General features: G+C 43.9%; 2 protein-coding genes across 2 annotated transcripts; one reads left to right on the top strand and one right to left on the bottom strand.

Moving 5' to 3' along the window:
- Positions 1 to 16,453: 16,453 nt before the first annotated feature.
- Slc7a14 (solute carrier family 7, member 14) lies at positions 16,454 to 62,814 on the top strand. The gene is made up of 7 exons (XM_013016198.1): positions 16,454 to 16,906; positions 33,131 to 33,367; positions 35,689 to 35,906; positions 43,330 to 43,476; positions 47,100 to 47,308; positions 49,677 to 50,551; positions 62,232 to 62,814. Exons 1-7 carry the CDS (start codon positions 16,603 to 16,605, stop codon positions 62,552 to 62,554), a joined length of 2,313 nt encoding a protein of 770 aa, XP_012871652.1. The 5' UTR covers positions 16,454 to 16,602; the 3' UTR covers positions 62,555 to 62,814.
- Positions 62,815 to 90,048: 27,234 nt separating this feature from the next.
- Positions 90,049 to 103,353, bottom strand: Cldn11 (claudin 11). Its single transcript, XM_013016191.1, has 3 exons — positions 103,105 to 103,353; positions 100,303 to 100,467; positions 90,049 to 90,750 (listed from the first exon to the last, which is right to left on the bottom strand). The coding sequence occupies exons 1-3, from the start codon at positions 103,328 to 103,330 to the stop codon at positions 90,518 to 90,520; spliced, it is 624 nt and encodes a 207-aa protein (XP_012871645.1). The 5' UTR covers positions 103,331 to 103,353; the 3' UTR covers positions 90,049 to 90,517.
- Positions 103,354 to 103,370: the final 17 nt, after the last annotated feature.

Raw genomic sequence — 103,370 nt, 5'->3', positions numbered from 1 at the left:
TCCTCTTCCTCCTCTTCCTCCTCTTCCTCTTCCTCTTCTTTTCCTCTTCCTCTTCCTCTCCTCCCACTCCTCCTCCTCTTCCTCCTCCTCCTCCTTCTAGTTAATTGGAGATAAGAGTCTCACAGACTTACCTGACCAATCTGGTTTTGTGCTTGTGATTCCCCAGATCTCAGCCTCCTGAGTAGCTAGGCTGACAGACATGAGCCACCAGTATGAAGCTTGGGTGAGCCTCTATCCCCAGAGAAGACAGTAATTGTCCTTTCTGATTAGATGGGCAGGCTACTATCTGCTAAGGTTCCAAAAAGCATTGACTGGGGAGGAATATGTAACAAAAGAGTGAATTTGATCTTAGTAGTGTATATACATGAATAGAAATATTGTAGTGAAACTCCTTGGTACAATTCATTTGTGCCAGTTTGGTGGGGGAGGAGGGAGATTGTGTGAATGATTTAAACCCAGGTGGGACCAGTATTTGAATTTACCCATTGGTTGAAGTAAAGTATCCTGCACTGTTAAGTCCCAAGTCACTTAGGGAAGGTAGAGGAAAGCAATTCAATTGAATGTTAACAGTCACGGGAGACTACCACATACTTACTCTACTCACTGATTGGCATGAAGTTGCTCTATTTAGAATGGTCTAGGAAAGAAGCCATAAACATAAACAATTGTTTGTTTTTCTGGAGTAATAACCTTAACTATTATAAATCTAGGAGAAACTGGAGTTTTGTTTGTGTGTTTTGCAAAGGAGAGTAAACTTTAAAATAGCTGAATTTGAAGAAGATACACTTTTATAACTTTAACCAATGACTATTTGTTTAATGCCTAAATTTGTTACTCGTGAAGGAAGAATTGGGGTAGAATGCAAGAAAAAAGAATCATTCGAGGTTACCCAGAGGATGTTCAGAGGAGGACACAATTAGATATCAGGTTGAGCTGCTCCAGTTTGCTCACCGAGCGGGGCCACCTCACAGGCCCTCACGTGTAGCGTGAGGCACTGAGGTGCTCTGCTCCCATTACCACATTAATAATGGAGGAAGGGAACAGGAAACTGATGGATAATGGAGAAGGGACAAGGATATTCTCTCAGATCGTCTTTGGAAAGAGATGAAGAGCCAAGAAAGCGGCGTGCAGGAGAGAGAGGGACAGACGTGGCTGGTAGCCAACTCAGGTGGCTCTCGAGGCTGCCATTCTTGTTCTTCAACTTCCTAATTCCAGCTTTGCTGAGGCTCAATGGCCTCTTCAAAGGCTTGCACCACATTCCAGATGTTGTCTGAGGTAGTAAGTACCTTCTGTACAGCCATGCTGTCCAGTGTAATAGCCACTGGTTACATATGATGACTTCAATTTTTAATTGCAGATCTCCCACTGTATTTTGCTTTATTTAATTTCATGCACAACTGTCTTATTTACAAATTGGATATTTGTGGCAATCAAAATCATCCCTTTATTAGAAATAAGTATTTTTATTTTTTAACCACTATCTTTCCACTTTGAAAATATCTCTTTTTTGTGTGTGCATGTGGCGGTACTGGTGTTTGGATTTAGGTCCTTGTGTTCTCACTTGGCATTTTGCTCAAGGCTAGTGCTCTACCACTTGAGCCATGCACCTCTATTCTGAGTTTTTTGCTGGTTAATTGGAGATAAGTCTCATGGACTTTTCTGCCTGGGCTGGATTCATTCTGGTATCCTCAGATCTCAGCTTTCTGAATAGCTAGGATAGCAATCTAGTGCCCAGTTGAACACATCTCTTTGAATTGTTTTTTTTTTGTTTTTCTTTGTACTATTAGTTATAGTATTGAATATTTATATTTGCATTAACAATTGCTCCTTACTATACTCTATTAAAGAATACGTTCTGGATATAGATGTGGCTAGGTGGCAGAGACATGGCTAGTGTGTCCCACGCCCTGGTTTCAACCTTTAGCACCTCAAACTAAGAATTCTCACTTAAGAACTTGCAGGCTGAAAATGTGGAACTCAACAGCATAGAGGCAATCACTGATCAGTTGAATGACTGCTCTGTTGGAAATTCCTTTAAAAGTCACCAAGTGAAGTCTGGCATGCATCTACAAGCAGGGCTGTTAGTGCTGAGAGATGTTCTTTTAGTTTTCAGCTTTCCAAATGAAAAAGCATGCTAGGTGGGAGAGGATCCTGCTTACAGAGAGGAGTTCTCTGGGCTGGGAATCTAGGGTGTACTCTGAGAGCTGGACAGGCACCTTCCTTAAAGGACACTCTAGAAGCCCAGAATGAACAGTGCACCTACAAGGCAATGAAAATCTCCATTGCAAAAAGCATTTTAAAGTGATCTTTGACAAGCTGTCAAAAGATCTCAGTTATTTTCCTCCCATCTGCAAAAGAAAGAAGCCAAGTAAAGATTAAAAGCTGCCTTTTCTTCTGTGCTACACATTCCCTAATTTGTAAGATTTTTTTCCTTACTAAAACAACCTATTTTACTAAATAAAATTAAAAAGTAAAGTAAATATCCTCACTTATTGGGTAAATGTCTGAGGTCTCCAAGGAGCTTCATGAGACTACTACATTCAAAAGTATAACTTTAACCAGGCACGGGTGGTTTATACCTGTAATCCTAACTACTCAGGAGGCTGAGATCTGAGGATCATAGCTTGAAGCCAGCTCGAGCAGGAAAAACCGTGAGACTCTTAACTCTAATTAACCGCTAAAAAGCCGGAAGTGGAACTGTGGCTCAAGTAGTAGAGCACTAACTTTCAGTGAAAAAGTTCAAGGACAGTTCCTAGGCCCTTGACATCAAGCACTAGTACCAGCACACACACACACACACACACACACACACACACACACAATTCTAACTCCAAATTTTAATATTATACTATTAATATTTTCATACTACAAGACGGTAGATTTTCAATTCAGTCTTCCTTTGACTTAATGAATACAAAAGGGATACAAAAAAACATACAGATAATTTCTTTATAATTAGACAGAGATATTTCTAGATAACAGCTTCCCAAAAGGATTTGTGGAGACATTTGATGAAAAGAAAGTTTTCTCATTTGTAAAATCTGGAGCTCAGACCAGATGATTCCTAAGGTTTTGTGCCCTATGATTTTATGCCCAGTGTAGCTAGCAAAACAAGTCATCTTCTGTTACAACAGATGTCTCAAAAAGTCAGGGATTATTTCAAACTACTTTTGGAAATTATAGCTTGCTATAAAGAATTATATTGTGCTCAATATTCTTTCAAGTACTATGGAAGATTTGTTGATTACCTACTTTGGTTATATACTTGCTCAAGTCACTGGAGATTCATCAAAAAATGAGAAAGATTTCCTAACCTCAAGGAATTTATAAAGAGGTAGACAATGAAAGCATTGTTATTTAAATAAATGTCATAGCAAGATTAATTATTTAAAAATACATGCAATGGATGATAGATAGACAGAATGAGGGCCACTTGCAGTTCAGATGAAGCTAAAATATCTACAGAAGTGATATTTCAACAGAGGCTGGAATCATAAGGAGTGTACCATGCCAAGACCCGAGTCAAAAGATTCTGAAGAGTGATAACAAGTGTAGCTACTCTGAGGAAACAGAGGGCTTGGTATACATAAAAATGGTATACATAAAAATGATAAAAAACCAAGAGAGAGCTTAGTAAGAGATGAACTCAGAGATTAAATAGACACCACGTTTAGACCCTGGAGGCCATTGTTGGAAGGACTTGAGATTGCATTTTGCTTGCAGTACAAAAACCAATGGAGGGTATTAGGAAAAGATTTTAACCCTTGATGGTTGAACAATCTGTACTAGACAATGGGGGTGTATGTACTCAGTTAATAGTTCCATAGAAAATCAGAAAGAGGAGGAGGCTCAAGTCATTCACATATATTTAATAATAGCTGGGATAAAGCTGAAGGGATCGTAGCGGAGTGGATTGCTTTAGTGGGAAAGGTGAAAAAAACAGGACAAGAAGGTGAGGAAAGAGGGAAGCATTATAGTGAGTAAAAGGTCAGCATCCACCACATCAGATGATCTCTGCATGCCTGTCACCCCAGCCAGCCTGAGAACTCTGGAAGAGCCAGGAAAATCTTTTCATCTTGCACTTACAAGATATTTTCCAGGTGCTCCATAAATATTTATAGAAAATCCACCTGAACCCATTAAGGCAAATGGTATATGTTGGTATAAACCAAGAGCAGAATGGAGTGGATTAGTTAGAGTCACACTTTATCATGGAGCATGTGTAATAACCTACATCAAGAAAATTACAATGCCATTTGTCTGCGGATAATTGTGTCACATAAAATGGCCACTCTTGAAATTCGAGGAACCTTTTTGGTTAACATTATGCAAACTCCAGAATGCTAGAAGTTCTCTTTGAGGGCCATGAAAGTGAACTGAAGAGATGGCCTCTAAAATTACCAAATCCAAAATACACAAGGCCTGGGTACAAACTGAGACACAGTGAATGGAAAAAACAAGTTTCCATTCTAAGCTCCACACTCAGATCCACAAAGTCTGTGCAAATTCAGTTGCTTGTTTAGGCGGGAGCTTCTCTAAGTGAGATTCTATTTAATATATCCAGGCTGAGTAGCTGCAGAGCTTTCTCCACTTAAAAATTTTCCTAAGCAGCCCTCAAGAAACTAGCTGGGACATAATATGAAGAAATGCATCTAGAAGACATCCAGAGCTTCTAGGCTGGGAAAAGGCAATTTCATTTGAGGTCAAGTTACTTGGAAGAGTTTTGAAGGCCACTCGATCACTCTCTTCTCTTCCCTTGGCACCCACGAGGAAAAATGTACAAAGAACATCACATATAGACAAGTGGACAGATGTCTAATCTCCTCTAGAGATTATCCCATGCCTAGACCACACTTAATAACATACAAAAAAAATACAAGACCTTCCTGAATATGGATCAGAAGGGAAAGCAGCGGCCTGGAGGTCAGAACACTTGCATTGCCTGGCATGTGGTGGAGGATAAATCATTTCAGTGCACAGGCCCATGAGCTGTATGTCTGCAAGAAGCAGGGAGGATAGGTCTACTGATTGCATTTTTGAGACACAGGAGGTAGATTTTGGTTAAGTTTTTGTTTTAATTTTGAAGAGAATAGGTGGAAAAACATTTTCTCTGGATAAAATAGGAGAGGTGACAGTTTGCCATCGAATATGGAAACAGATGGGCTGGGAAGATGTCTTAGTGGTAGAGTGTTTGCCTTGCATGCATGAGGCCCCAGGTTTGATTCCTCAGCACCACATAAGCAGAAAAAGCCAGAAGTGGTATTGTGGCTCAAGTGGTAGAGAGCTAGCCTTGAGCTGAAGAGCTGAGGGACAGTGCCCAGGCCCATGACCGACCAAAAAATAATAATATGGAAATAGAAATATATACTCAAGGTAAGAACGATTTTTAGAGGGTATGTAGGGGCAGTAGTGTACCCCACACATGTCCAGCAAAAAGCTGTACTGTAGCTGTGGCTCAAGTGGTATAGCATTGCCATGTGTGAAAAAGTCAAGCAAAAGTGAGAGGCCTAGTTCAAGCACCAGTTCTGACACACACACACACACACACACACACACACACACACACCATAAATCATCATCATTCTCTAAATGAGAAAACAGAATCCTCATCATCTGTATGGCTTACTCAAGGTCTCATTAAAATATTTTATAAAATTACTTCCAGGCTTTGAATATGAGATGTATATTAAATATAAATTAATCTCATATTTAGACTTAATATTCTGTCCTCAAGGTTGCTCATTAAGTATGTACAAATATCCCAGTCTGAAAATCTTCAAAACCCAGAATACTTCTGATCCCCAAATTCCAGAGGAAGGTACTCACTTCCATAGTACTCTCAATTTTCAGGTGAAGAACATTACAGTTCAGACATTTTAAGAGACGGCCCCAACTCTGTACATCACCTTTATAACAAATTTTAAAAGACACTGCCCCAAATAGCCCAGTAAAGTCAAAATCCCAACTGTTCAAAGACATTGTTTTGACTTCAAACTGAGTCTCTCTGAAGATGCAGAAGGCAGGGTTGACGACTGTCAGTCTCTCCCAGTTTCAAGATAAAGCATTGTAGGTCCCAGCAAGAAACACTCGGCACACTCCACTCTGGTATTTTGAGCAAAGTTCATGACCTGTATAGAAAGGTGCAGGTTGTAGGTAGAAACCCATGGGAAAAATTCAGTGACAAGGACTAGAAGCATTAATCCCCCTCTCTGCCAAAAAGAAGAAGGGGTAAAAAGAGTTATCAGGACCAGAGAGAAAGAGGAGCTCTGTGGGGACAGCCTCCTGGAAGGAGGTGTGGTCTCTAAAGGATGGACGCAGCCAACACTTACTTACATGGAAAGGGCAGTGAGGTATAAATACCTCACCTCCTTCTCTTCTGCCTTCCTGATCAGTCCTTCCCGCTCTGACCAATTCAACCACAGGGCTAAGGAGCTTTTGATAGGCTCCATGCCAGTTGTTTCCCCAGGAACTGCTAATGGGCTGGTGAGAGGATCTGGAACACACCTGTACCCCTGACATCACCTTGAATATAAATTTTCCAATATGCTGTGTCTTACTGTAATTTCTCTTACTGGCCTAATAGCTTCTGTTGATTGAAGCATATAGTACAAATCTGATTGGTGGAGAATGTTTTCATTCCCTGGGCTTTGACTCTGTTAATATTACTATATGTACAGTCACTAACACATGATATCACACAGAGTCCTATGATCCGGGCATAAGTAGAGCGGATGACGATGACTGGAAAGTAATGTTAAACCATGGACACATCACAATGTGGGGGTGACTGTCCCCCCCCCCGTGGAGACCTGGGGTTCCTGTACCTAGGATGCATGGAAGAGGAAATAGACTTTTGTGAGACTGTTGGTGACTTTGGCAGAAAATGGCGGCATCTCAACACTATACCACCAGATCTCTGCATGAACTTCTGTATACACCTCAAAATAGGTGCCAGATAAGTCCCCTGAAGATACACAGATCACACCCCCAACTCCTGTTGTATCAACTCCTGTTGATTATTCTGATGAGTTTTTTTTTTAGAATTATTTATTTCAAGCAAACAGAGATACACACTGCCTTCTCTTCGTTTTGTTCTGCTTGGTGTCTAGAACAAATGAGTTTTTCATTCAAAGTATCACTAGGGGAAACCAATGCTTCTATCTTGATTTATTTATTGTTGGCTGTTCCTAGGGCTTGAACTCAGGGCCTGGGCTCTGTCCCCAAGTCTCTCCATGCTCAAAGCTAGCGCTTTACCACATGAGCCACTTCTATCTTTAAAGAATCATTATAGAGCACCACAAGACCACATTAGACTCTTAAATCATACTGCACACAGACAGATTACTGTAATTTTTTTTGGGGGGGGGGAATAGCCTCAAGATAAAAATATCAAGGTGGGTATGGAGTGAGGGAGAGTGATGGAAGGGATGAGTCTAATCAAGGTACTTCTATACATACATGAACATGTCAGAATGAACCACCCCTGTATGACATTGCTTTGCCCTGTATACAATAGAGTCTCTGTTGAGATGTTCTCTTCACTACTACTCATTTCTTCTTCACTCTTTGTATTGATATTCACCTGCCTCCTTTAAGAGGAGAATATATCTGATTTTGGCTGTGTCCAAGGACTTACTTCAGAATCAATACTGAATCAGCAGAAGTGGTAATTCCCATCAAAAGCAGAAGAGATCCCAGGCCCTTGGCCCTGGCCTATGCCATCAGAGAGAAGCATATGACTAGTAGGGGTTGTTCCTTCATCCTGAATCCCAGAATGAGAAGACATGTGGAGTAGGCCCACAACCCAGATTTAGGAAAAGCCCTAAAGCCAACCCACAGCCTGGAACAAAGCCACAGCAAGAGGCGAATGTCATTGTGTAACTGAGTGAAACTTGGAGTTCTCTGATACTGCTTCAAAACCTGATTCATATACATGATGACTGTTTTAGAAGCAGATTGGTGCTAATCAACAGTTACAGCGAGCAAAACGGCAGACATTGGAAGCATTCCTGAGGCTCAAAACTCAAAGCAACTTACTAGTGCTCTATTAGGGCTGAGCATCCCCTGAGACTCAGTTACAACTGACCTGTGCCTGGCTGCCGGTGCACAGTCAGAGTGATTGATATGCAAGCACATCCACAGATGGGGTGTCTTCAGAAGAAAGAGAAAAGTAACAGGAGCAAGGACCTTGAGAAAGAACTACCAACAAACATGGCTGAGCCAGCAGCTCCAGACACCAAGGTCAGAGGGGGATCATGATCTCAGGGATGGGGGTTAACTGAAGATGGGCCCCCCACATCCCAGATGCCCACCAGTGCATCTTGGGGGAAGAACTCAAGGGGAATAGGAGAACGAACAAAGGCCCAAGGAATCTGCTGAGGAGCCCCGATAGAGGAAGAGGAACAGGAAGAAGAAAGCCACTCTCTCCAGTTTGAAAAAAGGAACCTTGAGTCCCTCAAGTCCAAGTACCAAATTGTACAATTTGCAGCCAGGAAGGACCCAGAAAAGTTTCATCAGAAAGCACCCTAGAAGTCAGGTCCTGGTGGTTCTTGCCTGTAATCCTAGCTACTCAGGAGGATGAGATTTGATCATGGTTCAAAACCAACCCCAGCAGACAAATCCTCAAAAAGATTCTTATCTCCAATTAGCCAGCAAAAACCTGGAAGTGGAGGTGTGGCTCAAGTGGTGGAGCACCAGCCTGGAGGAAAAAAGCCTAGGGAGAAAAAAAAACAAGTGAGAGCAGGAGGCCTTGGTTCAAGTCCTTGAAGTAACCCAAGAAGGAAAGAGAGAGAGAGAGAAAGGCGCTCTGGATAAGGACTAGACAGACCCCAAAGGCTCTTAGAGAGCTTCCTGGCGCCATAGAGTAGAGTAGAAGTCCGCAGTAGAGAACAAAATGGCCTCATCAAGGCTAGAGCCGAAGGACATTTTGGCTCTCACTCGGCTCAAAGCCTCATTACATACTTCAATCTCTTCACAGCACTGGACACTAGGCGCCAATGTCCTCCCGTATTATAGATGGCAGAACTGAAGCACAGAGAGGCTCTGCCCAGTGCAGCCAATGACTCTAGAGAGCCCGGATCCTGAACTGGGTCCTTCACCGGGAGCTAGGTGCTCAGCTTGGAGGAGGAGCAGCAGTTAACTCTGCGGGAGAGGGAACCCATAGACCTCCATACAGGAGTGGGAGGAATCTTGTCAAGAGGAGAATCTTGTCCAGCCAGATGAGACATTTCCCTCTAGCTTTTGTCTGGGAACATTGATCAGAAAAGACTTCTGTAGCATTGAGAATCGTCCAAACATGTGAACAAGTTGCCTCTGGCAGCCAGAGTTCCCTAGATACCCCAGCAATGGCAGAACAACCATTCAGTGGGAATATCAAGAAAGGATTGACAGTACGTCATCCCTTAGTGTGTTTACAAAATCAGGCAGCAATGATTTGGGCTGTTTGTTGTTTTGCAAGGCTTGCTTCCCTTCCTCTCCTCACCTCCAAATGCAGGCTTCCATTTAATTCTATAATCCTACCTATTCAGTGAACTTCTAAGCCATAATCATCTTCATCCTGAAACCCGACTTTTCCCATGAGTCTTTAGACTCATCAGCGAACCCCACAATGGTGACTTTCTCTTCCCAAGGGCTGTGCCCGCCTTCCTTAGAGCTGTGAAGTGTTTTGAGAAACTTGAATCAAAGTGCTAGAGAAAGCATAACACATATTTATTGCTCATCTTGGAAAGACAACAGCACTGAGCTTCCAAAACTATCTTTGATTAACATACCCTGGGGGTGATGAATATGGATATTGTCAATAGCCACCTAAGAGCATATTTTCTTTTGTACATTTTGTTCTCATCAGTAAATTTCCTACAGAGAAAGGAAATTCCGCCAACCCCCCTCCACCATCACCAGCCCCTGTTTGTATCAATAAAGCAAAGGGCTCAGAGGAATTGTGTGGAAGGAACTGAATCAGGAAGGAATTGGTGACACCTCCACCCTGTGTTCTAATTAATGAGCTACAATTTTCACCTTAATTTCTAATTACCCAGAATATGGAATGCAAATAGAAGCTGTGGCCTCCCCTTGTAAGCCTGGCTTATTTCTCACTGTCCACTTAACAGTATCTGATCAAAGACTGACCAGGATAAGTGTCCTAGAGATAGGCTCCAGTGTTCAGAGATAGAAGCATTCACAGTCACTGCCTGTACGGGGGGCTGACAAAAGCCAGCTGCTCAAGATGGAAAAGGAAACTGGAGAACCTGTTGTACTTGAGTCTGTGGTAGTCTAATGAGTCATTGTGCCTGGTGTAGGGCATGGAGGTGCAATCCTGCTGTGTTAGAACTTGGAAGAATCCCCGCATGTAGACGCATCCACCTTGGAGGAATTGAATCAGAATTCTGGGGTGGCACATAGGCACCGATATTTCTGAGAGACACTGTGAAAGCCTCTCATAAAACTAGCAATGAGCCAGGAGCTGGTAGCTCATACCTGTAATCCTAGCTACTCAGGAGGCTGAGATCTGAGGATCAAGAGTCAAAGCCAGCCTACGCAGGAAAGTCCACAAGACTCTAACTCCAATGAACCAGCAAAAAGCCAGAAGTGGAAGTGTGGCTCAAGTAGTAGAGCACCAACCATAACCAAAAAAGAGAAGCGAAAACACAAGGCCCTGAGTTCAAGCCCAGTACCAGCACACCCCCCCAAAAAAAATGGAGAGGAGGAAGAGGAAGAGGAGGAAAAAAGAATAAGCAAAAACAACCCCAGCAATGAAGCCACTGGCATTTGACGCCACAGGGCCACTGTCTTTTTTCCAATGGCCCAGAAAGCCAGTCTTGACCCTGCTGACAGTTTGTCTTCTTCCATCCTGTGTGTGACATTCTTGTGTGCAGGCACTATTGACATGCTAGCAGGTGGGTCCTTGTCCTCAGGAACAGTAGAGAAATAAAGTCAGCAGCAGCAGAACAACTCAAGCAAAGAGAGTTTATTGCAAAGCAAAAGAGAAAGGCTGCCCAGAATAGTAGACGATGTGACCCAGAAATCGGTAGTCCATTTTGGCTGCTGGGAGGGGGGTATGCGTGTCTCCTTTTATCTCCTCCTCCAGACATGAGAAGGGTCAGTGTTTCCAGGCATGACATTAGGGTAGGCAGGTCATAAGAAATTCCTCAGAAGAATGGTTGGGTACAGGCTCCTAAGCATCCAGGAACAATGGATGGACCTAATGGAGACTTCAGGAATGCGGATCGGGCCCTGGAAGTGCCGGCAGCATACGGCCAATAACCGTGGCTTTTTCCATCCATGCCTCAACTGTTGAATGGCACTAGTTTGTAGATTCTGTTCACTTGTCAGTCACCCTCTTCAGCAGGCCCATACCCTATACTCCTTTTTACCTCTGTCCACACAGGCCTTGATTCTCCAGCTAAACTTCGTACAGCAGCTACAGAGCTGTTAGAAAAGTAGACTATCTCCTGGTGCTCACTGACTGCAGCCCTCTAATAGTACTGCACTGTATTGAGAGTCAAATCCAAACTGCTCATTCTAGCATACCAGCCTCAGCAGTCCCAGCTTCTGTGTATTTCAAGCAGGAAAGCCAGAAGCACAGACCTAAGACCCAAAAACAGATGCTCAAGTTCTGCCTCAGCCCCTCAAGAGCTTGGCCTCGGATAAGTGTCCACACTGCACCTTGCCTCCCCTGAAAAGGCAGGTTTGTTCTGAGGATAGAATGAGTTGACAGGGCCCTGTACAAGTACAAGTCACACTGTCTCAGGAAGAAGCCTTTCCCTAGGGGATCTGCTCTGCCAGGAGCGCTCTTTCCTCACACCTGGTACAACTGTCTCCTTCTCGCTCAGGAACCAATGTCCTGTCTGCAAAGACCCTCGCACCTTGTTTCTATAGCTGTCGCTGGTCAGCTAGGGCTGACATAACGAGGTATGATAGACTGGGTGGCTGATATGACAGAATTGTGTTGTATTCCAGTTCTAGAGGCTGAAGCCTGGGCCACAGTATCCCCACATTGGTTCGCTCTGTGAAATGAAGTATAGGAAGAATTGCTCCTCATTTCTAGCCTCTAGTTGTTCCCAATGATCGATCCTTGGTGTTCTCTGGCTTGTGGAGCCTCTCCGGTCTCTGCTTTCATATTCAGGTGTTCTCTGTGTGTGTGTGTGCACATGTGTTCAAATCTTCCCTGTGTATGTGGATGCCAGGCATACTCCAGTAGGCTCACCCTAGTCCAACATGAATTACCTCATCCTTACTCAAGTCATTACATCTGTAATGACTGTAGTGTCAAATAAAGTACAATGCTGAGGACCCAAGGTTAGGACATAACATATCAATTTCCAGAAGACACAGTTCAGCCTGTAAGATATCCTTCACCCTCTCTGGGAAGACTGTGAATGGTCTTGTTTCACCACACCAAATGTCAGCTCCAAGTAAGCAAGATATTGGATGCCTGATTTACTGTCACAAATGCTGCCAAGGCTAGCTAGACTGTTGCAAAAAAGCCATTCTGTACATTTTTTTAAATTAATGAATGAATGAACAAACTAAAACTAAGACAACAATCCAATTTTCTTAGTAACACTAGTGAAGTGACTCTTCAATGATTTAAAAAGTATTTCCCAAACTATAGATGTGAGGAAATATTCACACCCATTATAAAGCAAAACAAGGAAGTTTTAAGTCAGAATAAATGATATGATCCTATTATTTATTTCTTTAGTGCCAATACAAAGACATGAACTCAGGGCCTTACACTCTCATCTGTTTGCTTTTGATTTTTGCTCAAGACTGGTGCTCTATCATATGAGCCACAATTCCATGTCCTGCTTCTTGCTGATTAATTGAAGATAAGAGTCTCTGTGATCCTCAAATATCAGCCTCCTGAGTAGCTAGGATTACAGTCATGAGCCATCAGTGCCTAGCTTACGATCATATTATAAAAAAACACTTCAGTATAAATAGATGTGCTCACATATTCATGTAGAAAAGGGTCTGAAAGAATATAAATTAACGAATGGCTGACTGATGCTAGTAACATTTTCTCTACTCATTTTTAATTTTTGTTATTTATTTTGTATTATTTTTCTGAAATAAACATGCCAAAGTTTTATAATAAGAAAATAATAAAAAGGTAAGTTCCACCCTACCCTCCAAACCCCAAGACAAACATTCTCCCTTGTTATGTGACTTTGGTGTGCAGCATCTCCCATGCTGGACTGATGATGGAGGCTGATAACCAAACGTACAGAGCCCAGAGCCAATCACCATGCTTGCTACAAAACAGGCACTCAATATACGCTGGATGAATCGAAATGAAATGAGTATTTACATTTATTTCCCCATGACTGCAACTAAAGTAGCTATTCTAGCAGCTTTTTCAGTATACATGTGTCATATTGCTTTACCAATCTGGAAAGAAGGAAAGGGAACAGAAGGAGAAAGAGAAGGAGGAGGCGGAGGAGGAGGAGGAGGAGGCGGAGAAGGAGGAGGAGGAAGAATTCAAGTATTCTAGGTTATAGAAGGAAGTTTAACCAGAGGGCTGTCATCCAAACCCTGTGAACCAAACTGCCACATCTCACCTGATTCTCCTAATTAGTTAGACTTTGCAATGCCTTAAAAAACAGAAAACTGCTACATTCGGTGCTAAGTAGTGCTAATTAGTAATATTAGTAATTATTAGCATTAGCCAGCTGTGGTGGCACATGTCTATAATCCTAGCACTCAGAGGCCAAGACTGGAGGATTGCAAGTTTGAAACCCAGTCTGGGTCACATAATGAGACACTGTCTCATTAGCAGGAAGAGAAGGGTATGAGATCACATAAGCAGGTACGTATTATTCATGTAAATGATCTACACTTATCAGTACAACACTTGGAATCAACATTTGACTATACTTCCAGAAATTCTTTGTAGAATCTTATAAAGCTCTGGCTTCCAAAGAAAGTAGATTCATAAAATATTTGAATTTTTAAATTTTTTTTCAAACTTTATAAAACACAGACAAGTATTGGTGACTCATGCCTATAATCCTAGCTACTTAAGAAGCTGAGATCTGAGAATCAAGGTTCAAAGTCAACCCAGATAGAAAAGGTGGTGAGATTCTTATCTCCAATTGACCACCAAAAAGCCAGAAGTAAAGGTGTGGCTAAAATAATAGAGATCAGCCTTCAGCAAAAAAATCAGAGAGCTTGAGGCCCTGAGTTCAAGTTTTAGTACCCATGAAAGAGAGGGAGAGAGGGGGTGGAGGAGAGAGAGAGTGTGTGAGAGAGAGAGATTGAGAGGAAGAAGGAAGGGAGGGAGGGAGGGAGGGAGAGAGGGGAGGAAGGAGGGAGGAGGGAGGGAGGAAGGAAGGAAGGAAGGAAGGAAGGAAGGAAGGAAGGAAGGAAGGAAGGAAGGAAGGAAGGGAGGTAGGAAGGAAGGGAGGGAGGGAGGGAGGGAGGGAGGGAGGAAGGGAGGGAGGGAGGGAGGGAGGAAGGGAGGAAGGAAGGAAGGAAGGAAGGAAGGAAGGAAGGAAGGAAGGGAATCACCTAATGTCATAGTTCTCAACTCTTATCATACCCAACATGCCATCTTAAACATTTTTTCCATGCTTTCACTTCCCTGAAGTGAAATTCAGGGATAACCTGCCCATAGTCAAAATATTTCCATATGTGAATGCCCAGGCCCAGCCAGATGACATTGTCTGATGCTTGCAGTACATAAAGAACCACTGTAAACCTGCCAGTCTGGAATGGCAGGCAGGGCAGGGGCACTGCCTAGGCAATGTAATACCATGGCATTTCCCCGTGGGCTTTGGCTTCCTGAAATGATGGACAGCTCCACTTAAATTCTAAACTAAACAAATCCCAACCTTTCTTTGATTTATTCCACAGTGGTTCTCCCGGAAAGTTTATTGTACATTTATATTAAGACCATCAGAAATATTCTCGGTGTATATGCATGTGAAAGCTAAGTTCTAAGTTCAGATAATCACTACAGGAAAGATAAGCAAGATATTGAAAGATGGGTGACACTGTCCTATGCCTTTACCATTTCAGCCCCAGTGTCAGAACCACTCCTCACAGCCTTCATCTCTGACAGCAAGAAACAACACCCCACACCTGCAGGCTCACACTCATTGCCGCTTAATCCATTATAGCCAAGCTATAGAACATTGCAGAGGCCTTCCAGCAGAGAAATGGATCAAGAAAATGTCACACGCACACACACACACACACACACACACACACACACACGTGTGTATACAATGAAATGTCTAAATTTATTATTACCTTAAAGTAGTTGTACAAAAGGGTTATTTTATACATACAATGCATATTAATCAATGTCTCCCTTTCCATCATTCTCCCTCTCTCTCCCAACCCCACCCATCCCTCCCAACCCCTCAAATTACCTAGTTCTATGCAATGGAACTTTAGTCAGTCAGCAGAAATGAAATAATGTCATTTGCAGAAAAACAGGTGGAGGTGAAAAAGGTCATACTGAGTGAAGTAAGTCAAGCCCAGAAAGTCAAAGGGGACATGTTTTCACTCATATGTGAACCATAGACCCCAAATACAACCTCCCAGGTAAACACACACAAGGGCACATGCATATACTAAAGTATAGTGTATGCATGGGAAGAACCCCATGGTGTATACCTTGGAAGTCTTAGCAGTTCAACAGAATGATTCTGAGATGTACTTTGCATGAGAGAGGATGATGAATGGGAAAGGAAAGTGGACCAATACAATCATCATACTCAATGCACATAGGTGGAAAAGGAAGTGGGAAACTTGGTGTGATTGGTGGAGGAAGTGGGAGAAGGGTGGAGACATAACAGACATTGAACACACAATGGACATGTTCATTGTAACCCTCTTGCACAACCATTTGTAAATTAAAAAAATAACAATCATAAGTAAATAAACATCTTTTGTTTTGACCAAAAGTCAAGTTCAAAACCAACCCCTCTGATGGCATATATTTCCTCCTGAGAAATATAGCCCAATTGTTCCATCCTTATGTTAAAACAAAATAAAATGGGATTTCATCTCCAGAGAATAAACCCAAAAATCACAATGCCTTGGTAAATCCAAGTAAGACATACTTAAGAGTTGAGACAAAGGAGTCCTGTCTCTGTGTGGGACATTGTCTCAGGCTCTGGGGGGACACCCACGGATCCAGTCTTCACCTCTGCACTAGAGGGAAGACGTTGGTACTCCTCGGAGAGTTCAGATGAAAGCCAAAGAACTGAAGGCGCTTACCCCAGGAAGGTCCTAAAACAGTAAGCACCACAGCCCTGACTCAGCCCTCTCTTGAGAATGACAAATCCACACAGCGCATGCTTCAGCTGTCATCGGGACTGCAGGGGACACCGAGGAGCAGGTGGAAGTCCCCATGGATACACCAGACCTGTTAGGGCAAGGTGGTGGTCACCTTCAAGCATGCACTCACCTTCTCCTCCCCTGTGTTTTTCCTGCAGACCTTCATGCCCAGAAGAGGGCTGTCGGAGGTCCCTGTGGACCTTTCCTAGACAGAAAGCCCCCTTCTTCATCCATGAGTTCCAGAAGCATCCACTGAGCCTTCCTCCGGCACTCTCTGATCAGCTGACCTTCGCTGCAACCCCATCACTCATCATGAGCAGCTTCCTGGCCTCTCTGGACCCCCGGCGGGTGCAGTGGGGGGCGGCCTGGTACGCCATGCACTCCAGGATCCTGCGCACCAAGCCGGTGGAGTCCATGCTGGAGGGGACCGGGGCCACCTCAGCCCACGGCACCAAGCTGGCCCAGGTGCTCACCACTGTGGACCTCATCTCGCTTGGCGTTGGCAGCTGCGTGGGCACCGGCATGTACGTGGTGTCTGGCTTGGTGGCCAAGGAGATGGCCGGGCCTGGCGTCATCGTGTCCTTCATCATCGCCGCCGTGGCCTCTATCCTGTCAGGTGAGGGTCAGGGTGCGGAGGTCCTGGGGGAAGGGAGGTCTGCTCTGCTTTCTCATCTAAAGGAATATGTGATGAATCAATTTCATGAAGGATTTGATTGTGCTCCCTTTTGGCCTTGGCTGCCAGGGAGATCAGAGTTAGGCTGTGACTCAGTTGTAATAGTTTCTTCTTTCTTTGGTCTCTGAATACAGATATAGGTGTCTCCCAGTTTCTCATTCCCTGTTGTGTTCTAATGGCTGTAATTTTATTTTTATTTATTTATTTATTTTGTCGTCAGTCGTGAGGCTTGAACTCTAGGCCTGGGCACTGTCCCTCAGCTCTTCAGCTCAAGGCTAGCGCTCTACCACTTGAGCCACAGCGCCACTTCCAGCTTTTTTTGCTTATGTGGTGCTGAGGAATCAAACCCAGGGCCTCAGGCATGCAAGGCAAGCACTCTACCACTGAGCCACCTTCCCAGCCTTCCTTTCAATTTCTTTTAATACTTGCTTCTAAATATCTTCTAATTCTGTGCCTGATTTTTAAAAATACTGATGCCCATGGTCCACTCCCAAAAATTTTACTTCAACTGGAGGAGGGTAGAGCCTAAGGATTAGAAAGAAAGAAAGGAAAGGAAAGAAAGAAAAAGGAAGGAAGGAAAGAAAGAAGGAGAAAGAAATGAAAAAGGTTGGATTGCAGGAGCTGTCTTTTTTTTTTTTTTTTTTTGGTCAGTTGTAGGGCTTGAACTCTGGGCCTGGGCACTGTCCCTCAGCTCTTCAGCTCAAGGCTAGTGCTCTACCACTTGAGTGACTGCGCCACTTCCAGTTTTCTGGTGGTTCATTGGAGATAAAGAGTCTCACGGACTTTCTTGCCTAGGCTGGCTTTGAACTGTGATCCTCAGATCTCAGCCTCCTGAGTAGCTAGGATTACAGACATGAGCCACCAGCGCCCGGCTTAAGACCTGTCTTCTACTGCAGCCATAATCACACAAAGGAAACAAAATTAAAATAAAACTTCTTATGTCAGCAGAATCCTGGGAGGTTTTTCTTGGCCACGATGTCCTTATCCCCTACCCCCTGCTTTGCAAACCGGTTCAAAGCATGGAGCAAATCTGACTCAGAGAGAGCTTACTTTCTCTCCCATTTGACAAGCTCTAAAAGCACAGTCACTTTCCAAGCTGGCCCTAACAGGTCTGCCCACAGCCCTCCCAAATGGGGGCAACTTATCAGAGGAAGCAGCTGGGCTGGGGCCTTTCTCCTTGTCCACAGGGACCCATCAACTCTTTAATAGCTCAACAGGCCACAGCCAGACCTCATGCCCACACCCAGCCCCATTTATGCTTCCATAAAATGCCCAGCATATAAACCAGATAAAGGAAATCATTTCTTCTTCCTAGTTCTCATCTACAGTATTGTGGAGAGGCTGAGGGCGGAGGCAAGATGGATGGCTTATGAACTTTCTCTGATTTCATTGGGTGGAGATGAAAGAAAGCCAGGCTACCATTCCAGTGCCATCTGGCCATTCTTAGCCCCAAGAGGCTCCTATGAATTTGAGGAGCAGAAGAGTGTCAGGTTTGATTTCCTGCCCCCTCTCCAGTTCTCGTTTAAATAGTATTAAAATGGAATGGCAAGATAATATAAGCCCAATGGCTCCTAAATGCATGCAATTATTACCACAACCCTTTAAAGCTGAATCTCAAAAAGTTGGGTAAGGATTAAACAACAGCGAATATGCACAGGATCCATCCTCTGCTTCATGCACAATATAGTCATTTTTAAATTATCTATCTGTAAGAAATAGTTAGCAAAAGATATCTAATAAAATATGGTGCAGTAAAAATACATTGGAAGCCAGAAAGCTAGAACCTTAGTTTCTCAGGAAGCTGAGACATGGAGGATTACAATTTGAAGCCAACCTGAGCAGAAAAGTTTGTGAAACTCTATCTCTAATCAACCAACAAAATGCTGGACTGGAGGTATGGTCCAAGTGGTAGAGCACCAACTGTGAGCAAGTAAGCTAAATGAGTACAAGGCCCTAAATTTAATGCTCAAGACTGCCTACCTACCCCCTAAGAAAGAAAATGAGATCATTTAATTTCTTATAATGTTCAACAAATCTAGAGGGAAGCAGCCACTGTGGCTTCACAGTCTTGGGAACTTGGTCTGCTCTATCTTCTCCTGTGCCATTCAGACCCTTGGTGTTGTCTGCAAGTGACTTTAAGACACAAGATGGGTGCAGGAGGTGCAGTCAGCATGTTCAAGTTCAGCATGTCTGGAAAGTTGCAGCAGACCATTCGCCAGCTTTTTTCCCCTCGTCTAAGACGTTTTCTCTTAAGTCTTTCTTTGCAACTTTGACCTATAGTTATTTGAACACCTGGACCCAGCCAATGTGACCGAGAAATGTCTGATAGAAATTGCCAAATGCTCTGAATAAATTGCCAAACCCAGTATTCCAGGTGTGGAGAGGAACTAAAAAGGAGAACACAGCTGTATGTACAGAGGGTGCCTGAGCCCTAAGGCCTCCAGCTTGCTGGTGAATTTGGTCTGAAATAGTCAACTAATCGTGGCTCTGATTTTCCATGGCAGGCTAGAGAGTTGTGAAGCTTACTTTTCTTGTGGTTCTTGCAGCTCACGATCTCTAACGTTGTTGGAGTGTGTCTCCACTCTGCCATCTCCTCCTACTGCCTCTTTTCTCTATCTTTTCATCAAGTTGCCTACTTCCCAAACCATTCTCTCTCCCCAAAGTCAGTGTATGGTGGTGTGTACAGAGGACTGTAGAGTGAGTCACGGTTCCAAATTGAAAAACTCATCCAAGAATCAAGGAAACCGTCACATTTATTGAGCCTTACCTCACTCTACGCTATGGATGAGGAGCACACTTTGCAAGGCCAAAAACCTTTGTAATCTGGATCATGAAAATGTCTTCTAAGTTCCATGTCTTTCTGACACCTGGCAGCCCTGAGAAGAAATGTTGTCAAGTTCACGGAGCTTTGCTATCTCAGGCTCCATTGACAGCCTTGGAGGAAAGATGTCAGCTGCCAGGTCAGAGAAGGTGAGCACAGTTTTTAACCATAATTTACTAGTTTCTCAAATTGCTGAGGGTGAGAATGAGTTTCCTCCAGCAAACGCAGGACAGCCTCAGCTTGTTTTTCTATCTGCTGCAGCATACCCTCTGCAGAAAATGCACAGCAAGAGCACCCAGTGTGGCAATGGGCAGGTCTGACTACCTGCTGGGGCACAAGCATGTTGAGAAAGGTCTCTGGGACAAAGGGCTGGACATCTACACACAGAGAGAAGACAGACACCTGGGAAATAGTTAGAAATGCTGCAAGAGGACACCAGGCTGATGTCTGAAGTCAGACATCTGAGATCTCTTCTTTTATTAAAATAAAGTAAAATAAAATAAAGAGGTCTATGGCCTATGACCTAGTGCCATACACACATTCCAATCCTGCCTAGCATCTTGGAGCCAGATGCAATTAGTCCCTGCAGCTGAACAATCCTATTTCAAGCCTTGCTCTGTCACTAACTCCTGTGTGACTTGGCAAATGCTTTTAATCCAGAGCTTGTCAAGCAGGTTGAAGATTCAGCCCCCAGGGCACCTGGGAAGCTGCAGAGGCCCAGGCTGGTCCCACCCTCCAGTGAGCAACCTCGCCCTTTTCTTCCTTGCTTCCTTCTCATCCCATCCAATGGATGGTTCCTGGGCTCATTCTAGGAAGTAAAAAAAGATTAAGAAGTTCTAATTGCTTGTCTGTCTACGGTGTGTCATCTCTAAGTTTCTACATCATGACTATTTGGGAAGATGTATATACAAAGAGCTTCATATGCATGTAGTAAGTACTCAGCAATGCCTGTCCTGATTATTATATACTTAAGAAATGGCCATTGCCTGCTCCTTGAGAAGAAGGAAGAGTTGAAAAAGTACTTCAGTGGGTAATAGAGAATTGCTGGTTTTCAGCTCTATTCTCCTTCTCCTTGTCCTCTCTATACAAAACCTTCATTAGCCCCAACCTAACAAAGCCAGGGAATTTCCTAATGCAAATAAGCAGTTACTACTTCCAAATCTGAAGTCCTCCATCTACTCTTAGCATGCCTCCTGCATCCCTTTCTCTAGGAGAACTTTGTACAAAGGGAATACTGTGGGCCTTGAAGGTACTTAGCCAAGATGAATTACTCTTCACTGAGGGGATCGTCTGCTCTAAGAGGGTTGTGCTTCCAAACACATAATTAGGCTGTGCCATGAAAACATGTAAATCAATGCACACAATGAATAAAAATCCTGGAAAATAAACAGGATACCACTGCAGAGTTCTCTCTATCTCTCTCTGTCTTTCTCTCTGTCTCTGCCTCTGTCTGTCTGTCTCTCTCTCTCTTTCTCTCTCTTTCAGTAGAAACTTGGAGAAAAGGAGACAGCAGGCAACTAACTGAATGAATTCCTCTTTTGCCTTTGTCCTGTGCTTCATTGAGAACCATGCAGACAAATTGCATGGTTATATATCTCCTAGATCATTATGTGACATCTCCCCCCTGAACAAAACATCCCTCACAAAGGAACTAAAAATACATATATTATATAAAATGCTAATAAATATAAATAAATTAGTATGTACAACAGACTAATAAATACACAACACTACATTTACATGTATGTATACAGGCATAGATATACAAAACATGTCCTTGGAAACTATTAACTCCAGGCAATTCCTATTTTAGAATAAATGCAGTGATAGTTTGGGGCTATATTTATTTACCTTTAGACTGGTTTTCAAATGTCCTTAGCTTAGCATTTTTAGCCTTAGAAAAAAAATTAGTAATATAAAGAATTTCTCAGTCAGCTGCTGGTGGCTCATACCTGTAATCTTACCTACTCAGGAAGCTGAGATCTGAGGATGGTGGTTCGAAGATAAGGCAGGAAAGTTTGTGAGACTCTTATTTCCTATTTACCACCAGAAAACCAAAAGTGGAGCTGTGGCTCAAAGTAGTAGAGTGCTAGCCTTGAGCAAAAAGAGCTCAGGGATAGTGCCCAGGCTGAGTTCAAGCTGCAAGACCAACATAAGAAGAAAAAAAAAGGATTTTTCTCTTATATGTGTAATCTACAAAAATGTCTGTTCATTTGAAAACAGTTCTAAGGATGTTCTAATGATGAGAGGCTTTACGTGGCTGAATACTATAAATTCTGTATCAAGAGCACTAGATGTTTTCCCTTTTTCAAGAAGTCACCAATATGTCCAACACGTCCACTCTTCCATTTGTTGTCATCTTCTCAGACAACAAGCAGCTACCAACCCACCATGCCATTACATTCAGCAGGGGCTGCCAACTTGGAAACAATCAGGATTGTGTCAGTGAGAAGAAGAGTAAACACATTCTTCTGTACGTGACAGAGACTACCATCCCAAGTCACCCAAAAGACCAGCCTTTCTGCCCCACAGACCAGCAGATGGCAACACTTTCTTTTGAAATACAAAATGAGTCCTTATGCCCTGTAGATGCCAGCTCCTACGGGGAGAAACAAAGAGGTAGAGCAGCAGACAGAAGAAAGAGAAGGAAGAGCTATCACCAAGTCTCCAGACCCAAAGGACTCTCTGCAATGAGTCTCTGGCTCTCTGTTTCTCTTCCCTGCGTGTTGGCCCAGTTTGGAAGATGGTGAGATGTCATCTCTGCCATGCGGGCTTTCTCTTGTCTTTAGAAAGGTCCTGCAGAGGTGTCTCTCACCTTCTCTGGGCATCTGCTGGGGATGTGTCTCTCTTGCATGGAATCCCAGTTTCACATGCTCCTCAAGTGAGCTGAGGAGATGAACGAGGGTGTCTTCAAGGCTCTTATCTTTAACACTTTTACCCATTACATTGTCAGGAAATGGGGTGCGGCCTGCTCCCTGTGCCAGAGCCTCATACAGCTGTGATCTCTCCAGGAAACATTCATCTACTTAAGAAATGGCTATCGCCTGCTCCTTGAGAAGGAAGAGGAGGAGGAGGAGGAGCTTAAAAAACATCTGAGTGGGTGATAGAGAATTGCTGGTTCTCAGCTCCATTCTCATTCTTCTTATCCTCTGTACACAAAACCTTTGTGGCTCCATTATCAGACAAAGGGGCACCAGCTTGCACGAAGAGAGGTTTATAAAAAAAATTAGGAAATCTTTCCACTCTCACACTTTCTTTTCATTTCTTTTTCTTTCTTTCTTTTTGGTGCTAGTACTAGGGCTGGAACGCAGGGCCCCTCACACCCGCAGCTTTCTTGATCTGCTGATACTTTACCACTTGAGCCATGCCACTAGGCCAGCATTTTGCTGGTTAATTGGAGATGGAGACCCACAGACTTTTCTGCCTAGGCTGACTTCAAATCGTGAACTTTTAGGTCTCAATCTCTCGAGTAGCTAGGATTATAGGCAAGAGCCACTGACACCAGGCTCAGTCACAATTTCTAGTTAAGGTCATGGAATAGAATAAAAATCCCAGATTCAGTATTTAAAACCTAAGAAGGAACTTTTACATCTGGTTTAGAAGTGCATTGAACAGGCACAGGACCTAGCCTAGCTTTTTTAGATGATTCCCAATATACCTGCCCTTGTCCTTGTCTGACCTCTAAAGCAAAAGTTCTGATAAAAAAAAATACTGCAGAAGTGTCTGCTAACTGCAGCTCTGAGATTCCTTTTCCTTACCTGTAAAGAGAATCCATAGCTGCCATTGAAGAAGTGCCTACCTTATGTCAGGAACTGTCCATGTGTCTTTTGAAGACCCAAAACTGTCTTGGTAGTAGGCATCACTGTTGCCATTTTCCAGGAGAGGGCGCTAGGGCTTGGAAAGGACCAATCTGAGCCACATTGGATTAACTCAAGGAACAGATAACTGTGGATTCTTTCTTTTTCTTTTTCTTATCTCTTGAACTCAGGGCCTGGGCACTGTCCCCAAGCTTTGTTGCTCAAGACTGGTACTCTACCCCTGGAGCCACAGCTCCACTTATTTTTTTCTGGTTAATTGGAGATAAGAATCTCATAGACTTCTCCGCCCAGTCTGGCCTCATACTCTAATTATCAGATCCCAGCCTCCTGAGTAGCTAGGATTACAGGTGTGAACCACTGATCCCCAGCTTGTGGATATTTTTAGTTAGATACAAGAGAATCACATCAATTATAATTATTAACAGTAGTGTGACCAGACTATAGAATACTTCAATTCACCATAGTCTCTGAAAGATTTTCCTTGAAGGCCTTACATGATTCCACTTCCTTGACCCATATTAGAGGGCATTTCTCTGGCCATAAGCACAGCTTCTTTCCTTCTTGTTCAAATGTTGATGTATAGAGGCTGTGGTTCAGAGGACACGAGAGCCCTCTGTTCCCTCCCAGCTTTAATTGGAGCACTGTCAGGCTCAGTAACTAATGATGTGCTGCCCTCCCTGACTGATCACGCTGCCCGTCCCCTGAACATAGCTGCTACTGTCCACCTGGACTCTGGTTTGGCAGAGAAATCATAAGTCGTTTCTTGGACACAAAGAAACACTGGCAGTCCCAGACAAATTGCTTTTCTCCCAGACACATTTGTAAAAATTGCGTCGGCTTCTCGGACAATCAATGAAGTGAACAAGGTTACTTAGGTAGACTAGACAGAGAGAGACAGAGACAGAGAGAGAGACAGAGAGAGAGCCTTACATCCCTCCTGAAAAAGAACCCCACAATGCTCTTGGTGAACCAAGAGCATTGGAAAGAGGACACAATGGTAGGCTGGCTGGGCCCAACTCCTTATCGCTGGAAGCTAGCTGGGTATTTCTCTGAATCCAGTAAGCTCTTTCTCAAGGGAGACAGCAGTGATGGAGACACTTCATTACCTGCCATCTGGAATTCATGACGAAACACAAATGCTTCCAAAAGCATTCACACTCCATTTCTCTCTGAGGCCTTGTGATTTCTCATCCTGTTCACAGTCTACACTTCCTCAGGACTAGCCACCATAGCAATGTATGCAACAATGTCTTAGGCTTGCTGGGCATTTACAAAAGAAAGCAGATGCTTTGTGAAAATGAAGAAAATGGGTAACAGCCATCTCAGCCAAACCCATGTTTGGTGAAGATTTTTTTTGACTTCTGAGTGTTAGTTATTTTGTATTGTTATTTTTAAGGAGTTGTACAATTCCGTAAGTGAAGTTGTGACTACAGTGCTCTTGGACAATGTTACCCCTTCCTTCATTCTGCCCCCATTTTCCTCCTCCCATCCTTACCCACTAGTTGCATAGTTCATTTTTTATATACTGTAGCTTGAATACAATCCTTCTTCCTCCTTCCTCCTGTGATCCCCTCTACCTCCCTCACACATTTTCTGGTATTCTTTTTGATAAAGAGTACATTAGTGTGCCAGGCACCAGTAGCTCACACCTATAATCCTAGATACTCAGAAAGCTGAGATCTGAGGTTCATGGTTCAAAGCCAGCCTGGGCAGGAAAGGCCATGAGACTCTTATCTCTAATAAACCACCAGAAAACTGGAAGTGACGCTGTGGCTCAAGTGGTAGAGTGCTTACCTTGAGCTGAAGAGCTGAGGAACAGCACCCAGGCCCAGAGTTCAAGCCCTGTGACCATCACCAACAACAAAAAGAGTACATTAGCAGGTACTCTTAGCAGTACATAAGTATACCATCCATTAGTCAGTTTGTGTGCACATGCATTGAGCCCTATGTATGTTATCATACCTAGTTGTAGTTTAGATCTAGCTTCCACATATGAGAGAAAACATGTGCTGTTTGTCTCTCAGAGCTCATATAATATGACTTATTCTAGATCCATCCATTTCCCTGCAAATGACATATTATTCTTTCTGATGGATGAGTAAAATTCCATTGTATATAGGTCCCACGTGGTGAGGATATTTTTAAAGACAAGCTTGGGCTTCAGTGGCAAGTCACATAAACGCAGTCCAGTGCTAGACCCCAGGAGATGGCTGATAATTCTCACGTAGAAGTGAATGACCTCAGGGATGAGGACTCACTTCATCCATTGGCTAGATCAGCCCTCCCCATCACCCCAGAGCAAATGGTTATGTTTTGTTGTTCTTGTTTGGAAATGGTTAAGCTTTGTACATCCCAAGAATCCTGGAAGAAACCAAAGAGCTGGTTTTCCAAGAACCTCCTCCACCGTGAGCTCAGATCTTTTGGTATCCTCCTTCCCTTTACAACACCCTCCACTAGACAACAAGACCCAATCCCCCCCCAGGACTCCCTTCTCCCTATTCATATTTTGAATCCCTAAAGTCTAACAAAGATATATAGAGGCTTTACCAATGTTTCGGATTAATGAATGAATGAATTGGTCAGTGACCAGAATTGGGTATCAGGAGATTTACTTCTAGCCCCAGCTCTGCCATTAAATAAATATGCAACTTCAGCTTCAGGGCTCAATTGCACCATCTACCAGATAGGAAATAACATGGATGAGCAGCTGACCTCCACTCCTTTCCCCTGCTCAGTACAGCTCTGTGGGTCCACAGAAGAGGCTCAAGGTCCTTTGAAGAAGTGGGAGGGGAAGGAGTTTCTGAGCAGACTCTCCCAACTTGACTTAGTTCTATACTGGGCTCAAAAAAAGAGTTTAAGTGGAAAAAAAAAGTTCTACGACCAAGAGAAAGCTCTGTTTTTGTTCAATTAAGGAAATAAGTGTGCACATGGTCTTTTGAAGCTAGATCCTATCAATCTAATAAAAAGGTCCCCACCCAAGAATAACATTATTCTGTAGCCTACCTTGGGTAATTCCCACAGGCCCTGTACCTGCCATTCTAGCCCCGCCCTCCACCCTCCCCTTGCTCCCAACTTTTCTCTGACTGGCAAATCCTAGCTCTCCCTTCAAGATGCAGCTCAAAAGTCTTTCCCTACCACACTTTTCTGCCTCCTCCCTGCTTCTCCAGGAGCCAAATAATATGCACCCCAAGAGCCACATTCACTCCCTACTAGACCCAAAAGCACCTCATAAATATTCTGTAGTAGTATTAACTTCTTGGAGAATGGGGTCAACTGTTTATTAAGTCCCTCCTGATTGGAGAATAGATGCTTTAAGGTCTACCTTACCCGCAGGTTGTCTCTCTAGCATTGATTGACTACAGTGCTCACTTCACTAGGTACTTAACAACGTATGTCACATAAAATAAGGCCATTAGGAAGTCAGAAGTTATTTAAGAAATGGCTAAGTCTAGCTACTCAGGGGGCTGAGATCTGAGGATTGTGGTTCAAAGCCAGCCCTGGCAAGAAAATTCATGAGACTGTTATCTCCAATTAACTCCCAGAAAACCAGAAGTGGCTTAAGTGGTAGAGTGCTTGTCTTGACCTGAAGAGCTCAGGGACAGTGCCCAGGCCCAGAGTTCAAGCCTCACAACTGACAAAAAAAAGGAAAAGAAAGAAAGAAAGAAGGGAAGGAAAGAAGGGAAGGGAGGGAGAGAGGGAGAAAGGAAGGAAGAAAGAAAGAAAGAAAGAGAGAAATTGTTAAATTAGTTGGTAATTAGGTTAGGGAATTAGCCAAAGCAAACTGAGACACATGCACATGCCTAGATGTACAGAGTAATTAACATGCAAATGTGAATAAGCACTGATTTCTTTTTTCCAGGTGAAAAGAATACCTATTTAGAACTACTTATATTGCCAGGCATTGGTGGCTCACACCTGTAATTCTAACTACTCAGGAGGCTGAGATCTGAGGATCATGGTTCAAAACCAGCCTAGGCAGGAAAGTCTGTGAGACTCTTATCTCCAATTAACCACCAGAAAACCAGAAGTGGAGCTATGGCTTAAAGTGGTAGAGTGCTAGCCTTGAGCAAAAGAGCTCAGGGACAGCACCCAGTCCCCGATTCAAGCCCCACAAATGACAAACACGAAAGAGAAGAAAAATATTTATATTTTGGTGGTTTCTTTAGTGAAAGGTAGAGGTACTAATGTCCCCCTTAAAGAACTTTTAAGGAGAAGAAGCTCTTCTCCACCCTTTGCCTATTTCTGTCTGGGTCTTTCTCCTTGACTGCCGCTGAGGGTAGAGAATGCACCCCCTGGTTGTAGGACAGTCATAGAGAGCCAGGATAGCCATGAACACCCGGAGATGAGAGGCAAGACAAGAATCTACAGAGATTTTCTTTGCTGTTGGTCAGTCTGGGGCACCATTTGGAAGTTCAACATCAAACAAAGACAGCCCAGGAGCACTGAATCTCGGGCTGGCTCTTTCTTCCTACATATTACAGAACCATAAACTTTTGACCTGGAAAGACCTGCACATTGAAAAGACCCTGTTTTGGAACCCCAAATCACACATTACCTCAAAGACACAAGAGGGAATTCAGAGACTATTTCAAACAGAAAATTTCCCAACCTTCTTTTCAATATGTAAGTCCTCTCTGAGTGTAACGATTCATGGCTGGCAATTTGTCCAGTTAAGCAAAACTGGTATTGAAGTATAGCAAAACACTAGGGAAGGCTGGAGATTTAGCTCAGCAGAAAAGCACTTGCCTGGCATGTATAAGGCTCTGAGTTCAATGTTCAACTCTGGGAGAAAAAAATACTAGGGATATGACAAAATATGAATTGGGATGTGTTTACAGTCTACTTAAAGAGTGGTGGTTGTGAATATGTCAGAGTTTCGAATTACTAGGAATCTCTCTTACTCCCGGAAGACCTGCTGAAATTAATCCTTCAGATGTCTTAAGGTCCCTCTGATGGCTGCTTGCACCTTGATTATTGCATTTTACATCAATTTTCTCCAGCTACATGATGATCCTTTTGGAATAAATGTACCTCTTCCTCTCTAATCACTCAAGAAATGTGGCATCGCTCTGCCAATAATGCAAGGCAAAAATGATTAGGAAGGTAGCTTTTTTTTTTTTTGGTCCAGTCCTGGGGCCTGAGCTCTGGGCCTGGGCGCTGTCCCTCAGCTCTTCAGCTCTAGGCTAGCGCTCTACCACTTGAGCCACAGCACCACTTCCGGCTTTTTTTTCCTTTTTGCTTATGTGGTGCTGGGGAATCGAACCCAGGGCCTCATGCATGCAAGGCAAGCACTCTACCACTGAGCCACCTTCCCAGTCCCAGGAAGGTAGCTTTGGGTTAAAAAATTTTAAATAAATTATCAAATTAAATGAAGATTATTTATATATTTATCTCTCATTTAGAATAGTGATTCTCCATCCTAGTGTAACCCTCCTCCATTTTCATAATAGCATTTTGAATGCTTTCTTTACTATTCTCCACTGAGAACTGGAAGTGATGCTGTCTTCTTGTACACTTAATTTTCTTAATTAATATTCCCCATGTGTGAAAGGTAAAGGCATTTCTAATAAAAGCTATAGTTAGCAGGATGTCAGTGGCTCATGCCTGTAATCCTAGCTACTCAGGAGGCTGAAATCTGAGGATCACAGTTCAAAGCCAGCCTGGGCAGGGACGTCTGTGAGACTCTTATCTCCAGTAAATTACTCAGAAAAAGCTGGAAGTGGCACTGTGGCTCAAGTGGTAGAGCATTAGCCTTGAGCACAGAGAGGCCCAAGGACAGGGCCCAGGCCCTGAGTTCAAGCCCCTCAGCAAAAACAAAAGCAATAGTTTTTTCTTTGTGTAAATACTGGACATGGGGACATTGGGAGACAAAGCAAAGCCTTCAGCAAATTGCAGCCCCTTATAGAAGCACAATGAACACAACTATGACAAATGCTAACCCCCTTAGTGCCCAGGTTGCTCAAACCCTCTGAGTATAGTTGCTGTTAACATGATTTCCAAAATGATGGCCAATTCTGAGGATATTCCAATCAAAACAAATTACAGCAAATCTTCCATTTCTCCAGTTGTTGCAATCCTAGAAAATGTGTCCAATGCCATACCAAACGAAAAAATAAGTTTTGTGTTTATATCTAAAGTAGGCATAAATTCAGATCCAGAAATTATAAACAAGTTTGCACTTCTAGATACCCATTAGGACCCTGAGAAGTTAATGTGTGACTAAAAGGAATCCTTTAACTCCATGGGGCAACTCCATGCCGAGCAGAATGGCTCACAACCCAGAACGCTATAGATTTAATCCTACAAGTGTTCATAACCATCTTGAGACTCAGAGATGCTCCCAAGATTTCCAAAATCTCCCTGGGAGTCAGCATACCTTTGTGGAGAGTCACTGGTTTGCAGTATTTTCTCCAGAGTGTTACCTCTTGACTCAAATAAGTAAGAGTTTCCTCAAGCTGTGAAATCAAAGACTGATGAATTTACAGAGCTCTGCTTACCTACTTGGCCCCTTCCAGTCACCCGTGTGAAGGTAAGTAATCCAACCTTGGACATTGAGTTACCAGATAATCTAAGATTAAAAAACCAAAGTTTCCCTTTTCGTGGTTTTTTTTTATTTCTTCCAGAAAATAAAACAGATTCTCTGATGTTACAGTAATTTTGAAATCATTGAGGACTGACAAAAATTTCCCCATTTTTTCCCCCTAGATGTTTGGGCTTATAAATTCTCACTCTTCATCACTAAGCTTCAATGTCAAGTGTAATAACCTCTAGTGCCCTCTAAAAGCCTGGATTCCTGTATGCAAACAACTCAAAAGGATTTGAAAATACTATACGGCCCTTACAGTATATGCAAAATAACAGAGCTTTTGGAGCAAAAATTGTCTTAGGTGTTAATTGGCTGACTGATTTTTTTTTTCTCATACTCACTCCAAGCTATAGTCATCAGAAACCCAGCAGGCCCTTGAGAAGTAACTGACAGGCTCCAAAGTCGGCCTCCTCTTGGCTCAGCCAGGGCCTCTTCCTCTGACTCAGGACAGCAAGGGGTTGGTCTCTCACAAGGCCTAATGATCACTTGGCTTTTCACTGATTTCTTTGGGCAAGTGACTTCTGATGGTGAATTGAGTGTTTTTACATTTGATTTTGCACATTGGGTACTGTGGAAAGAATGTTGATTACATAAACTTACAGTACTGACTGGCTTAATACAAGTTAAATCAAGAGTCAAATCCATGCCTGTTTGAAAAGTATCAGTTGGAAAAATTCTATCCAAGAGGAGAAATTTGTTTCCTTCTAAATCCTTCTTCACATAACACTGAAAATCAACTTAATCTGGATGTGCAAGTTCAACTCTCAAGAATCCTGAAACAAATACAAAAGTCCTCTAAGCCTTCAGGAAAATATCACCTGGCCTACATTCTTAATCTTCACATGATCACTGCCCTTCTCATGGAAGAGGCCTTTGGGGCCTACTTTCAGACTACTTCCTTTTAATTTTAGGCTCCTTCTAACAGTTGAAGCATCCAATGGTTACATTTCAGAATTTGAACATCAGAAGTGGCAATTTGGGAATGAGGTGGTCTGATTGTTCCAGGCAAACGCCTAGATCACCAAACAAAGAAGTAACAACTGACAGTCCAGGAAAGAACTTGGAAAACTCTTACAAAGTAAAGGAAGGAGGCTTGGCCTGCAAACTAAATGTAAATAGAAGCCTGCATTGTTTAATGTGGGGATGAGGCTGACCATTCCCCTAAGCATCTCCATAACATAGGACAACACATGAGCTATGAAAGAAGAGTTAAGTGATATCAGTCTTTTTTGCAGCAAGTCTCAACAGATATCATCATATAGGAGAAAGATAGATAGATAGATTGATTGATTGATTGATTGATTGATTGATTTTTTGGTGCCCATCCTAGAATGAACTCTGGGCCTGGGCACTGTTCTGAGCTTTTCACTCAAGGCTAGTGCTCTACAACTTGAGCCTCAGCTCCATTTTTAGTTTTGGGGGATTAATTAGAGATAAGAGTCTCATGGACTTTCTTACTCAGGCTGGCTTTGAACCTCAATCCTTTGATGACAACCTCTTGAGTAGTTAGGATTATAGGCACGAGCTACCAACACCCAACCACATAGGAGAGATTTAAGAGAGCATTTCACATAGTATTTTTATTTGACAAATAAGAAAACTGAATGTAAAAGGTAGAACCAACCCAAGAGCCAAGCCCACCTGGCCTGTGCCCCTTCCACAGGGAGGCAAGGGAGGAGCACATGGCAGTGAATCACTTATTGTGTTCATGTTTTTGACATCTGTGTGCTTGCTTGCTTGCATTTCACTCCCTTCAAAAAAAGAAAAGAAAGGTGCTCTCTCTATTCACATAAGAGTGAACTATTGTCTGGTCAAGAACCTCAGGGTTGGCCCTCAACAAAATTGGGACTGAGGTAGTTTATCTTGTAGTCTCCTACATCCTCCCCCATGGTATACCAGCTTTTCAATACTGGAATCAAGTATATTCTGATTGCCTTCGTTTGAAAGTGTTTTTTAAAGGAGAGTGGTTAGAATTGCACTCAAAGTGATTCATTATACATTCACAGACCACATAACAAGTTTCGGGCCATGATGGAACATATGTGTGACTGAGGTCCAGTAGGATTATTCTAGGCCTGGAGAATCCCCATTGACCATGATATTGTAGGTGCTACTCACATTGTAATATCTATTCCTCACTGTTGGCGGAGATGCCGGTGTAAATGAATGTACTCTGCTGCCAGTTTATAAACGTACAACACTGCCAAGTGTGATGGTATACACCTGAAATCCCAGCACTGAGGAGGCTGGGGCAGAAGGATCATAAATTCTAAGACCAATCTATGCTATATAGGGATACTCTGTCTCAAAAAAAAAGTATAGCATATACAATTATGTGTAGCACATAATACTGGATAATGATAATAAATAACTATTGCTAACATATGTATTTATATATATATACATATATATATATAAAACATATGCTGTGGTATATGTTTTATTTGTACTTTAGAATGGCCTTCTTTTTAATAAGATTTACTATAAAGCAGTGTACTGCTTTACACCAGCAGCAACCTCATGTATCTAATATTCACTCAGTCTACTAGTTCTATCATTTTCCCCTGGCTAAACATAATCGTATATTGTTTTGTTCAACAGTCTCAGTCATATGAGTATGAATATATACACATGCACATATGTATTATGTATGAATACACACACACACACACCATATAGCCTAGGGGAGTAGTAGACTACATCATAGCTTTATATGAGTACATTTCTATGATAGTCACCCAACAATGGAACGTCCAAGAATGCACTTCTCAGAATATGTCCCCTCCTTCTGGGATGTCTGGATGCATATAAAACTTCTCGTCTTTGTGCATATGTTCTTAGAGTCCAGACATTCCCAATATCTCCTACCAAGATCGCTAACCACCAAGAGATTACTTTGTCTCCTGACTTCCACCATCTGTGTGTGCTTGACTCCCTCCCAGGTGTGTGCTATGCTGAGTTTGGAGTTCGAGTCCCCAAGACCACTGGATCAGCCTACACCTACAGCTATGTCACTGTCGGGGAATTTGTGGCGTTTTTCATTGGCTGGAATCTGATCCTGGAGTACCTGATTGGTACCGCAGCCGGCGCCAGTGCTCTGAGCAGCATGTTTGACTCCCTGGCGAATCACACCATCAGCGGCTGGATGATAGACACGGTGGGAACGCTCAACGGCCTGGGTGAGACCCCAACATCTTCTCTCCCCAGCACAGAAACTTAGCCAAGTGAATGCCTTCCCCTTTCCCAGTGCAATTTGGCAAAATGTGCCAAGAACTTTAATATACTCTTGTTTGGTTTTGCAAAATAATTCCTCATCCTAAGGACAGTGTGTGTGTGTGTGTGTGTGTGTGTGTGTGTGTGTGTGTGTGTCTGTCTGTCTGTCTGTCTGTCTGTCTGTCTGTCTGTCTGTCTGCCCATCTGTCTATATTGGAGCTTGAACTCAGAGCCTGGGCATTGTCCCTTGGCTTTTCTGCTCAAAGCTGATGCACTACCACTTGAGCCACAGCTCCACTTCTGGTTCTTTGGTGATTGATTGGAGATAAGAGTCTCGTAGATATTCCTACCCAGACTGTATTTGAACCATGAGCCTCAGCTCTCAGCTTCCTGGGAGCTAGGATTATAGGCATGAGCCACTGATGCCCTCACCACAGTCTTATCTAAGGAGGCTAAGCATTCTTTATCTGAAATGTTTATAATTAATTCTTTGAATTTAAAAATTTTCCCCAGGCTTGAGAATATTTGCCTAAACCTGATGACATATCTTAGGGACAGCACAAAATTTATTTGTTTCATATATCTCTTATACATATAACCTAAAAATAATCTTATTCGATTCTTATGATATGTTTGTGCATGGAACAAGATTTTATGGTGTTGAAATCTCCACCCATGACATTACTCAAAAATGTGCAGATTCAAGACCACTTCTGACTTTAAATTTTCAGAGTAGAAAAGTTCATCCTACAGTAATACAATAATTAGGAAGAACCTAATTGACAAAATTGCTGAAGAACCAAATACCATGACATGATTATAAGCATAAAGCCAGGCGCCAGAGGCTCATGCCTGTAATTTTAGATGCTCAGGAGGCTGAGATCTGGGGGTCACAGTTCATAGCCAGTTCATAGCAGGTGGGAAAGTCCCTGAGGCTCTCATCTCCAATTAAACCACCAAAAAACTGGAAGGAGAGCTCTGGCTTCCAGTAAAAAAGTATAGCACCTAGGCACTGAGCTCAAGGCCAGTACCAGCACAGAACAAAATAAAATAAAAAAGATTACATCTACAAAGACCATGCTTGAGTTCATAAGCTTTTAGGCCTCCTGTGGCCCCAAAATTAGGCTGGTCATCTCTTTATTTTACGGGTAAAGTCCAGAAAGATGAGGAATGAACCAAGGCTCCACCCCTGGCTTTGGCAAGAAGTTCCACAGAATTTAGTCCCCTGGCTGCGGTAGCAATGCCTTTTTCTCTCCATGGAAGGCAGGAGTCCCCCTGCCAATCGGCCAGGCCAAGAGGCCAGGACCTGTACATTTTCCGTCTGTGACCACATACACACACACACACACACACACACACACACACACGGAAAGAAATCCCTCTTGCAGGATATTCTTAGGAGAGAAACACAAAAGCACAATACCTATGTGCATCTGATCATATAAAATAATATTTATCGAAATGAATGCCAGGAAATGGAAACATGTTGCTGTATTTGTTTTTTTTTCCTTTTGTCTTGTTTGCTCATCTATCTGTCTTTAGGAGTGCAAAGGGGTCATAGAAATGGTGAGACAAAGGGTGAACAAATGTATCAGTGGTACACACTGTGTCGAAAATGAACTATACAACTTGTGGAATTTGTGGGTGGGGACAGGAGGGAAAACCTGGGAGAGAGCCAGGGGAAGGGATAACATTGCCCCCCAAAAATGTACTCTTTATCTGACTTATATAACTCTTATAATAACTGTAACCCCTCTCCCTACATCACCTTTGCAATAACAATAAAAATGCATTAATTGTTTTAAAAAGAATCCTCTCCTACAATGGTTTTCAAAGGTGCATTTCTAAATTTGCTAACAAGTAATAGAAACCTAACCAGGTATACGATAAATAATAATGAAGTCATAAAGCAGTTTTCAAGAATAGGGTAGAGTTCTCTGTACATCTCCAGTATCTCAGGACAGTCCAGACCAGAATGTTCAATGCCATGTTTCCATCCATCCCTTGTCATTGTCTTAGCGCATATTCCACTGTAGCTCCAGAATATCAGATCATCTTACCTGTCCACCATACCATCTGAAAACAGACTCCTAGATCTGTGTAGGGAACACACACAAACACACACATGCTCACACACATTTGGACACACGCAGAGAATGCACAGATTCTGCTAGATGGACCATCCCTGTAGGGTTAGAGCTGAGGACAGATGGACTGCAGTAGATTCAGGTGTTTCCATGGCCCTTGTTTCTTCTGGGCAGTAATGAATCTTGTCTTTCCCCTATAGGGAAAGGAGAAGAATCATACCCAGACCTGCTGGCTCTGGTGATTGCTGTCCTTGTCACCATCATTGTGGCACTGGGAGTGAAGAATTCCGTGGGCTTCAACAACGTCTTGAACGTGCTAAACCTGGCTGTGTGGGTGTTCATCATGATCGCAGGCCTCTTCTTCATCAATGGAAAATACTGGGCTGAGGGCCAGTTCTTGCCCCATGGCTGGTCAGGGGTGAGTTCATTCCTAAAGGCTGTGTGCCTGCCCCACACTCCGCCTTGCACGTTGGGATGGCAGATTTCAAGAACATGCTGCTTTGTTCAGGAATCATAGTGGTACTTCTCTCATCCATTTTATCTGAATTAATGGGAGTGTTCTGAAAAAGTGTTTGTTGGTTTGCTGTAAAGTTGCTTGTTTCCCAAGCATTCATTGAGGTCTGTTTTATCTAAATAACAAAGTATAGTTAGGTGCCAGGGCTCTCACCTGTAATCTAACTACTCAAGAAGTTAAAATCTGAGGACTGTGGTTCAAAGCCCACCAGCGCAGGAAAGTCCTTGAAACACTTAAATCCAATTAACCACTCAGAAGCTGGAAACAGAGGTATAGCTCTAATGATAGAGTGATAGCCTTGGACACAAAATGATATGGGAGTGGGAAGGTGGCTCAGTGGTAGAGCGCTTGCCTTGCATGCTTGAGGCCCTGCGTTCGATTCCTCAGCACCACATAAGCAGGAAAAAAAAGCCAGAAGTGGCGCTGTGGCTCAAGTGGTAGAGTGCTAGCCTTGAGCTGAAGCGCTGAGGGACAGCGCCCAGGCCCAGAGTTCAGGCCCCATGACTGGACCCTCCCCCCAAAAAAAGTGATATGGAACAGTACCAGGACCTGACCTGAGTTCAAGCCCCATTAACAGCACACACGTGCATACATACATCCACACATCCACTTGTATACATACACACATATATACCACAAATTAATCACATAGACTCAATGTTGTGACTTCTTACAATATGGCTAACACTGTGCTATTTCTGACATAATATCTCATTCCATTATCCCAGTAATCTTGGAAGAGAAATATTTCCATTCAGGTCTTCAAGATTCACACTCAGAAGTTGCTATTAAGCACACAGTATAAGTGGCAGAATTAGAACCCAAAATCAGAACTCTCACACTCTAAATCCTATACAGAAGCACCTCAATTCTATAAATCTCTCTCCAGTGTACCAAGACAGGTAGGCATGTACACAAATACACAATGTAGCACAGGCCCTAGGGAGAGTGGATGACCAGGGAAGGGTTGAGTCTTGCCTAGGTATAAAATGAGGAAAAGAACAATATTTTTTTGGAAGGGGGGTTTGAACTCTGGGCCTGGGAGCTGTGCCTGTGCTCTTCAGCTCAAGGCGAGTGCTCTACCACTTGAGACACAGCACCACTTCCGGTTTTCTGGTGGTTTGTTGGAGACGAGTTTCACAGACTTTCCTGCCCAGGCTGGCTTTGAACCACGATCCTCAGATCTCAGCCTCCTGAGTAGCTAGGATTACAGGCGTGAGCCATCGGCTCCCAGGACAGTATGTTTGTTTGTTTGTTTTTTTATCTTTAAGTAGTTGTGCGAAGGGGTTTCAATTCAACATGTTAGTTTATGAGTACAATGCATCTTGATCAATGTCACCTAGAGAATGATTTTTAATCCAGTCCAGGCATCTGACCCTAAGAAGAGACTTCCACTGAGGTCAGAGGACAGTTGAACTAATTCAGTAGAATTCTGGGTAGAAACCCTATTCCAGAGGCATGGTTCGTGTGGACTGGGGAGTTGTAAGATGTTGGCTGACCAAAAGGACATTTTACATCTCATCTCCACGACCTGGGAGTATGAACAACAAGGAGGTCTGAGTGGCAGATTTTTTATGCCAGCCAGTGATTCTAAGTTTGATCTGGTTTCTTTCTCTAGTATCACCTAACGTGCTCATGTCATGCAATTGTTTGTAAAGATCACCAGTGCATCTTGCTTTTGTTTCTTTCTCAGTAGAACATGAATCATAAGCTTTTGAGCTGGCAGATTCTATGTTCTCGTTTAAGAGATGTTGAAGTAACCAGAGACCAAGAGAGGCATTCTGCCTAGTGCTTAAGGGCAGAAAGAAGGACCACAATTCCACTGGCTTTGACTTGTGTAGTTTTTGCTTGGACTGGTTTTCCTCCAAGATTTCTACCCAGAGATCAGAAATCACTCTTGGGAGAACACTCAAAATAACTTCTGTTTATACTAAACCATGCATGCTGTTCGATGGAGAGAGGTAAGCAACTGCAGCCAACATTTCCACTTTTCTGCTTATCTATAAGAATTCCACAGAACCACAAGGTTTGTCTTCCCTCTCTGAAATGAATAACTGGTTAAAACCAGAAGAAAGAGACAAAGAAATACTGTTGACCCCATTCTGGATCCTCTAGTCTGTATTTTCTAATGATACAAATTGTTCCTTTCCTATCACATAAAAGAAACAACAAATGATTCCTTTCCTATCACAGAAGACAAACAACAAATTATAAGAATGAAAAGAAAGAATACTTTCCTGGAACTCAAATGCATTTTTATTGTAGCTCATGGGGAAACGTTCTCACCATTTTCTTAACCATTTAAGAAATATTAGGTCGCAGACTTACTGTAAGACCTTGGCAATCAGATCACTTCAGTGTTCCCACATTTTTCATCTATTAAAAAACAAATTTCACCAAATGCTTAGAAAAAAATAGAAAGAACAAAGTCTTCACTGTTTGATGGCCATAATGTTGTAGTTCAAAATAGTTGTTGTACTGGCAAGAGGAAGGAGACCGTATTTCCTGACTCTCCTGTGCTGCTTGGGGCTGTGTTCTGTGAATGTTACCTTTCTCTTATCAGGAAACTTGAAAGCAAGTAATGGTTTATCCTCAACTTAAAAATGGAGAATACATACCAGATGCTGGTGGCTCACACCTGTAATCCTAGCTACTCAGAAGGCTGAGATATGAGGATCGCAATTCAAAGCCAGTTCAGGAAGAAAAATCCAAGACATTCTTATCTCCAGTTAACTAATACAAAGCCTGAAGTGGAGGTTTCTCTCGAGTGGTAGAGCACTAGCCTTGAGCAAAAAAGACAAACAAGAACACAAGGCCCTGAGATCAGGCCCTCGTGCATGCGTGCGCGCGTGCGCGCGCGCACACGCACACACACACACACACACACACACACACACCCCACAATGGAGATTGCAAGGTTCAAAGAGGCTGGAGTGCTGGAGTTCACTTAGCCAGTCAATACCATGACTAAATTTTCTGTCCAGTGCTGTGTGGCTCCAATGCCCTTTCTACTTTAAATAGAGTACCTCATGTCTGACATGTTGACCCCTTCCTTCTAAGCCTTCTTAAATATCATAGTAAAAAAGGAATAACCTGACACTAGACCCATGGGACCATGGGACACTAGCACCCTACCCACACACACACACACCACCTCCTCCTCCTCCTTTTCTTCTTCCTGCTGTTCCTTCTCTTCCTCCTCCTCTTCCTTCTCCTCCTTCCCTTCTTCTTTCTCCTCTTTCTCCCCCACCTCTTCCTCCTCTTCCACCTCCTCTTCTTTTTCCTTCTTCTTGTATGTGACTTCACTCCAACCTACATCTACTCTCTTAAGTAGATTTGTCATTGGTCACCAGAATGCTTGGCTTGGATTTGGGATTTTCAGCGCAAAGTAATTGTCCCTGAAGAAAGCTCAGCTGTGTCCTAGCAGCCATAACTGAGAACATTGCTTGAGCACAAAGCACAGGCCAGTGTGAAGATGCTGGATTCATCTTATCGGCTCTGCTTGGCCTTGGATTTCAGCATAGTACATATCCTTCCTGGTGAGCAGGCCCAGCCCTGTTCTTTTTCAAATTTGGTTTCAGGTCAGTTTTCCAGTCCAGCAAGGCCACTGCAAACTTAAATCCTAATTTTCAAGGCCTGTCGACCTTCTATGATCATTCCATGCACCAAGATAAGGAACACATTTTCCACTCCTACATAACAAACGTCAACGAAACTATGACATATACTCTTCTTTATTCCATGGGGAAACCTGACCCATACTGCTAATTAGGAGATGAATACAGAAGTCCAACACTCTGGTTTTCCATAGCTTTACATAGGATGAAATGGGGAAACTCACCATGTAGGGGATTATATAATGTCACCACTACATGACTTCAAATAATTTCCAAGTGCTTTGAAAGGGTTAATTTTTTAAAAAATCAATCCTCTGGCAATAGAACCCTCAAAAGCCTACCCTTTCCCTCTGATCCAGCCCCTTCCTTCCAAAGAAAATAGCTTAAGGAATGGTTTACTCACTTACAGGTTCTGGGTCAATTGCCTCTTTGGTCTTGAAGAACTTAAGAACAACAAACATTTTCCCCTATATCAAGTGACTCTGGCCCTCAGCTGAACCTCTTCTTCCATCTGCAATTTCTCAGACCTTGAACATGGTTGGATGTGTGTGCCCTTTATGTTATTTGTTCTTGATGCTATCTGATGGGTTTTCTGTATCCAATAAGATACTCTAGCAGCACAAATACCTCCCAGGAAAATGGTCAGAGCAAGAATTTGGAGGAAATTCAGACAGCTTTCAAACAAAGGAAAAGCTGTTTTTCGTGGTCTCCGCATCTGAACCCATGTGTTGGAACTTATTAGCACATTCCACTGTGGCTACAGACAAGGCTGCTGATAGACCGGGCCATGAGGGCACCCAACAATGTTTTTGACGTTGGAATTTTGTCATGTTACCTTGGGAGTGCACTGTGTAAAAGTGCCTAATTAGCTTCTAGCATCTGGCAGGCTGGCCAAGACAAAACATGGAAGGCCTGCCTCATCCGAAGGCTGCTCAACTGTCAGCAAGGAACAAAGGGGCAGCTTTCCCAGAGCCCCACCCTGAGTCCACAAATGGCATGGCTTTTGACAACTTAAGTAAGCAGCAGCCCTCTAGCAACGGAGGCATGGCTGCTTCTGAGCAGGACAAACCTTCTCCAGAGCACCTACCTGAGCGTCCATACCAGGCTCAAATTGGGAAGACATTTTAGCTTTTTTTGTTGTTTGTTTTGTTTATATCAGAATGATATAATACTAAAGAAGCCAGGAGCTAATGGCGCAAACCTGTGATCCTAACTACTCAGGAGGTGGAGATCTTAGGATCGAAGTTCAAAGGCAGTCTGGGCAGGAAAGTCCATGAGATTCTTATTTCCAATTAACCACCAAAAAGCCACAAGTGGAGGTGGGGCTCAAGTAGCAAATAAAGTTCAGAGACAGCACCATGGCCCGGAACTCAAGCCCTAGTACAGACCCAAATAAATAATGTTTTAAAAAAAAAGAAGATAAAGTATCAGTGAACCATGAAACATACATACACGTGCGTGCAAGTTCACTCACTCATCCACCAATGTTGTTCACGGAGATTCTCACCCTTGGAAGCCACATCCATTCCTGGCCAGATCAAAAATCTGGAAAGCGCAGTGGTAAACAGTTTTAGTGGTTATTTTTTGTAGAAATACCTACATTTAGTATCATTTCATGGTACCTCTGTGTACTTACCCATTTGCCTGCCAGAAAGAATAACGATTCAAATCACCTTCCATACCCTAGTGTGGTGGTACTTACTTGTAATCTCAGGATTTAGGCGGCATTGGTAAGAGGATGTGAGTTCAAGTCCCACCCGGGCTAAAGAGTGAGATCCTGTCTTTAAAACAAACAAAAAATCAAAATGAAGAACCTAATTCAAGCTTACAAATGACCTTTTGCTGATTTTGCCTTCTCTGTGATCATCTGCTCATGTCACCAGTGTATTGTTAGGTAGGGTCTATTGACCTTGGTCGGTATGTAGGTCTTTTTCCATCTCTGCCCTTCATGCATGCTCCAGAGGACCCTTGGCTGGGTGAGTCAGTGGGAAGAGTTAGCAGGCAGTCAGGTAGAGAGCAAGGACAAGCATGTTCCTACCTAGTAGTGGCCCACCACTGTCTTGTGTGGGTAGCCATGCTCCACCCCTCCACCTCTCAAGGACTCCAGAAACACCATCCTATCCCTCACAGGCTGCTTCAACCCCCTAGTTGACTCCCTTGATCCTGCCCACACACTCACTGGTGTCCCTTCACTGATGATCCATTCACTGGAATCATCTGAGTTAGGTTCTGTTGGCGGACTAATGCCATTGAACCCTAGAGTTCCTTGTCATTGATCTATCCAGTCCTCCTCCTCCTCCTCCTCCTCATTCTCCTCCTCTTTCTCCTCCTCCTCCTCTTCCTTCTTCATTTTGTTTGGATTTTTAAAATTTTTTATTGAGAGAGGGGTTATTTCATAAGTCAGGTAATAAGTACATTTCTTTTTGGGCAATGTCACCCCTTCCTTTGCTCTCTCCCAGTTTTCCAGTTTTTCTTCAACTATACTTGCTTTCTAGTTCTATAGGTACAACTGTAGGCTCATGAATATCCTCTTTCCAGCTCAATCATAATTTTTGTAACATCTAACCATTATCAATAAATGCCACCCATTCTTGTATCCCTTGAGAAATGGAAGCATTTGTGTTTGCAGTTAATAGATACTGCTCAGTCTCATTCAGTTTGTCCCACAGTCAAGGCTGCATCTGGGAGCTCTCAGTATCCTCCAAACACCAAGTCCCACAACATCAAGCTCAGCACCCTTTGTGTTCGGTATGTATTCTCATCTCACTGCCCAACCCCTGGCAGTACCTCATATACATGTGCCAAGTTTTAAATGAAGGAGGAAAAATAGAGAGGAGAGGAGGAAGAAGAGGATAGGGAGAAGGAAGAATTTGTGCCCTTGGGTTATGATAATAGTAATAGTAGTGGTAAAAAGCAAATCTTTGTTGAGCAACTATTATATTCTGAGATTGTATTATCTCATTTGATCCTTATAACAACCCTACAAACTAAGTACTATAATTGTCTCCATTTTACTGATAAAGAAACTTATGCTCCAAGAGGATAGGAACTTGGCATTGGTCTCCAAACTAGTATGTGGCAGAACATGATAAAGAAACTTATGCTCCAAGAGGATAGGAACTTGGCATTGGTCTCCAAACTAGTATGTGGCAGAACACATCTCTTTCTGTCTGAAAAGTCAATACTCCTGCCAAATGCCAGGGGCTCATGCTTGTAATCCTAGCTACTCAAAAAGCTGATATCTGAGGACCAAGGTTCAAAGCCAGCCCCAGAAGGAAAGTCCATGAGACTTTCCAGTTAACCACCAAAAAGTTAGAAGTAGAGATGTAGCTCAAGTGGTAGCGTGCTAGCCTTGAGCAAAAAGCTTAAGGACAGGTCCCAGGCCCCAGGATTGTGCACACATGCACACACACACACACACACACACACACACACACACACCACTCTGAACAAACCCAATCCCACCAACATGCATGGTTTGGCTTCCTCCTGGAGTCTACAGTGCTCCTCAACTCCCATGGTGATGTGGTCATTTACTCAGGAAGAACTTACCCAGGGTCCCAGAGCAAGAAAGCCTAGTAGATCGGAACACAGACATCTCACCAGCTCTACCATATTCCCTCCTCTACCCTCTGTAAGGTCTGCGGTCATCAACCCCATATTTAAGAGCACTGGTTTTCTGAGCCTGACAAGTGCCCTCATCCACACAGGTGCTACAAGGAGCAGCCACGTGCTTCTACGCTTTCATTGGCTTTGACATCATCGCTACCACTGGAGAAGAAGCCAAGAATCCTAACACATCCATCCCTTATGCAATCACTGCCTCCCTGGTCATCTGCCTGACAGCATATGTTTCTGTGAGTACCGATGCTAATTGGACCCTCCTCATTACCTTCTTGTATTTGACCCTCAAACATGCCCTTAGGATTGTCTCCTCCTCTGCCATGAACAGTCCTTTCCTTGTGTCTTCCTGATGTTTGTGTGGCGGTGTCTTGTGTCCCCTAAACCCTATCCACTGAACTTAAAACCCCAAACTAGAGAGGAATTGAAGTTCAGGCCCTCCCTTCAGCCTTGGCCTTGGAGTCTCCATCCCTAACCCTCCCCGCACCAGCTCCCGGCATCCTCCATGCCCTAGGAGATGGGTATGCAGAAAGCTGGCTGCCGTCCAAGCAGCTCAGGTCATAGGCTGGCAGTAACGGGCGGTGTGGGAGCACAGGCACGCTGCTCTGTGAGCAGCCCTCAATGCTCTTCTGTCTTCTAGAGCTTCCCAGAAGCAAAGAGACAAGGCTCTGGCAGAGTGGGGAGAGAGAATACATTGTCCTCTGGAGATTCTCTTTGCCTTAAATTAGGGGAGGAGTGTAACTTCTTTCTGCTATTGCTCAGTCTTCTAATCCCAGCTTAAACTCATCCTTGGGGTTCCCCCTGCCAAAAACAATCCCCAGGCTTCAACTTTCAGCCTTATCTCTTCAGGCTCCCCCAAGGTGCTCTTCTGAACTTTTTTAATATATTTTTTGGGGTCCGGTCGTGGGACCTGAACTCTGGGCCCTGGTGCTGTCCCTCAGCTCTTCAGCTCAAGGCTAGCGCTCTACCACTTGAGCCACAGCGCCACTTCCGGCTTTTTTCTTTTTGCTTATGGGGTGCTGAGGAATCGAACCCAGGGTCTCAGGCATGCAAGGCAAGCGCTCTTCCCAGCCACCTTCCCAGCCCCTTTAATATAATTTTTATCATTAAGTAGTTGTCTGTTGATAAATGAAGCCATTTATGAATACAATGCATCTTGATCAATGTCGTCATTCCTCTGTATACTTTGATGTTTCATCTCTTGGTCCCCATGACAGAATTTCTATCACAGAAATAGCTCCACCACATTCAACATCTCCCCGGTCCCTGAAAATACAACCCGCTGAGCAGCCACTCTGTGTGTGGCCACACAAGCATTCCCCATCCTGAGTGTCCTCCCACTTTGGTCACCACAACATGGAAAGATCTGGAAGCAAGTTGGGGAGGGAGGTGGATGCATCCTGGTACTACAGCTTGAATTCATGGTCTGGGTGCTATCCCTGAGCTTTTGTGTTCAAGACCAGCACCTACCACTTTGAGCCACTAGTTTTCTGGTGGTTAATTGAAGATAAGAGTCGCACAGGGGCTGGGAAGGTGGCTCAGGGGTAGAGCACTTGCCTCGCATGCATGAGGCCCTGGGTTCGATTCCTCAACACCACATAAGCAGAAAAGGCCGTGGCACTGTGGCTCAAGTGGTAAAGCTCTAGCCTTAAGCTGAAGAGCTAAGGGACAGCATCCAGGCCCACAGTTCAGGCCCCATGACCGACCAAAAACAAAAAACAAAAAAAGTTGCACAGACTTTCCTGCCTGGGCTATGCTCCTCGGATCTCAACCTCCTGAGTAACTAGGCATGAGCCACCGGCACCCAGCTAAGGGTGCTTTTAAAACAGTTTGTGGGCAAGAAGGAATGACATTGTGCAAAAAGAAATGTACTCTTAGTTGGGTGCCAGTGGCTCACACCTGTAGTGCTAGCTACTCAAGAGGCTCAGATTGGAGGATCACAGTTTGAAGCCAGCCAGGGTAGGCTAGCCCATGAAGCTCTTATCTCCAATAGAGTACTCAGAAAAAGCCAGAAGTGACACGGTGGCTCAAATGGTAGAGCACTATCCCTGAGCACAAAGACGCTCAGAGATAGCACCTAGAGTTCACTGGCAAAAAAAAAAAAAAAACGAAATGTACTTTTTACCTGACTTACGCAACTATTAACCCTTCTGTATATCGCCTTTATAATAACAATTTTAAAAAATTAGCAACAACAAAAACAAAAAACCAATTTGCTTGACAACACCTTCAGAGCTTCTGTTGCAGTCAATCTTGGCTAAATCCTGAGAAATCTATATTCCTAATAAACGCCAAGTGACTTGTGGGTCACTGTGAGGAAGGGTGCTATCAGCTGTGGGTATGGCCCATCAGCCCTGCCTTTCTTCGTTCTCTCAAACCCATCTTTGCTTTCCAAGCAAGCCAGGTGATAGTTAAGGCAGGCTGCAGACAGCATTGTCTGGAGGCCACACAGAAACACGAGAGTAGCTTCAGCTGTGATTGGTAGACATTCGAGTGTCTACAGAGACAGCTCTTCTACCCTGCATTTCTTCCCCCATGCCTCCATCCTTCCCTGGGAGTCATGACTGCTCATATACTCAGCCCCTGCCTTAGAATAATACTTTATAGGCTACAAGGTCCTTCCAGGTATCCACCAGCCTGGACTCTCTACCCTGACCTGCATGGCCAGGAGACTTATGACTTGTTATAAGAATCAGCCCCCATCTCCTCCCTAAGGAACATTCTACACCACCACCAGAGAAGAGCCAGATTGCAGGGCTGTGTTGATTCAACCTACTCTCTCCCCTGGCAGCCCACGACTTTCCTAGAATCAGGCTACAGCAGAACAGGCAAAGAAGTGATCTCCCTTTCAGGTTTTGAACTCTCTTCTTGGTGTCAGGATTGGTTACCATAGGCTTGGGGATTCCTCAGCCTATTCCTATTGGCTACACTGTTGGAGTCTGATTCTGAAGAGACTGATATGGGAGATAGATTCTGGAAGCCCCCAGATCAGTGTTTTCTAGTTAAGCAAAAGTCACAGTTGTCTATAGCTCTGAGAAAGACTAGATCTATTCAGTCCTGATATGATCATCTCTTTGGGGCCTGCACAACTCCAAGAACTAAGCTAGAGAGAGGATTGGAATATAAGTTCTCACTAGGCTCCATTGGTTAATTGTCTGTGGACTTCCTAAACTCTTATTTTTGGAGGGTTTTTTTTTTGTTTGGTTGGCTTTGTTGTCAATGTGGGGCTTGAACTCTGGGCCTGGGCACTGTTCCACAGCTCTTCAGCTCAAGGTGAGTGCTTTAACCACTTCAGCCACAGCACCACTTTGGTTTTTTGGTGGTTAATTGGAGATAAGAGGTTCATGGACTTTCCTGCCTGGGCTGGCTTTAGCCTCAATTCTCAGATGTCAGCCTCTTGAATAGCTAGGATTACAGGCATGAGCTATTGGCACCTGACTTTATCTTGGGAGTTTTGATCTCAAGTGTTGAGGGGAGGGTGGGGAGAGAAAGGCAGATCTTGTAGAACTCTGAAGGACTAGAAGAAATGAGAATCTTGTCCTTGCGGGACGGGGGGTGGGGAGTGTCTTTGTAGTTCTGCCCTCAAGAGGGGGACATACTTGTAGATTTAGTCCTCAAATAGGAAAGAACCCCAGAGAAGTTTGGGAACTGATCTGGTCCAATCCACCAAAACCACACGTGGGGAGAAAACATGGAAGCCACGAGCAGCAGAGGTCAAATGACCAGCTCAAAACAAAGCCGCAGGCCAGTTAGCCGCAGACCCCTAGTTCCATGTCAGTTCCCACCTCCCTTTCCCTGGTGTATCCCCCCACGCTCTCCACGCCAGTCCCCTCCAGCCATCTCTTCTCTTGTCTAACAGGTGAGCATGATTTTAACACTGATGGTGCCGTATTACGCCATTGACACGGAATCCCCACTCATGGAGATGTTTGTGGTTCATGGCTTCTATGCTGCGAAGTTTGTAGTGGCCATTGGGTCAGTTGCAGGACTGACGGTCAGCTTGCTGGGCTCTCTTTTCCCAATGCCGAGGGTCATTTACGCCATGGCTGGAGATGGGCTCCTTTTCAGGTAAGCGCTGTGTTCCATGAAGTCTATTCTGCTCTGTTGCACCTATCAAGAGATTGTTACTCACTCACATCAAGAGATTGTTACCCACTCACAGCCTGACAGTCATTTTGAGGACTGCTTTGCCCCTAGCCTGGGGATCTTGTTAGAGATTTTGGAAGAAAGTTTGAGTGAAAAGAACTTAGATCGTGAAACAGCACCTTGGTTTGATCCTGGTCCCTCCATCCCATGCCAATGGATAAGTTTCCCCCAGTGGCCCTTCTCCATCCTCGGGTACTTGTTTCCCTTGTGAAGATGGCGGGGGCCACTGATTCATGGAATGTGACACCGAAGGGACATCGAAGGCCTGCCCTCATAGTGAGGGCTGGACTGACCCCTCTCTCCAAAGCTTTTTTGAAGTTGAAAAAGACAACTATCACCAATCAGAGTGTGACACTCTCTGAAGAGAAGCTAGCCACGGGAGCAACAATAGCCAGCATATTTTTTAGCACACGTGTGTCCTGTGTGTTCCGTTACACAGCACACCATCAAGTTTGCACAATAACTCTGCTTTGTAGATGAGCGTGTCAGCAATGAGAGGGATTGAAAAGAAAAATCTTGCCTCCTATCCCCCAGAGGCTGAATGCAGGGCAGAGATTTGAAAGCAGAGCGATCTCACTCTAAAACCCAGATCCTGAGAGTTCTAGCCAGGAAGCCACCTGCTCCCTGGGACATGAAGGAGGGGGGGTCCCATCTCTTGTCCCCCGTGCCCTCCACGGAAGGCCAAGAACTCCTAGGAAAGCAGAAAGAATTGGATCAAGGACTTTATCTCTGCCACCTGCTGTCATCTCTGTTCTATTTCCTCTGCACACCCCCTGAAGCCCTCACCAAGTCACAGCTGCTGTGTTTGAGTTGCTAAACAGATCTAGGAGGGACAACTGTGAAAACGGTATGACAACGTATCACCTGCAAAGCACTTTTCCTCCTGTCAAAGAAAAGCAAGAGGAAAGGTGCTAGAACTGCTGCACATATTCATGGTCCTGTGTGAATCATGAAAGCATGGAAGAGGATGGAGAGACAGGACCAGGAGGAAGAGAGGAGGGGAAGGAAGAGAGAAGCCTAAGATTTACAGGAACTGCTGAGAAAGCACCTGCCATTTAATTGTCCTTGTGGATGTCTTTCTCAGTTGGTGACTAGCTGGATTTGAACCTGTTGTCTGTCAGCTTCTTAAATGTTATGCTCTTTTGCCAACTGACTCTCTCTACATTTGTTGCCTGGCAGTGTGTTGTCTGCAATGTTGAATCCTTTGGGGTTCTGTTAAAATATGGTTTACAGGGCATCATCCTCAGAGATTCTGATGTGGTAGATCTTCGGTAAAAGCTGAATGTGTGTGTGTGTGTGTGTGTGTGTGTGTGTGTGTGTGTGTGTGTGTGTGTGTGTGTGTGGTGCTAGTACAAGGCCTTCAACTCAGGTCCTGTGCTCTGTCCCTTAGAATTTTTTTTACTCAAGGCTACTACTTGAGCCACAGCTCCACTTCCAGCTATTTGGTTGTTAACTGGAGATTTTAAAAAGTCTCACTAACTTTGCTGCCTGAGTTGAACTTCAGATTACAGGCACGAGCCACTGGTGCCCAACATATATTTCTAAGAAGTTAGAAAATATGCCAATACTCCAAATCCACAACTTGAGAGGCCACAAGCAGATGTCTGACTGGCCTTTACCAATCATTCTTAAGAAAGAAAGTGGGGGGGAGGAAGGAAGGAAGGAAGGAAGGGAGGGAGGGATGGAGAGAGAGAGGGAGGAAAGGAAGGAAGGAAGGCTTCGCTTTAACTTAAATCTGACAGATTCCCTAGATTCAATTGATTTCCCATCACATAGTGAGTAGACACGTTAGGAAAGAATCTTGCCTCAAAAACCAAGGAATTAAAGTGATTCCTCTCTAAGTTAGATTCCAGGAGCCACACTCTGGGGTAGGAGTAGCAGACAGAATTAAAGCAGTGAAAGAAGCAAATTGGAGGGGGCAGGAGAGAGGAAAAAATTACACCAAACTGTTGGTTCCCTACAGTGTCCAGGTTAGGATTGCATCAGCTGGGTGCTGGTGGCTCACACCTGTAACCCAAGCTACTCAGGAGGCTGAGATCTGAAGATCACCGTTCAAAGCCAGCCCAGGAAAGATAGTTTATGGGATGCTTATCTCCAATTAACCACCTAAAAAAGCCATAAGTGGAGCTGCAGCTGAAGTGGTAGAGTGCTAGCCTTGAGCACAAAAGCTCAGGGACAGCACCCAGGGGCCCTGAGTTCAAGCACCAGGTAACAGGTGCACACACACACACACACACACACATCAACCACCATACAGCACACCATTAACCCTGCTTCCATCTGCCCTCAGATTCCTGGCCCACGTCAGCTCCTACACAGAGACACCAGTGGTGGCGTGCATCGTGTCCGGGTTCCTGGCAGCTCTCCTCTCACTGCTGGTCAGCCTGCGGGACCTGATAGAGATGATGTCCATCGGCACCCTCCTGGCCTACACCCTGGTCTCCGTCTGTGTGTTGCTCCTTCGCTACCAACCCGAGAGTGACATCGATGGCTTTGTCAAGTTCTTGTCCGAAGAGCACACCAAGAAGGAGGGCATTCTGGCTGACTGCGAGAAGGACGTGTGCTCGCCAGTGAGTGAAGGGGAAGAATTTTCTGGCCCAGCCACAAACCCCTGTGGGGCCAAGAACCTCCCCTCACTAGGGGACAACGAGATGCTCATTGGGAAGTCAGACAAGTCCACCTACAACGTCAGCCACCCCAACTACGGCACGGTGGACATGACCACGGGCATCGAAGCAGATGAGTCTGAAAACATCTATCTCATCAAGCTGAAGAAGCTGATTGGACCCCGTTACTACACTCTGAGAATCCGCCTGGGCCTTCCAGGCAAAATGGATCGGCCCACGGCAGCCACGGGGCGCACAGTGACCATCTGCGTGCTGCTGCTCTTCATCCTCATGTTCATCTTCTGCTCCTTCATCATCTTCGGTTCCGACTACATCTCGGGGCAGAGCTGGTGGGCCATCCTGCTCGTGGTTCTGATGGTGCTGCTAATCAGCGCCCTGGTGTTCGTGATCTTACAGCAGCCGGAGAACCCCAAGAAGCTGCCGTACATGGCGCCTTGTCTGCCTTTCGTGCCGGCCTTTGCCATGCTGGTGAACATCTATCTCATGCTAAAGCTCTCCACCATCACCTGGATCCGGTTTGCGGTCTGGTGCTTTGTAGGTAAGCAACTTCCCTTGTAGCCTTGTGAATTCTCAATCAAGGTGTGTGTGTGTGTGTGTGTGTGTGTGTGTGTGTGTGTGTGTGGCATCTAATGATATGTCAGCCGAGTGTTGTGCCATCTGGCCAGTACTGTTTCATCTGCTTTTGGAATTTGAATGAACTTTCTAGAATATTGTATGATTATTATACATTTTCACTACATATACACAGGGATCTGGTTATTTCACAAGTACTTTTTCTTAGAAAGAGATTAGAGGTGATATTTTTTACTATTGAAAAGGTGACTTGTGTTTAAGAAAAAAAGTCTGAGCAGGGTGCTGGTGGCTCAGGCCTGTAAACCTAGCTACTCAGGAGGCTGAGATCTGAGGATCACGGTTCAAAGCCAGCCCAGGCAGGAAAGTCTGAGAGACTCTTATCTCCAATAACCACTAGAAAACCAGAAGTGGCGCTGTGGCTCAAGCGGTAGAGCGCTCACCTTGAGCTGAAGAGCACAGGGACAGCGCCCAAGCCCAGAGTTCAAGCCCCACGACCAACCAAAAAAAAAAAAAATTCTAGTACTAGTACCGATGCTATTTTTCTTGTTTCTTTAGTGATCCTGATAATCTCTGTTTTATAGAGGAAGAAATCAAGGTCCTTGCCTAAAACCATATAACCAGAATATAGCAGGGGCAAGATTAGAACTGGGACCTGAGTCCTTTGTTTTAACTAACCTAAAAATGTGTCACACAAAGCACCAGGGTTGGGAAGATACTGGTGTTGTCACCACCTCCTCCCTCCCTTTCTTTTTCTTTCTTTCTTTCTTTCTTTCTTTCCTTCCTTCCTTCCTTCCTTCCTTCTTTCTTTCTTTTTTCTCCCTTTCCCTCTTTCTTTTTTTGTTTCCTTGTTTCTTTCTTTCTTTCCTTCTTTCTTCTTTAATGTGGGGCTTGAATTTAGAGCCTGGGTGCTGTCCCTGAGCTTTTCTGCTCAAGGTTTGTGCTTGACCACTTGAGCCACAGCTTCACTTCTGGTCTTCTGTGTGGTTAATTAGACATAAAGGTCTCATAACCTTTCCTTCCTAGGCTGACTTTGAACCACAATCCTCAAATCTCAGTCTCCTGAGTATAGCTAGGATTATAAGCATGATCCACCAATATCCAGCACCATTTTATCTTTACAGAAGAACTAACTAAAGATCCAAGAAATTAGATCATATATTCAAGTCAACAGGAAACTATTGGAAGAGTTTTGCCTAGAATCCAATATACCTACAGATCCGGGGTTCCTGTTACCCCACCAGATGCCTCTAAGCTGCTTCTTATTTGATAAGAGTATTTGGTAGGGTTAATACTGTTCATACCTGCTTCATGATACCACCAGTACACAGTGTCTCAAACTGCATTTACTGCTCTATTGCTGCCATCTTGAATTCTTTATTTCTGAGCAAGAATTCTTTATTTTTTTTTATTTCTGAGCATGCAAATACTTAGATTTTTCACTGGGCCATAGCTGATTCTACACAATGCCCCTGAATTTGGCGGCATTTTAGGTGACTAGGGTCCTAATGTCGGCATCAAAGAGTTCCAGGTTCAAATCATAGCTCCAACACACCCCCCTGTATTATAACTTTGGGAAATCACCTAACTTTTTTGGACCTCTTTTATAAAAAGGCTGAGAAATCTGCTGTCCTTGAACTGATTGCTGTTTGGGGGCTCAATCAAGAAAAGCTTTGGGGGGAAACAATGAGAAATATTTATTCCTTGTTTTTCTTTTTAAAATCTAAAATGACTCATTGTCCACCGGTGTAGACTGGCTGGCGTTCACATAGTAGAGCACAGTGTGTGCTGTGCTGACCGAGTTACCAAGCAGAGGAAACTCCCGGGCATTGTCGTAATCTCACAGATAACACCGACTCCCAACTCCTCACTGAGTTTGGAGGTACCACCTAGCAGAGCAGGCCAGCCAGCCAGCGGGCACTGGTGTCCAGTTGGTCATCATGCACAGCCCACAAACCACATTTGGGAAGAATTGATAGCATTTCCAGGCATCTTCTGCTAACTTTTGGTATCATAACTTCCAAAAGTGGCCATATGACTAACTTTCACCCAGAACAAAGGTGAGCAGTCCTAGCTAGACGTCAGTAATACTAGAGTTTGCATCTGAAACATTTTAAGTCCAATCCTCTACACAGAGATTTTTCTGATTCAGTGAGGCTGGTGCAGCCAATGAGGATACTCATCAAAGCTTCCTGGGGTATTTTAATGTACAGGAAGGTTTATAACACTCTAGATCAGTGGTTCTTCAAGTGAAGTCTAGACCAGGAGCACCAATCTCACAGAGAACTGGTTAGAATGTGATTGTGGAATGTACCTAAGTCTACGAGGTCAGAATCTCTGTGGGAGAGTTGGCAGGCCTTCTAAGTGACTTTAATGTGTGCTCTAGCTTGAGAGTCACAGCTCCAGAGAGAAGAGATTATCCAACAGGACAGATAGTTTAATTAAATATTTCTAATTATCAAACTTTTTTCCAAACAGAAATTCTCGCATGTATAAAATGAATCCCTCTCACAACCTCGAATTGGCTTATAAAAAACTTTAATGATCTTATACATTAAAGATGCCACTTCTAAACTTCTAAGGCTTCAACACATCTGATTTTCTCCCCTCTTAATCTCTTTATATGTTTCCTGAGAAGAACAGTGAGATATTTTTAAAATGAAGCTTCTTACAAAACAGCTACTTTTTAAAATGAAGATTTATATGGTTAGGCTGAGTCATAGCTTGATAATCTTTTTTAGACACAGTTTTTTGCTCCAACCTTCTGTAAATGAATCTTAATTATAACATTTTTGTAGCAATGTTTTGCTAAGCTTTTGACCTTCAGAAAAGCATAATTTACAGTGTAAAATTGGTACAATCCCCAACAAGATTACCCAGCACATGTTTCTTTTCCATCAGACGAGAAATAACTCTAACCTAAATGTTTATTAATCCTAAGAAAATGAGTACAAAGCAACCTACATAATCGCTTCCCATTAACAACTGATTTGTCAAAGAACTCAAGGATTTGAGCAGAGTCTCAGGGCGTAAGGACACTGTGATGGAATTTTCCAGATCCTTTCAGGCCTAATGAGCCCTGTGGATCTTTCTTATAAGTAGTTTGTCTAGTGACCTAACTCACCAAGCACCCTTTCTCTAGGAGCTGTGGGTTTTCATTTGGAATCTTTTTCAGTCCCTCTGAGGAAGATGAATTCTTGTCTATGTATTTAGAGAAGAGGCCGGGCTTGAAATCTGCACCTCATGAATCCTCTATCAAGATATATTCTACAGAGAAGACGCACTGTTGTGGTCTTTGCCTGTGATACCATTTTTAGTCCTATTGGAAATTTACTAGAAATGGTCACTATGAGGAAAGCAAGAAGATGAGTCAGGAATTTGGAAAGAGGATAATCATCAAACTCTTTCTTAAAAATATGTTTTAGTTTCTTTAAGTAGTGGCATGGATGAGTTGTCATTCAACAAAGCAATTTATGAAAATAGTGCCTCTTGATCAGTGTCTTTCCACATTCTCACCCACCCCTCCCATTTCCCCTTCCCTCACTTTCCTTACCTTTTTTGCCACTTAACCAAGCAATTTATGCATACAAAGAATTTTTTGTTGTTGTTGTTGGTCTTGGGCTTGAACTCTGGGCCTGGGCACTGTCCCTTCAGCTCAAGGCTAGCACTCTACCACTTGAGCCACAACGCCACTTCCAGTTTTCTGGTGGTTTATTGGAGATAAGAGTCTCACAGGCTTTCCTGCCCAGGCTGGGTTTGAACTGCAATCCTCAGATCTCAGCCTCCTGAGTAGCTAGGATTACAGGCGTGAGCCACCAGCACCTGGCTATACAATGCGTCTCAATCTGTGTCATCCCTTCAACATCTTTACACACATACCCTTCGACCCACCCCTCAATTCTGTGTTATATACAATAAATTCATGCCTGCATTCTCCCACCTTCTCCCTTTCCCTCTTCTACCCCTCTTCCTTTGGGATAAGCAAGCTCATGATGATATGTCCCATAAATAAGTCTGAAATTCTTCTTGCAATGTCAGAAAGCGGAGGAAAGCAACCGCATTTTCAACTTCAAACTTTTCAGGTTCAAAAAGAAGAGCAAGAAAGTTAGGATGGGGCCACAGGGGAGGGCAAAGGAGGTTGACTACAGTGGAAATAGATGACTTTCAACTATGAAAAGAGAACAATGCACCCTGTTGTTTTGGGAAACGAGAAGGAAGAGCGATAGAGGCTTGAGATTGATTAGAATACATTGTAATAAACATGTGTGGAAAGATTACAATGAAATCCCCCTTCCTGTATAACTAATGTGATAAAAATATCTTTTAAAAAATGTTTGAAGTCATGAAGACTACAGTGAAATGGAGAACAGAGCTGATGTTCAGGCAGATGCATGGGCAAGAAGGGGCTAGGGAATCTCTGGCAGCCAAAATGTGGACCTACCTTTGAGCCAAAAGGATAGAGGGAGAAAGGACTGGCAGAGGTGGAAGGCCCTAGAGTTAGTAAGAGCAGTTATAAAGCTGGCAGGAGCTGGTGTGTAGGCTTACATAGCCTTCAAGCCCTAACCAGATGACATTTGTCTTGCTCCAGCATTACAATCACTCACGTTGTTGCTTGTCATAGTTTGGTTTGGCTTGTCATTATTAGTTCAGATTGTTGGCTAGCTGCTTGCTTCCATTCTTAAGCTCCCAGACTTTTCTGGTGATTTCCAGTTCGGAGTTGCTGCTTTGAGCTTCTCCTGTGTCTTTAGTGAACAGGTGGGCACTTTGATCTTGGGTTTCTGTTAGGTTAGGAGCAGAATTCCTGATTCTCCTTTCCTGGAGGAAAATTGCATTACTTGCCATGGCCTTTGTATACCTCAAACAAAGAACAGGCCCCACCTCTATTTTATGGATGGACGACTGAGCATAGAATCACATGACTTTATATTAGATCAGTTGCAGGACCAGAGAAACGCACCCACCCTCCGTCCCCACAGAACTGGGGTCACCATATTAAACAAACTGCAATGTTATTATAATCCAAACAATTCATGGTAGTATTTTTTAAACACACACACACACACAGCTGGGAAGAGTGAAAGTAGGAGGGGTTTTGGTAGAAAGGGAAAACACCTTCTCATTACCATTCCTGAATTGTTGAATGTCTGTTTTGGAAAGCTCATCTCCGAATAATCCAAATAAAAAGCGCTCCAGGCCTCACAGAGTGTCTGGGTTATCTGTGGGTAGGGCTTCCTGCATGGAAAGTGCATCCCACGAAGAGGCCACCCTGCCCAGCCTGAGGTCAGGTGCCCACCTCCACTGCCCGGAGCTCTGGCTGAGGAGCAGAGGACTAAGGCGCTCCCTGGACTCTCGAGATCAGGGTCCTGAAATTCCACCCACGTTTGTTCCTGTGGAATAGAGAATATGCCATCATTGCTTATGCCAGCCAGTCTCGTTCCAGAGTTGAGGTTTTGCTCTGGGTTTGCTCCTATCATGGAGTCCTCTTTCCTTCGTAGGCTGGGGACATTTGTTTCTTTCATAGTAGGGCTGGATTCGCCTAAGTAGCAAGTGTTCGGTCAGTGTCTGTTTGGAGTACCTTAGCATCTGAAGGCAGATTTGGCATTCCAGAACCTTCCTCCAGAGACCACTGGGTGAGATAGGAACAGCACTCAGCTTAGAGTTAAGAGAAGTCCCAGTGCTATTTCAACAGCTGATTTGTTGTGGTCTTAGTTTCTCTGGGACAACGCCTGACATGACGCATGCTTATAAAAGAGCTGTATTAAAAGGGCTGTGAGGCCACAAGGTATCCTGCTCCATGAAGAAAGCCCATTCACTTTCTAGAGGCATGATCGGTCCTCTTGTCTAGCCTGAGACTCTCCAAGGCACTTTCTCCATCACAGAACTGCTGTGTGGAAAAGAAACCAATGGCTTCTTTGTATACATCCCTGTCCCACAGCCTGTCGCAGGACTCCTGCCCATGACTTGCACCAGGCCTACCATTTATCTTGTATTTCATGGCACAGCTGTGTCTGTTGTTGAAATGCTGATACAGTTCTGTGCTTACTACTAACCACAGGGAGCCTGCAACACCCCTAGAGAGCAGCACAGTCAACCCATCAGGACGGAGCCAGACACCAATACTGGCTCCCTTCTGCTCGTCAGCTTTGTCCCTGAATGCACACTATAGGATGTGTGATTGAAAATCCATAGATCAAAGTGTTTGAGAAAGAACAGCATTAAATGCTCAAATCGAACGCATATTAGATTTATGAATCAGTCACCTTTTCCTCCAAGCTTGGTTACACTTCTGACTTAGGCTAATGATCCAAACCATCCTCAAAAGATAAACTTATGCTATCTACAGGGGTTTGTAAGAGAATGCAAAGAAAGGAAGTCATAAAATAAGGCAGTCATAAAAATGCAATGCAGGGCTGGGAAGGTGGCTCAGTGGTAGAGTGCCTGCCTTGCATGTATGAGGCCCTGGGTTCAATTCCTCAGTACCACATAAGTAGAAAAAGCTGGGAAGTGGTTCTATGGCTCAAGCGGTGAGTGCTAGCCTTGAGCCGAAGAGCTGAGGGACAGCGCCCAGGCCCAGAGTTCAGGCCTCATGACCGACAAGAAAAAAAAAAGAAATAAAATAAAATAAAAATGCAATGCATATCCTATAAACTTAAGAAAATTGAGGGAAGGGGGAAAGTTGGGGGGATGGGGAAGAAGGTTGCAAAGGGTGCCAATCTATGAAAAGGCATTATATTCATAAACTGCTTTGTTGCATGGCAGCTCCTTTGTACAACTACTTAAAGAAAATAAAAATATATTGAAAAGCTAGGAGCCAGTGGCTCACCCCTATAATCCTAGCTATTCAGGAGGCTGAGATTTGAGAATTGTGTTCAAAGCTAGCCTAGGCAAGAAAGATACTTTTATATCCAATAACCAAGAAAGCTGGAAACAGAACTGTGGCTCAAGTGGCAGAGCACTAGCTTTGAGCACAAAAGCTCAGGGACAGAGCCCATGCCTGAGTTCAAGCCCTAGGGCCAGCACCAAAAAAATAAAAACAGAGAACTCAATGCCAGTTCCAGTGCAGAGCTGAAATAACAGGTTCCAGAAACTATTTCAAGCAAGGAGAATGTTACAGAAGTGAGTGTGTAGACTCATAAGGTAGAGAATTTTACCGAGCTGCTTAGAAACTCTGAAGACATTTTAATACTGCTGGATATCAGATAATATCAAAACATTCTTAGTAATTTTAGATGTGAGCATGATAATGTTACATTTTTAAAGGAGTCCATTTCAGGGATGCATATGGAAATATGTATAAATTAAACCTATGATGGGAAAGATTTGTTTCAAAATAACCTCAAGAGAAAAGAACAAGGGAGTGGTGGGAGGCCGGGGGGGAAGGAGAGGAGAACATGGAATGTATTCTATTATTTGTTCCACTTTCGGTATGTTTTTCAGATTCCTCAAAACAGACCCAAACTGCTTCCCATCAATCTACACCTCATAGCCTCCCCTGGTAGGTAGGAGAAATAAACCAAAGAGGTCCCAAATCCTTGAGTTAGGAAAAGGAAAGTTCTGGAAAGATTCAACATCTCATGGCTATGGACAGTCCTTTATTCTTTGGTGCCCAAGTTTTTTCCTGCTTGTGAGCGGCACATAATCTCACACACGTGCACACACACACACAGAGGCCAACAGTGGAAACACAATCCCCTCTGTGTGCATCTGTGCGTTTTGAGCTCCTTGGACCCAGCAGAGGTGCGGCCTGGCCACAGCCAGCCCCACACAGAAGCGTTGTATGCAACGTGGTTTGAAAGATGCAGGATTCCCAGAAGCCCCCACCCCCACCCCAAGTTTTCAGAAAAGACCTCATGCATCATTCTCTCCACCAACTGCAGAGAGGCGCAGAAACAAAACCCTCTGCTTCCACACAGGAGGCTTTTAGCAGCTCTGTTTACTCCTCCACACAAAGCCCTTGTTTATGCGTGACAGATGGCCCTACATGTTTCTCTTCTCTGCTCTCTCCCCCCCTCACCCCTTCCATTTGTTCCTCTCTGTCTCTTTGCCCAACCCCACTGGTCTCTTTGCACCATCCTTTCTCCTGCCTCTCACAGGGACTTTTCCCAGATTGTCTTTCCTTTTCCCCTGCTGACTCCAAAGCCAGCAAAAAGGCTAAAGACAGAATGGAACACTCTAGAACAACTTTGTCAAGTCATGCTCAGACAGATCTTGTTCACAGCACCTGGATTTGAAAAGTTTATCGAAAGACATATTAGCACACTCTTAAAACTGTACCAGCCCATCATGAACACTTAACATGGCAGGTCTGTACAGAGTCACTTCTTCAAAGCGGTCATAGTCAAGGTACATGCACACACCTGTGAGTATACACACGTGTGTGTGTGTGTGTGTGCGTGTGTGTACATGCACTCATGTTCTTTCCAGGCCCAATGATCCCAAAGAACAAATAGAGACCTAAACTTTACTGAATGCTTACTGCAATGAACGTAGTCGATAAGCCAGCTCAGGGAAGGGAAGGCTGAAGATTGGATATGCAAGAGGCCTTCGTTATCTCTATTCAAGGCTGTTTCTGCCCACTCAGACCCACACAACACACCCACTGTTCCACAAAATGAAGCAATTAGAACACACAGATGAAGGGCTAGAGGCATGGTTCAGTTGGTAGGGCACGAGGCAATGAGCAAAAATGTCAGGTACTAAGTTCGAGTCCTGGTCTCAGACCAAAAAAAAAAAAAAATACAGAGGTGACATGCAGTCTTTTCCAACTCAAGTATCTATGATTTTATGAGCAATTGCATCAAGGTTTTCAGATAATCCCGATGATGTGAATCTACTCGTTACCCAAATACCTGATGGGGCAGAAGAACTTGAGCAAAACTAGGTATCAGCTCATGAGTAAGCTGTGGAGACCTGTATAGTGGCAGACAAGAGAAGCTGAGGGAAAGGAGATCTGGCTGTGGAGGTTCATGCCTGTCCTCTTAGCTACTTGGGAGGCTGAGATCAGAAGGCTCTCAATTCCAGATTAGCACAGAAAGCCTCAGGAGACTCCAGTGAAACAGAAACAGTTAGGCATGGTGGTGTGCACTACAGCTATTGCAGGAAGCGAAAAGTAGGCAGACTATAATCCAAGCACATTCCACACAGGAAGTGAGTCTGTATCACAAAAATAAGCAGAGCAAATAAAAGAGGGGTGGGGGAGGGGGTACTGGAGGCATGGCTTAGACAACACACGGAGTTCAAATCTCAGTGCTGCCGCCCAAAAATGGTACAAATAGGGTCAGAGAAGGGGATCCAAAAGAAAATAACTACAGAATAGATCTAAAGCAGAAAAAGGAAGTAAGATTTGGCTCTGGCCCTGGCTGTCTAGAAGAAAAAACAACAGAAGAGCATAATTACCCACAGAAAGTGTATGCCTGCTGATCTACCAGGTCCCTAGAAATTCACTCTCAGGCCCCAGACCTGCTTCGAAAACAGACACTCCCCAAGACCCGAACACAGGCCCTTTGAGAAAAGGGCCTAATGTGATGTCTAGTTCTGCACAAGACTTTTATCTATCCCTGGTGACCACCCCACCTCCAGACAGCAAAGAATAAATACCCCCAAAAAATGAAGTGGCTATTTGAGCAGTAATAGCTACATCTGTGAATGATTAACTCCAGGATTTATTACCAATTAGGACTCTAAATCTCTGCTTACTTTGGCTCCCGGAAAGTTGATTTCACTGGAGGGTCAGGGGAGAGGGAGAAAGCCATCCGAGAGAAAGAAAGAAAAATGAGAACTTAAAATGACAACACACAAGATTCAAAAAGGAGGATGCGTTCTAAAGGTTCCGAGGAAGAAGGAAAGCAAATCTCATGGTTCTATGAGAAGCTGGACATGGTGGCTCACACCTGTAATCCTGAGATATGAGGATCATGGTTTGAAGCCAGCCCTGGCACCTAAAACTGGAAGTGGAATTGTGGCTCAAAGCAGTACAGCACTAGCCTTGAGGAGAAAAAAAGCTCAGGAATAGCGCCCAGGCCCTGAGTTCAAGCCCTATGACCAAGAAAAGAGAGGGGAGGAAAGAAAGAAAGAAAGAAGGAAGGAAGGAGAGAGAGAAAGAGAGAGAGAGAGAGGGACAGAGGGAAGGAAGGAAGGAAGGAAGGAGGGAGGGAGGGAGGGAGGGAGAGAGGAAGGAAGGAGGGAGGGAGGGAGGAAGGAAGGAAGGGAAAGCAGCTGATAAGATGCCACCTAGATGTCTCTTAGAAGAGGATGCCAGGGACCCCAAGAGGGTTGCATAACTAACTGAGTGGTCTCAGTAGTCCTCAGTAGCGAAGCATGGCATGATCTGGTGGAGGAGAATGAGTGTCAGGCATGGTTCAGTCCAGAGGTTCTCAGCTATTGGTCCACACAAATGCTATATAATTGATACTAAAAAGGTGAATATACTTTGGTTGGAATGGTATCAGCATAGAAATCTGTAGGTATTTTTTTGCCCACTGAGTGTTACCATTCATTCATGTACCAAACATTAAATGACAAGGGCTTTGTTGGGTTTGTTTTTTGGTTGGTTTTTTTTTGAGTCTATAAAATAAAAATACTGGTGCAGGTAATCACACAGACAGAGGTTCTAAGAGCTGTAAGAGGGACCCACACCAGTCTAACGACCCAGCAGAAAGTAGACAGCCTGGGGTGACAGGCATACGGGATGCTCTTAGTGAGTGAAAAGTGGCAAGAGAGATCATCTAATAATATATGCATCTTGCTAAGAGGTGAAGTGTGAGCCCTTAATAGAGGTAATAAATAATATAAATGTTATGGGAAGGTTGGGAGTATACTGTTGCTGATCCAAACACACTTAACCCAGGGCAGAAAAACATGCACATTTCTGTCTGGCGGCCATGTGAATGATGAAGTGGATTTCTGAGGGGATCTCGAAGGCTTTATCCTGTCTAAAGCGGAGGGTAGATCTCGCATCCAGCCAAAAACTGCCCCATCAGAATGTAGAGGCAATGAGATCAGGTCTCCAAGGAAAACCGCACATTTTGAGGTATCTAATGCCAGCTCCCCCCAGTTTTGGAGGATTTTGTTGTGCCATTTGGGGGGATGTTGTTCCTTGTTGCTTTGGTTTGGGTTTTTTTGTTGTTTTTTTAAGATAGGGTTTTCCAAAACAGCCCAGGCTGACCTTGAACTTCCAATCCTCCTGATTTAGCAATCCTCAGTGCTGGGATTACAGACGTGCACCACCGCACCTGGTTATGGGATCTCCCAGTTTTGCACGAGCATCAAATTCAAGTGTTTTCAAAACACTAGGTAATCAGGTACTCATAGCTCATGCTCCGTAATCCTAGCTTTAGGCAGCCGAGATCTGAGGGTTGTGGTTCAAAGCCGGCCCAAGCAGAACTATCCAAGTGACTCTTAACTCCAATTAACTGGGGCGGGGAGGGGAGGGGAGGCAGAAGTGTAGGTGTAGCACAAGTGGTAGTGTATCAACCTTGAGTGAAAGCTAAACAAGGTCCTGAGTTCAAGCTCCAGGACTGGCAACCCACCCCTCAAAAAAATTAATAAGCCAATGTGCTGTGTAGATCAAGGCTCACAGATCACCTCCAGTTCTGGGTTTGCTGTGGATCCTAAGGCTGCTGCTCATTCCTCTGTGCCTTCCCCTGCAGGCATGCTCATCTACTTTGGCTACGGCATCTGGAACAGCACCCTGGAAATCAGCGCCCGGGAAGAAGCCCTTCACCAAAGCACCTACCAGCGCTATGACGTGGAGGACCCCTTCTCCGTGGAGGAGGGCTTCTCCTATGCTACAGAAGGGGAGAGCCTGGACGACTGGGGCGGGCCCGGTGAGGACAAAGGCTTCTGTTACCAGCAGATGTCAGATGCGAAGGCAAACACCCGGACGAGTAGCAAAGCGAAGAGCAAAAGCAAACACAAACAGAACTCAGAGGCCCTGATTGCAAATGATGAGTTAGATTATTCTCCAGAGTAGAATAAACAAGCCAGAGGGTGGCAATGGAGATGCTCGATGTTCCGAAACATAACCTGCGGGCTAGAAGGGGGAACACTTTTTTGGACTCTCACTTCACAAATCCAGTCCTCAGTCATAGCCTATCATTTGCTATTTTTGCTCTTCAGGATAAGTCTGTGGAAGGACCTCGATTGGGTCCCTTTGTGAACATAATGATAATCACAATAATAAGCAAGAGGCTGTACAGAATTCCATCTTAGACAAGCCATCCGAGCGGATGGCAGCATATGTTCCCCTAGCCTTTTGCCTTGATGGTGGAATCCTTTCACCTCTTATTGAGACCCCAGGAAGAAAGTGGTAAGCGTCTTGTCCCCCTTCTGAGGCCCCACCTGGGGATGACCCCCCCACCCCAAGGCAGGCCACTGTGGACCTAATGCAGCATTTAGTTACCTGACCTCAGGAAAGCAAAGCTGGATTCCCAGCTGAGCTCTGAGCTGCTCCTGGAAACAGATTTGTTCTGAAACCACACACACACATACACACACACACACACACACACCAAAAATAATCATTCAGGAAACATGTTTCTTTTTATTCACCCAAGTTCTCATAATTTTTTTAAAATATAAAGATGTAGCCAAGTTCTCAAGGACTCCGGTCTGCCTTGAAGATTCCAGGTTCACTGTAAAGCAAGTTTGAATCTCCAGCAGGAGGGTGAACACCCAGATCAGAGCACCATCAAAACTATACTTAAATGTCCAGAAACAAACATGGTCTCTAGCAGTGGAGGCCAGAAGGGCATTGCCAGCAATTCACCCTCTGTCGTACCTGCCCTCAGCCCAGATGCTCAGCTCCTGCCCGTGAAAAGAAGGCAAAGGTAGAGCATGATTTCATGGCACTAATATGTCTTGAAGAAGTAGGCTATTTGTTCTCTAATCAGATACAGATCTTCACAGTGTCCAGTGACCCAGACACTGAGATCATTTGCAAATTCTACTTCATGTTTCTAAAATTCTAAATTCTCTTTTAACCTCAATATCTATCTATCTATCTATCTAACCATTGCATTAGTGGCTATTTCTCTGAAAACAAACAACAAAAAAGAGGTTGAAGCCCAGCTATTTAAGTAATAACGTTCCATGAGCTCATATTTCAATTCTGGACCTTGTCCCTGGGGGGAATAGGGGGTGCTATCTTACTTTTAGAGTTTTTTTCCTGCTATTTCCCAAAGCTAGGTCAGATCACTGAAGCCTAGAGATAGAGCTACCTGAGAAGAGTTGAGTTGGGGCTAGAAGGGTTCTTAAAGGAACTTTCTAGAAACTGGATGGATAGGCACATTTACAGCAGGAAAACCACAGGAATTCTATTCCTGGATGATTACCCTGTGTGCATCTCAATGTATCTGAAGACAATTTGGCCATACTAAAATATCTATGAAAGTTATCTGAAAGGGAGGAGGGCACAGCAAATCCTCTCTCTCTCTCTCTCTCTCTCTCTCTCTCTCTCTCTCTCTTCTTCAGTTTATCAGCCTGCTAAAGGTTTTCCAGAACATTGAAGTCTATACTTTCTTCAAGTTTGAAACTTGTGCCTTCTTGGCATGCTGTAGGGTCCTAAAGAGGAGGCAGAAGTCCAATGTTTCCATTCACTAACAGTGACTGAGAAAAAGCCACATGCTAGTGGCAGGCCTGAGAAATACAGAATCTACCCAGGGGTCCCAGCAGTTCAAAGAGGAGCCCCCCCTGATACCAGATAATGGCAGATAAAACTACCAAACTTAACAAGCCAGCATAACTGAGGCCCTGGGCTGCATGCAACCTAACATTAAAAAAAAATCATCTGAAATTAGCTGTCTTAAAAGAGGATTTAAAACAAATTCCCTATCATGCTCCTAACTAATGCATACAATGAAGTTCAAAGAACTACAGTTTTCTTAGAGTTCTTTTTTTATTCCTCTATAATCATTGTTTAGAACTTTTCCCTAAAGTTTAACCACCAAGTTTCAGTGCCTGGTTTGTGACCTGTATCCTTGGGGATTTAATTGTAAAGCTAATTATTCACTGTTTGGGGGAAAGCAAAATTTTAAACTGGCTTCAGGACTCAAGAGCTCTGCCTGCTTTGCCATCTATCAGGTTTGTTATATATGTAGATAGAGGGAAGATCCGTGTCTTCTTAAATGAATTCAAAGGAAAAGTGGATACCAAGGGACAAAATGTTTTAATCCTGTCACTAGTGAGCAGTAACCTGGTGTCTGGTATGTGTGATTCTGGTAACCTAGGAAGGAAGAACACTTGCTTTAGTTCGTTGATTCCTGCATGTCCTATGACCCACACTCATCTCCAAAGCCATCTCCCGCCTCTGCCCACCCTCAGAGTATCCTCATATGTTTCAGGCTTTGCTCTCTTTAGTTTTCTAAAACTGATGGGTCATTTTTCTAGAAATCTCAGCTCAACACAACTCAACCTGGCAGGAAAAGTTTTCTAAGATAGGTAAATGTGGTTTGCCTCATATTTCCTGGCTCCTGTGATATAGTCCCAGATTTTCCAAAGCAGTTGTCAAATGCTATCAACCACCAAATGGACAGAATAAGGGTCTTCCTAACCAATATCTAAACACTATGCTTGTGAGACAACATTAAAAAGTAAGGTTACGGCTGGGTGCTAATAACTCATACCTGTAATCCTAGTCTCTCAAGAGGCTGAGGTCTGAGGATCTAGGACTCCTATCCAATTAACCAGCAAATACTGGAAGTGGAGGTATGGCTCAAGTTGTAGAGCAACAGCCTTGAGCAAAACAGCCAAGTGAGTGTGTAAGGGCCTTAGTTCAAGTCACAGTACTGGCACAAAAAATAAAAAAGTAAGATCGTCTTATAATATCTTAAACTTAGACCTCTTGACTGGATGTCAAAGAGACTTTTATTAAACATTTCCTCACAGCAAGAGCTCTTCCTGTGAGGCTCCAGTGTGAGGATTTATGATTTGGAGCCAATTATTTGATCTTTCAATGTTTATTCCCTTTATTTGTTGATACTCTATACTATACCAAAAGGATTTAAGTAAGGAATTCAACAAAAACAGGACAATGCAAAATGAAAAGTGTGTTTAGTGCACAAATGCAGAACCTTAATGTACTCTAACTAAATTTGCCCAGTGAAGGGGCATCTTTAAAAGATGCTAGAATTGGTAATAATGGCCAGAAGTACCTTTTCATGATAAGAACAAAGCTTTCCATGAGGAGGGTAGAGGATAAAAATAGCACAGACCGCTAATATCCAGAGATACATTTAAAGCTAGATTTCTACCAGCTACATGTGCCTGGTGTATAGTATGTAATGATTGTATGGGTGAATGGATGAAAGTGAAATATCCATCACTTATTTGCAGAGTGCCTATTCTGTGCCACCGCATAGAGTAATATAATAAAGTGATATAAATAAAATAGACGTTCAGCTCTTAGGAAGTAGAGGAAATGGAATATATACAGAACAATATTGAAGGTTACAGGTTAGATGAGAATGAGGAAGACATAGACAGTGGGCGGCCTGTTCTCTGACTTATACATGGCACTATGCCTCCGTCAAAGAAGCAAAGAGCTAGTCTGACTGGAGATTGAATTCTTGGGTGATTTACAGGTTGAAGAACACTAAATGCCACCAGAAAGGTAGGAAAAGACCCACATACAAACACAAATGTCGAGCCGGTTGGCTCTGTGTGGGTGGAAAAATTATTTGAGAAGTGATGGAAATATGAATCCATGAAGGATAGACTTGAAGACAGTTGGGCAGTGGCTTCATTATCTAGGCAAGGAGCTAACAAAGCACATGCAGACTCAAGTGGATGGAAAGGCATCCATCTTAAAGCAATGTATGATTTTTCCTTTGACTACTGTATTGGATTTCATAGTTAACAGGACTGAGGGATAGTCTTTAAACATAAATACACCAAAAAGATATTCACAGCCACTTTAAATTTTTCAGTAAGTTTCAATGACCAAACCTAGCCATTGTTTCGAACTATTTACTCTAAATGGTTACACCTTAGCTCTCAGTTTCACTCAACTTGAGTGCTAGGCTATTTTGAACTAAGAAAAGAACCTTGAATGATAGAAGTAGGTAAAGAATCCTGTTCTACTTCTTAGTAATGTAAATAGCTAGCAAACTGTCACGCATCTCTATTGTGCTCATCATGCACCTGTGTATAAAGTTGCTGGATTAACAGTCCATCCTTCAGGACTGGTCAGGACATAGATCTGGTAATTTTTAGAAAGCAAAACACCAAGAAATGTCTTGCAAACTTGATATCCTTTATCTGTGCTTGTTGAAGTCTGTTCTTTTCCCTTGTACCATAAATTGAAGCTACATGTCTGGTGGCTCATAGTTGTAATCCTAGCCATTCAAGAGGCTGAGATCTGAGGATTGTATTTCATAGCCAACTTAGGCAGGAAAGTCTCTGAGACTTTCCTATCCAGTTAATCACCAAAAGCCCAAAAGGAGAGGCATGGGTTGCTCAAGTGGTAGAGTGTCAGCCTTGAGCAAAAGAGCTAAAGTATAATACCAAGGCCTTGAGTTCAAGCTCCAGTAACCAGCAAAAAAAAATTCTTTTAATTAATTAAAGCTAAAAGTGGTTGGAAGTGTGGCTCCATTAGTAGAGTGCTAGCCAATTAGTGAAAACATCAAGTACTGAGTCCAAGTCTTGGTCTTGGACCTAAAAAAAGAGAAGAAGCTAATTAATTAACTAATTAAAGCCAATGGAGAAATCCACCAAGAAGCCTAGAAGAAATCACTGCCTCTTTTGCCACCCAATTATACAAGGGGCCTGAGATGTCAATGGGAATTCCCAGAGAACCCAGGGCAGGTTCACTAATGTTGTCGCTCACACTAGAATGATTGGTGGTGTGAAGTCAGGAATCAAGAAATATCTCTGAAGCCAGAGACACACTCGGGGTCCCAGAGAGACAATGTGACAGATTCAGACACAGGTGAACAGTCTTGAGATAGCCTGAAGGGCTTATGGGAGAAGAGAGCAGAGGAAGTGTATGACCGAGCTGGCCACTGCTACCCAGTAGAAGAGAAGTATGAGCACTCTCCATTTCCATAGAGAATGAAGCAAGAAGTTTCCAGTGGGCGTGTCCCCATCAGTTTTTACCCAGCATCCCCTTCCCCTGTTTCCATGTATCTCTAAGAATCCTAAGGACCCATTTGTCTAGACAGGCCCTTTGGAGACCCTAAGAGAGAGGCTCCAGCAGTCAGCCAGTGGTGGTCTGGCTATGAAAGAGCCCCTATTTATGATAGTCAAAACAATCCACAGAACCCACAATAAGTAGGGACCCAAAGTCTGTTCCCCTCAGAAGCTGATGTATTTCTCAGTTGGGTTGTGATGAGCACACAAATCCCCTTTTTCCTGTACATCTTCTTAGTCCTGGCCCTACTTTGATTTTCTCTAAGACTTCAGAGGATATATTTATTTTCTCCTCGAGAGCATCTTCCTTTCTAAAATGCTTTGTTTTAGCTCTCTAGTCTTGCTGTGCTGCCTCAACACACATCCCATTCTGAAATACCTAGGCAGTTGCTTTTTGCCAAAATGATTTCTTGAGGAAATAAAGAATGTTCGCTCTTTTTTGAAAGCCCATCAGAAGTGAATATGTATTCTTCAGTGTCAACTAGCATAGTGTAGAAATCATTCAACAGCACTCTTGATGCATGCACGGAGCTACATGAAGTAGCCCTGAGCCGGGCGCTGGTGGCTCACGCCTGTAATCCTAGCTACTCAGGAGGCTGAGATCTGAGGATCGCGGTTCAAAGCCAGCCGGGGCAGGAAAGACCGTGAGACTCCTATCTCCAATAAACCACCAGAAAACCGGAAGTGGCCCTGTAGCTTAAATGGTAGAGTGCTCGCCTTGAGCTGAAGAGCTGAGGGACAGTGCCCAGGCCCAGAGTTCAAGCCCTGCGACTGACAAAAAAAAAAAAAAAAATGAAGTAGCCCTGGGCTTGAAATCTTTTGACAGCTCTGATTTCTTACTTTTTTCAGAACATTCCATACATATTGGCCTACTTAGAAGAGAAATGGCTTTCTTCTCTTTTTTTCTTTTGCTTTGATTTTTATTTATTTATTTATTTATTTTCCTTCAATAGTTGTGTGGAAGGGTTTTAGTTCAACGTGTCAGTTTTTGAGCACAATGCATCTTAATCTTTGACACCCCTTCCATCATTTGCTCCCATCTCTCCCAACGCCATCTTTTCCCCTCCACTTGCCTGATTCCACTTTCACATAAATACATTGAATATGGTGATTGCATTCGCTCACCCTTCCAAAGGCTTTCTATGGGAACTGGGGATTAAGGGCAACCTCGATTTTATGCTAGGGATTTCCTGGGGAGCAGGTTCAGGTTTTTTTGTTTCCTATTATGCTTTCCTGCCATTGACCACAACCATCTTTGCTAAAGGAAATTTTGGAGCATGTGGATTTTTCAGGCAGTGCGGACTGTGTTGTAGGCCTGTCCGTTGATTGGGCCTGGTAGTTGCTGATACCCTTGTCTCATAGTCCTGAGGTTGAGAATTTACACTGGAAATCAGGACCCCCCACGTTCCAAAGCAGTGACAATATGGTGAAGGCACATAAATACCTCAACTGTCTGGGCTAAGAGAAGGAACTGCAGGTTATAAAGAGAGCAGCTACTGCCCTCATTCCATGTCATCACACCCATCTGACAACACAAACCTGCATCCTAGTTTTTCTCACTGTGGAACAGAACTGTTAAGTGTCTAATTCGTAGCCAAAGTTATAAATATGGCTTGTAGATCTCACTAACTTGTTTCATTTCTGTTTGGTCCTTAAGAAGTACAACTTGCATTTTGGCAGACGGTAATTTCTGGTGTTGTTGCTCTCTGCGGTTTTCTTTTGTATGAAATTGCTGTATTTGTTAACAGTGTGTTCGTTTTGTGACTTTTAAATTCCCATTGGTGCACTGTACAATGGGGTGTTGTAATGTACCATGAAGAAAGAAACAATATGCCGATGTATTATGGAGTGTGTTTTATTTTCAAATGACTGTGGTGTTGACAATATATTGATTTATCAAAATACTAAAGGAAAATTATAAATTTACCAAAATGTGTATATTTTAATAAATGCATAAAGCTTTACTGTGCCTTTAACTTTTATTCCAAAAAGGCTTAATGAAGTAAGACAAGAGCAAAGTGTCGTAGTATAAAAATATCCATAGTGATGTAAAGCTTTTGTGAGAGAGACACAGACAGACAGAGAGAGGTTTCCCACATTATGTTGACCTTTACCCAGCACCTGCAGCCTGTTTCTTTTCCATGCTGAAAAAGAGATGTGTAAGTGAATCCTGCCTTAAGTGTTTCGATTATCCTTTGTAAAAAAAAAAAAAAAAAGCAGATGAATGCCTTCACTTTGCATTATTGTGGAAAATTCCTTTTCAGAATAAAAATATTTTTAAAAAGCACAGCTCATGGGCTAAATAAAACTTAAATTTGAAGGAAGTCAGTGACATCTGAGCTGTGTAAACTTACTTCACTTCTGGGAGGATGACACAGGGTTACACTTTCGTGGATGACTGGGAGACGCTGGCGTGGTTCCGTGGCCCTCTGGCCATTTTCTTCTCACTGGGACTAGAGCTGCCTTGTGACCTAATCACTTCCTGGTGCCACAGGCCCTCTTCATCCTCAGCACCATCTCATAATTAAGACAGAACATTCAATGACTTGTTACCATTCTTCTAAAGTACAAACTAGAAACACATGATTTGCCTAAGTCCCAAACCCAATACTGTTCCACTAATGATGACTTAATTTTTTTTTTATCTTTTGTTGCTCCAGGTTGATATCTGGAGGAAAGGTAGAGGGTGTGGCAGGGCCATGCATTTTCTACTCCAAGTGAGATGCACACCTTTATCACACCTTTATTTCCTACAACTCATACACTGGTCTCCCTTGTGAAAGGCTGCCTACCTAGCGAAAACAAACTTTAAATGGGTCAGCTTTACAGACTCACAATTGAGTTTCCATTTTGCATCATTTAGATAATTGAGATAAATTCTCAGTCATCTGTATTTTTTCTCATCCATGTCACTAGTCTCCAAAATGGTGTCTGGGAACAGTCCTGACACAATCTCATAAGACAGGGTTTATAGGTACAGATGAGAACTACAATGGTGCCTCCAAATGTGGCCAATAACAGGGTGAACCTCAGAAAATCTACAATGAAATCATCATATGATCTATTAATATAGAAAAGTGATAGATAGATAGATAGATAGATAGATAGATCCAAAAGAATTGAAATTAAAGTCTCAAATGTTTCTACACCCATATTCATAGCAGCATTACTCACAAAACTAAAATTTGGATACAACCCAATTGTCCATCAACGGACTAATGGATGAGCAAAAGGTAGTAATACATACAATGGAATATTCCACATTATAGAAGAAGGAAATACTGACACATACCACAACAGGATATTATGCTAAGTGAAACACACCAATCACAAAAACAGATGCAAAAGCTGTCCGCTTAAGTGACACTGCAGACAAAAATCAAGAGAATGTAGCTGAGAATGTGGCTCAAGTGGTTATAAAGTACAAACTCCTAAGTTCAAACCCCATACTGCAAAAAATGAGGAGGGAGGGGTGGGAAAGGTAAGGAAGGGCAAAGGAGAGGGGGCAGGGAGACAGGGAGACAGGGAGGGAGGGAGACAGGGAGACAGGGAGGGAGAAAGGGAGGGAGAAGGGGGGAGAAGGAATGAAGGAGAATTGAAAAAGAAACGTAGAGATCTAGAGACAGAATATGGTGATTGCCAAGGGCTCAGAAGGACAAGAAGGAATTGTTGTTTAGGGGAACAGAGTTTTGTTTTTGAAGATGAAGTTGAGGACAGGATAGTGGTCATAGTCACAAGATAACATGAGTGTACTTAACACCACTCAACTGTGCATTTACTGGTTGGCTAAGATGGCAAAGTGTATGCCACGGATATTTATCATAATCTTAAAAGTCGGGGAAAAAATTAAAAGAATTATGTCAGCGTATCACACACATAATCCTAGCTACTCAGGAGGGTTGAGATGTGAGGATCTTAGTACAAACCCAGTTGCGGCCAAGAAATCCGAGTGTCTTATCTCCAATTAACTAACAAAAAGCTGGAAGTGGAGATGTGGCTCAAGTAGTAGAAAAAAATTAGACATCAAGACTACTTTTAAATCATTTTTTCCTTAGGCCATAACCTAAAACAACAACAACAAAACTCTTCTTAAAGTTAAATATCCCATTAGTGACTTAAGCCATCCCATCACCGAAGCATTAAATTTACAGCTCTCCCACATTTTCTCTCTGAAGTTGGCCGGCTGGTAGTCTTCCTTGAGCTAAATTCCCTTCTTCTTCTTTGCCCACATGCCCTTCCTGTCACACCCATGGGTAGATCTTCTGTTATGCATGTTGGCCTCCATCAAATCCAGGGTGGCAACCAAGTGCCCCTGTTTCTGCCATCCAAAAATGTCAAATTCTCCCAGCTTCCATTACATATGTGGGCAAGCCTGGTGCTTACCCATCAGAGCCATTTAGAGTGTTTTCAGGAAGGAATCAGCCTTCTGTGAGTCAATTATCTCAATGAGATAAGCATGGTGGCAGGCCGTCTTCCAGAAATGGGAAATATAAATGATTTGTGACTCTAATTAACATCAAACGCCAAGACAAGAATGCGATTTGGAACTGAAGGCAAAGAGGAAACAGTTCATCCAGATTCAATTCTGGTGGTGAGAAGACTGTGATTGAATTTCCTTCCAGCAGGGTGGGGTGTGGAAAAAAAAAAAGAGAAGTTAATTAATGAATCCTCTTCTCAAAGAGCAGGTTGTCCTATGTCATGAGAAAAAGACTGTGGGGTCCCTTGTACCTGGGGGTGTGAGGGGGGTGTATCCAGGAGGGGTGGCAGTGGGAATTCCCAGTTTGAGAATCTCTATTTCCAAAACAACCCTGGTTAACAGAATCCGATTAAATGTATTCAAGACCAGTTCCAATGTCCTTGACTTTGCCTCCCACCCAGTCTTGTGTATCACGTAAGAAGATGGAGATCCAATCAGCCAACCCTGGTGGATAAAAGGGCAGAAAAGGAGAGATGTTTGCCAGAGATTCTCCCACAGCAAGCTGTGGGCTTTGAGGACAGCAGAGAAAAAGCATCTGTGCCTTATCTGTATCCTGAAAGACTGGAATTGCTCCATTGGAAACATAGCCTGGCATTCTTCAGGGAGAAGGAATCTAACTCCCATGGAAGAAGGAACACAATGTCTTCACTTATCCCCTGTGAGATATGAAGGACTGAGCCCATTAGCTCCTGCTCAGAAAGCAGGTTCTCATGTGTCATGAGAAAAGATTGTGCGGTTCCAGGGTGCCTGGGAGAGGTAGGGATTCCCAGAAAGGGACGGAAGGGAGAAGCCAGGGTACCAAAGACATACTTGGAACCCCATTCACTTAAGAGTCCTTTGCACAGCTAAACCTAAATACAGTAGTAGCTGAAAGACACCACAAACCTGCCCCAAAGTAAAGACCCAAGATCATTGTACCAGGGAGATGGCTGGTATGTTGCAGAGAGGCTTGGATCCAGTTCTCCAGCACTGGCCACAGAAACTCTGGCAAGCCACTGCTTTTGTTTCCCCATCCTTCATCAAGTTGACTCATGATTTCTAACGTCCTGGGGCCCAGCCAAGAGCTCAGGGAATGTGTTTCTCCTGCTCCCTCCGTTCCCCATTGCCCAGCCTGAGAAGCAAGACACATTTAATAAATATTTGCTGAAGGATTGAATAAATAGAAGTTCCATTTTTCCTTCATCAACCCGAGGCCCTTCCTGTGTTTTTGCCAAAATAGAACACAATTTCTACCACTCTATTTAAATATTCAACTGTTCACCTCTCTGACAAAAGTCAGCTCCTTTGAGCCCACTTGTAGAAATTGACCCTAAGAAAATAAATAATCAGAGATATTGTTAAAGATCTCTGCCAAAGGATATATTTATGATCATGGGGGAAAATATAAAAAAATTAAAAATCAACCTAATGCCTCCAAATGGAAGTTATATAAATTAATTATAGTGCCACAGAATAACTTAGTCTTCCCTCAATAGCAATGGAGGTTTGCTTTCAAGAATCCACTCAAGGGGGCTGGGAAGGTGGCTCAGTGGTAGAGCGCTTGCCTTGCATGCTTGAGGCCCTGGGTTCAATTCCTCAGCACCATATAAGCAAAAAGCCGGAAGTGGCGCTGTGGCTCAAGTGGTAGAGCACTAGCCTTGAGCTGAAGAGCTGAGGGACAGCACCCAGGCCCAGAGTTCAGGCCCCATTACCGGACCCAATAAAAAAAAAAGGGGGGGCTGGGAAGGTGGCTCAGTGGTAGTGCTTGCCTTGCATGCCTGAGGCCCTGGGTTCAATTCCTCAGCACCACATAAGCAAAAAAGAAAAGAGCCGGAAGTGGCGCTGTGGCTCAAGTGGTAGAGCGCTAGCCTTGAGCTGAAGAGCTGAGGGACTAGCGCCCAGACCCAGAGTTCAGGCCCTACAACCAGACCCCAAAAACAAACAAAAAAACAACAAAAAAAAAAAGAATCCACTCAAGGATACCAAAAGGATAGGTGTTTAAGTCCTGTAGATACCATCTATCCTGTGCAGCCAGGTAAAAGTATGTTCAAAAATGTTTAACAGCAGAAATCCTTATTAGTTATACTAAGTTGTAAAAAAAAAAAAGGGATAAAGATTGTATCCTTTAGATATGAAAGTATGTGTTTTTATAGAGAAAAAATAAATACTCATACCTGTAATCCTAGCTGCTTAGGAGGCTGAGATCTGAGGATCGAGGTTCAAAGCCAGCCCAGGCAGAAAAGTCCATGAGATTCTTAGCTCCAAGTAGCCACCTGAAAACTGGAAGTGGAGCTGTGGCTCAAAATGGAAGAACACTAGCCTTGAACAGTAAACTCAGGGACAGTGCCCAGGCCCTGAGTTCAAACCCCACAACTAACAGTAAAAAATAAATAAATACTTAAGAAATTATATAAAATGTCAACTATTAGTTCCTCTGAGATCATACTTGATTTGGGATGGTTTGTGCATTTTCTTCTTTGTATTTTTCTCTTTTCTTCTAACTTTTCTCCCAAACACTTATTTTTATTACCAGAAATAAGATGTGATTAATCTTCATTTCCTATGTCATAAAGGACTTGGTAAGTATTGGCCATGTCCTGAGTGGCAAACCTGGAGGTCACCTTGAGCCCTCTCACCAAGCAAGCACACAAGAAACAGAAGCCATTGTTCCGGGGCTACACCGTGCGCTGGCTGCGCTCTGGAGGGGCACATGATCGTTCAAGGATGCTGCTACATGTATGATAGAAGTCCACACTCAGCCGAGCTCACTAGCCTGGATGCCAGCCTCAATTATGCATATTGGGAAGGGGTTTGAGCATGGAAGTATCATTCAATCATTTCATACATACAGATGCTTAATTAAGGGAAAAGCGTACTAAAAATATGATCACCATTGTTATAGCCAAGAGTCCCATAGATGCTGGTCAGGCTTGGATTTTTAAGGCATTGATCTCTGAAGAACAACATGGGAACAGTCTCATTCATAATGGAGTGTGTTAGTGTAAACTCCAGACTTAGTGACAGGGATCAGTTCTGAGAAATGTGTCATCATCAGGAGATTTTACCCTTGTGTAAATATTGTACAGAATACTTATACCCATATAATTAATATACGGCTGCAACAGTTCTAAAGGAGATATGCCAGGGGACCATCATGATACATGCAGTCTGTCATTGGCTGAAACTTCATTATGAGGTATAGGACTGTGTTGTTCAATTCTGAATACTAATGTTTGTTCTGAATATCAATGAAAAAAAAAAAGCCAGATGCTGGTGGCTCATGCCTGCAATCTTAGCTACTCAAGAGACTGAGATCTGAGGATTCTGGTTTGAAGTCAGCCCAGGCAAGAAGGTCTGTGAGACTCCTACCTCCAATTTAACCACAAAAACCCAGAAGTAAAGCTGTGGCTCAACTGATAGAGTACAAGCCTTACCAGTTAAGGGATAGCAGCCAGACCCTCAGTTCAAGACCCAGTATTGGCACACACATACACATATACACACATACACATACACACACACACACACACACACACACACATTCGAACAAAAGTCACAGTTTAAAGAGACAAATGCATATGTTTGTGTATTTCATTGTAAATATTGAGTTTAATCCTTCATCAAGCAAAATATACCTTGTGTGGCCTTGGTAATGCTTCCTTCCACATAGAACATGTTCAGTGATGATTTGTTAAGTCAGATTGAACAGAATTTCACCAATGCCTGCCACAAATATGATTATTTTCAAAATACATACTGAAAAGGACTGACAGATTGCTTTATGTTTTTTTACTAAACTAACTCCAGGACTTGCTAATCCTGAATAGTCATTTAGAAAGATTCTTGAAAAGAATATAATAAGTTATTGCAACAAAAACAACAAAGTCAAAAGTACAAAAGTTTGCCCCCATAAGAAAAAAAATGAAATACAAAATAAACACTAGTAATTTGTGATCTAATAACAACTCACGACAAAGTAATTGCTTTTCAAAGGCAGTTCATGTATGGAGTGATTAAGTTGAAAGGAGACATTCAAGTATCTTATTACTGAAAGTAATATAAGCTGGTTGTAAAATACTCCTACAATTTTGTATATATAATAACAGAACTTTTAAGTCTGGTTGAGAGATCTTATAAATCAAGTCTCCCTGGATTCTCAAATAATTGGTTAGAAATATGAAAATGCAACCTATTCTGATTAGTTTGCCAGAATTTAAAGGCATTAAGGAAAATGGAGAATTATTGTCTGCTTTGAAAACAAATCTTTACAAAATTGATGACGGAAGATGACACAGGGTGTGCCAACTTTCTGACATTCTATCTAATATGATTCTATGTATGAGACATTGTTTTCCAAAGAAATCATTTAGGGATTGCAAGTGGGGCTCTGTGGGAAAGCACACATTCAGGTCCTAGGTTCAATCCCCAGCACGTCTTTCACAGCAAAAAAAAAAAAAAAGGGAGGGCTGGGAATGTGGCTTTAGTGGTAGAGTGCTTCCCTAGCATGCATGAAGCCCAGGGTTCAATTCCTCAGTACCACATACACAGAAAAACCAGAAGTGGCACTATGACTCAAGTGGTAGAGTTCAAGCCCCCGGACTGGCAAAAAAAAAAAAAAGTAATCATTAAAACTTGCTAATTTTTAAATATTTATCCCAAATATTAAATAATATAGACTCAGAAGTATTGTTCTCATAATTTCATTAATATTAAAGTTTTTACCCTGAATAAATAATATAGAACAAAATAAAATGTTACTTTTGTCTTTTCCTATTATTTGAATATTTTGTGTACATTTCATACCATACATAACATATTAGCATGGTTGCACAGCTCTAAATAATTCAATATACACATAAACATCTATAGCCAGAAGAGATAGTTAATAATAGTGCAAAGAATAAAAATCTTTTTATAAGGGCTGGGAAGGTGGCTCAGTGGTAGAGTGCTTGCCTTGCAGGCATGAGGCCCTGGGTTCAATTCCTCAGCACCACATAAGCAGAAAAAGCCAGAAGTGGTGCTGTGGCTCAAGTGGTAGAGTGCTAGCCTTGAGCACCCAGGCCCAGAGTTCAGGCCCCACGACCAACAAAAAAAAAAAGTTTTATAATCGTTATTGTCACATGAATTCTCTGCACAGAATAGCATACATACTTATATTTCTGTTTATAATAAGCAAGAGAAAAGAACTTGTCTAAAAATTTAATCAACCTAGAACTTGAACTACACTACTAAATAAAATATGTATAATGAATAGATATAACAAATATATAGCATATATAATAGAGAATAATTTTATGTTGAAGTTCAGTGGTGTTTTTCTGTCTAGTCCTGATGATCCAGGCATTAAACCAATTCACCAGACTGAACAAAGGCACATTTTAGTATCTTCCCTAAGAACACTAATTTGAATTCATGAATATGATGAAAGTCTATGCTGCCAGAAAATGCCCAGGCAGTTAGGGAAAAGAACAGAGAGGAAAGTAAGAGGCATTTTTATCGCTTATCATTATATAGCAATTTAATGCTTTGAAAGTGAAAATAAAACATGGTGTGTTTTCTTTGCACAAATTCTGCAGTGCTTTTGTTTCCATTTAACCGATTAGAAGATGGCTGCATCTGAAGCTAATTCACTTGTTGCTATTTCCAGATAGCCTATAATTAAAAAAAAAAAATCCACGTTCTTTAGTAAAAGTTACAGCTCAAAGGCTGTTCTTTTCAAGTGCTGTGATCAGAGCAAGCCCGGCAACAATCAAACACTGGATGAGACAGCCAGCCTGCGGGAAACAATTTGAGGACAAACAAATGGGAAAGGTACTTTCACCATGGGTGGTAGACCCATATGGAATTTGTTAGTCAAGTGACAGTGTTAGCTGGAACATTCCAGGGTTCAAGGAAGGTTCAGATGCATGCATGGAGAATAACTCTCTGACAGACTATGGAGTAAAAGCTGGATTTGGTCCCAGGACAACTCCAAGCTCTGGAGATGGCCATCAAAGAGGACAAGTATGCCATGTCTCTACTTGCCAGGAGCACCAGAACTACTCATACAGTGGGAGATGCCTTCCCCCGTTTCTCCCTCCTCCCCCCCCCTTTTTCTTTTTTGGTCCTGGGACTTGAACTCAGGGCCTGGATGCTGTCCCTAAGTTTTTTTTTGTTAGAGGGCTCTACCACTTTGAGCTACAGCTCCACTTCCAGTTTTCTGGTGGTTAATTGGAGATCAGAGTCTCTCTCCCTGGACTTTCTTGCCTGAGCTGGCTTGGAACCAAGATCCTCAGATCTCAGCCTCCTGAGTAGCTAGTATTACAGGCGTGAGCCACCAGTGCCCCTGAGATTCTTTTGTTTTTATCATGACATTCGTACTAAATTCCATATCTTGAGGGAATCTTTGACAGCCCTCCAGCTTTGGGCCCAGGCCTCTCCTTGTGCTAAGAGAGAGAGTTTATAACTAAGACATCAAAATCCTGGCTCTCCTTCTTCTCCATCCTGGTGTGATGTTTTTTATTTTTCCTTTAACAAAGCCAAGGCCCATGGTCCTCTAGGGATCTTCCAGGATTGAAAGTAGCTCAGAAACACCTTCTGAACTAGCATCCTCACTTCAAGATGCAAGTCCAAAGTGATTAACTTCAAAGGACTCTTTATGAAACTCCTGATTGCATACTAGCTCCTAATAGGCTCAGGGGTTTCCAGCCCAAGGATTTCTTGACTAAAAATAATTGAATGTGCTCACTCATTTTGATCTCAACTGGCCTGAACACTAGAGGACATGGGTTCAAATCTCACCCTTGACACTTATTGGCTCTGTATCCCTGGCTCATCTCCTGAACCCTCATTTCTACATATGGCAAAAAAAAAAAGACAATGTCTTCCCCCACACACACACAGCATTGTCAAAAGGCATAGCTTAGGCTACCTGTTTCTTCAGAATCCATTTTCTTCTTTTTATAGATTTAATCAAAATTGGAATTGGGCACCCAGCCAGCTACAAAAATAAATAAATAGAGAGAGTGAGAACCGGCTTCACAGAGCCAGGATGAGACAGTCTCTGCCTCAAAGTCAGCTCTCGGTGGAATGCTCTGTGACCAACTGTTAAAATTGCTAATAATGCCATCACTCAAACTTGCATTTTGTAAGTTTTATAAGGTTTGTAAGCAGACAATGGCGCATGGGAGCCAATAGAAAAGGCAATTGAAGCAGCCACCTCCACCTCCTCTCTTCCCTCCTACTGGCATCCGCCATGCCCTGCCAGCACGGAATCCAGGCAGACTCATGGTGTGTGCAAGCTGGGCACGGTGCAGTGGGAGTTCAAGCTGGGTGTGTATGTACATCTATGACTTAGTCGAGGCGCCAATAGTCCCACTTACCACTGAAACCAGACTCACTTCAAAAACAGGAAGAAGGCAAGGGAATTCTAGGATACATGCAAGAGATTCCCATCTCACTTCAGTTCAGCCATTACACGAGTCACTCAATTTCCATTGGAAGAGATGATTATAAGAGAGCAAAGCACAAGCCCCAGTTCCTTCTCATCTGGGACTGAACATGGAGAGTACTGGTGAAATGTGGGCACATCGAGAGTAAAACTAAGCTGGGCACCAGTAACTCACATTGGTAATCTTAGGTACTCAAGAAGTTGAGACCTAAGGATCACACTTCACCAAGCCTGCCTGGACAGGAAGGTCCATGAGAGCTTACCTCCAGTTAACTACCCAGAAATGGAGATATGACTCCAATGGTAAAGCACCAGCCCTGAGTTAAAAGGTTAAGTGACGGCACCTAGCACCGAACTTCAAGGCCTATGCTATGAGTTCAAGCCCCAGTACACTCACTCTCTCTCTCCTCTCTTTTTCTCTCTCTCTCTCATACACACACACAGAGCAAAATTTTAAACAATGGCATCAGTTTTATGCACCATTAACACTGTTCCAAGAAGAGCAAAATGCAAACAAATGTATGCCCGTTATTAAATAACAAAAACACACTGACAAAAGAGAGAGAATTTTTTATAAAGACTTTATTTTTTATTATCTTTAATGCTTTTTTCTCCTTTTTGAAAAAAAGAGCTCCATGATTTTTAATTAAGTAGCTAGGCAGAGGGGCTTTCAATTCAACATATCAATTTATGAATGCAATGCATCTTGGTCAATGTCACCCTTTCTATTGTCCTACTGTGACAATACTGGAGTTTGAACTCAGAGACTAGGCACCATCCCTTAGTTTTTTCCTTCAAGGCTGGCACTCTACCACTTGAGCTACAGCTCTACTTCTAGCTTTTTGGTGGTTAATAGGAGATAAGAGCCTCACAGACTTTCCTGCTGGGGCTGGTTTTGAACCATGATCCTCAGATCTCAGCCTGTTGAGTAGCTAGGATTACAGGTGTGAGCTCCCAGTGCCCAGCCTTCAACATCATTCTTCACAGTTTTCTTCAGGACAGTTCAGCAGTCTCCACCATCCACAGGACGCAGCATGGAGACCATTGCTTCAATTCTCCACAGTTGTGCTAACTATAACTCATGCACGTGCCAGCCAAGATAGCTATGCAAGCAGAAAGCTGAGCTCTGGCGTCTGGACAGTGAGGTTTTTTGTTGTTGTTGATTTCTTTTTGTTTTAGTTTTAAATAAAACTTTATAGATACTGAAATTTAAGTTTCGTAGTATGCACACACCAGGAGATTGTATTAATTGTTCCGGGGTTTTTTCCCCCTTCCTAACCAAGTACAGAAATAATTATTGTAAGGTTGGAAGCTAGATTTGGCCTGGCGATCAACTCAACTCTTCTAGACCACACTGGAGAAATGGGCAATACTGGGGCTCACACGTCAGCAAGAACCTGCAGCACAGTGTAGACACCAGGCAGACAGAGGAGCTGGTGCAAGGGTCCTGAGGCTTATGAGCAGACACACAAGCAGCTGGAGCATTGAGCCTCAATGAGCGGTGCAAAATGGATTCCACATTCAGACAAATACTCGTGAGGAGCCTAGAAGGAATCTCCCAAGTACTTATAAACATTTCCAATTTGTCTTTTAAAAAGATGTCTTCAAGCCAAGGCCAGTGGTTCACACCTATAATCCTAGCTACTCATGCGGCTGGGATCTGAGAATGGAGACTTGAAGCCAGCCCAGGCAGTAAAGCCAATGAGGTTCTTTACCTCCAATTAACCACTAAAATAGCTGAAGGTAGAACTGTGTCTCATGCCCTAGAGCGCTGCTAGCCTGGGGGACAGTGGGAGGTTGACCCTAGGGACTGTGCCCAGGCCCTGAGTTCAAGTGCTAGGACCAGCACAAAACAACAACAAAAAGAATCCTTCGTAAGGGGGTAGTAGCTCTCACATTTAATTCCCAGCTACCTGGGAGGTCAAATTGAGAAGATGACAGAGACCATCCCAAGCAAAATGTTCAAAAGACCCCATCACAACTAACAGCTGGGCATAATGGGGTATTTGTCATCCTAGCTACACCGGAGGCTGAGATCCAGAGGACCACGGTCTGCGTGGGGTGGGAAGGGGATAGACATAAATGCAAAACTATTAAATAACTAAAGCCAGCCAGCCACAGGTGGCTCACGCCTGTAATCCTAGCAGCCTGGGAGGCTGAGATCTTTGGTGGGGCAGCAAAGTCCATGAGACTCTTATCTTCAATGAACCACCCAAAAAGCCAGATGTGGAGCCATGGCTCAAGTGGTAGAGAGCCTTACACAGAAAAAAAAAAAAAAAACAATCAGGGACAGCAACCAAACCCTGAGTTCAAGCCTCAGGACTGCTGAAAGAAGGAAAAGAAAGAGCAAAAAGGACAGGGATGTGGCTCAAGCAGAAGAGCCTACCAAGTACGAAGCCCTGGGTTCAAATCCTAGTACTGCCTCCCTCTCAAAAAAATATATATTTTACAGATAGGAACCTTTGAGGCCTAGCTCAGAGCCCAGGGGCATTCCCGGCTTGGAGTACTGTACCCCATCCCCACGCCTGGCCATCCCCTCCCCCCCCACATACACACACACTGCTTCTCTCTCCTTCCATCCCCCAGACTCCCCGAGTGGACTCCAAAGGCAGGTGCTGAATTCAGGCGCCGGCTTCTGAATGGAGGAAACTGAGGCCTGAGTCCTAGACCTGTCCTCTGCAGGTGGCGGAAGCCCCCGCAAGTCCAGGGGCTTACCTGGAGGAAAGCCTTGGGGTGCAGCGTCCCTCTCCCGCTGACGGGAGCCCCATCTAACCAGCTCGGACAGCCGGACGGACAGTCAAGTGACTGGACAGCGCCTCAGGTCTGTGGCATCCACAAAGCACCCCAATAGTGAGTTTTTAAATCATTCCGCCAAGCAAAGGATTGACACCTTCACCTTGATTACAACCATAAGAAGAAAAGGCGTATTCATCTACACAGAACCTAACACACGAGCCTAATACACAACTCCAGGCTTTCTCATAATTCAGCTATTAGCCTTTAGAAGGTTTGGGGATTGGCTGAGTTTTCCACACTAATAAGAAAACGTGTGCGATGAGAGAAAGATCTACATATACCTTCATACATCAAATCTTCTGGAACTTCTCAAATGGGCTTTTGTTAATCCTTTTATTTTCTCACGTGTCAGAGTGTAATTTACCACTGTAGATGAAAGATGACAATGATAAGGAACAAATGGTATTATTCATGACCTACCTGATACCACCAATAATAGGCTGGGAAGTGTTTTGGGGGGTTTTTGATGGTTGGTATCTTTTTGCTTCCTTTTTATATCTGATGGCTAATGATGACATGACAGACATGTAGCAAATGTTGATTAAATGTTTCATTAACAAATGAATAATAAATAGTCAAACTTAACAGGTGCTCATAAATCTATTGGAAGATTCATAAAGTTCTAAGAGTTTGTAAATTTGTTTGCATAGAAGCAGTATTTCAAATCCAGGTATTGGCAAGCTCTAAAGAGACCCAGAAGGAAAGGCAGCACAGCAAGGAATTCTGGAGCTGAAGGTCAACTTATTCAGAATTTTGTTCTGTTCTGAGCAGAAGGCAGAATGAGGGAGACAGCTTAATTAATATCAGCTTTGTAGATTTACTGAAAACATAAATAGCCTTAGGGAAAGAGTTAAAAATTTATAATTAATTTTCCACGATTCTGTTTTTGTAAATTGTTCCTGGTTTCATGACAGTTGATTCTCTCGTCCAAGAAATCATGCGATGGAGTGGGGTAGTGAATGTAAAACAAGTTCAGCATGGGCTGGGAATGTGGCTTAGTGGTAGAGTGTTTGCCTAGCACGCATGAAGCCCTGGGTTCAATTCCTCAGTACCACATACACAGAAAAAGCCAGAAGCAGCACTGTGGCTCAAGTGGTAGAGTATTAGCCTTGAGCAAAAGAAGCTCAGGGACAGTGCTCAGGTCCTCACAAGTCCCAGGATTGGCAAAAAAAAAAAAAAAGAAGGAGGAGGAGGAGGAAGAGGAAGAAGAAGTTCTTGAATGACACTATTGGGTATTTGTAAGTATAACAGACATGTGTTATTGGAATATTCTCAGCACCCATGTCTCCTTTTCTGAGTAAAATTATCATAATTCCTCTGAGGAAAGCCTCATTTTCACCTCCCAGGAAAAGAATAATATACAAAACACACAAATAACCCAAGGCTCATGCCTGCAATCCCAGTTACTCAGGAAACTAATATATTACAGTTGTGAGTGGACACCAGCCCCAAAAGACCAATCCTGGAGACTCTGATCTCTATTTTACAGCAAAAACCAAGAACTAGAGGTGTGGCTCAAGTGGTAGAGAGCCAGCTGTGAGCAGAAAAAGTCAAGTGAGAGCTCTGAGTTTGAGTGCCAGTACTGGCATAAAAATGAATAAATACAAAATCTATGATCCAAGGCCTATTTGTGCCAGAGAAGCTGGCATCTGTGGGTTCCCGAGGATAGACATGAAGTGAAACTTCACCCTCTTGAAGCAACCCAAAGGCAGCAACCAGATACATGACCACCTCATGCTTGAAGTCTAAGCCAAACAGCTCAGAAAGCTCACTGCCATTGAGGACTTTGCTTTATTGAAGAAAGCACTGTGGTGCTGGCTTAACGGTCACCTAGAATCAGAGACCTGACACCACTGGACTCCCTTCTCTCCAGGAATTTTTTTCCTCCCCCTCCCTACAGACAGGCTTCTTCGCTGGATGGTTGGTCATTGTGGATACTAGCGAAGAAAAGACTCCTCAGTCTCACTATGAGAAATTTCACGAGAGCATTTGATTGGCTTGATCACACATCCATCTTCAGCAACCGAAAAAGGCCTGGACCCCACTCTGATCATGTAGCAAGTTTAAGAAAAGCCATAAAGTCCCAAAGAAAACTCAGGGATATTGTCGACCTGTGTCTATAATCAGAATCTGACCAAACACTTTGGGCTATGATAGACAGAACCCAAGTAGGAAAACAAAAGGGTTTGCCAGGAGCCAGTGACTCATTCCTGTGATCCTAGCTACTCAAGAGGCTGAGATCTTTTGATCTTGGTTCCAAGCCAGCCCAGGCAGGAAAATCTATGGCACTCTTATCTCCAATTAACTATCAAAAAACTGGGGGTGGAGCTGTGGCCCAGGAGGTAGAGCACTAGCTTTGAGCTAAAATAAATGAATAAATAGCCCTTAGGGAGAGCATTCAGGCTCTGAGTTCAAGCCCCAGGACAGGCACCAAAAATTAAAAGTTAAAAATTTTAAAAAGTAGAGAGTAGAGGGTACAGTGAGTGTTCACCTCTGGTTTGTAGATCCAAAGGGTAATCTATGAAGCTGGCTTCAGCAACAGTGAAATCAGTCCCCGCCCCCTCCTGTATACAATAAACTCTCGTTCTTAAGCTTCTACTTCTCCTTGCATCTTTACCTCATTTTCCTACATTCAGCTTTTTTTTTTTTTGGTCGGTCGTGGGGCTTGAACTCTGGGCCTGGGCACTGTCCCTCAGCTCTTCAGCTCAAGGCGAGCGCTCTACCACTTGAGCCACAGCACCACTTCCGGTTTTCTGGTGGTTTATTGGAGATAGGAGTCTCATGGTCTCTCCTGCCCGGGCTGGCTTTGAACCGCGATCTCAGAGCTCAGCCTCCTGAGTAGCTAGGATTACAGGCGTGAGCCACCAGCACCTGGCTCACATTCAGCTTTTCCACAGCGAGGACAACAGTAACTGAGAGCTTCCAGGCTCAACTCCTCTCAGTTCTATTCAGTTCAAGGAGGACTTGTGCCCTCACTCACAGTCCCCATGAAGGATGTGCGCAGGTGCATTCTGATTGGATGAAATTCTGATCTCTTGGGCCAGTCACAGTCACCTCAATGGTGAAAGGTACCATAATTGGTCTATCCTCAATGAGATGCTGAACTCAACACCAGGATGAGAGATCACTAAGACAAAGGCAGCACTCACTCTACTGGAGTAGCTCCACAAACAGTTCTCTAAGCCCACAAACCACCACATTAAAATAAAGTCCCCGGAAATGTGAAATGATGCCTTAGCAACATGACTTTGGACTAACTACTTTGGCCTACATTCACTCAACTTTTTTCCATGAGTCTCCAACGTCAGGATGGACCAGAATAAACTGGCAGGCCATTTAGTAAAAGGCAAAAGACTGATACTATCTGGAGAGAAACCGGAGTAGATTGCAGATTCCTAGGCTCCCGATTTGTTTGAGATAAGAAGAGTATCTCTAACATTTTGTCCATGCTGACCTCAAACCTCAATTCTCCCAACTAACTGGGGATACAGGCATGTACTACCATACCCAACCAGGTGTTTCTGTTTCAATGAGGAACAAAACTCTGAAGCCAAATGATTGGTTCTACACCAGAATCAGCACTAATCGGTGAAGTTCCAAAATAATCTTAAAAGGCAAAGCACTATTCCAGGGTCACCCTCTAGAAAGGGACCCTTTGCTATGGATGTGCCTAAGGACGGCCGGCCTGTGGGCCAGCTGGAGGTATTCTCCGGGACCAGAAGCATGCTCTCTCAGAGCCTGTTCAGAAATGCACCTGCAGAATCTGCATCTGGGTCCCCACGAGATCCCAGGTGATCTCAGCTCGCTCTCATCCCAGATGGAAAGGCCCAGCTGAATAGAATTCAGCCTAAGGAAAATAAAGCAAGACCCCCAGCTGTGGCGATCCAGGGCCATACAGGGAGCAAGGCTGGCCTCACTCCTCCTTTCCAGACTCTCCATCTCCATCTCCAGTGACAGGGCCCCTCCATCTCCGCTCCCTCCCCCTCCCCAAGGGGCCGCAGAGCTGGAGCTGGCAGAGCCTGCAATGACCATTCCTCAAGAGCTGTTATTCAAGCCCCAGCAGCGTGTGCCAGGGTCCCCGGCCTGCTCAGGGTCGCTCTCCGGGGGAGACGCACATCTGGCGCTCACACAGTCTTTTGTGGGAAGGCCTCAATGGCAGCTCTGAGGCCGGCCCACAGTGGCCTCCCTGTGCTCCCGGCATGATGTCATGAGCAGAAGTGTCCTGACAAACACTGAAGACGGCACCGATCGCATGGTAGACATTGTACAGAGACACAGTGCCACGCAGACACAGCCAAACCTTGTTCTATTGTTGGGCAAGTCACCGATTGAGCGCAAATATGGAAGCTGTGTTCTTCACACAAGCTTTGCTTTCTAGTGCTGTCGTTGTGACTCGATTCACAGTTTTCCCTCTCCTCCCCCCCCCCCAATTTAGTTTCCATCCAATTCTTGGAAAGCAGGAAGAGGACTGGGTCATTTTAATCTAAAGCTCTTCTGCATGCTGTCTCTGCAGAACAGGCCAGGGAAAGAGGAGAGCCAGGATTCTCTGATTCTCAAAATCGCCTGCCCAAAACCTAATGACCCTTAGAGAGAGGACAAAGAATGATCAGCTAATCACACCCCAGGAAAACATGAGAAAGAATTCTTCCCATGGAGTATTGTTCAATTTGCATCCCTTCTAGATCTTCACAGTAGCTATTTGACCTTGAGAAATGCCATAACCCTATCTTTACATCTCAATTTCCTCATTTATATCAAGACTGGGGGAAAAATTAAACATATGAGACCTGACACAAACAGGTCTCAACTGCATAGCTCCAATCCTTTGGGACTGTCATTACCTATGATTGGGAGATTCTTGTTTCAGCTTTATTCTAATTGATCAAAAAATTACAATTGCCAAATTCTAAGAGAACTCTGAATTCCTCTTGCCGATTACCAAGACAGAATTATCTCACAACTGTGCTAGCCAGTCCAATAGCCAGTGTACTAGCCTCCTTGAAATGGGGCTAGTACAAATTGAGATATGCTGTAAGCACAAAAAAAAAAAAAAAACCACCCTGGAACCAAAACACGCAACATTAAAAAGGCAGCATATCTCATGAAGTGATCGTACACTGAAACAATCATCTTTTGATGTACCATATCAAGTAAAATAGATTTCACATTAATTTCACTTGTATGGTTTTAGTTTTTTAATTGTGACTTGTAGCCAGGTATGAGCCTGCCTTTGATCCAAACTACTCAGAATGCTAGGATCTGAGGATCAACGTTTGAAGACAGCTGGGCAGACAAATCCAAGAGACTCATCTCCAAGTAAACAGCCAAAAGCCAACAGTGCAGGTGTAGATCCAGTGGTAGAGCTCTAGGCCTACATGAAAAAGCCAGGTAAGAGCACAAGGCCTTGAGATCAAGCCCCAACACTGGCACAAAAATCGGAAGAAAAAAAAAGGATGGCTTCTAGAACATTTCAAATTGACTATATGAACATTTACCCTCCACTTACAAAATGGGATTCCCTGATTATTGTTGGACAACAAAAGTTAAGGGATACATGAGGTTCCCCTCCCATGCTTCAGGAGGACTGGAACTCAGGGAGCTCCCCTGCAGACTAGGGAAGGAAGCAAATGAGATGTGACAAGTCCCAAAGAGAGGAAGGCAACAGTGCCTGATGATGCCTTTGCTTTGTGATGAAGAAGCAAGTGGACCTGACGCTTGACTTCTCCTTTCCCCTTTAGCCATTTGCTCCATTCAGATTTGCAGTCCATATACCTTGACAAGTTGGTAGTGGTTGTTCTTGTGTCAGTACTGGGCTTGAACTCAAGGCCTGAGCACTGTCCCTTAGTTTTTCTGCTCAAGGCTAGCACTCTACCACTTGAACCACAGCTGCATTTCCAGCTTTTGCTAGTTAATTGAAGATAAGAGTCTCATGGCTTTGAACTTTGATCTTGAATAGCTGGGATTACAGGCATGAGCTACCAGTAGTACCTTGCCTCTAACAAGTTCTAATGAGGTAAAAAAAGGCCCTCTAATAGTCACATGACTTAGATCCTTATGAAAACTGGATCATTGCAAGACAAATATTTGTGTCACCAGGAATCTTGTCTTTTCTGCCTAGGTAATTTAGATATAACTATGTCTAAAGTAGGCTATAATAGCTCTAATGCACACAATTTTCTGCACGTGACTATCCTAAATGACTATTTGCAAAGAAATGTTTGCCAATGGTTAAACTACAAGCTAATGAAATTAGTATTCTATTTGGGAGAAATTTGCCAAGATAGATTGTAATCCACTTTCTTATAAATTGACAGAAATACTGGAATGCAAAATAAAAGTCAACTCGATGTTTCTTTATATTCAAAATTTCCAAAGACCTACATATTTATGTTTGCACAAAGTCCTTGTGAGTATTATAACTAAAGGTTCAATATAATGGGTTTATTTTTCTGTACTAAATATTCCAAGGACATTAAGGATTTTTAACTTTATCAGACTTAAAATTTGGTGTGCTGTGGCTGAATATTCATAATATCAAGAGACCATAAAGTTATTCCATTTAAGAAACTCTATGAGCTGAGCGCCAGTGACTTACACTTATAATTCTAGCTACTCAGAAGGCTGAGATCTGAGGATTGCAGTTCAAAGCCAGCCTAGGCAGGAAAGTCCATGAGACTCTTATCTCCAATAAACTACCAAAAAGAAAAAAGCCAGAAGCAGAGCTGTGGCACAAGTGGTAGAACACTAGGCTTGGGAAAAAAAAAGGTTAAGGACAGCACCCAGGCCCTGAGTTCAAGCCCCAGGACCAGCAAAAAAGAAAAAAACTCTATGAACTTCTGGGTTGTATCTTTATGATCACACATTAGCACCATGATACAGTTAATAAAATATAACTTCCAAATTTATTCAAGTCAGCATAGAATGGTTTTTCTCGACTACTGATCAGATTCAATTTAACCAATTGCTGAGCTTCTTTTTTTTTTCTTCAAATCCATAGATAAAACCTCTGGATGCAACAAAAGAGCCAAGGCTGGTTTTGCAGTTTGTTATTTTATTGCACAGATTTCACTTGAAGAACAAAATGCACCATCCGTGTTTGGAGAATAGAAGGGGGGGTGTCTCAGAAACTGATACACCATGAGTGTTTACACCCGTACAAGCCCAATTCAACAGTACAGCTTATGTTACACATATCACTTCAACATGGCTAATGGAATGAAAAGCAAGACAGGGAGGGGGGGGGGAAGCTTTAAAATGTGTTAATTTGAAGCATATGCAAAAAGTAGGATTGAAACAATAAAGATATCATCATACAAACCTGGGAAATCAAAAGAAAAAAAGTATGGTGGAATGTCAGCTCAAGGTCTACTCACTTGTATTGTTATGTATTGCATAGTTAAAAGTCTGCTTGGTTCATTTCCTTCATACTGATGAACTGAGAAATTCAGGAAGACCATGGTTATGTGTTTTTTTTAAAAAAAAAAAAAAAAGATCCATCTTGAAAAAGTATGTACAGATAAATGGAAGATCACAAACTAAGGGTTCTCGCCCTTCAAGATAGGGAAGTTTTCCCATGCAGAGAAAGTTCCCCAACTCCCTTCCCTTCCCTCCCACGCGTGTTCCTACTTCAAGCCTTTGCTATCTCTTAGGAGGAGAGGACCTGGGCTGCACAGGTCTTCCGAGGTGGCCATTGTCCTGTGTAACGGCTGGAAACGTGGTCTTTTATTTCTCTCCCCATCCACACCCGATTCAGCAAATGTTTGCAAGGTATTTAGAGAGAAACGAAATAGTCGTGTGTTTTTTTAATCAACAACAAAGGAACGTCCAAGAAGGGAGAGGGAGAGAAAAAAAAAAAAAAGGAAGAGGAGCGAGAACATGAGAAAACTATACTATGGACGTGACCTAAACTAGAAATTTCTCTTAAGGCAACCCAAGGGGCGGTGGGGCGGAGAGGTGCGAAGACTACAGATCATGCCGGGCGGGGTGCCCTCTGGATCTGTGGCTTTGGTGCCTGGCCCAAGGGGAGCCCTCCCCGCCTTACCCTCCCCCGCACACACACACTGCAGCAAGCAAACCCAAGGCCCGGGGGGCCCCCCAATCGACAGCACCTGGGTGGAGCCGCAGCGCGCTTACACGTGGGCGCTCTTGGCGTGAGTGGGAGAGCTGGAGCCCGAAGCGTAGTAGAAACGGTTTTCACCGAAAGACTGGGCATCTCCGGAGCAGCAGACGATCACGCAGCCCCCAACCAGACACAGCACCGCGCCGATCCAGCCCGCGTACAGGGAGTAGCCAAAGCTCACGATGGTGGTCTCGCGGTGGGCGCACACGGGGAACCAGATGGTGGCCACGATGGCACAGAGAGCTGGGGAGACACGGAGAGCAGGTCCTCCACATGGGTGCGAACCCCTGCATGCGCCCCGCAGAGGCATCCCCACCCCCCGACACACACACCCGCCAAGCGCCCACCCCACCCCGAAACACTAGCCACACAGCTCTCTCTCGGCCAGGGCAACCTGCAAGTGCCAATCCATAGGATGAATTGACTCCGAACTGGAACTCTAGCTACTCAGGAGGCTGAGACCTGAAGATCGAGGTTCAAAGCCAGCCTGGGGATGGAAAGTCCTTGAGACTCTTATCTTCAATTAACCAGTGAAGAGCTGGAAGTGGAGGTGGTGGAATGTTTGAGAGGAAAAAGCCAAATGAGAACTCAAGGCCCTGAGTTCAAGCCCCATAACCAACACAAACAAAAACAAAAATGAAATAGGGGGGAAAAAAACTGGGTTAAACTATAGGGTCTCATTTTTTTTCCACAACAGGTGGCAAAGATAAGAGAATCCCCCAGTGCAACCCTAGAAATCATCATTTAGGTTCAAAACAATATATATTTATATGTTTAGATACCTATCTAATTCTTCCACTTACCTAGTCATACTATCATTTTTTCTTTGCGTATGTATTTCCCATGTGCTGGGCTGTATGTTCCTTGAAGGCAAGGGTCCTTCCTGAAGACTCTCTCCTCATACCAGGCAAATTATACGAGCTCAATGTACACTAGCTGAATGACTAGATGACCTGAGCTATCAGAGGTGGGAAGCAAGATGGTACCCACCTCAGTGTTCCCTTTGATTTGTTTTACTTTTGTCAGCTCACATGACAAGGACCTGAAGAAGTTGCTGCCATTTTTCTTGCTACAACATTGTTGGACATGATTGGAGGACCGGGTGAGTATCTGAGTTAGTTTTGTTCTGCTGTTCACAATCACAAAATCCCAACACACAAATGAACAGTTCTGTGAGTAAAAGAATTCATCTATCCAAAGGGATGGAAAGGGGAAACAACGAGGAGGCAACAGTGCTTGATAAGAAATGTACTCATTATCTTGCCCATATAATTGTAACTCCTCTGTACAGTATTCTTACAATAAAAAATAAAGAAAAGAAAATTAAAAAAAAAAGAATTCATCTATCCAAGAATTTTACAATGATATTTTTCATGATGGTAGAATTTAAGATCTTTCACCAAGGTTTAGATTCTAATTTTATAGGTTAAGATGCTATACACTGGAAGGCTCCCACCGATAAACCTAGCTACTCAGGAGGCTGAGATCTGAGAGTCACAGCTAGAAGCCAGCCCAGACAGACAAAGCTGAGACACTTATCTCCAATTAAACAGCAAAAAGCCAGTCATGCACTGGTGGCTAACAGCTGTAATCCTAGCTACGCAGGAGGCTGAGAGCTAAGGGTCATGGTTCAAAGCCAGCCCAGGTAGGAAAGTCCATGAGATTATATCTCCCTAAACTACTCAAAAAAAAATTTTTAACCAGAAGTGGAGCAAAAGAAGCTCAGGTATGGCACCCAGACCATGAGTTCAAGCCCATGATTGGTACAGAGAGGGGGGGGGGGGCAAAAATCCAGGTGTAGAGGTGTAGCTCAAGCAGAAGAGCACCAGGCCCTGAATTCAAGATGACACATTGCATTGCCACTTTGGGTGCCTTGTCACTTCTAGCTCAGCAGGATTTTTTTCCCTAATTTTTACTCATACTAATTTTCTAACCTATCCTTTGTGCCCGCTGAGAAAATAATACATTTTTTTCTTTAACACAAGCTCTCAAATAGAATAGCCCATACATTTGTTCTTAAACTGAAGGGAAGATTGATGTCTTACAGGCTTTGAAATACCTTAAACTATCTCACTGAGTTTTTTGTTAACAACAGACTGAAGACCATGCCCATGCTGAGTATAAATAAACACATGTGATTCCAATCCTAAAAATGCTCTGGATCCCAGGCCCAGACAGACATGATGGTGTATACCTGTAATCCCAGCCCTCAGGAGGCTAATGCAGGAGGACTGTAACATAGTTACACACACACACACATACACACACACACACACCACAAAAGAGTATGAAACCCACAAGTAGAAGTGATTGGCAAGAGAAGAGATTTAAGGAACTTCTAATTGTCCAAATATAGTTTGCTAGCATCCTAAGTTCACCCCATTAATTATGATCTACACAAGGACTTTGTATTGATTAAATGAAAGGCTAAATTCCCTCTCTGCTGCTCTGTGTATTAAATTTTTGAGATAGGGTCTCGCTAATTTTTGGCTGGCCTCAAACTAGCGCACTGGACCTGCCCTAAGAAGCTAAAATATTTTCAGTAAATGGTTTCCTTTCTCTTACAGATTAAACACAAGCACGCCTATTTCTGTAACATTATTATAGGAGATACCATGGGAGGAGAGATTTTCTTTCCATGAAAAAAAAAAGACCAACATTTAGAGTGCCTTTCCTCCTTCCCCCAACACCCATTCCTGTTCAAGCCCAGGGCTGCCAAAACTTCATAGACAAGGAGAATTCTTTTTCTCTCTCCTCTTTCAGCCATGAATTCCAAATCAGGCACTCCTGAAGCATTTCTTGACTACTGTGTCAATCTTGCGATGAGGCACAGATAATAGCATTTTTCTCTATAAAGATAGGACCAGAAATCCTTTCCTAAAGTGTTTGAGCCAGAGAGAACTCAGAATCCACAACTACCTTAGATTCGCACAGCAACACACAATCCAGCACCCACACCAGACCCCCCAAAGTGGGCATTTGATCTGCTGAGGGCAAGAACTTCCAAACACCAATTGTTTAGAGAAAAAGAGCAGGGAGTGACAAGCTAAATTACATAGGAAAATGGTTTCATTCCCAAACAACTGATTACATACAGTCCTTCCAATCAATCTCCATAAACAATTAACTTATTTCAAAACAGCTTATGGTTCAAATTAAGTTTTATGTTGTTTTGATTACTTTGTGTTAACTCCTCCAATGCCATCACAAAAGATTTTCCCCACATCTCACAAAACAACTTTCAGCCTTAGTTTAGATTTTATAGAGTAAGACCAAAATGCTGCCTCTCAATTCACTTAATTCTTTCCCACTTCCTAAGCAAAGTAATAAAATAAGATTACCTTCAGGTAAGAAAAGAATCAGACTTAAGATTCCAAAAGTAACAGTTGGTTTTACATGTTTCAGAGATTTTGCTAGGTTTATTGTAATATAACTCATTAGAAAAGGGGAAAGCCAAGCGCAGGTGGCTCATACCCTTAATGCCAGCTACCTATACAGAAGGCTGAGGTCTCAGGATTGAGGTTCAAAGCCAGCCCAGGAAGGAAAGTCCCTAGAGTCTTATCTCCAATTAACCACAATAAAGCTGGAAGTAGAGCTGTGATCAAGTGATAGAGAACTAGCTTTGAACAAAAATGAGTTCAAGGGCAGTACCCAGGACCCACACAGAAGGAGAGGAAGGGAAGGGAAGAGAGTGGAAGGGAAGAAAGGAAAGGAAAGGAGAGGAGAGAAGAGGGGAGGGAAAGAGAGGGAGGAGACCCAGGAAAAATGTTTGGCAAGACCAGGAGAAGGAGAATAATAGTATGAATCTGAGCAATACATTATACATATATATGCATACATTTTATGCTTATATGGATATAGGGACATGTTAAAATGTAACCTTAAGCCCATATACATGAGGCAAAGCAGGACAGTGTATTAGAAACATTCACTGTTTGGCTGTTTGGACTCCATGAATGAGAAGAAAAAGAGGGATGGGTGATTAAATGGATGGACAGATGAAAGATGGATGGGACGGGATGGATGGATGGATAGATAAATGGACAGATGGGTGGATAGATAGATGAATGGACAGATGGATGGATGGATGGATGGATGGATGGATGGATGGATGAATGAATGAATGAATGAATGGACAGATGGGTAGATAGATGAATGGACAGATGGATGATGGATGGATGGATGGATGGATGAATGGGTAGATGGGTGGATGGGTGGACAAGTGAGAGGTATTCTTATTTCAGTTGTACTTTCCCCTTTCTACATAGCCCAGCTAACTTCCAAAATTGTAAACTTTAATGTGACTTCAACACAGATAAGAGCCACTGGCTCATGAATTACCTCATTAAAAACTTCCTTCTTAATGCATGCAAAACAAAGTAAATGAATACCAGTAGGCCCTTTATTTCCTAGTGGATAAATGAACTCTGGTGGAATTCCTGTGGCTCTCAGCAATGAACCACATCAAAACCACTCAGAGAGGACAGGCCACCACACAACATGAAAGGAAAGTAGAGGCTTACTGGAAACAGTAACCTTCAGTTGAACTTGAGATGAGAATTGTTTAAAAACTTTAAAAAAGAGAATTCGCTCAATTTTAGCACTGGCTTAAAGGGAGAAAAGGATATGTGTTGACCATCAACAAATGCAAGTCAAGTCACTGCTTTATTAAGCCACATAAAATAGTAATAAAACTAGTACTAATTTTTTACATTCTTAATAGAAGGCTGGGTAGACATACTTCTATTTGTGGACAAAAGAAAAAGAATTAAAGTTTGGAATAGTTCTGTTATCTATGAACTACAAAGAAAGGGTTTTCCTAAAAAAAATCAGTTACCAATAAGGTCAAGAACACTGAAAAGTGGAAGGGAAATTTTCATGCTTTCTCATTTTATGTTATTAGAATTTATTTTTCAATTAAGTCTCTAGAAACAAGACTGGAATTTTACCACTCAGACTTTTCAGATTCCTTTTTTTTTTTAGTTAATTTGTTGCTCTCTTCTCCTTTGAAACTAGAAAAGTTTTAGCTTTTCTTTTTCTCTTTTGTCATTTTCTAAAATGTTGACATAAGAAAACACAGCTGTCAGAGGTGATACTGCACTTATACAAGCAAGTGCTAGGGAGATCTGGTATTTACACTCATCATCAAACCAGTGGAATATTTGGATCTCTCTTTTTCCTGGCCTAGTTCCAATATTTTCCCATTATTTTTTATTCCATGTATCATTATCTTTTTTCCTAGAGTCTCTGTCTATCTCTCTGTCTCTGTGCCTTTGTGTGTGTGTGTGTGTGTGTGTGTGTGTGTGTGTGTGTGTGTTTGTATGTGTGCTGGTCTAGGGGCTTGAACTTAGGGCCTCACTCTCTGGCTTGGCTCTTCCACTCAGATCTCAGCCTTTTGAGTAGTAAGGATTAAAGGCACAAGCCACCAGTACCCAGGACTCTGTGTTTGTCATACATCCAGAATCAGATTTCCTACAGGGAGAAGGAATCCTTGAATTTACAACGAATGCTGAGATCTTTCATTTAGAACATTAAGGAGACTAGTTAGAAACATCTCAATCCAAACTCATCCACTTTAGACACATACTCCCTCAACTAATTCATTTCTCTCTGGGTGGTAGAAACTATGTGGCATATGAGATCTGAGGATCACAGTTCGAAGCTAGCCCAGGCTGGCTTATCTCTTGTCTCCAATTAACCACCAAAAAAAAATGCTGGAAGTAGAGCTGTGGCTCCAGTGGTTGAGTGCTAGGGTTGAGCTAAAAGGCTAAGGGAAATTGCCTAGGCCCTAAGTTCAAGACCCAGTAGTGGCAAAAAAAATTATACAGAGAGAATAGACAGACATCGATAAATATAGATATATCTATAGATAAAGATATGAATTTGTATCATATCTGCCCATTCCCTCGAATGGACTATAATTCACTATTGCTCTGAATGATCCATGTTAAAAATAATTTTTTACTGCAAATAAAGTATTACTGAGGCCAGATACTTAAAAGAAAAAAAAAGATGTAAAAAATCCACTTAGAAGCAATTCCATCCTTTCTAGTCCCATCTTGTTTCATAAAAAACATCCACATAAAGTCCCTGCTAACTGGTTGCCAGGTAAAAATCATTCACTCTGAGTGAGAACTTAGATTCGGCCTTATAATGGCTTTTCATGATAAAGACAAGCAAATGTTTCCAACTATTGAGTCCCACATCCTAGTTTCTACAGAATAACCCAAGAAAATATTTCTACCAGGCCAGGACCTGAACTAATGCTTCCAGAAACAGATTCTTTTCTCTCCTCACCAGTTCTGCGTGTGGAGAAGGCCCAGCAGAACTTAGATGTGATTGGGAGAATCCCCAGATATCTTCTGGGTCAGCACTAGATCTTCTAGAAGTCAATAGTAACAACAATAATAATATTAGGAGCAACCACTTATAGGGCACTTCCTATGTCCCAATTAAATTATTTCTATGCATCGTTTCCCTGTTCTTACCAATCTGAGAAGGAGGCATTATTGTTCTCATTGTATAGAAAGACTGAGCCGTGAAGTAAGTGTCCCGATGCACACAGCTAAAAAGCAGTGGATTCCTGAGTCAGTACACTTGGGTCTGAGTCCCTCGAACAAGCTAGAACAGGCAGGGCATGGGTACCTCCCACCTTGTCAGGGACTCCTGAGAAGCCACATACAGAGCCGATTTGCTTCAGATCTTCCCCCAGATCTGAGGCACCTGCTGTTGCTTGAGCTACTCATCTGGCTTAAGAAGCCACTGCTTCAGGCCTCCTGTTCCCTCATCACAGCAGGAATTCTCACACCATCACACCCACGCTGTTAAGATGGAGCTTGCAAAAAAAAAAAAAAAATAGCTACAGATATTCAGGATGAGGGGGAGCTGGCTTCGACTGCATTTCCAGCTACCATCTCAAGACCATGGATGACACAGCTAAGGACCTCATTCCCAGGTCCCCTACTCCAGGGTGAATCCTTTTCCTTTGGTCAGCTTGAACACCATCAGGTGACCCCAGCACCCAGTACGGGCCCAGCACCAGCTTCTCTCAGGCAAAGCGACACAAAGGGAGCCTTCACTCTGATTCCTCCACCCACCACCAAGAGAGAGAAAACAAGGCGCTGGGCTTCTGGGGGGGAACGAGTTGGAGGACATCAGCAGGTGCCACACTTGAGACAATGAGCTTTACATTTCCAGACAAAACAATATCCAGCCCAGAGACCAGCGGTGACCCATGCAGAAATCAGAGATCCAAGAGGCAGAGAAAACGGCAGATGTAACCGTGAGCAGCTGGGAAGAGGGGGGAGCAGATCACTCAAGGATACATTCCCCGTCATTTCACTGGACACAGCAAAACAGGGAGTAAGAGATACACATCCACTCCCTGGCCCAATGTCACATAATTCTTCTTTGAGACCAACTTTAAAAGTTAAAATAAAAGTCAGGCACCAATGGCTCACGCCTGCAATCCAGGTTACTGAAGAGGCTGAGATCCGAATGATCATCATTTGAAGTCAGCTTGGTTAGCTCCAATTAACTAGCAAAAACTTGGAAGTGGAGACGTGACTCAAGTGGTAAAGTGCCAGCCTGGAACAAAAGAGTTGAGGGACAGCACCCAGGCCGTGAGTTCAAGCCCCAGCACCAATACAAAGAGAAAAAAAAAAAGATAAACTAAGTTAGGAAATTTCAAAACACTAAGAACTTCCCCTAATCCTCAAATAACCAGACAATTTGGTTGTTTTTAGGAATTAAAAAAAAAATTGTCTCTCTATACCTTGCTTTTATCCCTCTATCTTCCATGGGGCTTCTGCTTGTTTGTATAGGTTTTTTTCTCCACTGTGGACCTTCATAATGCTCAAGTGAAAAGCCAGAATTTTTAAAGGTAAACTCGTAAGATTACAGACCCATCCTTCAGCTCTGTGTCTGCCCTCCACAGAACCTTGCAGCAAGAATGCAGAACACAAAGGGCTTCTTCCTCATTCCACAGCCCAGTCCACCCGGCTTACCTGGGCAGCTTTGCCTTTCTGTTGAAAAGGGAATTGGACCCAGAGACATGGCCGCAAGAAATCAATATAAAAAGGAGTGCCTGCAAGTTAGACAAAGCTGGAGGGTGGTGAGTGTTCTGCTGTTCTGTGCAGCACACACAGATTTGGGGTGTGTGTGTGTGTGTGTGTGTGTGTGTGTATGCACATGCACACACGTGTACAGGCACTCATGCCTATACTGGGGCTTGAACTCAGGGACTCGCTCAAGTTCTCACAGCTTGTTTGCTCACAGTTGGTGCTCTACTGACTTGAGCCATAAATCCAGTTCAGCATTATTTATTTTTTTTGGTAGTTAATTGGAGATGAAATCCTGTAGACATTCCTATCCCAGGCTGGCTTTGAACCTTGATCTTTCAGGTCTCAGCCTCTTGTGTTAGCTAGGGTTATAGTTAGGAGTCATGGGCGCCTGGCCCACCACACAAACACACACACACACACACACACACACACACACACTTGAATTCTCCAAGGCTTCACCAGCCCCTGCAAACCCCACCCATTTCCAACCCTGGGAAATGACCCCCCCCCCTGCCGGCACATCCTCTCACCAGACTGGTGTCACTGCCAGGTGGAAGTGACGTCAGCAAATGGCATTGTTCCCCTCATGCCACATCTGACGGGTTCATTGGGAAATGGGAATTTGGGCCCAGGAGAAGGTGACTTCATATCTAACCTATACACAGGCCATTTTCTCCAACTTGATGTACACATTGCCACACACACTCCTGCTCTCAAAATCCATATCCTCTATCAGCTATATGGATTTGGAACATGCTAAAAGAATTTGAGTCTAAGGGTGAGGGGGGGATGGAGAGAAATGAAATCCCCAAAGACAGCAGAGCCAGAAGAACCCTTCCTAGATTATTAACTCAGTCCTCTGTGTGTAGGCCTCACCGCACACATGGAGAACACAGGCTCTGCCCTCCGACTCAACTGTCTCTCCCTCCATCCATGGCCTGACCACCTTCTCAATTCTCAAAACATGAAAACATGTGGCTGTGTTCCTCCTGTCATGTGTGTGTGTGTGTGTGTGTGTGTGTGTGTGTGTGTGTGTGTGTCGGTCCTGATGCTTGAACTCCGAGCCTAGACACTATTTCTGAGGTTTTTTTGCTCAAGGATAGTGCTCTATCACTTGAGCCCCAGCTCAACTACTGGCTTTTTGCTGGTTAATTGGAGGTAAGAGTTTCATGGAGTTGGGCACTGGTGGCTCACACCTGTAATCCTAGCTACTCAGAAGGCTGACATCTGAGAATTGCAGTTTGAAGCCAACCCTGGCCAGAAAGTCTGTGAGACTCTTATCTCCAATGAATCACAGAAAAGGCCAAAGTGGTACTGTGGCTCATGTGGTAGAGTGCTAGCCTTGAGCAAAAAAAGGGAGCCCAGAGTTCAAGCCCCATGACTGGGGGGGGGGGGGGAATTCTCATGGACTTGTTTCCTTTTTCCAGCTCTGTCTGGCTTCACACCCAGTCTCTTGGGCAGTTAAGATTACATCCATGAACCACAAGGCCTGAGAATCTTTTCTTCTTAACTTTCCACCTTCAGTGCCCCTCAAGGACATTTCTTATCCCTCTTGTGAACTTCTGGGGCACAGAAAGGAGTTACTGATTCGGGGAGTCTGTCAGCTGGTGGATTGAGCCTCCTGACTTTCTTTCATGTTTCTCTTCAACTCCATGAAGCAGCAACTGCCGCTTCTGCGAGACCTGGGGTTCACTGGGTGTTCGGGTGCCAGGAGGTCAGGCAGGAAGCTTACCCAGCAGAATGAGCAGAACGCCAGCCAGCTGGGCCCGCCTGTACTTGGCCACGCCAGGCTCGTGGCCCATTCGGATGCAGGGGAGCACCGTCAGCAGGAGCAAAATGGCCGGCAGACCCAGAACCGAGGCAGCAATCATGAGCGCGCGGCAGGCTTGCACGTAACCTGGGAACGAGAGCACAGACAGGGTTCAGCAGCCAGTGGGCGTCTTAGAGCCCCAATCCCACGACACAGGAAATCAGCCCCACTGGCTTCTCTCCCACTCCTAGGTTAAGCATGTGCTAAGTTGCCCAAGATCCGTAGCACTTCTACGGATCTTGTTGTGAAGCAACTCAAGATCAAAAGGAGGAAAGGGCCAGGGCCGCCCATGGCGCAGGCCTATAATCTTAGCTACTCAGGAGGCTCATGAGGGTCTCAGTCCAAAGCCAACCCGGGCTGGCCAAATGCCAGAAATGGAACTGTGGCTCAAGTGGTAGAGCACCAGCCTTGAGTGGAAAATCCACATGAGAGCGCCCAGGCCTTGAGTTCAAGCACTGCTACTAGCACAAAAAAGAAAGAGAGACACAGAGACAGACACACAGAGAAAAACCATAAGAGATACAATATTTCTGTAGACTAAATCTGCCAAGGTCCTAAGAGGCTCTGACAGACTTCAGTTTCTTGCTTCACTTTTCAATTTACTTATTCTCATTATGACACTCTTCCCCCTCTTAAAAAAAAGTTGCCTTTATTATTTTCTCTGTTCAGGTAGAGTTAGAGCTAATAGTGGGAGTGAGGCAGACAGAGTTGGTGACAAAGTCAAGAAACGGACCACAGTTCTGTGTCACAGGCGGGAACCTCATACCAAACCCAGCCAATCTGTCTCAGGCACCAAATCTCAATTCCAACACTGTCTCTTAGCAAGAGCCTGTCTTTCAACCACTGCCCATCTCCACCTCAGTGTTAATGAGACTCAAGTACCTACTGACTTGGAGGCCCCCAGGGAGGAGCCCCAAGACTGGAGGCTCCACCCCTCCCTGCAGCTTGGAGGATGGCCAGAGTGGACACAAAGGAGTCCAGCAACAGTAGCAACCCAAGGTCTGAAAATCATGGCACAGCCTGTCCACATGCTACAGTGCCAAGTCTGTGCCTGGAAGCCAAAAGATGGAGACTGAGGACTGTCCCTGCCCCCATCCAAAGTGTAAGGGAGGGGAGAGAACAAGAGATTGGAGGTGCACCAGAAAATGTACTCCTCCTGCTCAGTTTAGCCTGTGTTCTCTGAAAGCAAACCGCGCTGTGCTGAATGCGGCTCCGTGTGTCTCATTTTCAGAGGAAGGAGGCAGAAAATAATTTTATGCTACAGTCAAAGGTGTGTGTGTGTGTGTGTGTGTGTGTGTGTGTGTGTGTGTGTGTGCACCAGTACTGGGGTTTAAACTCGTGGCCTAATTTCTGTCCCTTAGCTTTTTTTTTCTTTTTTAAAGAAAACTTGATGGAGTTATATTGAGTAAGGAAGCAGACAAGCAGACAAAAAGCAGACAAGGGCACACTAACACTGTGTGAGTGCTCTCAGGGAGAGACAGAGGCAGAGAGAGAGAGACACACAGAGAGAGAGAGAGAGAGAGAGCGCACTCCCTTAGCTTTATGACTCAAGGCTAGCACGCTACCATTTCCAGCTTTTTGGTGGCTAACTGGAGATAAGAGTCTCACAGGCTTTCCTGCCCCGGCTGGCTTTAAACTGTGATCCTCAGATCTCAGCCTCCTGGGTAGCTGGGATGACAGGCGTGAGCCACCTGGGCTTTTGCCTGTATAGAAAATTCGAGCTACCATTTATGGAGCATCTACTACCTTCAAGGAAGTCCTGGCTCCGTTTTTAAAGCGATTCTAATATTTCGAAGAAGACAGCGAGCGCCTTAGGTTAACACGCAGTCCTAGGTCATCTGGTTTTCTGCCCGGGGTCCTAGCCCGGTTTACCAAATCCACAACTCGGAAGCTGACTCCAGGCCGGGCGCGCCCAGTCTCCGTGCGTGACGATCGGGACTAGAGAGGAGGGTGGGGACCCACGGGGACCCTGAAAGGGTGCGCAGCGGCAGGGCACCGCTTGTAATACAAGAACCTAGCTCGGGAGCCCGGGAATCCAACGGAAGATGAGAGCGGACGGGGTTGCGATCGCGAAGCTAGCGGGAAGGAGGAACTGGCGCCATCTGTCAGGTCTGGGGAGCATGCGCAGAGCGGCGGGCCCCCCAGCCCCGCAACTTCACCGCTGAGAGTCTCCGCGTCCTCAACGCCCGCCGTCCACGCCGCCGGCCAGCGCCCCGGCTGGGGCGGGGCGAGCGTCCGTCCGCGGGGCGGCGGGGACCCTGGCTATATTCACCCGGCCGGGGTGTGACTTCAAACCGGCGCCGGGCCGGGACGCTGGCCGCGCGGGCGGCGTCGGGGCGGCCGCGGTCGCTCCGCTCTTCCCCCACCGTTCCCCTCGGATCCGCGGGTGGAACCTTCAGGGGTCAGGGCTGTGTGCGGGGAGGATGCGGGGCCCGGGCCGTCGGGGGGACGCGGGGGAGTTGTTTGCGGTGAGTGGGGCGACGGCGATGCTCCCGGACGGAGCCCCACCGGCCAGATCCCCGCTATCACCCCCAAATTCGTGCGTCCTTCGGGGCTTAGTGGAGCTGGGGGGGTCATACATGAGTCCCCAGGTCTCTGAACCCCCCCTCACCGATGTTTCTAGAAGGTTTGTCTGTTGCCCCACCGCCGTCCCCACGGCTGGATTCTGAGCAGACCCCTGCGGGGGATGTGGGGGAGGCCGCCGAGGCCCCGGAGAGGGCTTACCCGGCAGGATGAGGATGTCCACCAGGGGCTTGCAGTGGTACAGGCCCGTGGCCATCACGCAGTCGGCCCACAGCCCCTTGGAGCCCAGCTCGTCCAGCTTACGGCAGGTGGGGATGGTGTAGCCGCAGGTCACCACCCAGTCGTTGGTGGCCGTGGTGACGATGACGCCGATCCAGCCCACGAAGCTCGTGACAAAGCCCACCACCTGCAGGCACGTGGCCACCATGGTGGCCGCCGCGACGTCGTGCCCCGCACGCGCGCGCGCC

The sequence above is a fragment of the Dipodomys ordii genome, unplaced genomic scaffold (genome assembly GCF_000151885.1).
Source record: "Dipodomys ordii isolate 6190 unplaced genomic scaffold, Dord_2.0 Scaffold30, whole genome shotgun sequence".
Lineage (NCBI taxonomy): Eukaryota > Metazoa > Chordata > Mammalia > Rodentia > Heteromyidae > Dipodomys > Dipodomys ordii.
The sequence above is the reverse complement of the archived record's forward strand: the minus strand, read 5'-3'. Positions and strand labels throughout refer to the sequence as shown.

What these genes read in the sequence shown, in the direction of transcription:
- Slc7a14 (XM_013016198.1), top strand. Translation starts at nt 16,603, where the DNA reads ATGAGCAGCTTCCTGGCCTCTCTGGACCCCCGGCGGGTGCAGTGGGGG. An exon ending in GGGAACGCTCAACGGCCTGG is followed by an intron (nt 33,368 to 35,688) that starts GTGAGACCCCAA and finishes TTTCCCCTATAG; the next exon opens with GGAAAGGAGAAGAATCATAC. An exon ending in TGCGGTCTGGTGCTTTGTAG is followed by an intron (nt 50,552 to 62,231) that starts GTAAGCAACTTC and finishes CTTCCCCTGCAG; the next exon opens with GCATGCTCATCTACTTTGGC.
- Cldn11 (XM_013016191.1), bottom strand. Translation starts at nt 103,330, where the DNA reads ATGGTGGCCACGTGCCTGCAGGTGGTGGGCTTTGTCACGAGCTTCGTG. An exon ending in GGACATCCTCATCCTGCCGG is followed by an intron (nt 100,468 to 103,104) that starts GTAAGCCCTCTC and finishes TCTCGTTCCCAG; the next exon opens with GTTACGTGCAAGCCTGCCGC. An exon ending in CGTTCTGCTCATTCTGCTGG is followed by an intron (nt 90,751 to 100,302) that starts GTAAGCTTCCTG and finishes GTGTCTCCCCAG; the next exon opens with CTCTCTGTGCCATCGTGGCC.